Source organism: Ovis aries, chromosome 14, assembly GCF_016772045.2.
Source record: "Ovis aries strain OAR_USU_Benz2616 breed Rambouillet chromosome 14, ARS-UI_Ramb_v3.0, whole genome shotgun sequence".
NCBI lineage: Eukaryota > Metazoa > Chordata > Mammalia > Artiodactyla > Bovidae > Ovis > Ovis aries.
Genome location: NC_056067.1, coordinates 644,468 through 787,172, shown reverse-complemented (window position 1 = coordinate 787,172; position 142,705 = coordinate 644,468). Strand labels below are relative to the sequence as shown.

The following is a 142,705-nucleotide window of genomic DNA, read 5'->3' as shown; positions in this document are numbered from 1 at the left end:
GAGTCCCAGGCTGCACCCTCAGGACATGGGTGGTGGGCGTGTGCTGAGTGTGCTTGTGTGTGTGGGGTGCTTGTGCATAGACAGCGTGACGTCCGTGTGTGTGCACAGGCGATGTTTGGATGAGCGGCAGCTGGTGTGAGCAGACAGCGTAGGTGTGTGTAAATGGTGTGTGCACGTGGAGCGTGTGTGCACACACAGGCGGGAAGGCACGCTGTGGGCGGGGGCTGGTGGAGAGGCCCCCCTGCCCCCGACTTCTCTCGTTCCTTCTGCCCCTCGCCAGTCCCCTGGTTCTTCCCTGCCCTCTCTCTTTTTTTAAAAAAATTTATTTTTACTTTATTTTGCTTTACAATACTGTATTGGTTTTGCCATACATTGACATGAATCCACCACAGGTGTACATGAGTTCCCAATCCTGAACCCTCCTCCCACCTCCCACCCCGTATCATCTCTCTGGATCATCCCCGTGCACCAGCCCCAAGCATCCTGTATCCTGTATCGAACATAGACTGGCGATTCGTTCCTTACATGATAGTATACATATTTCAATGCCATTCTCCCACATCATCCCACCCTCTCCCTCAGAGTTCAAAAGTCTGTTCTATACACCTGTGTCTCTTTTGCTGTCTCGCATACAGGGTTCTCATTACCATCTTTCTAAATTCCATATATATGTGTTAGTATACTGTATTGGTGTTTTTCTTTCTGGCTTACTTCACTCTGTATAATAGGCTCCAGTTTCATCCACATCATTAGAACTGACTCAAATGTATTCTTTTTAACGGCTGAGTAATACTCCATTGTGTATATGTACCACAGCTTTCTTATCCATTCATCTGCTGATGGACATCTAGGTTGTTTCCATGTCCTGGCTATTATAAACAGTGCTGCGATGAACATTGGGGTACACGTGTCTCTTTCCATTCTGGTTTCCTCGGTGTGTATGCCCAGCAGTGGGATTGCTGGGTCATAAGGCAGTTCTATTTGCAATTTTTTAAGGCATCTCCACACTGTTCTCCATAGTGGCTGTACTAGTTTGCATTCCCACCAACAGTGTAAGAGGGTTCCCTTTTCTCCACACCCTCTCCAGCATTTATTGCTTGTAGACTTTTGGATCGCAGCCATTCTGACTGGTGTGAAGTGGTACCTCATTGTGGTTTTGATTTGCATTTCTAGAGAGAACTCTCCTTGCCCTCTCTTTGGCGGCCTTGCGCTCTCCTGGGACTGTGGGTCTGAGCCAGCGTCACCGTCTCCCCCTTCCTCTGGGCTGTCCTGTCTTCTGCCTGGCTGCTCTGGGGTGGGCAGTGGAGGGGACTTTGGACTGGCTTGGAATGGCCGGGAGACGCCCCCTGCCCGCACAGCACGGGTGTACCCTCTCCCCATGTGCTGAGCCCCAGCTGTCTCTCGGAGGCGCGCCCTCTCCCCATGTGCTGCGTCTCAGGTCTCTCTCGGAGGCCCAAGGTCCCGCGTGTGGACTCGTAGGCCTGTGGGCCGGGCCGACGTGCATAGGGGTGGGGCTGGTCTCCGAGATGCTGGGGGGCAGGGGACAGAGCGCCCCGTCACACCCTGCCTGGGGGGCATGGCTCGGTGCAGACCCTGAGAGGCCTGCTGTTTCAGTCTCAGATGAAGCTGGAAACCCAGGATTTTACGAGAAATCTAATTTTTAATTGTTGATTTCACTATAGAAACACATGCTTCAGGGTCTGCAGGCTAACGCTGGCTCCAGGCCCAGTGTGCGGCGTCACCAGCTCCAGTGACCCCAGAGTCAGGACACTCTGGGGTGGGCTTTCTGCAACTGTGCAGATGCCGACGCAGGACTGGGCTGCACCCTGGACCCGCGGTGGGGACACTGGTGAGGCTGCAGGTCTCCATGAGGTGCGGCTCTGCTGCGTCTTCTGTCTATTTTAAGCTGAGGTGAGAATGTTATCCTTGAACCTGGCTCTCTCCTCTTTTCGGTTCCCGGGGTCTCTCGCTTGTTCTGTGCAGGCGTGTCTGAGCCCAGAGATCGCCGGGGGAGGTGCTGAGGTTGGGAAGCGGTGGCCTTGGGGCGGTCCGCGGTGTCCCTGTCGCCGGCCCTTATCAGCACGGCTCCACCCTGTTCCTTCACCGCCACCACTCCAGCGGTGACACCTTGGCGCGCCCGACTTCTCCAGCCTCTGGAGCGCTGTCTAGTCCTTACCTGGACACGTCGGCAGAGCTGGGTGTGCTCCTCTCCCGGAAGCGCTTGCTCCCTTGGCTTTTCCGAGGTCCCATCTCGGCTTCCCCCCACTGCCCTGGCCACCCCCCCCCCCCCCCCCCAGTCTCCTTGTCACTGGTCGTCTTTCTCATGCTGCTGAGCTGGGCTCCTCACAACTTAGTCCCAGGCCCGCTTCTGTAGCTCAGATGGAAGTGGTCCTTTGCCTGCACGGGCTTCCGGATAGATGCCACGGAGGACTTGGAGGATGTCCGCCTGAGGCTTGTGCGTTCCCTCCGCAGGCTTGGTCTGGGGTGGTCCTGGTGATCATCTCTGTCTCAGTAGCTGGCCCGCTGCCCCTGTGCCATGCTGAAGCCCCCTGCAGCCCTGGAACCCAGCGCTTGCCTCTCTTATGCAGGAAGCTGTGTGAAGCTGCCGGGGCCTGAGTGTTGGTCCTCTGGCCTTCTTGCAGGGCTCCACCGGCCCTGTGTTGTCACTTAGGGTGAGAGGCACCTCCAGCCTGCTCTGTTAGGAGGTCCAGAGTGTTTCCTTCTTCTCCTCATAAGCATCCTTACCATTTATTGAGTACCAATACCAAATAGATCTACAATAGATTCCTCCTGGACAAATAAATGAATGAAGGCATGGAGGCATTAACACCCTGTGGGAGAGTTGCTATGATCATTCCCGTGGCGCACATGAAAAGTCTGTGTCCTGGAGCCATTTAGTCTGGTACGTGGTAGAGCTGAGCCAGTGAATCACTGGACTCTTTGCGATCCTGTGGGACTGTGGCCTACCAGGCTCCTCCATCTATGGAATTTTCCAGGCAAGGGTCCTGGAGTGGGCTGCCATTTCCTTCTCCAAGTGGAGCTACGGGAAGCCTGGTTGCCAGCAGCAGCCAGCCCTTGGAGCTGCTCCGGGTCCCTGGCTCAGCTCCCTGAGTCCTCGGTCTCATCCCCTCACTCCCTGTCAGGGGATTTCCCTCTTAGTCTCTCCAGTTGGGGACTACGTAGATGCAACAACTGCGTTAGTCAGTGCAAACTTTGGTGAGCAACTCGGTAATTATTTCCAAAAATATTGACTCGTAATGTGAAGAAAGCTCTTCTCCATGCCGCCCATCAGCAGAAAATTGCCTTTGGTATTAACATTTCATCAACCGCATAATGTGAATTGATGTAAATGCATAATTAGAAATAATAGCCTGGGAAAATTCAGTCTTATTTATAAAATTGGGCTTGTTAAATTAAAATGGGAGCTAACGACTTCCAACTCGCTCTTAAATATGTCCGAGGCTTTGCCTGCCTTGCTTCGCAGGAGTCCCACGTGCTCAGCGGCTCTGCAGGGAGACCCTGGAGAGGGAATACCCTCTGAGGAGGCCCAGACATCACCTTTCCTAAAGGTGGCTCTCTAGTGTCGTGAGTGGGCTTCTCCAAGAAGGCTGAATCGGCACCCGACAAATGACTGTCCCTGAGGAAGGCTGGGCAATATCCTCAGCCTGCAATCTTCCTGTAGAATGGGCCCAGGCCGGCTGCCCCACCAGAGTCTGACAGATGCTATGGGGACTGCGGAAGGTGCTGTATATTTAGGTGCAACGAGGCCAATGAACATGTTCCACAAATTCTGAGAGTTTGCGGAGGACGGTGAGGAATTTCACCATCATTAGTGACATTAACTCATTCATTCAACAAGTACTCTTTAAGTACCTACTCCATGCCAAACCCTGTGCCAGGTGGTAGGTATACAGAGATAGAAAAGATATGGTTTCTGATCTCTTGGAGCTCACCTTCTAGGTGGGAGAGACGTTAAGGCATTTACACGTGCTAAGTGACAGAAAAACAATTCACACTACGTAACACAAACAAGAAATCTATTTGCTCATGTATCTGGTGTGACTTTCAGGCAGAGCTTGATCCAGGGACTCAAATGAATTTGTTAGGACTCTGGTCTGTTTTCCCTGAGCTTTTCCTTTGCACGTTAGCCTCATTCTCTTGATTCTTGCAGGTTGTACCCCCAACCCCTCCCCCTTCATGTGGGGAGGGTGATACGGTGTGCTCTTCACATTTATAGCCGATGGCTGATGTTTAAAGGGAAAAGTCTGCAGCTTTCCCTTCCTGCACACCCCATCCTTACTGGCCGAGTGGAGCTGACCTCTTTCCCCAGCTTCAGAGGTAGAAGTGTGGCTCAGGCCTTGCCAATCAGAGCTCTGCCTCCTGAGCCCGGGAACAGGTCCGGGGACGCACAGGACCCTGGCTGCATGACATGTCCGTGTGATGGAGGGATGTCTGGTCAGCGTCACCGGGAAGGCAGCGCTCCTTGGTCTCCAGAATGGCAGGCTGTGCAGATGGCCAGAGGCGTCTCCCTCGGCGGGAACCAGAGCTGGCGCACAGCTGGTCCTACGGCGTCGCTGGAGCCTCTGGTGCGGCCACACCTGGACGGAGGTGCACCCCCCGCCTCCTCAACCCCACGGCTGTTACCCTCGTGTTTACACTCTAGGTAACGCACAGTGTTCTGTCGGTTCCTGCTGGAAGGGTCCTGGCAGGATCTGTCCAGGTCTTTATCCTTGATTAAAACCTACTCATTAAATAGAAGCTGCTGCTGTCTTGAATGAGGCTCAGCATAAACGAGCCCATCTCTAGAAGCCCTCGCGTGCGTGCACGCTCACAGCCCCGTCTTTCGGCCCTGCTGGCAGGCCGTCTGTCCCCCTTTTGTGGCAGGCTGGGGGGCTTCTCAGGACCGGTGCTGCCCTCCCCTCCCTGGCTCCGCTCCGGGCATGGGGGACTCCAGGGAGGGGTGTTTACGGCCCCACCTGGGTCTGCCCTGGCCCCTTCCCTCTGCTTGTCTCCTCCCCCGGGGACACAGGTTCCCTTGTCATGTGGGAAGAGAGCTGCCCGCTTGTCTGCAGGAACAGCCGGGCCTTGTCCCCTCAGCTGCGGCCGACGCCTGCGGCGGGCTGGACAATCCTGGCTGTGTCCCGGGGGGCTGGCGGCCCGCGGAAGTGCCCTGGCTCTGGCCCAGGCCCTGCGGGGGGCTTCGGGCTGGGAGCTTGGAGGTGGAGCCCGCGGGGAGCCCTTTTCTCCAGAGCCTCTGGTTTTTCTGCAGCCCTGCCCATGGGAGCCGACGCTGGCCAAGGAGGAGGCCCATCAGCTTTCTGAAAGGGGTGCTGACGCTGCGCCTGCCTCCTTTCTAAGGGGCCACTGCGCGACCGGGGGCCGTGAGCAGAGATGCGACGGCTGGGGACTCGATCCCTCTAGCCACCTTCTCTGAGCCTGATGCCCTCAGCGGGCTCTTCCGAGGGGTGGGAGGAGAAGGGTGGGGACAGCTGACGGGTCGGGGCTGGCTTCCTGTCGGGGCTTCAGTGGCGGCCCTGATGTCTGGCTCTTCTGCCCTCAGCCCCTCGGGCTTGCAGCTCCTGCACCGTGCTGCCTGTCTGCCCACCAGCCCCGCCTCGTCCCCCTGAAGGGGCCTGGCTCCTTGGGCACCCGGCCCCCAGCACACACCATAGTCCCACAGGTGGACGGTCTGTTCTGAACCCATCCTCTTGCCAAATGCTCCCCAAACACTGCCTCACTCGCGGCGTCGGGAGGTCTGTGTTCTTGTCCTCATTTTGCAGATGTAGAGGCTGAGGCTCAGGATGACGAAGTGACTTTTCCAAGGCCACCCAGCTCGCTAAAGTGAGTCTTTCCTCTTCTAAAGCTCGTGCTCAGGATCAGTAGACCCTACGGCTTCTCTGGGCTCCTTGTCTCCAGCTGCTGCTGCTTCTGCCTAGAAAGCTGTTTCCTTTATTCAGATGACAACCATGTATTGAGTTCTTACCCTGTGCTTATTCATGGTCTTACAGTTTAGAGGGGGAGATAGATAATAAACACGTGAGTAAAAAGGAAGAAAAATAGAGAAGACAGTGTTCACTGCTATATAGGAATTAAGAAAGAAGGGTGTATCTGGGCACCATGTGGGGTGCATCTTAGCAGGGAGCTTGGAGAAGGCTGCTTATGGACCTGGGACCTGAAAGATGGGAATGAGCTATGTGGGAACCGGAGGAATCACGCTGTGTGAAAAGAAGGGCTGGCAGCGTCCCTGGGTAGACGTGAGCATGACGTGCCGGGGAGGTGAGCTGTGGGTCTAGAACTGGAGTGGATGTGCAAGGGGGACACACGAACACTCGGGGCGCTGCCCAGAAATGAAGCAGAACCACCCTGCGGCTTTGTAACTCAGTTGTCCTGTCTGAGCACTGGGTCCATAACAACCCCCTGCTACTCAGGTACCAGGCAGACATCACTCAAGTAGCTGAAGGACTATCATAGCAAAATGAACTGACCTGCTATTTGTGGCCCCTGAGAGCAGAATTATACCTACGGGGTGGGGAAAGGTTTTAGGTGTGTTCAATAGTTGTAGATATTCAGGAATGAGAAGAGTTGCCCTGAGAAGCAGAGAGCTGCCTGTTGCTGACGGAATCCAGCTTTGCTTGGAGTCAGGATCTCGTGCAATAGCTGACCCCTGGTGATGGAGCGGATGGCTCTTGGGTACTGACGGGGCTGGGGCTCACCAACACTGGGGTCTCCTTTGGTGGTTTCTGCCCTGCTTGAGCGTGCAGGGTGAAGGATGTTGGTCTGGAGAAAGGGTGCATGATCCCTGCAGACCTGGCTTTTGGGTGGCTCGGGTTAGGTTGCAGGCTTGGTTCTGAGCTCTGGGCCAGAATGTGCCTGGTGCTTGATAAATTTCGTTGCTTGATTGATTTCATCCGGGCCCTGGAGGGAAGTGAAGGGAAGATTTCTTGATTTGAGAAGACTAAATTAGGAGCAGATGTCTTTTCAAGCTATTAATAGACAGTTGGGGAACAATGAGCCTTATTTTTAAAGGCTCCCACAGCATGCTGGTCGCTGCTTGCTGTCCATTTGATTATTTTGTATTGGAGCATTTCATATTCTTGTCGGTGGACAGTCATTTGCAGGGAAAAGCCAAGCCCCTCTTTATGCTCGATTCACGTCCTGAGCCAGAGGGTCTAAATTTAAACTATTCCCCCAAACTATTCCATGTCCCGCTGAAGAGCCCCAGTACACCTCATGATTCTGAAAAATGGGTACAGTACAGAATAACTTTCCAGAGAAGGGTTGGTGGAATGCACAAGACAGTCACTAAATGGCCCAAGTCGTTTTCTTTTTTTATTCTTCAATACAGAAGTTTGGGGTTTGGCTTTTAGGTGAATGAATATGAACCACTGTGGAAGCCTTTAGTAGCGTTGTTCCCGATCATGACTGTTGAAAATGAAAATTGTCACCTACTTAGTGTGTGTGTGTTTTCTCTCGTGATTTAAAAACTCGCACCACTTAGCTCATTCAAAATAAAACTAGTGAGGAAAATGGCTTTTCTTTAAAAACAAAAAAGCCCAACTTTTGCTATAATGTGCTCCTCTGGAGAAAGTGATTATGATACAGACAGGAGAATTACCTGACTTGATTTACCTTGGTAGGTTGAGTCCCAGTCAGGCTCCGGGCACAGACCCAGGAGGGGAAGAGTCACTTCTGACAGCCGCCTGGGGTCTGTGACTTCCCGCAGTCACAGTGGGCAGATGGGAGTCCCCGAGAGGCGCCTAGCTCGCTGCGGGGCCTCTGGTCATTTTTGGACGCGGTCTGGGCTTGTTCACAGGGACTGAGCCCCGTGGGGTGCCTGCCCTCTCCCCACAGAGGCATCTGCTTAGGGAGTGCAGTGACCGGTCCGTATGCCTTGCCACTCTCAGTCGCCCTGTGCACCAGCAGCTTCTTGCTGAGGGTACTTGGCCTGCTGGTCCCTCGAGCCACGAGCACGTGCCTGGAGATACATGGGAGCTGATGCCCCAGGGGCAGCCTTCAGCGGTGACGAGTGGGCACTGATGGATGGACACCCTCTGGGTAGGACAGCTCTGACATGATCTGTAGTCCCTAGCGGGCTGCCCACAGCAGCCTGCTCACTGCCTCGTCCCGTGTTGCCAGTCCCCAGCAGGATTACTGGGGCGTAAACCCTGGCTCTGCACTGCTTCCTGATAGTCAGAGTGTTGGAGAGGGTGGAGGACAACCCGTGTGCCTGTGTGCCTGCCCTCAGCCCGCTGCCAGGGCGGGGCAGTGCCTGGACTCGAAGGGCGTAAGGGACACATTGCGGGCGGGCGTCTCCCACTCTCCCCACTCATCACGGCACCTGTAGGCTGCTGTGGACCCAGCTGGGTCCCCCAAACCCATATGTTGAAGCTCTAATTCCCAGTGCCCAATATGACTGTATCTGGAGATAGGGTCTTTAGGCTGTAATGGTGTTAAATGAGGTCACAAGGGTGGAGTCCAAATTCTCCAGGGCTGGTGGGTCCCTTTAAGAAGAGGAAAAGCCATCTCTCTCCTCACCCTCAGCACAGGGTAAGGCCGCCTGAGCACACGTACAGAAGGTGGCTGCTGCAAGCCAGGAGAGGCCTCAGCGTGGAACCTACTTTGCTTGCAGCTTGATCATGGATATCTGGCCTCCAAAGTTGTAAAAAAATAAACGTCTGTTGCCCCCCAGTCTGTGATGTTTTGTCAAGGTGGGCCTTGCTGGCAAACACACATGCTCAGCGAGCTGTTTGTGTCTCATGGACCCCAAAGCTTCGAGGGCCTCGTTCAGGCCACATCTGGGGAGGGGAGCCCCGCTAGCCCCTCTCCACTGCTGTCAGTCACCCCGCAGACCAGGATGAAGCCAAGTCAGATCGCAGGGGTTGTCTGACTGCCCTGCAGGGCCTGCTCTTGCGAGGGTGATTCCTGGAGTCTGGTCCCCGTGGGCATCCTTCACTGGCGTGGATGGCACCTTCCTCTTTGGGGGAACCTCTCCCACTACTCCATCGTGCAGCTCCAAGAGAGCAAGCCAGGGGGAGTTTTCAATCTGGAGCCAAGGGAGGAGCCCCACTCCCCCCTCATCCCGGCGAAAGCTGGGGCTTTGGGGGCCCTGAGGCTGTGGCTGCCGCGGCCAGCCATGTGGAGCTGCACCTCCGACAGAATGAGCTCACCTGGGAAGAGCCAGACTGGCAGCTGGAGCAGGGTCTCGAGGGCCCAGGCCATCGCCGAGACCTCCCAGACCCCCACCCCTCCCGGGGTTTGCCGTGGGGCCCACACATCCTCGCTCTGCTGCATCTGGCTTGGGCTGGGATCCTGTCACTTGTCACGCCGGGTCCTGTCAACCCCCAGCGAGACACGTGTGTGGCCTCCGAGGCCCCTGCTGACGCAGCCGTGATGGCCGCAGCAGCAGCGCAGCCTGTCCCTCGGCAGATCACTCCAGTTCAGCCATTCAGGGAATGTCCTTCAACACCGAAGCTCTCTGCCCAAGAGTGTCAGTCCGATCAAGGATCGAGGTAGTCCTCAGGGAAGTCAGGTAGAAAAAGGGCCAAAGAGAAAAGAGGTGAAGGACGCGTCCAAGGACGCGTGGTTGGAAGAAACGATGTCACGGGGAGCTGTTGGCTGACCTTCCACGGCACCCACTCAGCCCTGTCTGGGAGAGGAGACCCCGATCTGGGCAGAGGGAGGAGGGGTCAGTAGGCGTGAGTGCTCTGTGTGCCCGGTCAGCAAATGTCACTGACAGGCAGCGATGCTGGGGCTTTGGAGCCCCATGGGGCATGGCTGCTAGACGGTCCACGGCCATGACGAGGACACCTGTGAGCCAGAACCCCCTTGACATCCCATCCTCCCCTTGCTCTTCTGTTCACACACATCTTGCCGTCATCGCGCGCTATGTCCCCATGAAGGCCTGGGGCGTGGGGTCACCAGAGATACAAGATGTACCTGAGTAGCCACAGTGCCAGGTTGGAAGGGAGGTTGTTCAAGAGGCTTTGGTGTCTTCAGGCGCTCCAAAGTCAGAGTGGCCACATCCAGGGGGAGTCACGGGCGCTTGCCTGGAAGGACCACCCCAGGGTGCTCTGTGCTCAGGGAGCCTGCTGGTGGCTGACCCAGGGGTCGCAGTGTGTTGTGCAGCCTGGACTTCTGGAGCCCCCTGGCCCACTCCCCAAGCCCAGGTGGCTCTCTGGTGAGTCCGGGAGACCTCAGGCCCTTTCCAACCCCTTTGCCCCATGTCCCAGAGCTGGCTTCTGATTTTATGCCTGCTGGGCCAAGCTGCTCAGAAGACGTGGACTGTAAGCGCCCTGAGAGGCCATTGTGTGCAGCTTGCTGTCCATGGGCTAATGGGCATTCACAGTGATCAGCCTCACCGGTTGACTTACTCCTGAACTCCGCATCTCTTTACTGAGGAAATCTCCCCTGCTGTCTGACCACATGCCGCTCTGCTGCAAAGTGTACTGATTGTGTTATAAACTTGTGTTTGGGCTGAGGATTTTAAAGAAGAAAGAATCATTCAGAAATGGCCTAATCTCACTAATTTTGTTTTTAACCATAAAAGGTGGATTTCTCTTGACCAGAAATGGATCTTTTCCCTTTCCATCTTTCCCTGCCTCTACGGGGCCATTGCTCCTGAATCTGCTTGCATCAGGCTTCTCTGATGTCTGGAATCTCGAGTAGTTTCCTGCAGACAGATGGCATTGATTTTGCATTTGTTCCACTGTGCCTGTCTCTCACAAAATATTAACATCAGCCTTGACATGAGGCTCCTGAAGATATCAGAAACGATTTGATCTGTGACTTTAAAAAATGTTTGGTAACATGTTAGGCGTGGGGAGGTTTTACAGAAGGGACTATTTTTCAAATAACTAGAGAATTTTGGACAATCACCAAATTTTGCTCTGTTTTGCATGTAATCGTCTTGCCTCTTCTTGCATCTGATGTTTTTGATAGCTGAGTTGCTTTAGTGGCTTCAATAGAAGAGGAAAAGATCCACCGTGTCCCACGTTGCAACACAGGGAGGAGCGCTGGGCCAGGAGTCCCCTGCTCTCCACGACTTTGGGGAAGGCACTTCCCCGTTTCTTCACTGGTGAGCTGGGGAGATGCATCCCTTCCCCCACCACATCTCAGATGACTGCGATGAACAGCTCACTTTTTAAACAGGAGGGTCGGCCAGCTATCTCAGTTTCTCTGGATGGACACAGAAATTCCTCAAGCTTATTTGATCTTGAGCACCTGAGTGGCCCTCTTATGCAAACAGAGAATGAGGGGGTATCCCACGACCCTGCAGAAGGGGTCCCTCAGGACCTGCTCTTCTGGACCCAGCCTCACAGCAGGTTGCTAGGGAAGGGGGCGCTTCTTTGCATAGATACCTCCCCCCGTCCTAAGCCCCCTGAATTATCACACCCAAGTCTGGCCATAGTCATGTGTTCTAGATTCCAGTAAAATGGATGGTGACCCTCATTTCCACATGAGGACTCTGTGGGAAGGCTCAATGCAGAAACACACAGTTGGAGACCAGATTGAATTGTCACTGCAGGAACGCAGGAGAGGAGAGGGCTACTTTCTCCTGGGCTCCTGTCCCCAGCTCTTTTTGTGGTGTTTTCTTGCGTCAGCTCTGCTGCTCAGGGAGACCTGCAAATGCCAGGCGTGGTGCAGACACTTGAAGAAATTGGCTCAGACAGGAGACATTTAACACTAGTTAGAAGACTGGGCAATTCTAACTGGCAGGGATTGCCCAGGGCAGTCTGATGTCCCCCAGGCCAGGCCCCTGTCCAGATGGCCTCTTCTTTCTCTTGTTCAGATGCGTGATCTGAAAGAATGTAAGTGCCGTGGAGTAAGGACCCTACCTGCCTTAAGCTTCGGGGACTTCCAGAGCCAAGAATAGTGCCAGGTACCCAGAACCTGCTTCATCCATTGATTCACTTCACTCATTTGCTCATTCAGTTCTGAACGCTGGCCAGGCCAGGGTCTGGGCTGAAGGTCTTCAGGGATGCGCCACACTTCAGCTCTTTACTCCTAGATAGGCCCCTATGACGGGGGCTTCCCTCATGGCTCAGTGGTAAAGAATCTGCCTGCCAATGCAGGAGATGCAAGAGACATGGGTTCAGTTCCTCGGCTGGGAAGATCCCCTGGAGAAGGAAATGGCAACCCACTCCAGTATTCTTGCCTGGAGAATCCCAGGGACAGAGGAGCCTCTAGTCCATGGGGGGCTGCAAAGAGTCGGATGTGACTGAGTGAGTGAGCAGAGCAGGCCCCCATGACAAGTCAAGGAAAGCAGGTGGGGAGTCAGGAGTCACAGTGCAGGCTGAGCAGACCACAGGAGCAAGCTCAGGCTGGTGCCCCTCACCTGCAGCCCCACTCCATTTTCTGGGCTCTGGGGAGCCTCAGTCTCCCAACTCACTGTGTTCACCGAGAACGCCCTTTGTGACGGACGGCACACAACGCTCCCACAGGACCATCTTTCTTGGGGAAGTCAGCCTGGATCTGTGTCAAAGTCGCCTTTCCACTGATGCTTGGCCTAAGTTCTTCCTGCTTCCTACCCCAGAATGTCCTTCCTGCGTGTGGGTGGGCAGCTGAAGTCCTGTCTTGAAGTTCTTCTGAAGCAGAGGAAGGCCTGCGTGGCAGAGCCTGGGGGAGGCTGGCGAGCCGTGTCTTGGTCACGCGGGAGCAGGCAGCATCCTGATCCATGGTGTCAGTTCAGTGGCCTCTGCCACTTGCTACTGTCTTACTTGACAATTAGCCTTGGGAACAGGACAGGCAACTGACATGTAATCAGGAGTACTGTCAGGAGCTTCGCAGGGAAGCATTTGTAGGATAATTGGATTCCCAAATCTCAACCCAGAGGGCTTTTGGAGGATGCTTTCTTAGAATGCTTGCAGTTGTATGAGTAAGTAAGTAAGTAAGTAAGTAAGTAAGTAAGTAAGTAAGTAAAGTCACTCAGTCATGTCCGACTCTTTGTGACCCCGTGGACTGCAGCCCACCAGGCTCCTCAGCCCATGGGATTCTCCAGGCAAGAATACTGGAGTGGGTTGCCATTTCCTTCAGAAAATCATTATATGCCTGGATTAGGCAAAGAGGGCAACTTATTGACTCAGTAACCGGAAGGCTTAGGTCTCAGGCATGGCTCGATCCAGGGGCTCAGCTGTTCTGTTTTTATGTGTCTCTCTGTCTTCCTCTCTGAGCTCAAACCCCTTGCTGGCTCCCCCATGTGGATGCCCCCTTTATGTGCTGTCGTCTGACCGGTTAGTTCCTCAGGCAGAAGGAGGCCCGTCCCCCTTTCCCTGGGGTTCTGTCTGTGCTTGTGGAGTGAGCGCCATCAACCAGCTCAGTCACGTTTCTGTTCCTGAGCCCTTCCTGCCATCCCCCTTCTCCTCCCTCCCTCCCTTTCTCTCTAGATTTCTTCCCTTTATTGATTTCATAAAGACGCATAATCACAAACAGCCACGCAAAAGAGAGAAGCATCATTGTTAAAATTGGGTGATGGCTGTTCTAGATCTCTCTCTAGGAACATGTACAGATTCATAGAGAGGGTTTGATGAAAAGGTGATTTCAACATGCTATGCAAACATAAAATTGTCAAATTCTGGTTGAACTTAATAGGAACAATGAAAAACCTGAAGTGAGATGGAAACAACATTTCTTCACCTCATAATCCATCATTCTTAAAAGAGTACCTCAGATTAAGAGAAGAAAGGTACGAGAAACAGTATGAGCTGGGAGTCATTTTCTTTTAAGTATATCTCAGCTCTAGACAATTGAGCTGGCTTTGGATTCTAAAGGAGGAGAGAATTAGCGGGTTTATTCTCTTCTGAAGATTTTCTGCCAATGTCTATTCACAAAGTTATTTTTTCACTTTGTCCAAGTTTGCAACTTTAACATTCTCTTCTACAGGATTTCTTTTTTTCTATATTTTATTTTAGTCAGTGCTTGTTTTTTATGCAATGATTTTACCTTTTTTTTTTTTCATTTTGATGCTCTATTTTATTGTGAAATGGATTTTTTCCTCCAAGAGTCATGGGTACTATGTTGCCTAAGTTCTCCGTGCTAAAAAAAATGCCCCTCTTGATATTTATATTTAAAGGACAACTTGAGACATACACAGTTTGCCTTTAAAACTGCTTTCCTCAGCTTTGCTCTGGAGACTCCTACGTTACCCCCTCCACCCTTCCATATTTTTCCTCTAATATTATGACTTCTTCAGCTTCTTTTTTCTTTAGATATATTTTGCCTGGATATAGCTGTAAATTAGATTTTTAAAGAAAAGTTCCTGAGTAGTGTATTTACTGAGTTCCATAGTGTTCTTTCATAATGTTAGTTGCTGTTTTGTTCAAACAGCAAATTGAATGATCATAGCTTTTTAGGAGAAGGCAATGGCACCCCACTCTAGTACTCTTGCCTGGAAAATCCCATGGATGGAGGAGCCTGGTGGGCTGCAGTCCATGGGGTCTCTAAGAATCTGACACGACTGAGCGACTTCACTTTCACTTTTCACTTTCATGCATTGGAGAAGGAAATGGCAACCCACGCCAGTGTTCTTGCCTGGAGAATCCCGGGGACGGGGGAGCCTGGTGGGCTGCCGTCTATGGGGTCGCACAGAGTCGGACACGACTGAAGCGACTTAGCAGTAGCAGCAGCTTTGTAGGTTCGCATTTTCACTATAGTTTGTGAACATTCTCTCTTATCCAGTGAAAAATTGCCAAGGAAAAGTCTGAGCCCAGTGTGATTTCATGAACCTCTTTCCTTCTGAAAATGTCTTTTTTCCCCGCTGTGAACACACAAGGATTGTTTTCTTGTTTCTCAATTGTATCACTTTTAGCACAGTTTTTCCTGAACATGTTATGTCTTTTGGATGCAAAAATTAAGTTCATCTTTATTCTATTATATACTTGAATATATCTCTTTTATTTTTCACTCATGTGCTCAGGCTGAGCAGGAAGGAAGTGGGTGTGAGAAAAGCGGAAATGCTCCCAAGCTCAGCTTGCAAGGCGAGCCTGTTCCAGCCACCAGCATCAGACACAGGCAGCAAAAGAAAACCATAGGTGAACCTCATTTAAAGACAAGTTACCTGCAAAATACTAGGATATCATCAAATCAAGCATGGGGTCATAAAAAACATACAGTGTGTTCAACTACGGCTTATTCCAGCAACAAGGGACCATTCAACATTGGAAAACATACTAATCTAATCACTCCACTGGCAGGTTAAATCATGTGAGGCTCTTAATAGAGGCTGAAGCAGCATTCGATGTAATTCACCACACATTCCTAATCCAAAAGAAAAGATGATTAGCCGTGTTAGCAAATACGGGACTTACTGCCCGTTTGGGAGGGAGCCTTGAAAAGTCACAGTCACAGTCAATTGCTGAAAGAGCAATTTCCAGTTTGCCCAGGACAGAGGGGTTTCTGGGATGTGGGGTGTTTAGTGCTGAAACTGGTGGTCACTATATACAGAGGCCATTGGCAGCAGCTCAGGCGAAGAATGATTAGGCCGTTCTAAAGAAGAAAATGATTTTTGTTTGTTTGCTCCAGAGAGGGAGGGGAACAGCAGTAAGAGGGGCAGAAAACGGGAGTGAAGGAGCAAGAATGTGTGAAGAGGAGCTGTGTGGATGAGGAGCACCCTGAGGTGTGAGCCCGGGCCCCTGGAAGCACCAGGTGCCCGATGCTGAGCGTGGGGCTGTGTTGTGACAGAAGCCTCAGAGCGCCTTTCTGTTAATACCCGCTCTGTGTCGTGGATGCTGGCTGTGCCCCGCCAGATACCGTTGCAGTTACTGGGCTGCCTGCTGCTGCACACCCCGCCCTCAGCTGTGAGTGGTAGCTGCTGCCCCCTCTCTGGGGAATTGCCCCAAGGTGATTCCAGCTCCCTGCTCCCCTTAGCAGTTGACTAAGTGACAAAGGGGGTGCAGAAGGCTGCCCACCCAGTGCTACTAGGGAACCTAACACAAGAGAAGCCCTTCAGCAAATTCTAGCACGTTCGCAGGTGTGTGCGAGAGTTAAAGATGGGCCGGGCTTTCCATTGGAGCTGCGGAGTGAATGAAAGAAACCTCAGCTAAAATTGGAGTGAAGAAGTCCTGTAGGGGGAGCTCTCCTTCCCAGCCAGGCATGGCCAAACAGGAAGAGCCAGGCGCCTACATCCTGACAGGAAGGAGCAAACCACCCTACTATCCAGCAGGAAGAAGGAAACTTCTCTCCACCCTGACTGCCCTGCCGATCTGAGCCTGCAGCAGCCCGACCAGTGAGAAGCCTCCAGCTTCCTTCAGGAGACTCTAGTGACGACAGCCCCTCCCAGCTCCCTTCTTTTCCCTACAAAAGCCAGCTCCCTTTCTTTGTTTCTGGATTTGCCTATGGTTTACGATAGGTTGCGTATCCCAAATTGTAATTCTTCTAGCTATTCCCAGATAAATGTGTTTTTGGTGGTAACATATCTATTATATTATTAAAGTGGACAGAGCTGGATACAGTAGGAAAAGAAGCCGTGCGTGGTGGAGGATTTGCAGAGATCTCGGGGAGGACACTTTCCAGAGTCTGGAGCTGCAGTTTGGGCCAGTCTTACCTGGATCTGAGCGTGGGGAGGCTCCAGGCTTCATCTGCGTTCCATACTTTAGCACAGAGACCAATAAGGGGCCCAGTAAGAGACTGGTTGAGATTAGAACCCTGATCTGTGTGAAGCAGAGCTTGAGGCACCAACAGCTGTGGAACTGCTGGATGTGTGACCTTGGGCTGGTTCCTTCTCCTCTCTGGACCTCACTGGATCTCCAGGGGCGCATCCTTTGTTTAACTCTGTGTTGGAAGCACTTGCTTGCTGGAATGGGTGAGGGACCTGGAATTTCAAACTCTGCAGCAGGAGAATTGGTTAATGTCTACAGTGAAGAGTGAGCTGGGAGATTAGGACTCACAAGCAGGCACAGCTTAATGTGCACCTGTTTCTTTAAGAACAACATCTGCTTCTAAGTAGGCTATGCTTCCTGTGGCTTGTTTGCATCCTTCTTTGCTTAGAAAGCAAACTCTTTCTTCAAAGCTAAGCTTCCTCCTAGGCCTACGGGATTAGCACCTACTCCAGATTAATGGGTCCAAATTAATGCGATTTATTGTTATGGCTATCAAAGTTGTGGTCTACTTATATAGCTACTTTTTTTTTTCTGGGACAAAATTTAGGACACTTGGACCAAAAAAGATACTTTTCTTAGCTGTGCATTTAAACATGTGGGGTACCTACAAAGTTACGGAAATCACAGCACACTAAATGGATATGAATAAAGCATGGCAGATAGAATGAAGCGCAATGAGGTCAAGACTTCTCTGGAAGCCCAGGTGTGTGGTCGCCCTGTTGGTTTCGGTTATGAAATAGGAACAATTCAGAATCTTCGGCTAGATGATGTTTGAGAATCTCCGAAGGGCTCCACATTCCCCAGGCTTCAGGAGAGTGAGACAGCAGATTCGATACACCTTTTCAATGTGGCCAGGTGCAGTGTGCTTGCAACCCGTCTATGCCACAGATGGGTTTTTGTGAGCCAAATGAGAAGCAGCTGATGAATCCTAAACCCATTGTCTCTTTCAAGGCATGTTTGATGGAAACTGGTTGAAAAGTCCAGCCTGGGTCGTATTTAAACTCATTGTGACTGAGCAGGAGCCTGTGGGTTCTTCCTGAGTCAGACCCCTTCCTCATATTTTCTGTCGTAGCTCGTCTCTGAAGTACCCAGATAATAGTATCTCATGTATATTTCCTGAGTTTTTCAGATGCTGAAAACCATCATCAAATGGAATAAATTAACTGCTTGATGATCATTGCACCTAGCCTCCAGGCCTATGGGCGGCTAGGGATCGATCATGTTACCCACCCTGTTACCTCACCGTCAGCCAATCAGAGAACAGTGCATGACTGGCTCTCGTATTCTAGAATACCTCCCTCTCACTGGGCCTTGAAAAATGCTCTGCTAACCCCCTTCGGGTGGTTCAGGATTTTTTTGAGCATGAGCCACCTGTTCTCCCCGCTCGACCCTGCAAACCTTTCCCTGCTCCAAACTCCATCGTTTTGGTTTGCCTGGCCTCACTGAGCATCCGGCGCATGAACTTGCTTTTGGAAGCACCATTGCTGAGGAGTCTGTGGTGGCCTGAGGCCCAAAACACGCTGGTTGGGGAGCGAAAGATCTTCAGATTCGCCTTGCACTGCCTCTTGGCTCAGTTGGCATCAGAAAGGGGCTGCCTCACGAGAGGCGCTTGCACCTCCTCTCCCTGCACGCCAGTGAAACTCTGCCCTCTTATGGTGCCATTTACCTCTAAATGATTGTGCAATTACATTTGTGAATGTAATCCTGCGGGGTATTATTCTAATTATAGCCCACAATCCCTTTCAACAGCTTCCACTGAAATAATTTGAGCAGTGAAATGGGGCTCTTCAGCCTGCTAGAATGTCTGGAATTCCTGGACACACGCATCTGCCTCCTGGAATCCACATGCCCTCGCTCTTTCTCAGGAAGGTCACCAAGGTGTCCAGTGTATAGAAGCCGCTCCTCAGGGAGGGCCTCATTCCATGCATGTCTGAATTGCAGGTCCCCGAACAACTTCATAGAGTTCTGTTATGCACAATAGCTTTGCTCAACTCTTAATTACACATTATGAATTCTTTACAAGTTAGTCTCTATGAATTTCATGGTACGTAAATTACGCCTCAATAAAGCTGTTAAAAATAAAATAGCTGTTCATATTTTAATATTAATATTTATTAAATTAATTATAATCAAAGACAGGAATGTATTTATCAGAGACAATCATTGCTATGGACCCAGGCCAGATCTCATGAGATGAGAATGACCGGGAAGGTCTAGAGGGGAATGCTGAGTGGTCCTGAGATTTAATCGGCAGAGGAGTCCAAGGTAAACGCTGGTGGTCCTTTGTCTATAATGAGCTAAGTTGTTCCCCTCCTCTTCCTCTTCCCTCTGTCCCTTAACTGCCTCCTTCTCCTCCCTTCTTCCTCGTCACCTAGCTGTTTTTGGCCTTGCTTATGCTATGTGTGGAATCTTTCCAGTTGTGGTAAAGTTTTATAGAATTTAATCTCTGATATGTACTTACTTTAGGCTCAAACATAATAGTAGACTTTCTGGAGGGTCCTATGAACCCCAATTTCTGGCCTCTCCCCTTGGCAGTTTATAAGCTGCAGGAAGAAGAGTCGGTATCACAAACTCGGAAGCCCAAGAGGAGCCTTCAGTCATGTGAAGGAACACTAGCTTGCTCTGCTTTCCTGGCGACTTGGCTAGCGCTGGGGGTGGGGGCTGTCCTTGGGGGAAGTGGCATTAACTTGGTGAGATCCTTCCTCAAACTCATGCCTGCAGCGAGCTGTGTTCTCTGAAAGTTCTCTTGGACCTCGTGTAGATCCTGATTCAGAATTTCTGCTTTCAGTATAGCCTTTTCTTCCCATAGACATTTCTTTTAAAAAAAAACAAACAAAAACTTTAATAATTAGTCATTATTAATTGCTAGCACAACTTCACCTTAATGTTTTCATCATCACCAATTCTCCTTTCAATTACTCTGTTACAGAACTGCCCATTAGGGCGTTTTATCAGTGAGTCTGACAGCTGGGGTTGAGGTGTGGGGAACGAGAGTGTGAGCGAGAGATGGTGCTGCACCGGGCTGCTCCAGGTGCCGGGACGGCGCCCTCCACGCACACATCTGCTCTGCTCCTCTCGTTGAGGGGCAGGGTCCATTCACTGTTTCAGTCGAAGGAAGTATCCGATAATGTGTATTTCAACAGGTTCTATCAGCAAAGTTGTCTATAAGATACTCTTGAGCACCTGTATTGTTGTATTTTATGCAAATAGTCCACACTTACACGAAGCGAAGCGGGAACCTGGATGTTCCTCTTCTCAGATTAGGACAGAAGACTGCTTATTGAAGCGTCTTGCTTTCTTTGACTTTCTTATGCTACATTTTATCTATTTTTTTTTTTTTTTGCAGTGTTTAGAATTGAACCCTCAGTTCATTTACTTTTATTCTTGGTTAGTAATGAAACTAGCCAAGGTTATTGATTTTCCTCTGAGTCTACTTTTGCATGGATCCCATCACTTGGGGCATGGTGATGTGAACCAGTTCTTTGCTGTCCTTTTCCAAGTAGTGTGCAGAAATTATTTAATCCCAGAGCTTAAATTAAAAAAAAAATGAAAAAGCTCCAAAGGATTAGGTTTTAAGAATTAAACATTTATTACTCATTTCCAGATTTACTGTATTGCTCATCCTTTCTGCCTTGCAGTTCTTTGTGGGAGAAGAGCTCAGGAGTTAGATGACCCAGATTTGCGTCCTGGCTCTAGCTGCCTCTCCATTGTGGCCGTTTGTGGAGTGAAAATATGAGCACAGACTTGGCAGGGCTGCAGGGGGATCAGAGAGGAGGGCGAGGGGAGGCTGTCTTCCTTCTCCCCTCACCCAGTGGTGCCCTCACCCCTCTCTGGGGGCTGCCTCTCCCATCTTGTGGATGAGAGAACTGCCGGAAGCCTCTGGCTTGAGGGGCTCGGTGGCTCATGGATAACACAAAGAAATGATGCATAGATGGTGCATTTCAGGCATATGTAAGTGCTTGTGGGGGCTTTTTTGGGGAGATTTCTCAAATTCCACAAGACAGGATGCTTTTCATTGGCCTCTGATTGAGAGGGTCCTGCTCAGCCTGGTTGGGCCAGGTTTTCTGGGGTGTGCCTGGGAACCCCACCGTGCAGATGGGAGCCAGGCAGGACCTCCTATCTGGCAGCACCCGCCCTGATGGAGAGGATGTGGCGGTGGACAGGGGTGCCACCGGCTGGCAGTCCAGGAGGGACGGGAGCCCAGGTTCCCAGGGCCCAGGCCTACGGGCTCGGGCTGTTCACTCGGCTTCTCTGAGCCCCACTGCCCTCCCTGAGTACCCAGGTCGCAGGGCGGGCATGGGAGAACTGCTCTATGGATGCTGGGTCCAGAAGAGGTGTCCCCATTGCCCCACCTCCTCTGGGGCATCTAGGCTGGAGCTGGCAGCACCAGGTTGATCAGAGTTGGTCGATGGGCCGCAGGAAGGTTGCTGGTCAGGCTATGGTGTGGTTTGTTGAGGCCAGAGGAGAGGCTGGGGGGCGCCTGGGGCCCCCACCTGCCAGGCTCCCCCTGAGTAGCGCCACCTCTCCTGTGTGCTGGGCACCCACCCGCTTCCCAGCAGGCCAGGCCTCAGCGGGCTCCCCCACACCTCTGCTCCACTGCCTGCACCCAGAGGCCTGGCACGGTGTCCCCTCTGCTGGGAGGCCCTAGGTCTCCCCGTGTCATCTGAAAAATGGGGATGGACAGACCCTCTTCCTTCCTCAGGATTAAATGCAGTGGTGGGTGGCTTGGCGTACACTCTCTCACTCCAGTGTTCCTGCCTGGAGAATCCTGTGGACAGAGGACCCTGGTGGGCTGCCTTCTACGAGGTCGCACAGAGTCGGACACGACTGAAGCGACTTAGCAGCAGCAGCAGCAGCAGCAGCATATACTCTGTCAAGGCACGGGCATAACCCTGAGGGGCTCTGAGGGCGGAGGAGGGGCCTGCCGCTGGTCTGCACCCCTCACTCGGGCATCCATCCTGAGCCAGGGAGACTCCCAAGTAGTCTCGCAGGGAAAGGCCCTCATCTTGGGCCACTTGGGTCACTGCTGGCGCAGCCTGGCCCGGCACTTCAGAGGATCAGTTTGCAGTCAGATGAACCTGGTTCTGTGACCTCATTCAATTCCTTAACTTCTCACAAGCTCAGTTTCCTCACCTGGGAATGAGGGTGATAGAGGGTGCCTTCTTCAGAGCATCTGTGTGGGCAATAAATACTAGTGTTTGGGAGGCATGTGTGAGGTGCACAGAAAGGCTCTCTGGTGAAATAGTCATCAGTGTTGCTTCCCCAGGCCGTGGAGCAGCCGGGAACACCGTGCCGCGGGGCCACCGGGAGGGCCGGCTCTCTGGGCTCGTCTTTCTCTGGATTCTGGGAGGATGTGGACGAGTGTTCCTTCGAGTTGATGGGAAGGGAATAGGCTGGTGGGAATTATTTAGTATATTTTAAACTAGGGCGCCTTTGTTCTATTTTCTGGAGATTTCCACAAATCTCTCTGGATGCCCAGCTCTCTGCACCTCTTCCAGTCACCTCCGGCCCATAGTTTATCACAGTCCTTGTTCCCGTTCTTCCTGGAACAGTAAATCTGTGCACTGCAGCCCAGCCGGTGAAACACCCTGACGTGAAATCGTTCCCTCCTGAGTGCCCCTGCAGCACCTCCACGATGCTCCCCACTTGGGGAATAAATCAGCGTCTCGCCTGTGCACATGGAGGAGCTGACGGTCTCCTTGGCTTTGTCTCTGCAAACCGGAGGCGCCCGAAGGAGCGTTCTGGGCTGGTTCTGAGCTGGAGCCGTGTGGGAGACTTGTCTGATGAGAGAGAGCCAGACCAGAGGCGCCGTGCCGCTGTGGCCCCAAAGAGCAGGTGGTCCGGAGCCCCAGCTGGGACCAGCCAGCCCCGGATGGGCTCCGGCCTGGGCGCTCAGCAAGCATTTGTGCAACGGATAATCAACTGATGAGCGGGCACACAGGAGGGAGGGATGAGGCGTCTGGGGTCAGGAGCCTGGGTTCCGGGTCCCGCTCTATGGGGTGGCTCTGGCGGACAACAGGTTCTTCACCAGGAACGCTGGGAAAACATCGCTGCCCTGGCCGCTCACGGAGCCTCACCGGGATAGAGGTGAGTCATTCCTGTGAGGTGATGGTTTTCTCCTCTGCCTGCTCCCTCTGGACTCTGCAGTCTTTTCCCTGCTGAGGCGAAGATAGCAGGTCACCGTGCAGGCTGGGGCCTGGGGGGCCGTGGCTAGCAGAGCCCCAGGCCCTGAAGCAGAGAATGAGAGAAGCCGGTCCCTCTGGGGGGGCCTCTGTGAGGGAGACCCTCCCCCTGGCTTAGGGTCTGCGCCCACCCTGCGGCAGGAAGGGCTGTCTCCAGGGCTTGCCCCGGGAGGAGGTGGGGGGTCTTGAGGAGGGGTTGAAAGTCTCTGGGTTGGGGAGGGGCCCAGTAAGGTGCGTGGAGGCTGGGCCCCCAGGGGCGGGGCCCCCGGCTGGGGCAGCTGCACGGCTGGGCGCGGAGGGGAGGCCGGAGGAGCGTCTGTAATGGGAAAGGGCCACGCGGGTCACTCCCGCCCCGAGGTGGCTGACAGGCCGGCAGGACTTCTGCTCTGTGGGGCCGAGCGTGGGGCCAGGGGCAGGGCCCGCTGGCAAGACCTTCCGCTCCTCATCGGGCTGCAGAGCTGGGGTCTCTGTCCTCTCCCAGGACCTGACCCGGGGTGCGGGAAAGCAGACCCCACCCTGGTGCTGGGGGGCCCTGCCCTGGGGGGTGGCCCTGGGCTCTGCACCCTCAGCCCTTGTCTGCCCCCAGGCGGCCTGAGTCCTTAGAGCCTGGGCTCAGGCCCTTTCGTGGGTGTTCCCTGTCAGGTCTCAGGGTATGGCTTGGCCCCGGGGCTGCGGGCAAATCCAGGGTTCAGGCCCCGGGGTTCCAGCTTCGAACCCCACCCCCTAGCTCCCGCCGCAGTGACCTGTGGGCCCTGGGCCCCTGGAGGTGGCCGGCCACTCCTCCGTCTCCGACCCCACACACCGCAGCAGGAGCTCTGCCCCTTCCGCTCAGGGTTGGCGGTTCTGTGGGCACAGACCCTCAAACCTTTTAGGGTTTCTCTTCTTCCACATCCAGCACATTTAGGATCCTGGAAGTGCTGGACTTGTGGCTTATTTTAAGACATCTTTTCTAAGAATAAAGGGAGCCCACATGGCCTTTGGAATCAGAGAGCCCACTGAGCTGCCATTGGGCTGTGTGACCTGGGGTGTGTTTCCTAACCTCTCTGTGTCTGCATTTCCTCAGCTCTAAAGTAGGGACATCAGCAGCTGAGTCATCAGGCTGTTAATAGTGCAGGAAAAGGCCGCATGGAGGGGTTAATTGTTGGTGTGGCTGTTGCTGGGTACGTGGGGGACAGGTGCAGAAGGGGATCCTGTGGGCCAGGACTCCACAGAAGGTGCCAGAGCCAGTACCTGCAGCCTGCACCGGGCTCCTCGCCAAGGTCCTCCTGCAAGGAGGCAAGCCTCCTGCCCTCCCTGTCTTCCTTGTGCTCAGGACCCTGTCTCCCCAACTTTGGCTTCCCTGGCATGTTCCCGAGGAGGTCAGTGTGGCTGGCCTGGCCATCTCCTTTCCACTTGGGAGAGCAGGAAGCCTGGAGATGGGAGGCCTGCCCTTCCCGGAGTGGAGAAGGCATGTGTGTGCTGAGTCAAAGCTTTGGAACTAATTTCTTCTCTGTGAGCCTTCTGTTCATCAGGGACCTGGAGCAGTGGTCTTGGGGAGAGGGGGGCCCTGTCTGGCTTTTAGCCATCCCATCTGGAGGGTAAAGGGGCTTCTAAGCCCTCCAGGCCTCTTTCAGCTCTGACACTTCAGGCTTGAATGGCTCTTGCTGGTCCCTTGAGGGTGCTGTGGGTCCTTCCTAAGGGGGAGCAGGCAGGTAAGGTCCCAGGGTATCAGCCCGCAGGGGTGGGGTCTCCCGCTGGACTCTAACTGGACCCTCTCGGGTATGCAGTGGACCCGTTCTGCCCAGTTTCAGGGTAGACCCTTTTGCTTCCTGGTGGGTGTGCTGCATTTGTGGCACTTTCCCCTGGGTGTACCAAGGGTTCAGATTCACGAGAGAGCTGTCCACAGACACAGAGGGATAGAGGTCAAAGGGACTGGCTGGCTTTCCCTAAGAAGGGAGTGGGCAGTGGTTAAGGGCAGGACTTGAGAGCCAGCCCATCCTTATTCAGTGTCACTTCTGTCCTTTCTCAGCTGAGTGGCCCTGGGCAAGTTATTAACCTCTCTGAGCTTCAGTGTCCTTATCTGCCTTAATTTGAATTCCTCTGAGAGCAGAGACTGACTGAAGACTGGGCATTTCAGATGAGGGCGTGGGGAGGGGGTGAGATGAAGGGGGAGGAGAGGGGAGTGAGCCGTGTGCTGCTGAGCTGCCTGCTGCTGCGGGCAGTGGGGTTCCCTCTTGCTGGGGACCTTGCAAATTAGCACGCAGGATGCCCTCAGAATTGTCACTCCAAAGGCGACATGTTGAGGCATTGATCCCCTGACTCCCGTACTCCTTTGGCAGGGGTTTGTCTCCAGGGGACCCCACTTCTGGATGGTTGGCCCCTTAGCCTTGACTCAGCTTTCACATGGGAAGGCTTCCTCCTTCCATCCCTAGAAGACAGCCTTCTGGCAAGAGGGCTGGGCGGGCCGGGTGTCTGCACGTGTGGACCTGCCCGCCCCAGCAACACTGACACCTGCGGTGGGCTGGGTGCAAGGCGCCAAAACTCCAGTGGCCCTACCTACTGGGACGGTTCAGCATACGCTGACGAATAGTAAGTGAGAGTTGCCTTCTGTCATCGTTACTGGGGTGATGGCTGTACGTTACTTGGACCTGCCCCTCAGTTCAGTTCAGTTCAGTTCAGTTGCTCAGTCATGTCTGACTCTTTGCGACCCCATGAACTGCAGCACGCCAGGCCTCCCTGTCCATCACCAACTCCCGGAGTTCACCCAAACCCACGTCCATCCAGTCAGTGATGCCATCCAGCTCTCTCACCCTCTGTCGACCCCTTCTCCTCCTGCCCCCAATCCCTCCCAGCATCAGAGTCTTTTCCAGTGAGTCAACTCTTCGCAAGAGGTGGCCAAAGTACTGGAGTTTCAGCTTCAGCATCATTCCTTCCAAAGAAATTCCAGGGCTGATCTCCTTCAGAATGGACTGGTTGGATCTCCTTGCAGTCCAAGGGACTCTCAGGAGTCTTCTCCAACACCACAGTTCAAAAGCATCAATTCTTCGGTGCTCACCTTTCTTCACAGTCCAACTCTCACATCCACACATGACCACAGGGAAAACCATAGCCTTGACTAGACGGACCTTTGCTGGCAGCAGCCCACAAAACTGATTGTAGTCCAAAGGCCAAATCCAACCTGTAATATACGTTTAATTGGCCCAGAGAGATGTAGAGCTTTTAAAATTAGTTGCCACTCTTACAAATGTGAGTACCATCATATAAAAATTGAGAGTTCCAGTTTTTCTTGAAAAATTGGAAGTTCTGGCTTGATGGGGCGTTCATTCTCATGTGTTGAAACTCATTCACCCCATCCTACCTCCAATACCCACTCCAGAGTTCTGGCCTGGAGAATCCCAGGGATGGGGGAGCCTGGTGTGCTGCCGTCTATGGGGCTGCACAGAGTTGGACACGACTGAAGCGCGCAGCAGCAGCTGCGGCAGCAGCCGCCTGCCTCCAGCGGTTTCTCTCCTTAGCCCGATGCTAGTGCCTGAACTCCACCACTAGGGTCTGGGGCGTTGCTTCTGCTCCACTTGCACCCTGAGTGGGCTCATCCTTTTAGAGGAGCAGGTGCTGTCCAGGCTGCTGCCCCCTTACTCTGGGGACCCCAACTTGGAATCTCCCAGTTTGTCCCTGCCTGATCCCCATGGGACTGTGTGAGGAGGGGAGGGGGTAGCAGCCTGGATTTGGGTCAAGATGACGCCTCAGGCCTAGGGGTAAAGCAGGTTCTCGCAGGACAGTGGAGCCCAGAGCAGCTAAGCAACCTCAGGCCTGTGTGCTGTCCCCAGAGGCTCCCAGGCCCATTCAGGTGCGTGAGTGCTCCTGCTGCTTGGAGATAACCTCCTGTGTGGTGGGTGAAACCTGCTTCAGGGCACATCTCAGCCGCAGGACAGCCTGGTACACAGAGGGTGCTTGCCCCCCCCCGGGAGAGATCAAGTTACCCGGTTTGGATGCTAGGCTGAGTCCTGGGGTTGGCGGGCCCAGGGGTCCTGGGGAGGGAGTCAGGAGAGGCCAGAAGCTTCAGCCTCCTCCTGCCCTCCCGGGAGCTCGGTGAGTGGCTAGTGTACAGAAACCCACAGGGCTTCCCAGAGCCACTGCCCATTTTGAGGAGCAGCCGCCTCACGGGTTGTCTCCTGCTTGGATCTCACAAGGGCCCCTGCAGGCCTCTAAGTACCATGTGTTTTTCCTGATTGTGGTAAAAAACGAAACTAGTTTGGAGCTTGGCTACAACAGGTCCTCTTCAGAAAATAGAGTTAAGAGCAATCAGAAAGACTGATGGGAGAACACGCTGGGATTTTTCTCATTCCCACTCATTTGGCCCTTTCCAAGGTCTCATAGATTAACGTTCAGCACCTGGCAGTTAACCTTAGGTGGTGAGAGCAGTGGGTGGGCTCTTACATAGACGCCTGGCCCTCCCACCCCCGTCTTGGAACCAGAGAGCTGGTGATGGGAGTGCCCAGAGTCTAACGCCCCAGCGGCTCCACTTGGGGCTGCTCACTGGGTGTGGGAATGTTCTGTCCTGATCCAAGAATTATTTCTTCTCTTTGCTTGTTACCGGCGCCTAGTATTCTACCATTAGAGTTCTAGAATATTGACTCTGCCCCATTTATTAGCTGGGTGGCCCTGTTCAAGTTAATTAACTTCTCTGAGTCCCAATTTTTCTACTGTGAATTGGAGACAAGACTTCCCAGAGTTATTCTGAGAAATAAACGTGAAAGCCACTGGGGGGAAATGAAATTGCTGAGCACGGTGCCCACACAGGGCACGTAGGACCATGGGATCGTGCCCATGTGCTGGGAGCCAGGGGGTCACAGCCACATTTTCTAGGTCGTCGAGGGGACTTGCCCTGTGATAAGCTGGCTGTGAGGATGGTGACCTCAATTTTCAAGAATGATTTTCAGAGAGAACAACAAAGCTGGCTTTTATCTCTTCTTGCAGCCCCTGGCCCCTGGGAAGCTGGCAGAGGGATCGAGCCTTCTGGAACCCTCACCCCCTGAGGCCCAGAGGGTGGTTCCGATAGTGGAATTTAATTCCTTTGTGCCCTTATCAGTTTCCCCAGAAACCTGACTTGGACAAGGCAGCATGGGAGCCAGCCTGGATGTCCAAAATACCAGTGTCTCTTCCACAATCCAGGTTTTTAAATCACAACAGCTTAGCAAGGTTCTTTTAAAAGATCATGTATTGTTTTGTTCAGATTATAAAAGTCATAATGCTTCCTGGGGATAATTTAGAAAATACGAAAACGTGTAAAGAAAAAAATTAAAACCCCCCACAACGGTCTAAAGAGATACTCTAAACATTTTGGTGAATTTCCATTCAGTCTTTTCCTTCCTCTTTCCCTCATCTCTTCTTTCTTTTTCTTATTTTTGTTACAAAAGAACTGAAACAGAAAGAAACAAGACACATGGGAAAATAGAGAAATACCATGGTTTTCATCATCCACCGCCCTCTCCTCCTTCCCTCTTTCCTTTCTTAAGGAAAATGGTTACAGATAGAATTGGAGACCTTTTGATACATCCCCCCTGCGCCACAACCTGGAGTGGGCTGTGTGCTTCCTTGTCAGGTTTTCTCCTTTTCCCTCCTGTGTGTGTATCCGCCAAGGATTGCTGTGTGTGATCCGCGTTTGACAGCAGCAGGGGCACACGACACGTGCCTGACCCTCTTTTTGTTCTCACTCAGCGTTGTTTTTCAGGTCTGTCCCTGTTACAGTGTGTGTGTATACAGTGTGTGCTTATTTATTTTAATGATGCGGGTGCATCCTACTGCATGACTTCACCACAGTGATTTGTCCCTTCTATCGGTGGACTTCATATTGCAGCCAGAAGCATTCGTGAGCTCATGTTCTTGAGCACACACGATCACTTTCTCTGCAGTACAGGCCCAGAAGTGGGGCTCCTGAGCCACTGGGTATGTGAACTTTGAAATCCATTCGATTTTTGCCTATGTTTTCTAAAAGTGGTTATATCAGTTAATGAATATTTCTATTTCCTCTCAACCTCAAGCACCTCTTGAAATTGCCAGACTCTAAAATTTCAGCTAATCTGGTAATATGCTCTGATGTGGAATAATTGCATCTCATTGTTTCAATTTTAATTATTTTTGAATATTAGTGAAATTAAGCAGTGTTTTGTATGTGTATGGGACATTAGGGTTTCACCTCTTATGAATCTGACTATTAAACTATTTGCTTCTAATTGTATTGTGGGAATTGTTGTTGTGGTTGTTTAGTCGCTAAGTCGTGTCTGACCCTTTGACTCCATGAACTGTAGCACGCCAGGCTTCCCTTTCCCTCTGTATCTCCCGGAGCTTGCTCAAACTCATGTCCATTGTGTCAGTGATGCCATCCAACCATCTCATCCTCTGTCGTCCCCTTTTCCTCCTGCCCCCATCCCTCCCAGCATCAGGGTCTTTCCCACTGAGTCGGCTCTTCACAGCAGGTGGCCAAAGTACTGCAGCTTCAGTTTCAGCAACAGTCCTTTCAGTGAATATTCAGGGGTGATTTCTTTTAGAATTGACTGGCTGGATTTCCTTGCTGTCCGAGGGACTCTCAAGAGTCTTCTCCAGCACTACAATTCGAAAGCACCAGTTCCTCAGTGCTCAGCCTTCTTCATGGGTCCAACTCTCACATCTGCACATGACTACTGGAAAAATCATAGCTTTGACTTTGTAGGCAAAGTGATATTTCTACTTTTGAATACACTGTCTAGGCTTTTCACAGCTTTTCTTCCAAGGAGCAAGTGTCTTTTAATTTTGTGGCTGCAGTCGCTGTCTGCAGTGATTTTGGAGCCCAAGAAAATAATCTGCGCTGTTTTCCTTTTTCTCTATTTGCCTTGAAGGGATGGGACCAGATGCCATGATCTTTGTTTTCTGAGTGTTGAGTTCTAAGCCAGTTTTTCACTCTCCTTTTTACCCTGATCGAGAGGCTGTTTACTTCCTCTCTTTTTCTGCCATTAGAGAGGTGTCATCTGCATATCTGAGGTTGTTGATATTTCTCCCAGCAATCTTGATTCCAGCTTGTGCTTCATCCAGCCTAGCATTTTGCATGTTGGGGGGTATTTTGTATATTCTTGATACTAATATGTTGGAATATGTACTCTTACATTATGACATTTGAAAAATTTGTTAGTGGTGTCTTTGACACACAGACACCATGTAAAGTTTTAATGTAATCACATTTATCCTCCTTCTCTTTTGATGGTATATGCTCTTGGTATTGTATTTAAGATATCGATCTCTAAACCTTTTTATATTTTTACCTTTATAATTTTACAATTCCTGGATTGCATTTTCTAAATATGTAGGTATAAATACATGCAGAATATCTATACAAATATTCTTATATATACACAGAGATATATATCAAAATCTCTGTATCTTTCTGTGTATCATATAGATCACATGCAGGCTCACATATGTTTGTATATATATATTGATAGATACACCATTGCCTCAGCACCCTTTGTTGAACCGTTCACCTTTCCCCACTGATTTGTAAATTCCACTTCTGCTAAAAATCAAGTTTCTATATTAGCTTGGGTCTGTTTCAGTTCTTTCTCTTCTGTTCCACTGGTCTATTTGTCTCTTTCTGAATAATATCACATTGTTTCAGTGAGGTTAACTTTTTAACAAATCTTTTGCCTGGCACATTCTCTCTCTTTACAGTTTCTTTTAAAAATTATGTCACCGATCCTTTTTTTTAACCTTTCAGTTAAAATTTTTGTATCAGAGTGCCAAGTTCCATAAAAAAAGCATTTAGCTTTTAATTGAAATAGCTTTAATTTTATAGTTTAATATGGGAAAACGTGACATCTTTGTGATAATGAATCTTCTCATCCATGAACTATACATAAATTTATTTTCATTATTTTGGTATTTGTATATTCTTTGTAATATTTTACATAAGTATGTTAAACAGCTGCATAATATTTCTAGCTGGATTTTGCAGCTACCATGAATGATACTTTTACAAATGACATTCCCCAAAGATTTATTTGCTGGATTCTAGAACTATTATTGTTTGCATGCTTTTCCTTTTTTAAAATGTATGTGTGTGCTTATTTATTGATTTGGCTACATCAGGTCTTGGTTGAGGCACACGGGATCTTTTGTTGTGGCTCATGGGCTTCCTGGAGAAGGAAATGGCAACCCACTCCAGTGTTCTTGCCTGGAGAATCCCAGGGAGGGGGGAGCCTAGTGGGCTGCTGTCTATGGGGTCGAACAGAGTCGGACACGACTGAAGCGATTTAGCAGCAGCAGCAGCATGGGCTTCCCTGGTGGCTCAGCTGGTGAAGAATCCGCCTGCAATGCAGGAGACTTGGGTTTGATCCCTGGGTTGGGAAGATCCCCTGGAGAAGGGCAAGGTTACCACTCCAGTACTCTGGCCTGGAGAATCCCACGGACTGTATAGTCCATGGGGTTGCAAAGAGTCCGACACGACTGAGCAACTTGCTCTCACTCTCATGGACTCTCTGGTTTGGTGAGCAGGCTTAGTTGCTCTGTTGTATGCAGGATCTTAGTTCCTCAGCCAGGGATTGAACCCACATCCCCTGCATTGCAAGGCAGATTCTCAGCCACAGGACCACCAGGGAAAGTCCCGTGTATGCTTTCCTTGAGTCCAGAATCCCTACTATGTGTGTGTGTTATGAAGAAATTTCTGTGTAAGGATTTTTATTTTCTAATAATAATCATAGTTATCTATTACTTTCTAATCGTTATTCCACTGATTTATCTTTTATTCTTTCATTGACCGAGACTGCCACAAAAATATTGAATAGCAGCAGTCAAAATAGTTATTCTTATCCTCTTCCTATCTTTAATATAAATAATTCTGAAGTTTTAAGAGGTATGATGTTTGCCAAAAAATTTTGGCGGTTGAACTTTACTAGTTAAGGAAATTGCCTTGGTGTGCTAATAGTTTTGTAAATTATAAAGTCATGTTTTATTTCAGCAAATACTTTTTTCCCTCTGTTTCTTTAAAGATGATTAAATACTTATTCCTCCCCTCTAGTCTTGAATATTATGGTGACTTTCACTGGAAAATTTCCTGATGTTAGAAGATCTTACATTCCTGGGATAACACATATTTGATCATTATATAATGATGGATGTGATCTCTATATTTAACTTAAATTAAAAAAACTCTATTCATAGATAAAATTGGTCCTGCCTTATCTTTATGTGGTTTTGGTGTTGGAGTTAATGCAGCCCTATGGCATCAACTGGATAGCTTCAGTTGTTGTGTTCAGTGAAATAGGTTTTTGCTTTTAATAAGGTGGAGTGGTATGTTTAGAATCTAGGGAAGATTTGCCTATAAAATATTTGAGCTTGCTGTCCATTTAGTAAGAAGATTTTTGCCTGGAAATACATTCAGCTTAGGTAATGGTTCTTTGTTCATTCAAGTTTTCCATTTTGAGTAAATATTAGTAATTGTTTTCACCAGTTCTCTCTGTTATTCTATTTTGAAATTTACTATCATAAAGTTGTTTATATTGTTTTCTTATGATTGAAAAGCATCCTTACTTCATTTCTAATTTTCTCTCTCCTTCAGTCCCAATATTGTTTTCCAAATTGTTCTTATTTATTTTCAATTTATGTACAGAGAAATGCAACCTTTGTGATGTGTCAGTTTCGACAAATGTAACCATCCTCAAAATCAAGATAGAGAGCAGTTTTATCACCTTCTGAAATTTCCTCATACTGTTGCTTTGTAGTCAGTGACTTTCCATACCTCCAACCTCTGGCAGCTGTCCTTACAGTTTTGCCTTTTCTAAAATGCCTGTATCACACAATATGTAGCTTTTTGAGTCTGACATTTTTAAACCGACTATAATGTATCTGAAATTTCTCCACATTATTATATGTCTCTATAGCTTTTTTCTTTGTATTGTTGACTAATACTCCATTTTATACCTATGCCACAGTTTGTTTATACATTTCCAAGTTGTTTCATTGTTTCCAGTGTTTCGGTGATTATGAACACAGTCACTATAAGCAATTATGTACAGAATTTTATGTGTGCCTAAGTTTCATTGTTGTTTAATCGCTAAGTCAAGCCCAGCTCTTTTGAGACTCCATGAATTCCTCTGTCTGTAGGATTTCCCAGGCAAGAATACTAGAGCGGGGTGCCATTTCTTTCTCCAGGGGATCTTCCTGACCCAGGGATTGAACCTGTATCTCCTGCATTGGCAGATGGATTCTTTACCCCTGAGCCACCAGGGAAACCCATAAGTTTCATTACTCTTGGTTAAATACCCAAACCTGGAATTGCACTTTTATAAAAAGGTCAGTTGGCTGCATTTGTCTGGGTCTATTTCCGGACTCTGATCTGTTCCTTAGCTTTGTATGTTAATTTGTGTACTGTCACACTGTCTTTGCACCGTCATATTATCTTGGTTGCTGTAGCTTTATGACAGGTACAGCTGGCCCTTGAACAACACAGGTTCGGACTGCAGGGGTTCACTTACATGTAGATTTTTTTCGCTAAAGATGTACTACAGTACTGCATAAACTGTAGTTGGCTGAAGCCATGAATGAGAACGATACCGTGTGCTGTCAGGTTACATGTGTATTTTCAATGGCAGGGATGGTTGACACCCCTAATCCCCATATTGTTCAGAGGCAATTCTATTAAAATAAGGTAATGAAATCGCAGCACTGTTTATAATAGCCAGGACATGGAAACAACCTAGATGTCCATCAGCAGATGAATGGATAAGAAAGCTGTGGTACATATACACAACGGAGTATTACTCAGCCGTTAAAAAGAATTCATTTGAATCAGTTCTGATGAGATGGATGAAACTGGAGCCAATTATACAGAGTGAAGTAAGCCAGAAAGAAAAACACCAATACAGTATACTAACACATATATATGGAATTTAGGAAGATGGCAATGACGACCCTGTATGCAAGACAGGGAAAGAGACACAGATGTGTATAACGGACTTTTGGACTCAGAGGGAGAGGGAGAGGGTGGGATGATTTGGGAGAATGGGAATTCTAACATGTATACTATCATGTAAGAATTGAATCGCCAGTCCATGTCTGACGCAGGATGCAGCATGCTTGGGGCTGGTGCATGGGGATGACCCAGAGAGATGTTGTGGGGAGGGAGGTGGGAGGGGGGGTCATGTTTGGGAACGCATGTAAGAATTAAAGATTTTAAAATTTAAAAATTAAAAAAAAATTAAAAATAAAATAAAAATAAAAAGAGAAAAAAAAGAATATACTGCATGTTGTCTTCTGAATTATTTTAAAAGACTTAACTTACAACTAAAAATTATTATATTATTCAGTAGTATTTAAAACAACCTTTGTATTAAAACAATTGATAAAAAGTAAAAAAAAAAAAAAGAAAGTCCTCTGACTTTGCTGCTATTTTTCAAAGCTTTTTGGCTATTTCCTTTGCCTTTCCAAATAAATTTTAGAGAGTTTGTCAATGTTTGTCAATGTCAATCTCAAAAATTTCTGTTGGGATTTCGATTGGGACTACATTGAATCTGTAGATCATTTCAACTCTGAGGCACCAATCATGGAACACAGATTTATTACTCCATTTATTTAGGTCTCCATTTCTTTTCTTTTAGCAGTGTTTTGCAGTTTTCACCATAGAGGCCTGACACATGTTTTATCAACTTTTTTTCTTTATTCTATATTTTTCTTTATTAAATTTATTATTTCCATTTTTTCAGTAAGTTGTCTAAATACATTGTGAATGGTACTGTTTAGAAAATTTGAATTTCTAATATTCACTGCTAGTATATAGAAATAAAATTGATTTTTTATATTGATCTTTATTCTGGAATCTTGCTAAACTTATTTATTAGTTGTAAGAGTTATTTTTATAGATTCCTTGGGGTTTTCTGCATAGGCCTCATGCTGCCTGTGGATAAAGGGATATTTATTTCTTCCTTTGCAATACTTACGCATTTTATTTTCTTTTTTGGCCTTATTGCACTAGTTGGGACTTCTGGTTTCAGTGATTATAAGTGCTGCGCTCAGTTGGGTCCAACCCTGCGGCCCCATGGACTGCAGCCCCCCAGGTTCCTCTGTCCATGGGATTTCCCAGGCAAGAACACTGGAGTGGGTTTGCCATTTCCTCCTCCAGGGGATCTTCCTAACTGATTGATTAAAACTGACAAGGATAGGTATTCTTGCCTTATTTCTTATCTCAGGGGGAAATCATTCCATCTTTCATCATTAAATTTGAGGTTACCTGTAGGTTTTTTGTAGATGTCCTTCATCAGGTTAAGGAAGTTCCCTTAAATTTCTAGTTTGGTGAGATTCAATCGATTTTTAAAAGTTATTAAAGAGGTATAGGTTGAATTTTGTCAGATGCTTCTTCTGCACCTATTAAGATGATCTCATGCTTTTGCTTCTTTTCTCTGTTAATATGGTGATTTATTTACATCGATTGCAAAGTTGAACTAACTTTGAGTTCCTAGGATAAAGCCTCACACGATCCTGATGTATTATTGTTTTAAAATATTATTGCAATTGATTTGCTAACATTTCATGATAATTTTTGTATCTATGTTCATGAGAGATACTGGTCTGTAGTTTGCTTATTTATCAGTTAGTCACGTAATGTCTTTGTCTGTGGGGCCCTAAATGGGAAACCTTAAAAAAGAAGGGCTAGCTTTGCGGTTTAGAGCTAAGATGGCGCCTGGCGCAAGACATGAGGGCGGCCTAAGTTGTTTGTCAAAACTTTTGATTGGCTCTCTTGATTTCCGTGCACGTGGACAGCGCGTGATCACCATAGACTCCTATTACAATGAAGGCACATGACGATTTGACCTTTAACGTGATTGGTGCAACTATGGCACATGATGATTTGACCTTTAACGTGATTGGTGCAACTTTAGAAAGTCCCTCGCAAACCCCCCCTGCTTGCCTATATAAACCAAGAGTTTGCGGCAATAAAGCGGAACTGCTTAGACGGAACCCCGGTTGGGTGTGATTGTCTCTCGCTTGCCGCGGGGCTGGGTTGGCAGACAGCAGGCTCACCTCTCCTCCGGACCCCTCGGCTTTGGTGAGGCAAGTTCCACTGCCTCTCTTTGCGGAGCGCCCCCCGCATTTGTCAGTTTTGGAATCAAGGTATTGTTGGCCTCACAGAATTCCTTTTCTATGTTCTGAAATACCTTGGGTAGAGTTGTTATCGTTTCTCCCTTAAGTGTTTGCACAGTGTATAGTTGGGCATTTGCGTCTTTAAATCCAAACTGGTGATCTCTACCTTTTCACTTGGTATATTCAGATAATTTACGTTTAACATGATTATTGATATGTTTGGATTTAGGTTCAGCATTTTATTGTTTTCTGTGTATTTTCTCTACTTTTTCTTCCTCTCTTCTTAGTATCCTGCCTATTTTTGGATTACTTGGATTTTGGGGAGTATATTTCATTTAGATCAACGTATTGGCTCATTTTTTACTGTGGCTCTAAAATTTTTAATTTTTCAAAGTTCTTAGGTTGTTGCATTTAGTCCAGAATTTCACTTGTAATTGGTGAAAGAGAGAGGCTATCCTGGGCTTATTTAATCTTGACTGCCTAAATACTGCCTTTTAAAAAGTGTAATTTTGCTATTTTTCATGTTTTTCTAGACATCTATCATTCTTTTAAAATAACTGGTTTTTGTTGTACTGAGCGTCTCTTTTAGTAGTGGTGGTGGTGTTCTCCTAAGCAATAAAGTTCTGTAGAAGGCTTCATTGGAGACCCTAGAAAATGCCTTTATTTCCTATTTGCCACCGGAGCGTGCCCACCTCCCAGCTTCTGTGTGCTCTGGTACTGGTTTCACCTGAAGCCTTCGAAGGACTGCCGTTGGGCTCTGGAGCCACCTGCTGGTATAGAGAGCTAGACACGCCTGAAGTTTGCATCCCTTCCAGCCTCAGCTGCCGGGCCGGCTTGTACAGGAGTGCGAAGTCTCAACTCTTTTGCCCCAAGACAGAACAGCGTTTCTACTTCCTTACCTTGCTGCCCCACTTCCTCACTGGATTCTTCTGGGATACTTTCTTAATAGAGTGATCTTCTTCCTTTTACTTTTTTTTTCCAGTTTAGTCCTCTTCTCAAGTTGTTTTCATCTCTTATTTTTTTGTGTAAATAAGTTTATCGAGAATTGTACTGAGTTTTATCTCACAACTTATGGACGTAAAATTTTGTTTCATTTATCCCTAAGTATTTTAGTTATTTTGAGATTTGCACTAACACATGAGTTAATTTAGGAATAACATTTTAAAGTTTTTGATATTTTTGTCCTAAATGTCTTTTAATTGTCAATTTCTAATTTAATTTCATCGGGTTCTGTATTATTTGACTCTGAAATTGGTTGAGACTTCTGTTTCGTTCCACAATAAGGCTGACTACTTATAAATATCCCTCATTTTCTGGAAAAGTATGTTTTCTTTTGTTGACTGCATATATATACATGTAAAGAGACATCTATCAGGTCATGCTTTCACAGCATTGTAAAATTCTTCTATATCCTGAGTTATTTCTGTCTGCAGAGTCAGGTTCCGATGCAGTGAGTCGGGATGCCTGCTCTGGTGGTGGGGTTCTCAGTTTCTTTCTGTTATGCTGTCAGTTCTGCTCTATGTACTTTGAGGTTATGTTGCTGTCAGGTACGGAACAGTTTATGACTATTACATCCTTTTACATAATTACATAGTATTTTTTATTGCTATGAATGTTTTTTGTTTTGTTACATTTTATCTGCCTCAAAAATGATTATTCTTGTTTTGTTTTTGTTCCATTTCTCTATTTTTGGCTTTTCTGAGTTTATATTAGTGTGCCTCTTGTAGTAAGAGCCATATCACTAGATTGAGGATTAAAATCTGCCAGACTGTCTTATAATTGGTAATTTAAATCTCTTTATGATGAATATTGATATGATATATTGGGATTTATTTTTGCTATCTAATTTATGTTTTCTTTGCTTCTCTAAATCCCCTTTCTGATTTACATTTGGTTACTAAACCTTTCATTATTTTCCTTTGTTGACTTGGAAATTTTATGTATATATATATTAGATTTTATTTGTATTTTTAAAGTGATTATCCTTATTTTTTCTTAAGCACATTTTTGAATTTTGAATTGCCTAAAATTCCAAAATGCAAAATGAAACAATCATCAGTATTTTTACCACCGGAAGTTAATCACTTAACATCTTGGCATATTTGCACATGGGAAATAATTTTAACTTTCATAAAAATGAAGCAAATTTATTATAAAGACTTAAGATGGGAATATACTATGAAGAAAGTAAAAAATCCTAGTCCCTATAGGTATAGTGACAGATTTTAAAAAAATTGAAATATGCTTGACATACAGTATTATGTTAGTTTCAGGTATACTATATAGTGACTTGACATCTTCACAAAAAGCCTAGTAACTAGCTGTCCCCATATGAAGTTGTTACGATAGTATTGACTATATTTCTTATGCTGCATATGACATCCTCATGGCTCATTTATTTCATAACTCAAGGTTTGCACCGCTTATTCCCCTTCACTGATTTTTGTCCCTTGACTTCTCTCCGGCAACCACCCGTTTGTTCTCTGTATCTATGAGTGTGTATTTGTTTTGTTTTATTGCTTATTTGTTTTGTTTTTTATATTCCGCATATAACTGAGATCACATGGCATTTTTTTTCCTGTTTGACTTCACTTAGCCTAATCGCTTAGGCTCTAGGTCCTTCACTCAGCTGTAGATCCTTCCAAATTGTTGCAAATGGCAAGATTTCAGTTTTTAAATTCAGAGTAGCATTCCATTGTATATATTATTGTGCTATCTCTTCTTTATCCATTCATCATTGATGGTCACTTAAAATGCTTCCATATCTTGTTAATAATTCTACAATAAAAATTAGTGTGCATATATTTCTTTGACTATGTGTTCTTTATTCTTTTGAGTAAATATCCAGTAGTGAAATGGCTGAATTATGTGGTGGTTCTATTTTTTGTTTTTTAAGTGACCTCCATACTGTTTCCCACATTGGTTGCGCCAGTTGACAGCCTCACAAACAGCGCATGAGTGGTCCCTTTTCTCCACATCCTTGCCATCCTTGTTAATTGTGAGCTTTTTGATGATAGCCATCTGACAGAAGTGACAAGATGTCTCATTGTGGTTTAATTTGCATTGCCTGATTAGTGATGTTAAACATTTGTTCATTATCTGTTGGCTATCTATATCTTTTTTGGAAAAATGTCTATTTAGGTCCTCTGACCAGGGTTTTGTTTTTTTTTAATGTTGAGTTGTATGAGTTTTTTGCATATTTTAGGCATTAACTCCTTAGATATCTCATTTGCAAATACACTTTGTTGGTAGTTTCCTTCTCTGCACCAAAGCTTTTCAGTTTGATGTGGTCCCATTTGTTTTTTCATTTTTGTTTCTGTTGTCTGAGAAGGCAGATCTAAAAACATATTGCCGAGACTGCTGTCAAAAAGTATGCCTGTGTTTTCTTCTAGGAAATTTATGGTTTCAGGACTTACATTTAAGTCTTTAATCTGTTTTGAGTTTACTTTTGTGTGTGGTATGGGAAAGTAGTCCGGTGGAGTGTTTTTGGCATGCATCTATCTAGCTTTTCCAACATTGTTTATGGAAGAGGCTCTTCCTCCCACTGTATATTCTTGTCTCCTTGTCATATATTAGGTGACCATATAAACATGGATTTCAGTTCAGTTCAGTCGCTCAGTCGTGTCCGACTCTTTGCGACCCCAGGGACTGCAGCACTCCAGGCCTCCCTGTCCATTACCAACTCCTGGAGCTTGCTCAAACTCATGTCCATTGCGTTGGTGATGCCATCCAGCCATCTCATTCTCTGTCATCCCCTTCTCCTTCTGCCCCCAATCCCTCCCAGCATCAGGGTCTTTTCTAATGAGTCAGCTCTTTGCATGAGGTGGCCAAAGTATTGGAGCTTCAGCTTCAACCTCAGTCCTTCCAAAAAACACCCAGGGGTGATCTCCTTTAGGATGGACTGGTTGGATCTCCTTGCAGTGCAAGGGACTCTCAAGATCTTCCCCAACAACACAGTTCGAAAGCATCAATTCTTCAGCTCTCAGCTTTCTGTATGGTCCAACTCTCACATCCATACATGACCACTGAAAAGACCGTGGCTTTGACTAGATGGTTTATGGGCGCTCGGTTCTGTTCCATTGAGCTGTGTGTCTGTTTTTGTGCCAGTACCGTACTCTTTTGATGACGGCAGCTTTGCAGCATAATTTGAAATCAGGGATCATGATACCTCCAGATTTTTTCTTCTTTCTCAAGATTATTTTGATTATTTGGAGTCTTTTGTAGTTTCATTCAGATTTTGGAATTATTTGTCTTAGTTTTGTGAAATGCATGCATTTGATAATTTGAGAAGGATTGTATTGTATTGAATCTGTAGATTGCCTGGAGTAATGTAGTCATTTTAACAATATTGATTCTTCCCATTCATAAGCACAGTATATCTTCCCATTTGTTTGTGATATCTTCAGTATCTTATAGTTTTCAGAGTACAAATCTTTTACCTCTTTAGTTAGATTTATTTCTGGGTATTTTATTCAGTTATGAATGAGGTTGTTCATAACTTCTGTTTCTGATAGTTCATTTTTAATGTGTAGAAATGCAATAGATTAATTTTATATCCTGAAACTGTGCTGAATTCATTTATTAATTCTAATAGATTTTTTAGATAACATCTTTAGAATTTCATATATATGATTTCATGTCATCTGCAAACAAGGACAGTTTCACTTCTTCCTTTTCAGTTTGAATTCCTTTTCTTTTTCTTGTGTGATTGAAGTGGTAGGACTTCCAATACTGTGTTGAATAAAAGTAGATAAAAAGAGAAAAGACATTCTTATTCTGTCCCTGATCTCAGAGAAAATGCTTTCAGATTTTCACTGCTGAGTTTTATGTTGACTGTGGGTTTGTAATATGTGACCTTTATTATGTTGAAGTTTGTTCCTTATATACCAACTGTTTTTTAAATCATAAATGGATATTGAATTTTGTTGCAAGTATTTTCTGCATCTACTGAGATAATTATATATATGACTTTTGTTCTTCAACTAACCAATGTGGTGTATCATTGATTTGTATCACTGTTAAATCCTACTTGATCATGGTGTTTGATCCTTTTACTATACTGTCAGGTTGAATTTGCTAATATTTTATTGAGAATTTTTACATCTATGCTCGTCAGTGATATTGGCTTGTAATTTCATTTTTTTGTTTTTTTTCTTCTAGTTTTGGTATCAGGGTGATGCTGACTTCATAGAATAAGTTCAGAAACATTCCTTTCTCTTTAAATTCTGGGATAATTTGAGAAGGGGTAGTGTTAAATCATCTTTAAATGCTTTGTAGAGTTCATTTATGAAGCCATCTGGTCCTGAGCTTTTGTATATTGGGAGTTTAAAAATTGCTGATTCAATTTTGTTACTGGTAGTCAGTTTATATTCTCTTTCTTGCTGATTCAGTCTTGAAGGTTGTACATTCTTAGGGATCATCCATTGCTTTCAAGTTGTCTATTTCATAGCTGCTTGTGGTAATCTCTTATGATCTTTTATATTTCTCCTTCATTTCTGATTTTATTTATTTGGTCCTTTTTCTTTTCTCTTGATGACTCTGGTTAAAATTTTATCATTGTTTTCTATTCTTTTCAAAGAACCAGCTCTTAGTTTCATTGCTCTTTTCTATTTATCCTTTTCCTTCTTCTTGTTCCCATATTCTTTCTTTCTTTATACTAATTCTGAGTTTTGTTTGTTCCTTTTGCTGTTCTAGTTCCTTTAGGTGCGAGTTTAGACTGTGTATTTGATATTTCTTGCTTCCTGAGGTAGGCTTGCATTACTATAAACTTCCCTCTTAGGATTGCTTCTGCATCCCATTGATTTCTGAACCATTGTGTTTACGTTTTCGTTTGTTTCCAGGTATTTTTAAATTTACTCAGTGACCAATTTGTTGTTTAGTCGCGTGTTGTTTAGCCTCTACATGTTTGTGTTATTTTTGCAGTTTTTTTGCAGAGATTTCTAGTCTCATACAACGTGGCCAAAAATGGTGCTTGCTATTTCAATTTTTAAAACATTATTGAGACTTGTTATGTGGCCTAACGTGCTCTATCATGGAGAATGTTCAGTGTACACTTGAAAAGATTGTGTTCTGCTGATTTTGGGTGGCATGATCTACACTTGTTATCTCATTTGATATAATGTGTGATTTATGGCCGGTGTTTCCTTATTGATTTTCTGTCTGGATCTGTCCATTGATGAAAGTGGGATGTTAAAATCCCATATTATCATTGCATTGCCGTCGATTTCTCCCGCTGTTTATTAGTATCTACTGTGTGTAGGTGCTCCTTTATTGGGTGCATATGTACTTATAGTTGTTACCTCTTCTCATTGGATTCATCCTTTTATCATTATGAAATGTCCTTATGTATCTCTTGTTGCAGTCTCTGTTTCATAATCTATTTTGTAAGATATAAATATTGCTACTGGCTTTCTTTTCATTTTCGTTCGTTTGGAATGCTTGTTATATACCTTCACTTTCCGTCTGAGTGTCTTTAGATCTGAAGTGACTCTCTTGTAGGTAGTATGTATATGGGTCTTGCCTTTGTATCCCTTCAGCCACTCTGCCTTTTGACTGGAGAATTTAGTCCATTTATATTTAAAGTAGTTATTGATAGATATGTACTTATTGCTGTGCTTCCCCAGTGGCTCAGTGGTGAAGAATCCTCCTCCCAATGAGAAGACATGGGTTTGACTCCTTGGTTGGGAAGATACTCTGGAGGAGGAAATGGTAACCCACTCCAGCGTTCTTGCCTGGGAAATCCCATGGACAGAAGAGCCTGGTGGACTGCAGTCCATGGGGTTGCGAAAGACTCCGATATAGTTTAGTGACTAAGCAAAAACAGTGCAGTGCTCACTACCATCTTGTGAGTTGTCGTCTGATTGTTTCGTATTTTTTTTGTGTTCATTTCTTCTTTTGGTCTCTCTCTTTGTAATTTGATGACTATCTTTAGTGTTACATTTAGATTCCATTCTCTGTGTGTGTTATATTTTGGTTTGTGGCTACTGTGAGGTTCACATAAAATTACGTGTATGTGATTAATTGAAGTTGATGATCTTTTACTTCAAACAGATTCTAATAATCCTATTGATTTACTCTCCCCTCCAATGTTTAGTGTTTTTTATGTCATATTTTATACCTCTTTTGTTCTGTGTGTCCCTTAACTACTTATTGTGCATATAGATGCTTGTGTTATTTCTGCCCTTTAATCTTCCTACTGTCTTTGTAAGTGGTTGATCTGCTATCTTTACTATACGGTTGCTTCTACCAATGAGAGTTTGCTTTTTATATTTTTCATATATACATAGTTGTGGCCTTTTCTTTTCCACTTAGAGAAGTCCTTTTAGCATTTCTTGTAAAGCTGGTTAAATGGTGTTGAATTCTTTTAGCTTTTGCTATTTCTCTTTTAAGTCTGAATTATAACCTTTCCAAATAGAGTATTCTTGGTTGTAGGGTTCATTTTTTTCCTTTCATTGCTTTGACTATATTAAGCACTCCCGTCTGGCCTTCGAAGTTTCTGCTGAAAAGTCTGTGATAGTTTTATGGAAGTTCCCTTGTATTTAACGAATTGCTTTTCTTTTGCTGTTTTTAATATTCTCTAAATCTTTATTTTTTGCCATTTAAATTGTACTGTGTCTTAGTGTGACCTCTTTGCTGCTGCTGCTGCTGAGTCGCTTCAGTCATGTCCGACTCTGTGTGACCCCATAGATGGCAGCCCACCAGGCTCCACCATCCCTGGGATTCCCAGGCAAGAACACTGGAGTGGGTTGCCATTGACCTCTTTGGGGCCACCTTATTTGAGATTCTCTGTGCTTCCTAAACCTGGATGTCTATTTCCTTTCCCAGCTTAGAGAAATTTTCAGCTATTATTTCTTCGAATAAATTCTCTTCCCTTCTTTCTCTTTTCCTTCTGGAACCCCTATAATGTAAATGCTAATACACTTGATGTTATTCCAGAGTGTGGGGAGCCAGGATGAGGAGTCCCGCCTGTGGCAAAGGTCATGAGGTTAAGCGGTCCTACAGGCAAAGGCGAGTCCAGCCTTAAGGGAGCCTCGCTGGAATTTCTCGAGCATCTACCCCCAAAACCAGAGTCTGCCTGCTGTACTTTATGATGCTTTTCACTTAACGCTTCTGACATTAACAGGGGCTGTCCCCCACCACCTTCCTCTAAAAAGGAATTAACTTAGCTCCAGTTAATAAGTCTCTTGAGCGTAAAAAAAATGTCTCGGCCTAAACCCCTCTGATAACTTTCCAACTTACCTGACTGGTCTGTCCAGATTTTTACAACTACGCATGTGATTGTTTACGGCCCCCCAATAGCAAGAGGCACAAAGCTTAAAGCATCTTAAAGATATAGAGCCCATTCCTAAAAAGCTAAAAATTGTATTGGTGATAGGTTTCACTGTTGAGTCAATGACTGCTGCCAGGCCTCCATATTCTTTATCTTTTAGGCACCTGGAGGATATTAATCAATGTAATTGGAATATAGAAAAAGGAATATAGTAGTTTTGATGTTAGCAGCACTAGACTTTAGAGGTAGTGAACTTTCTCTTTGTTATAGATCACTGTACTTCTCTTTCCTTGTTATAAATTGTGTCATTGCTATGTAAGAATGTAACCTTAATTAGTGCTTTCTGAGAGTGGCACCAGACTTTAGTAAGAACAATACTTTTAAGGCAAATAAGTTTTCTGGTTGATGGACCCTTATCAGAAAAGGGCCATAAAATACTAATAGGCCTGCTGGCCAGAAGATAATGTAAATCACCTAAGACTTGTGTATACAGCTAGGTATGCAGAGAGAAAGCCTGGTCTTGATAAAAGTCAGGGCTGCTGACCCTGCATAACTTTGTATTATCCATTGATCTCTATGTACAACCAAAAGTATAAAAAGCTTTTCTAGAAAATAAAAGATGGACCAGTCACTGGAGAGATTGGTTCCCCCCGTGTGATCTTTTCTCCTTCTTTTCTGGCTGAATTCCCATCTGGAGCGTGGAGGCTTGCCGTGTCTACTTACTTGCCCTGGCTTCTAAGACCCATGCGAGAGGGAGCCCCAGGCGGGGCACCCTCCGCTATTCAAGCGAGTGCCAGTGGCCTATGTAGGTGATGCAAGTTTCTTGTCTTAAAACTTTATTAGCTTTCCACGTAAACCAAGTTATTCAGCCTCTTTTCTCCACTAATTTTCCTACTACACTATTCTTTCCTAATCTCTCTTTTCTAATTAAATAGTCCTTTCTAAGACGCTGACTCTGTCCCCCCTTCGAATTCCCTGGATCCACTGGGGCTGGACCCCAGCACCAGAGGTCTTTTAAGCTATTCTTATCTGGACTGGTTCAAAATTGTGAAAGGAGTATGTCAAGGCTGTATATTGTCATCCTGCTTATTTGACTTATATGCAGAATACATCATACGAAATGCTGGGCTGGATGAAACACAAGCTGGAATCAAGATTGCTGGGAGATATATCAATAACCTCAGATAGGCAGACGACACCACTTTAATGGCAGAAAGTGAAAAGGAACTAAACAGCTTCTTGATGAAGGTGAAGGAGAGTGAAAAATTTGGCTTAAAACAACATTCAAAAGACAAAGATCATGGCATCTGGTCCTATCACTTCATGGCAAATAGATGGGGGAAAAGTGGAAACAATGTCAGGTTTCATCTTTTTGGGCTCCAAAATCACTGTGGATGGTGACTGCAGCCATGAAATTAAAAGACTCTTGCTCCTTGGAAGAATACCTATGACAATCCTAGATAGTGTATTAAAAAGCAGAGACATCACTTTGTTGGCAAAGGTCCATCTAGTCAAAGCTATGGTTTTTCCAGTAGTCATATATGGATGTGAGAGTTGGACTATAGAGAGTTCCTTGGACTGCAAGGAGATCCAACCAGTCCATCCTAAATGAAATCAGTCCTGAATATTCATTAGAAGGACTGATACTGCAGCTGTAACTCCAATACTTCGGCCACCTGCTGTGAAGAGCTGAATCATTAGAAAAGACGCTAATGCTGGGAAAGATTGAGGGCAAGAGGAGAAGGGGCTGACAGAGGATGAGATGGTTGTATAGCATCACTGACTCAATGGACATGAGTTTGAGCAAACTCAGGGAGATAGTCAAGGACAGGGAAACCTGGCGTGCAGCAGTTCATGGTGTCACAGAGAGTCAGATGTGACTGAACGACTGAACAACAACAATAACATCTTGAAAAATTCTTTTTCCTGTTCAGCTTGCGGCGTTTCCATTACTTTTTCTTCTAGATCACCAATCCATTCCTCTCCATTATCTAACCTACAATTGATTCCTTTTAGTGTCTTTTAAATTTCAGATACTGTATTCTTATGCTTTGCTGGGTTCTCCTTCATACTGTCTCTTTGTTGAAATTCTTACTCTGTTCATTCTGAGTTTGGTGAGTATTTTTATGATCACTGCCTTTAACTTTTCATTGTATCAATTCCTTATCTCCATTTTGTTGGGTTGTTCTCCTGAGCTTATGTCTTATTCCTTTGTTTAGAACGTGTTTCGAACTGTGGTGTTGGAGAAGACTCTTGAGAGTCCCTTGGAGTGCACGGACATCCAACCAGTCCATCCTAAAGGAGATCAGTCCTGGGTGTTCACCGGAAGGACTGATGTTGAAGCTGAAACTCCAATACTTTGGCCACCTGATGTGAAGAGCCGACTCACTGGAGAAGACCCTGATGTTGGGAGGGATTGGGGGCAGGAGGAGAAGGGGACGACAGAGGATGAAATGGTTGGATGGCATCACCGACTCAATGGACGTGGGTTTGGGTAAACTGGGAGTTGGTGATGAACAGGGAGGCCTGGCGTGCTGTGATTCATGGGGTCACAGAGTCGGACACGACTGAGCGACTGAACTGAACTGAGAACGTGTTTCTCTGTCCCCTCACTTTACCAGTTCTTTTTATTTCCATGTGTTAGGTTGGTTCTGCTTTCTGACATAGGAGAAGTGGCCTTATGTAGGACGTGTCCTGTGGAGCCAGGAGCGTGCGCCCCTCTTGTCACCAGCGCTGTGTGCTTTAGGATTCCCTGCTATGTGGGCTGCTCCTTCTGTGTGGCAGGGCTGATTACTGTGGGCATGCTGGTGTGCAAGGATGGGCCATGGATTGGCTGACTACAAGGCTATGCCTCGTGTGGTGACTGTGGGCCCACTGTGGCTACCTACACAGTTGGTTGTGTGACCCACGGGGATGTAGGGTTGGTGCTGGCCCGCTGGTGGGCAGGGCTGGTTCCCTGGAGCTAATGGGCTAGAGATCGGATTCCAAAATGCTTGCCAGTCCTGATGTTATTCTGGTAGAATAATCTCCCCAAATGGCTGCTGCCAGTGTTTCTGTCCCCAGGAGCAGTCCCAGTTGCCTCCTGCCTCTTGGATGCTCTCCAGTACCAACAAGGGTGTGACCCAGAGTGTTTTCAAACCACTGCCTCTGTACTGGGTCTCAGAGTGTGTAAGATTTTGAATGCATTCCTTGAGAGTGGATCCCTGTTTGCTACAGTCACCTGGCTCTCTGGTACACAGGCCCTGTGTTTTATTGTATTGCTCAGTCTCTCAGTCACATCCAACTCTTTGTGACCTCACGTACTGCAGCACGCCAGGCTTCCCTATCCATCACCAACTCCTGGAGCTTGCCCAAACTCATGTCTTTCAAGTCAGTGATGTCATCCAACTTTCTCATCCTCTGTCGTCCCCTTCTCCTTCTGCCTTCAATCTTTCCCAGCATCAGGGTCTTTTCTAATGAGTCCACTCTTTGCATCAGTTGGCCAAAGTATTGGAGTTTCAGCTTCAACATCAGTCCTTTCAATGAATATTCAGGACTGATCTCCTTTAGGATCTCCTTGCAGTCCAAGGGACTCTAAAGAGTCTTCCCCAACAACACAGTTCAAAGCATCAATTCCTTGATGCTCAGTTTTCTTTATGGATACTCTCACATCCATACATGACCACTGGAAAAACCATAGCTTTGACTAGAGGGACCTTTGTTGGCAAAGTAATGTCTCTGCTTTAGGTATTCTTACAAGGAACGCTTAAAAGCATTTAAAAGTGCCTTTTAATTTTATGGCTGCTGTCACCATCCACAGTGATTTTCAGTTCAGTCACTCAGTTGTGTCCTACTCTTTGCGACCCCATGAATCGCAGCACGCCAGGCCTCCCTGTCCATCACCAACTCCCAGAGTTCACCCAAACTCATGTCCTTCGAGTCAGTGATGCCATCCAGCCATCTCATCCTCTGTCGCCCGCTTCTCCTGCCCCCTATCCCTCACAGCATCAGAGTCTTTTCTAATGAATCAACACTTTGCATGAGGTGGCCAAAGTATTGGAGTTTCAGCTTTAGCATCATTCCTTCCAAAGAACACCCAGGACTGATCTCCTTCAGAATGGACTGGTTGGATCTGCTTGCAGTCCAAGGGACTCTCAAGAGTCTTCTCCAACACCACAGTTCAAAAGCATCAATTCTTCGGTGCTCAGCCTTCTTCACAGTCCAACTCTCACATCCATACATGACCACAGGAAAAACCATAGCCTTGACTAGATGGACCTTTGTTGGCAAAGTAATATCTCTGCTTTTGAATATGCTATCTAGGTTGGTCATAACTTTCCTTCCGAGGAGTAAGTGTCTTTTAATTTCATGGCTGCAGTTACCATCTGCAGTGATTCTGGAGCCCCCCAAAATAAAGTTGGACACTGTTTCCACTGTTTCCCCACCTGTTTGTCATGAAGCGATGGGACTGGAGGCCAGGATCTTAGTTTTTTGAATGTTGAGTTTTAAACCAGCTTTTCACTCTCCTCTTCCGCTTTTGTCAAGAGGCTCTTTAGTTCTTCATTTTCTGCCATAAGGGTGGTGTCATCAGCATGTCTGAGGTTATCACTATTTCTCCCGGCAGTCTTGATTCCAGCTTGTGCTACTTCCAGTCTGGCATTTTGCATGAGGTACTCTGCATATAGGTTAAATAAATATACAGCCTTGAACACAAGCCCTGCTTGCCTTCAAAGCTAGAAGTTCTGGGGACTCCTCTTAGTGTAGACCCCTGCCCCCCACCACCGCTGTGGAGCCTAAAGTGGGGCTCAGACCTCTCACTGTTTGGGGAGGTTCTCTGTGACTCTGATAGCCTTCCTGTTTGTAGGTAGCCAATCCAGGGGTGTGCGCCTTGACTATATCGCCACCCCATCCCTGTCTCATTATGGTTCCTTCTTTACGTTTTCAGTTGTGGAAAATCTTTCCTGCTAGTGTTTAGTTCATTGTCATAGACAGTTTCTCTGTATGTAATCATAATTTTGGTTTGTTTGCAGGAGGGGATGAGTTCAGTATCTTCCTATTCTGCCATCTTGGTGATCTCTAGTGACCTTTATAAAAATATGACTATCTCCACATGTTCTTTTAAAATATACAGTAATATATTGAGTTGGCCAAAAAGTTCATTTGTTGTTTTCCGTTAAATGTTATGGAAAACTCTGAATGAACTTTCTGGGGAACCCGATATTTAATGTTACTAGAACTTAAAACAGAGAAGGCAATGGCACCCCACTCCAGTACTCTTGCCTGGAAAATCCCATAGATGGAGGAGCCTGGTAGGCTGCAGTCCATGGGGTTGCTCAGAGTTGGACACGACTGAGCGACTTCACTTTCACTTTCCACTTTCATGCATTGGAGAAGGAAATGGCAACCCACTCCAGTGTTCTTGCCTGGAGAATCCCGGGGACGGGGGAGCCTGGTGGGCTGCCGTCTATGGGGTCACACAGAGTTGGACACGACTGAAGTGACTCGGCAGCAGCAGCAGAACTTAAAACATAACCGAAGCAAAACTGAAGGAATTGTGAACTTCAGACATTAAAAAAGATAGTTATTTCCTAGAAGATCCTTCAAAAATAGAAAAAGATTTTGAAAAATTTCAGAGTTGATAATCTTTTTTTTTTTTAAAGTATGTTTAAAATTTTGAGTTTGTTTCAAAGTTTCGAGTTCAGTTTGGTAACTCTCTTCTTTGAAAGATGACACATTGATGGATTTCCCTCTTGTCTCCTTAGAGTTGTCAGTTATAGTATGACTTTTACCTTGAAAAGGAAGTGGAAGTGGCTCAGTCATGTCTAACTCTCTGCGACTCTATGGACTATACAGACCGTGGAATTCTCCAGGTCAAAATACTGGAGTGGGTAGCCCTTCCTCTCCTCCAGGGGGTCTTCCCAATCCAGGGATCGAACCCACGTCTCCACATTGCAGGCAGATTCTTCACCAGCTGGGCCACAAGGGAAGCCCAAGAATACTGGAGTGGGTGGCCTATCCCTTCTCCAGCAGATCTTCCCGATCCAGGAATGGAACTGGGGTCCTGCATTGCAGGCGGATTCCATACCAACTGAGCTATGAGGGGAGCTGTCTACATTATCCAGTTTTAAATAAAGTCATAGTTTGTTCTGCTACTGTAATTCCCTTGATTGGCTGCCCTTTGTTCTAGGTATAGACGGGTTCTCTGCTCAGCCCTAGTTCTTAAACTCCAATCTGTAAATTCCTGAGTTTATAATTATTATTGCTGTTATTATTGTTTTCTATAAATTGAAAGGATTTACTTATGAATAGTTACTTTTCCCCCCTAAAAAGTCCATATGGTCTGTATTTTCTTCAGGGCTTGATGTTTCAGAATGGCTGCTTCTTGCCTTTACAGAAGTAAGCTGGCTGAGTGTCAGATTCTAGGTTCACTTTTTCTTTTGGAACTCAGAGATGTGAATACCTTTTATTCTGGCTCTGAATGTTGCTGCAGAGGAGCCAGAGTCTGGGCAGATTTTCCCATTGTGTGTTATTTTGCCCTTTCTGCTGAGATGTGTCAGGATTTCTCTCTTAACTTTGAAGTTTTATAATTTAATTAGGATGTGATATGTCTCTGTGTTGAGGTTTTCGTATCAAAATTTGCTAACGTAGATTATGCTCTTTTAAAAAATTTTCTCAGGTTCAGTCATTTTTAATACAGGGAAAATGTCATGCATTGTATTATTTGTGTTTTCTTCTTTAGGAATTCCAATTATACCTGACAAATTGTCTCTTTTTTACAGTCAATGTGTCTTCCTAATAACTTTTTGTTTTTTAAAATACATATTCATTTTAATCACCCTAAATCTTTCCTCTAGTTCTGTAATTATCAACAGTATCTATTCTGTTCTTCTGTAATAATACTTACAGGTTTTAATTTTGTTTTCTAATATCTATTTCTATCTCATTCTATATTTTTATCATCTCTTTTAATTTTAACTTTACTTGATCCAAGTTTCTATTAAGTTTTCTCTCATTTCAAGCGATCGTGGGCTTGCTCTTCTGGCCCTTTAGTGATGCCCGTATCTAGATTAGGCTTCTCTGGGGTCTTGTGCTGTGTTCTTATGCCTTGCCTTCTCTTTTGTGCTTTCATGGTTTCTGAGCTGAGGCATTTTATCTTGGTCATGCACAGCATCTTCACTGCTCTGATCACTGTACCTGAGACCCGTGGGTTTCCCCCTTTAGCTGCAAACGGTATCCACCTCTTTCCTTTCCACCCACTGTCTGAGGTGATGACGTGGCAGGTGAGGGCATCTCTGGGTAATAGTCAGGCTTTGTCAGAATAGCTGGGCTCTGCTCTCCCTTCTGTGGTGCTTATGGAACAGTCTGGGGTTTACTGCACCTGACCAATCAGTGAAACATTTCATGCTGCCCAGGAATCCTGTGCATCTTTCCCTTGGGCCATTTCCCTGAGCAAACGGGGTGGCGAGATGCACGGCCTGATGAGCCCTGGGGCCACCCCTAGGTGCAGTGCAGTAGGTCTCCACTTTTGTTTGGCATCAGCGTGCTGAGTGGAGCCTTCCCATGGACCAGATCCAGACCTTCCCCTCCCCGGTCAGCTAGTTTAGAGGTCGCACCCCATGCCCAGTGAGTCCATAGGTGTGAGTCGAGGGAGGTGCGCTGACTCAGCGTAAGACTGTGACGGTCGCATTTGGCTCACCACTTTGTACAGCTTGCCTGTGTTTAATACCCTTTTGTGTCTGACCTTGGATGCCCGCAGCATGATGTGTGGCTGGTACCCAACTTGCCTGACTTGCTGCCTCAGAGAACACCCAGTGTGGTTAGGCAGCTTGTGTGGCAGTCACCTGATGCTCCCTGATCAGAGGCCGAGTTTCTGTGTGTCTCACGTTCCAGGAGCTGATTTTTGAATAAAGGGTGTTTGCAGCAGACAGCATGGCTCGTTCCATACCTTAGGAGCCTGTGGTGTAGCTCCTGGTGGGACTGTGCTGCTGTGAAATACCATGGATACAGCTGGCATCCTGGGATCTGCTGAACCAACTGGCAGAGACGACTGCCCCATCTCCTGGGACTCTGGCAGAGCATTCTCCTACTCCAGATCCTACTTAAAAATCACTTGTCAAGTAGACCAGAGCAGCATCCTGAGTGCAGCACATGCTGCTTCAGAACCTGAACAGGCTTCCCGAGCACGGTGCTTATGTTAGTGGTTGAAGGTGGGAGGTGTGCAGACGTACCTGAGACCGCTGGGCCAGTGTAACGGACCCTGGGATCTTGGTGGTTTATCTTCCGTCGTCTTCAGGACAGCTGTGGACTCTCATGTTTTGTGAGATGTCCAGATGTTCAAGGTTTCCTTGGACTGTAGTGTGACGGAGAACAGGAGAACTGACACAGCCTTTGGGGAAAGACTGTGGATGTGCGCTGTCATCTGCCCAGTTCAGTCGCTCAGTCATGTCTGACTCTGTGACCCCATGTCGTCTACCCACCCCAGGTGAATGAATGGGATCCTGGCTCTTCTTCCTGATGGGGATTAATAAAACCCCCACAATATTGTAAAGTAATTAGCCTCCAATTAAAAGTAAAAAAATTCAACAAATTTATTAGCTCAATATCTGCATTCTACAGAGCAGAGGCTCTGTTGCTCTGTTCTAGATAAAGATAAAGATTTGGCACAGAAACTGTAATTGGGGTGAAACTCAGGGAAGTCTGAAGTGGTTCATCACCATGATTCACTGTGGACTGTGCAAGTTCTGGGGGACGCAGCAGGCCCCCAACTTTGGCATTCTTAAAGTTTTTGAGAATAGCACTGATTTCTGCCTTTGCCCCCAGGATGTGATATTGTTTTTGGTTGGTTGAGTCAGGGGATCAGGGACAATTTCAGGGCCTGACATTTGGCCTTTCCTACCTTGCTAGCTGCTAAACACGTCCGTCTGATTACTCATTCAGAAGGCTGAGGAAATGACCACTTGGTGGATCTGTGGACCCACCACAAGAAAGATTCCATTTATTGAAACTCCAATACTTTGGCCACCTGATATGAAGAGCTGGATCATTGGAAAGACCCTGTGGGAAAGATTGAAGGCAATGGGAGAAGGTGGGGGGGCAGAAGATGAGATGGCTAGTTAGCATCACTGACTCGATGGACATGAATTTGAGCAAACTCCAGGAGATAGTGGAAGACAGAGGAGCCTGGTGTGTGCTACAGTCCATGAGGTCGCAGAGTTGGACATGACTTAGCGGCCTAACAACAGCAACACTTTACTGAGGGATGGGAGTGGCTGTGCCCCAGTACTAAAGTCAGCTCAGATTATGTCCAGCAGCGCCCTAAAGAGGTGGCTTTTCCCCTTCCCCAGTGCCCTGTCACCCAGAACTGGAGTAACGCTATTGTTTAAACTTCCTGTGGCATTTCATTGCCGCATTCCTCAGCTGACGGGTTCTGGGCTCCCTGATCCCTCAGCTGACGGGTTCTGGGCTCCCTGATCCCTCAGCTGACGGGTTCTGGGCTCCCTGATCCCTCAGCTGACGGGTTCTGGGCTCCCTGATCCCTCAGCTGACGGGTTCTGGACTCCCTGATCCCTCAGCTGACGGGTTCTGGGCTCCCTGATCCCTCAGCTGACGGGTTCTGGGCTCCCTGATCCCTCAGCTGACGGGTTCTGGGCTCCCTGATCCCTCAGCTGACGGGTTCTGGGCTCCCTGATCCCTCAGCTGACGGGTTCTGGGCTTCCTGATCCCTCAGCTGACGGGTTCTGGGCTTGAGAACTGCGGCAGCACTGGGCCGCCCGTTGGTGTGATTTAACTCTATTTTCTGCCCATTTTCATGCATTTTTGCCCAATACCTTTGTCAGCCATCTATGTGTCTTTTTCCTATGATGGTCTATTGGGAATCACCACAAGTCCTTGTAGGTCAAAGTCACCTGGTTGTCTCCTAACCTCGCTTTCTACCTTGCCTCTGATGATTGAATGTTACTGTACGATCTCCTGTTCTCAAATCCTTCTGTCCTCGGTGACTCTGTGGTGCCAAAGCCATTAAAAGATCCATCATCAGCCTCGCTTTCAGAAGCCTTACTGAACTTCTTAATGAAGCCCATACCTCCCCACCTACCCCAACCCCTCTTTCCTTGCTCCTTAGTGAAGGCAGTTTCCTATGGATTTTCTGAACAGATGTGGTCATATGGTGAGAACTCAGATCTTATCGACAGACAGATCCATTCCAACTTGCCCACTTCTCTGAGATCAAAGATCTGAAGCCCTTGTTTAACAAGGCTGCTCTTATATTTTCATATTACATTTAAGATGAGAGTTTTCTCAAGATTCTAGAGGCCATTCCAGAAGTTACTAAGACTGGCTCTCAGAACCTGATGAAGTATCAAAACCTCATCCAGCTTCATATTCTGTGTCCCTTCCCCACCTACCCTTGGTTCAGTACCATTGGGATCCCCTTTCAGGTTAGCCTTTCTGGTTCCTGTGGGCTCTCCTAGGTCAGGTCCTTCTGCTCTGTTGGTGAATAATTCCCTATCCAAGCACGGTCTTCTTGGGTTATTGTTCTAGCACCTAGAAGGGGATGAGGGACTAGGTCTTGAGGAGGGAAGATGTTGTCTTGCAAAGGTGTGTGACCATGGGGTCTCTGAATAGAGTTCAGATAAGAGGATCTTCCATCTTCCTGAAAGTGGACTATTGAAGGCAGAGGGTTCAGGGGACTCCAAGAGTTCGCTGTTCTGAAGTATCCACTCAGACGTCTCTATCCCAGGTCTTGAGGGCCAAGCTATTTTCTATCTGGGCCTTGATTTTGGCTTAGGAGGCCTCAGTCCTCTCTGGAGATTTGCCGCTCCTACAGTCAGGTCTTGGGTCACACCTTAAGCACGGTCTGCTTTCTAGCAAGGATGGATGATCTGTCTGGACAGTGCCAGAGGCCTTCCACTGCCATGCCATGCCTCACCCTGGGTAATTAATCAGCTGGTCTCTCTTCAGTGCACCCGTAGCGTTTAGCAGCATCCAACCAACTGTACAGATCTTATAATTGCTACATTCTATAGTGTGCGCATGTATGCGTGCGTGCATGGGCGCGCGCGCACACACACACACACACACAGACATGGGGCTTCCCAGGTGATGCTAGTGGTAAGGAACCCACCTACCAGTGCAGGAGACATGAGAAATGTGAGTTCGATCCCTGCATGGCCACCCAGTCCAGGATTCTTGCCTGGAGAATCCTGCGGCAGAGGAGCCTGGCAGGCTGTAGTCCATGGGGTTGCAAAGAGTTGGACACAACTGAAGTGACTTAGACCACACACACTGTGTATCTCAGATTCTACAGCCATCAGTGCCCTAATGAGGCCCTTTCCACCTAATGGCAGTTAGGTGGACCTTTTCCCAGCCGTCCTTCCTCGGTCAAGGGCGCTGCCCTGGCATGCGGGCTCCCGCGGTGGTGCTCAGGCGCGGCCCCGGCGTGCGGGCTCCCGCGGGGGTGCTCAGGCGCACCCTGCCTCCTCTGCGGTCTTCTTAGTCATCACCACCCCTCGTGGCTTCGGCCACTGGAAGTCTGCCACTTTGTGTGTGCGTGACAATCGACTGCCACTTTATGGTCACAGTTCCTCTCTTGTGCTTGCAATGTTTTTGAAGACAGCTGTGTATTTTCTAACTATTTGAATTATATTTTGCCTATCACAATGGCATGTGTTTGAAGCAGGTCAGGTTTCAAACAGGAATTTACAACTCAATCCTGAGTGAAGACCCAGCCAGTCTACATTTTAAAGTAGTTGCTGTCTCTTAAGTATGTAAGTTTTAATCATGCTTTTTTGGTTATGTGGTTTGCTGATATACAATGGCTGACTTGTTATATTTTTGAAAATCTACAATGTGTCAGACATGGTGTTATGTACTTTATAAAGATCGTTTCATTTAATCCTAGCCGCATATAATCTTGACTTTATTTTCCGGATGAGAAAATGGAGACTCAAAAGGTAAGCAAGAAAACAGCAGACAGTGAGTGGAAACAAGGTTTACCTGGATCCTGTGACCCCCCAGGACAGTGGACACTGTCCACTGTCTCCCTTTCATTCAGCCACCCATTAATTCCAATACCCAGTGATCAGCTCAATGCCTGATATTTTCAACTGTGTTGGTGATTCACTGCCAGGATAGTGAGGTGAGGTGAGGTGAAGTCGCTCAGTCGTGTCCGACTCTTTGCGACCCCATGGACTGTAACCCACTAGGCTTCTCTGTCCATGGGATTCTCCAAGCAAGAATACTGGAGTGGATTGCCAAGGTGGAGCCCTGGAATTTGTGAGAATTTCTGTAAGTTGGCTGAGGAGCCAGGAGATGCCTTTCATCCCATGGACACTTGTGCAAATCAATTTAATGCTTCCTCTCTCAAGCCCGGGGAATGCTTTGGTGGAGTTCAGTCAGTGTTTGCATTGAGTCATAACAAGGCTTGTATTTGATTTTCAGCAAATATTGACTGAGGTCCCACAGAGAGCTCTCAGGGAGAAATTAGAGGGGACTACCTCCTAATAATAGGATTTGTATACATAATTTTTCAAGTGAGACTCACGAACCTGGAGCTATTGTGGATAGAGTGCTGACACAGTGGTGGGACTTGTAACCCCTTGGAGAGGAGATTTTTCCCTGCAACGATTTGGCAAAGGAGTGCTTGCCAAGCACCTCAGCTTGTTACCAGTGGGTGGTGGAGCAGGCTGGAAGGACCGTGGTTTTACACAGGAGGAAGCCGAAGCCCAGAAGTAATTCATCCTTCACCCAAAGTCCCAGAGAGAGTGCTTGCCTCCGTGTCACTGGTCTCTTGGTCAGTGGCTCTTCTGACTGTCCTGAGAATATAAGCTTGACTATAAGAGGATTCCTGGGCTGGGGCCAGCTTGTCTTCAGGGAGGCGGGTGGGGCTCTGGGGCAGGCCAGGGCAGTGCTGGGCTGCAGCTGGAGCCTAAGGCTTGTTTCAGGAACGGGAGTGAGTGCAGGCCTGCCAGGGCTCAGGGTGTCGGCTGGTTGCCTTTGGGGGAGGACTGAGAATGCAGTTTCATCTCCAGTTTCTAGAGTAGACTGTGGGGGTCAAAACAGGTTTTGAGGTTTATTGATGTGTGGTCTTTATAATCAAGTAAAGAGAGGGATCAGTTTCCTCAACTGGATGGAGACTTTCCTTTTGGGCATGTGGAAGAGGTGCCTTTGAGACAGGTTGGGACCTGGGACCCTTTGAGGTAATGCTTGCATGTTGACAAATGGCACCTCAAGCCAAAAAATACAAAGAAACTCTAATGGGCTAAAAATAACTGTGCATGCACAGTTGGGCAAATTCTGGACAACGATTTACAAAAAGACCAATCCTGCGGCCAAGCCCCTCCCCGCCCCCTGCCCCCCCGCCCCCACCCAACTGCCACTTCTGGAGAGCTGGGAGCAAAACCAGGGTGTCTGCCCATGACCCTTGCACACACCACCACCAAAGCAAACCACTTAAGCCACACCCCTGGTCTGACCCTTGACTCATCTACACTCACCCCGTATAAGGAACCAGCTTATACCTTCTCAGAGAGAGAGCAAGGGAAATTTTCTTCTTCCTGTGGCCCATGAGACCCAGGGAAGCCTTGCCTGAATTTTTGACTGGCTTCTTATCAATTCCTCTCTTTTGCTCATGTCTGGGTACCCATTTGGAGAAGGCAGTGGCAACCCACTCCAGTACTCTTGCCTGGAAAATCCCATGGACGGGGAAGCCTGGCAGGCTGCAGTCCATGGGGTCTCTAAGAATCGGACACGACTGAGTGACTTCACTTTCACTTTTCACTTTCATGCATTGGAGAAGGAAATAGCAACCCACTCCAGTGTTCTTGCTTGGAGAATCTCAGAGACGGGGGAGCCTGGTGGGCTGCCGTCTGTGGGGTCGCACAGAGTTGGACACAACTGAAGCGACTTAGCAGCTGCAGCGGGTACCCATTCCTCAGTAGGTCAGGATAACCCTGAACCCAAAGACGCTAACTTCACTCATGGCCCGGGTGAGAGTCTCCTGGGGCTGGTCCAGAGATGGCTATGCTGCTGGGTGTCCTGGAATGGCGCTTTGTGACAAGGCCTGGGCTAAGCTTTGACCACGTCATGGCTGGTCCTAGTATAAAGCGAGCATGCTGCAGAGACATGGCAGTGGACAGGTGGCAGGCTGAAAGGATTCAAACACCAGGCAGGCCTGGGCATAACCTTACTCTGCCACTCACTAGCTCTGTGAGTTTGGGCAAGTTCCTTAACTTCTCTGAATCTCATCTCTTTAATTGTAGAAGGAGCACATAATAGTGTTGGTTCCATAGTGTAGCTGCAAATACAAACTGAGAGAACAAATGTGAAATTCTCACCCTCGAGTCCAACACAGAAGTGCCCAATAGACATCAGTGGCTTGAGTTGCTATTTTCACTCGCGGGCTTCTCTAAGGTTGGATATCATGGTGTGACTATCACATCTTCCCTCTTGCTTGTCCAAGAGGGGGCACTCTTTCTCTGTGGATTCTGCCATCTCTGCTGGGGACATCTCAGGAGAGAAGGGTTCTGAAAATAGTACCTGGGAGAGTCTCCATTGGTTTGGCCACTTCCCTTTCACTGTCACGGAGCAGACCTCTCTGAATAAGCACTTACCCCTCAGGCATGCTGCCTGCTTTGTTTGTGGATGCCGTCTTTTTCTCGTTAGTTGTCATCATAAGATGCTTAAAGGGGGCATGTACTGGGAAGTGTTGCAGACCATTGTCAATGACTGTGTTCATACCCTGTGACGCCTGCTGCCTATGACTCTGTAGCCATGATCCAGGCATTTCAGAGATCACACAGGGAACAGACATGGTGGGGCTTACTGGGTTCTTAGGTCAAACTAATTTACCCAGGGGTCATCCACAAGAGCTTCCCTGGTGGCTCAGCTGGTAAAGAATCCGCCTGCAATGCGGGAGATCTGAGTTCAGTCTCCGGGTTGGGAAGATCCCCTGGAGAAGGGCAAGGCTGCCCACTCCAGTATTCTGGCCTGGAGAATTCCGTGGGCTGTATAGTCCATGGGGTCGCCAAGAGTCGGACACGACTGAGCGACTCGCTCACATCCGTGGGTAAGCATGACAAACAAAAGGCTTCTGGAGCTGGAGGAAAGGCAGCAGAGGAGATCACCAGCCGTCGGCCGCCACTCTGGCAGAGCACTGGCCACGTCTGAGAAGCTAGCTTGCCTGGAACTTGACTCTAAAACCAAGTGATGACACAGTTCAGCATGGATCCCTGGGGCTAAGTCAAACAATGGGCCACCCCTCGATCATGTGGAAGATACAGGATCAGATCTGGTTTCCTATATAAGACTCCCTGAAAAAGCTGACTTGGGTCTCGGTAATGACTGTGTGTCCAGGACTGGACCATAATGCACTGCAGCTATGGTTTGCCATGTCAGAGATTTTTAAGAAAGTGGGGGGTGGGCTGTGGTGGGGGTAGTGGGGCTTCTGCCATCAGACATATTGTACCTCTGGACCAAGAGGCGATGGGTTATCTCTGTTGTCCTGTTTGACCGTGGCCACATTAGCAGGCTCCGATTTGGAGAGGCTGGGTGTTGAGAAGGTTGGAGAGGAAGAGGCCAGCTGTGCGTGCTGAAGATACTCCCCAAATCTCCCCGGGAGTTTTGTGGAATCCATCTTTAGATGCTCAGGGAGGACCAGAACCTTGGGGATTCCAGCCCAGCTGTAGTCTAGTGTCCACAGGGGAAGCCTGGTTTCCAGCGGCATCAGGACTGGCACACAGAGATTGGTACCAGACTATCTTCAGTGGGGTGTCCCACTGAGAGCATCTGCGCAGTATCTCAGGAGGTGGTGGACACAGGCTTTGTCCTTGACTGGGCCTTCTGACTTGGTTGCATTCTGTTTGGTCACCTGGCACCGGGGCATTTTGAAACACCACCTTAGGGGTGGAAAATAGCGGCCCAGAGCTTGGAGGCTGAGGGGCGTCAGATCCAGCTGCCCCCAGTGTACTGAGAGAACGATCAGCCAGCCTAGGGTGGGAGGCGGGAGGGAGAGAACTGAGGTCCATGGGATAGCTGAGCAGGCTTCTGTGAAGGCCCACATGCCTATGTTTGATCCTGTCGAGGGGACCTATGTCTCTCATCCCTCCAGGGTCAAGGCTGGTCCTCATGGCTCCTTCTTTGCAAGGTTAACTGCTCTGGAGACAGAAGCATTTCTTGGAGTCTGAGGGAGAAGGTGCTATCAACAGAGACAGGCCCTCTCCCTGAAGGGTGTGCCAGAATATTATTTTCAGAGTATGCGTTCAGAAAATGTGTCAAGTCAAAGAAGGATGAGTACAGATCAGACACAGAAAAGCTTCTCATCCTGTGTGCAGACTCTGAGTTCATGGGGACCTTGAGGAGAGGAGAGGTGTCTCTAAGGCAGGGGGATAGCTCTGGCAAGTCACACCCCCGCCCCATCCCCACCAGCAAGTACGGGGGTGAGTCTGTGTTTTGCAAGAGAGCTCTTCAGCTATGGCCACAAGGTTCACTGAAAGTAGGAGTTGCTCTGTAACGCTTGTTTAAAGGAAATTAAATGAATGTGTGAGTGAATGAATGAATCAGATTATGTAATCCAGTTATTCCACAAAAACAGACTGAATGTTAACGGGTAGCATCCAAGTCCCTATGCCAAAGGGGTCCAGACGCCTGCCCTGTGAGGAGGCCAGGGCATGAATCTCCCACACGCTCTTCGGTCCTGCTGCAGCTGCCTTTCTGGAACTGGCAGAGTAACTGAGGAGCGCTCTGCAGTCTAAAGGGGCCTGCATGCACTTACTCTGTCACTACTTTCTTGGGCTGACAACTGTTTTCTTACTTTGGGTAAACTCCCTGGCTGAAATTGCTGCCAGCAGGTGGTTGGAGCCATCACTGACATAGAACCAGCACAAATGAGGACAGAATCACTGCCTGGGAAGGGATGGGACTGAAGTGTGTGTCTGGAGAAGGACGGCCTGGCTAAGATGAGCTCTCCAGGGAGGGCTATTGTCTGTCCTTAGGATACGTGAACTATAAACCCGAGGGTGCAGGGTCAGGCTTCAGGGCAAGGCTTGCTGCTTCGTACTGCCCCGGCCTTCCTAAACTTCTCATGGAACTGCAGGGTTGCTTGGAGGCCTCTTGGAAGTTAAAATGGAGCCTTATAGAGCTAGTTGGTGAACATTTAAAGCTAGGAGGCCATGTGGGGTCTAATTCCACTCTTCATGTAATAAATGAAACTGTCTACCATTTACTGAGCACTGATGGTAAGGTAGGCTGAGAACTTTGCATGCTTTGTCTCATTTAATTCCTTCAGTGACCCTATGACAGACACTGCTAGTAGGTCCATTGTTATAGATGAGGAAGCTGAGGCATAGGGAGGTTCAGGAGTGGCAGAGCCAGAGACCTTCAATCCATGCCTGTGGATCCCAGAGTTGTGTGCAGAACCTGGACATTCTGCCCTTGAGGAGCTGCTTTCCCTCCCCTCCCCGCACTAGTGGAAGAGGCCAGAGACATGGCAGAATCAACATGGAACTCCAGAATACTGGGCTGTTCACACCACGTGTAGACAGGGAGTTTCAGGTCGCTGTGCCCAGCCTTCTGCAGGTTTGCAGTTCAGAGTGGGGATTCTTCTTCTGCCTTGCCTTCCCACCCTGAACCTCAGTGGGGCTCTCAAAGCGGCGTATGAGCAGGGCAGCAGATCCTGGGGAGCCCCAGTTACAAGCCCCCGCCCCCACCCCCACCCCCGCCAGAATCTCCAGTGGTGCAGCCAAGGAGTCAGCCATTTTACAAGCTCCTCGGTGGGAGAAGAGTCACAATGTACTTAAGTCCTAGCTATCAAGGATTTATGAAGAGTGCCTGTAAGTCAAGGAGAGAAAGACAGTTCAGTTAGAAAATGGGCAAAAGAATTGAACAGATACTTCACAAAAGAAGATGTATGAATGGCCAATCAGTACAAAACAGACGTTCAGCATCATCAGCTGTCAGAGAAATGCTAAATTAGATGACAGTGAGATGTAACTTCACACCGCCAGAATGGCTAAAGCTGAAAAGACTGACAATAACAAGTGCTGGTGAAGAGGCAGAGGCACTGGGCTCATAGACTGCGCGTGGAAACGTGCAGCCGTTTTGGAAAACTATTGGGCCTTGTCCCATAAAACTGAGCATCTACCCACCTTCTGAGCCATCATTTGCCCTCTGGCTGTGTATCAAGAAATATGGATGGCTTATGTGCACCAAAAAGACAGAAATATGAATGTTCGTTGAAGTTTTATTCATGATAAACCAAACTGGAAAATCACGCAGGTGCTTATCAATAGGTGCACAGATAAACAAATTGAGTCCAGCCGCACAATGAAGTACGACTCAGCAGTAAAATAGGAAACTGGTGGTGTGTGCATCAGCACAGACAGATCTCACAGACATTACCCTGTGCAAAAAAGAGAAAAAGCCATTTAAATGCAATTACCTGGAGGAGGAAATGGCAACCCACTCCAGTATTCTTGCCTGGAGAATCCCTATGGACAGCGGAGTCTGGCAGGCTACAGTCCATGGGGTCGCAAAGAGCCGGACATGACTGCGCGACGAAGCACGAACATGAATGCAATTAAAAGACTAATCGACGGTGATAAAAGAATAATGGTTACTTTGGCAGGGAGCTGGATGGAACTTCAAGGTACTAGAAATGTTCTATAGCTTAATCTGAATTGTGGTGACACAGTGTATGCATTGAGTTGGACACTTGAAATACTTTATGTATATTATACTTCAAAAAAGATTTAACAAACAAAATGCTAGTGGGAGAAGGATTGGGTCTGCCTGTGGCCTTTCTGTAATGAACGGGAGTCACCCCACCCCGTGGATGCCCCCAGTCCCACTCACGCCTCTGGAGCTCTCCTCTACCATCCTGGTGCGTGCCAGCAGCCCTCTCCCCATTCCCTGGCCAGAACCCCGCAGGTCCTTGGTTTCAGCTATTGGTCTGGCAGCGTGGCCTGTGGCATCAGCCTGATAGTAGGAGGGAACTCTGGCCCAAACCACTGTCCAGGGGACTCCAAAAACCTGGAGCTTGTTGTATGGAGGCCTCTCTGCCTGGGGTGATGCTGGCGCAGTCTGCCAGGCTCCAGGCTCCTCATCACAATGCTCAGAGGGAAAGTCATTGGCCTGGTGTTTATTTCTCTTCCTCTGCAGACCAGGTGAGTCCAGACCCTTGGGCCAGCGCATGGCCCTCTGGAGTCACGTTGTACTCCTTCCAGCAGGTCGCAAGTAGCAGTGAGAGCATTTGGCCAGGTTCCCAAGCCTTCCAGGGCCATGGGTCATTCTCATCCTTGTGGCAGGGGTCTGCAAGCCATCTGAGCCCTTCAGAACCAGGACTCATCCTGATGTAGCACTCAGCCTGTACTTTCTTGACTTCAGCCTCCTGAGCTCCTGTGAGGGGCGGTCAGGATAGGAATAAGCGCATCCATCTTCGCACAAGGAAACTGAGGCCCAGGGGGGATGATCCAATGTCATATAGCTGTTTAGTGGCAGAGACAGGACCAGGCATGATCTCTAATCCTGGGGGGGGGCAACCTGCTGACCTCCTCCCTCCCCATTCTGCAGGCTGGGGCAGCCTGTCTCCTGCCAGAGCACAGCCTGTAGATCTCTCCAGTCAGGAAGGAAGGTTCCCCCATGGTCTACCCACCTGATCATCCCTGTTGCTAAATGGAGGGGCCAGCAGAGACGGAACTAGCCTCTCAGTGGAGCCTCGGAATCAAAGAGAACTTTCAGAAGGAGCAGGAGGGTAAGTCAGACCCAAAACAAATCTGATTTTCTCCTCTTTGAGAAATCTTGCGGTTCTGGCTCTGACTGTCACCCAGGGAGTGAGGAGGACAGAGCGCCTGGAGGAGTTGGTCAGGGCACTCTTCCCCACAGGGCCTGCTCAGTCCCCGAGGGCCAGCCCTGCTGTTCCTTCCTCCCTGGAGCACCCAGCGGAGGAAATGCTTTCCCATATAGCCCTGCGATTTCAGGACATGTAGAAGGTGGTTCTTGCCCCCAGTTTACAGGCGGGAAAACTGAGGCTGCAGACTTGCAAGGCCCCCCATGGGGTTCCTGCTTAGGATTCACTGTTGCTTCCCTTTAGGGCTGATGGAAAGGAGGCCGAGGTGTTTTCTCGCTCCTGCCAAGCTTGGGTAGAGGCGGCCCAGCAGTGCTGCTCATCCCCTGTGCCGTGGGGTCCCCCTTGCCTCCCTGGGCACTGAGCTGGGAGCCCAGCTGAGGTCCTTAGGTCTCCATGTGTGGCACTGGGTTGGGGAGTGGAGAGTGTTCCTCTCTTCCTGTGTGGATGAAGGTGGGGCTGAAGCTTGGGTAAGTGACTCTGCCTCCTGATATGGGACCCAACAGGGAAAAGGCAGCCCTGGGACAGTAGGCCTGAGGGGTGACCTTGAATCTGGCCTGAGCCCACAGCCCTGCCCTGTGAGAAGTCTGCACAAAGCGCCTTCCCTCCCCAGGGCTCCCTGACCTCAGCAGTACCTGCTTCTTTGCCCGGGCCCCTCTAACTCCCAAAGACTCAATCTGCTGCAGACCCACAGGGCCTCGCTGGGGGCCTGTCAGAGGCTGCCCTGGGTGGAAACTGTCTGATGCATCCAGGTCCCCCCGTCTCAGATGCATACGCGAAGTGTGTGCTCAGAAATATTCATGGAGAGAAGAAGGCACGAAGATTCGTTGGACACTCAGCGAGTGCCTCGTGTTCATCCTGATCGTCAGTTTTAATCTCTGCTCCTTAGGAGTTGGTTATTTTCCCCATTTTGCAGATGGAGAAACTGAGGCTCAGCAAGGTTAAGTGGCTTGGCCAAAGTCATCACTGGTAGGTGAGGAAACCAAGACAAAAGCAGCTGTGCCCCTGCTCCATGAGCTGGAGCTGGGCCTGTCACTCAGAGCTCGGCCATTTCGTCCCTGGGCCACTCGCTATCAGGCAGCGGGCGTTTGTCATTTCTGTCCATTCCTCCTTTGGGGTCCCCCCTGTCTGCTCTTCCTCACTGGACACTAGTCCTGGCCTTGGGCACACATGGGAGAGAACAGATACTTTCTGCCCTCATAGAGGCTACGTTTTAATGAGGGAACAGGGCATGAACAAGGAATAAGATACCTAAGAAAGGTAATTCAGATGCTGGGGTATACCTTGAAAGAAATGAGATTCATGTGATGGAGAATAATGGTGTTTTTGTGGTGGTGATGACGGTGGTGGCGCTAGTGTAGATGAAGAAGTTAGCACAGGCCTTTTTGAGAAGGTGACATTTCAGCTGAGACCTTCTTGATAGGAAGAGCTTGGGAGAAGAGTTCCAAGAAGATAGAACAGCGCTTGCGGAGGACCTGGGTGCCCCTGAGCCTGGAGATTTTGCAGCACAGAAAGACCAGTATGGCTGGGCCATAGGACTGAGGGAGACGGCGGGAGCTGCAGCAGAAAGGGAGTAGGAATCAGGTTACACTGGGCCTTTCGGTAAGTCATGTGCAGAGGGTAGATTTTATTCGCCTTACGGTAGAAATCCACTGGAGCGTTTTAAGCAGTGGGGAGGTACGGTTTGTTTGTCTCTATAGAACATCGTCCTGGCTACTGTGTGGGAATGCCTTGGAGGGGGGCGCTGGGAATGGGCTCTTGCAGTAGCCTCCATCATGGTTGCTGTGGCCTCAGAAAGCGACAAGGGTGACAGGGAGCCCGGGATGACAGTGGTGCTCTTGGAGAAAAGAGGACAGATCCTTGTCTCTCTTTTTGTGGCTTTCCTTCCCCTCCTATCTTTCTTCCCTCCCAGCGCCACTTCTGTTTGTCCTCCACACCCCTTCCCCACACGGTCATCGAGAACCAGCCACAGGGAGCCCGCCCCGAGTGTGACTTCAACATCACACCCTTACCAAACGGGATTGCTGCAGCGCAGCCCCCCCACTAGCTGTGTAGCATGTTGTCGGAGGGAGACACCATTGAAGTCACAATGGTGAAGCTCTGGTAATGACCTCCTCAATCAGCAGTCAAGGTCCTGGGCTCAATTTGGGTAGCAGCTTTATGTGGTAGTTTAATTCATTGTACACCAATTTCAGTTGTGCATTAATTACATGCGGCTGAATAGCAATTAACTAATCACCATGTCACTCCTTTCCTGTTAGGAACAACCTCATTAATTCCAGTCTGCAAGGCTGCTGGTGTCTTTTTGCCACCCCTCTGCACCCTCCCGCTCTCTTTTTGGCTGCTCTTGACTTATAATCAAATATGAAGTTCATGCATTTTTAAATAAGTTCTCGGCTGTTTTTGCCGCTGAAAAATTCATGGCATTACTCAGCCCCTTTAAATAATGTTTATTCATTATACATTTCTTGTCTAAGTTTGGTGCTGTCTGCTGATATACCGACAAGCTGTTGGCGCTGTCTTGAGGGGTGCTGGGGGCCCGTCTGGGCCATCCTGGGTGATGTAGGAAGGTCTTCCCGGGAGGCGCTGGTGGGTCCTGGCAGTCCCGGCAGCCGGGTGAATAGCCTTGCCCTCCTTGGGGTTTCACTGGGGCCAGTCTGCCTTGTGTTCTGCTTTGCAGACACGTTTGTCGTTACCCACTTACGTGCTCCTGCTTGTGACCCCCCACCCGCCGCTAGTCACCTTGCTCCATTTCTGCTCGACGGTGGGCCTGGCCTTCAGGCCCCAGTTAAAAGCAGCTTCTTCCATGCGCCCTTTCCACTCCATAGTTCTCCCATCCAGACTCTTTGTCGTCTTCCCTGGTGTGTGCGTTGTCGTCGTTGCGCTTTTCACACTCCTGTCCACAATCTGCATTTTCATCCAGTGCTCCTGTCCAGGCTCTGGAGGGAGCCCCATCTGTGATCAGAGTTGCTGCAGCATCCGGGGCCGTTACTTTACTTGCTTTGAATGACTCCTTGTGGGGCAGCCCTGCAGGAGTTCTTATTTCATTTCAGAGATGAAACTCAGGAGAGAAAGGCTTGTGCGAAGTCGTGACAAGTAAATGGACACAGGAGGACAGGAGCGCGGGCCCCTGATTTCCGGTAACAGAAGCTATTGCGCAGCATCCCTGGAGAGCCACTCCTTTTGAGAAAGGAGACCCCTGCCAGAGGGCAAGGGACTTGCTCTTGTTTCCATTCAGTCGGTCGGCTCTGACTTCCAAATATATCTGAACATTCCCACTTGTCACCCCACCCCTGCCAGGCCCTGATGTTGGCTGCTCCTTCTGTTCCGGTTTTTACTTCGTCAGTTCCATGGCTTCATTTGGCTTCGGCTTAAATGCTGCCTCCTCCAAGAAGCCCTCCCTCACCTCTTCACCTAAAGGGCTCTGCAGTTGCTCTGCTCCACATCAAGGGTTGTGATTGGCTTTGAAGTTGGGCGAACCTGAGTGTTCCTTTTCTCCCATATGACCTCAGTAGGCCCCTTAATTCTAGCCTCAGTTTCCTCATATGTAAAATGGGTATAGTATCTGCTTCCTGACCATGTGGCTAGAAAGTCGGGTAACTGTGGCAAGTGCCAAGCCCTTAGGATGGGCTCCTAAGGGCTGGTTTCCTTCCCTGCCTCCCATGAACATCCTCTTCACCAGGAAGTACCAGTGCGCTGAAGCTGACCGGGCCCTCACCCCATCCCCTCCCAAACTGTGCTCAGTGCTGGCTAGTGTCATCCAGAAGAGGTGTACTGATTCAGCCACACTGTCACCCACATTTGCCCTCTAAGCTATATCTGAGGGACTGCCCTAGGGATCCTTAAAATATGTGTCCTTTGACCTTCCCCTGATTCGCACCGATCTCTCAGTCCCACCCTAATCTGTTCCTGACACCACTCCAGCCCCGTAACACTTCAGCGCTAAGGGAGATCTCAGCCACCGTCGGTCCAGCCCCTTCTGCAGGCTGTCCTGACCTGCACACGGGGTCCTTCACGACCTGCGCCCGCCAGCCCAGCCTCCTGTGCAGTAAACGCATCCTCTGCCATCACCTGGCTCCTGTCCTGTGCCATCCCTCACACTCACACCTTGATCGCGCTGACTCCTCTGGTGGGGTGCCCTTCCCTCCCTCTCTGAAAGCTCCCAGCTGCTCTTTGCTGCACTGTCCAGCAGGGACTCACAGGCCCCCTGTGGCCCACGTCTGGCCAACCAGCGAGATGGGCCTGTGACTCGAGGCAGGTCATTCGGAGACCGTGTGTTTTGCTGGATTTTCCCAGAAGCAGACCCAGAGGTGGGAAAGTTGGTGTTGGAGCTGTGGGAAGGGCTGGTGGGGAAGATGGGCAGGGAGCCTGTGCAGGCAGAGAGGCCAGGAAGCAGGTTGTTGCTGTGGGTGACTGGGGCTCAGTCCCGAACAGCCCTGGGAGATGCTGCGGAACAGGCCTCAAACCGGTCCTGTCTGAAGGGCAGGAAGGCGGGGTGTTTACCCACCCGCTCCTGGGCATTACTGGGTGAAGGCTGCTCCCGGGCACATCCAATGCAGGGTGCCTCTGCTCTGTTCTGCGGGGGTGCTGGGCTCGCCCTCCCTGGGACCAGAGGTTGCCCTTGGGCTCAGATGCGGGGACTGGCATGGGCTGGCCGGTGGTGCCGAGTGAGGGGGCGGGGTGTCCACGACTCCCGCACAGTGCCGTCCGCCCAGCACCGATCAAAGCCGCCACTCTACTTGTCCTTTTACCCTGCGACGCTGCCACTAGGCGCCTGCTTGTCTTTTCAGGGTGTGTTCTGGATTTCTCTCTCCCTCTATGAACCATTATTTACTTTTTAAACAACCAGCACTTCTAACACCAAATGTCTGGGGATTTTTTCCCCCATGCCAGCCAGTTCTCCAACCCTCTGGATGCCAACTCGTGTCCTACAATTCCATTCAAGTGACCAACAGCCCGGTCAGAGCAGACCCCGCAGGCGAAGGGCTCAGCCCCACAGACTGTCCGTCTCTTCAGGTGTCGGTCTCAAGGCCCAAGCCACCCGCACTTCCAACCAGCTGGCTGTAAGCTGGGGGCTCCCGAGACCCTCTTCTTTGATTAGAAAATGTGCTGGACTGGGCTCACAGAACTAGGGACACTGCTTTACTCACTATTTCTGGTTTGTTATAAATGATGTGAATCAGGAAGAGCCAGATGGAAGGGACACACCGGGCCAGGTGTGTGAGGAGCCCCGAGCGTCCGTGCTGTCTGAGCACACCGCCTCCTAGCACGCGGACGCATTCAACAACCCAGACACTCTCTGGACCCCTTCCTTTGGGAGTTCTTATAGAGGTTTTATTATGTAGGCTCAATTGAGTAAATCACTGGCCACTGGTAACTCAACCTCCAGCCCCTCTCCCCTCCCAGAAGGTGGGGGGACCAGACCTCCATTGATCCCCAGAAAATGGTCAGATCCTGAGTTTCCAAGAGTTCTAGGAACTCTGTGTCAGCAACTATGAACAAAGATCAAATATCTATTTCTTTTTGATATCACACACTCCTTTTTCACCAGGTTAAGGTCCAGTCTGTTTTCCACTAAAGTGACTACTCTCCCTTAGGGTATTTACATTACTTTCAAAGCGTACTCCTCAACAGTGGAATCCCAGACTGTGGGGGTGGGGTAAGGGCTTTTCTTAGGGTCCCCAATCCTCCTGGGGAGTGGTGGTTTCAGCACAGCCACCCTGATGAGCCTGTCCCCACCCACAGGTGGATTGCTTTTATTTCTCTCTCAAGGTTGGGGTGGGGGCATGTAGCCTAAGTAACAGTAATTAGAGAAAATGTAGTCATTTACACAGTGAGCTATACTATTGTTTTATTGGGTGCTATATTTTGCCCTAACTCTAGAAAACAGAGCTAACTGTCTGCCCACCACCCCTAATAAAAACCCAGACATTAAACCTCCCTCACAACTTGCTTTTTTGCTAAAGATTAAAAATGTTACTTCTCTAATCTGTTTCTGAAATGGCTTTGGAAATGCCATCATCAAGACCAAAATGCACCAGGCGGTAGTTAGAAAAACACACACTGGCTGTTCATTTGCCTAAGATTGTCCGCGATTATGCTGTCTGTGAATAGCACCCCGTCTATCCCTCGAGTCCTGTGTGCATTTGGGAAATTGGTTACGACTCTCTTACAAGTGTCATTAAAGCGACGCACATGGCCATCAGTTTGCTCTGCTTCTGCAGGCCAGAGCAGTCAAGGCTGTGAGTGTCTCTGTGTTGCTGGCAGGGGGGCTCTGTTCAAGGACGGGGAGCAGGAGATGGGACAGAGGCAGCCTCAGAGGGCTGCTCCGGAGGGCCCTGTGAGCTTCGGCTCTGCAGCCCAGGGCGAGGGCCCTGGGCTAGCCCCACATGGCTGTGTGAGAGCCACTTTCTCAGCCGGCCTGAGCCTCGGTCTTCTCACCTGTAAGCTAGACACCCGAACAGCCCCTACCTGGCTGCCTTGTCTGAGGGCCCAGGGGCAGGGGCAGGTGAGGAAGTCAGCAGACTGCAGGGTAGAAGCTGCTGGCAAACCAGGGAGGGGAGTCGGCTGCCTGTGCCAGGGATGTGACCGTGCTCCCAGCCCAGAGAGCCTCCTTGCTGCTGACTGTGCCGGATGAGCCCTCGTCAGCGTCTCAGAGTGCCGGGAGCCAGCGTGAGGAACTCCGCCCATGGCAAAGGTCATGAGGAAGGAGGCTTGGCGTACGCAAAGGCGTGATCGAGCCTCAGGAAACCCCCTGTTCCCAAGCATCTAACCCCAAACCCAGAGTGTACCTACTTTACTGTTCCATGCTCTCACCTATACCTCTGACTTTACGGGGGCTGACCCCCATTACCTCTCAGATAAGGAGTTGACTTACTGCTCCAAGTCAATAAAAAATCCTGGGCGTGACAAGAGTGTTTCAACTTACAAACTCCTCTGAAGGTTATCTTGCCTGCCTGTACAGGTTCGTCCGGCCACATGTGATTGTTTACAGCCTCCCAATCGTGAGAGGCACGAGATGTTTTAGACTTACTAAAGGCAGATTCTTTTGGGAAGTTAGAAATTATTGGTATAGTGGGTTGGTTAGGAATTATATTGGTGAAGGGTTTTTCATTTGTTGTGCCAATAATTGCTGCTAATTCCCTTCCCTGGGTGTGACAAGGGTGTCTCAGGTCAAACCTCTCTGCTGACAGACTAGCTTGTGTGACAGCCTCTCAACCATAAACAGCACAGAGAGTTTGGAGTATTTTGAAAGTCTTAATTAGCATAGGGCTTTTCTCATTGTTGAGTCAATAATTGCCGCCAGGCCTCCATATCCTTAGGCACCTGGGAATATATTAATCAATGTATTTGGAATATAGAAAAGGAAATATAGTAGTTTTTGATGTTAGCAATACTAGACTTTTTGAGTTAATGAATTTTCTCTTTTGTTACAGATCACTGTACTTTGTTATAAGTCTCTGTGTCCTTGCTATGTAAAAATATAACTTTATCACTATCTTAAGACTAAATAGATCTTAAGGGAAACATTGGTGAAGGGTTTTCATTTGTTGGGCTGATGTTTGTTGCTAAATCTCTATATACCCTGCCCTTACAATGAGTATAACTAGCATATAGGAGAAATAAGTATTAACCTTTAAGATTAATCATGTTAACCTTAGGTTAAATAAATTCCTTTCTTAGTTGTAACCCACTATACCCTCACCCTATAGGAATGCAACTTTATCTGGTACCTTCAGAGGGTGGCACCTTGTTTAAGAAAAAACACCCTTGGAAAAAATAACTTTTTTGGCTATCAGAAAGAAAGGATCATAAAATGTTAACAGGCCTTATGGCCGGAAGATGATGTAAAACCCCTAAGACCTTTATGTAGACTTTTATGTGCAGCATCTGATTTTGATAAAGGTCAGGACTGCTGACCCCCGTGTGACTTTAAAATTTCCATTTGTCTCTGTGTAACAAAAGGTATATAAGCAAGCCTAAAAAATAATGAAATTGGATCAGTTTCTGGAAAGACTGATTCCCCCGTGTTGTTTCTTTCTTGCTCCCCGTTTTTCTGGCTGAATTCCCATCTGGAGCGTGGGTACCCGCCACGTCTACTTACTTGCCCTGGCTTTTAAGTTCCACGCGAGAAGGAGCCCAAGGAGGGGCACCTTCCGATATTCAAGTGGCACCGGTGGCCCAATGTAGATGGTGCAAATTCCTTTTCTTGGAATTTTATTGGTATCCCATGTAAACCAAGTTATTCAGCCTCTTTTTCTCCACTAATATTTCCTACTACACTATCCGTTTCCAATCTCTCTCTATATCTGTAATTAAATAAGTTTTTCCTAGGATGCTGATTCCGTCTCCCCTTCGAATTACCCTGCTGCTATCTTGGGTGCCCCTAGGGGTTGACTCTCCCTTCTGGGAGCCTCTTGTGCTGACTCCTCCCTCTGGCGTGTTCTCCTGCCAACTGTCTCCACCTGTCAAATCCTACCCATCCTTCAAGGCCAAACTCAAATGCCACATTCTAAGAGGCCTTGGGGCATGTCGGAGCCTGGGCTCTGAAGCCAGAATGCTTGGGTACAAATTCAGGTTCTACCAGTTACCACCTTGACCTCGGACAAGTCACTTGGCTTCCCTGTGCTTCTGTTTTCTTATTTATAAAATGAGACTGATAGTCAGAGGGTTGTTTTAAGGACTAAATGAGTTAACACGTGGAATGCACTTAGAACAGTCTCTGTTGGAGAGAAACTCTGTATAACAGCAGCAATAAATGGCATCTAGAAGGCAATGGCATCCCACTGTAGTACTCTTGCCTGGAAAAATCCCATGTACGGAGGAGCCTGGTCGGCTGCAGTCCATGAGGTCGCTAAAAGTCAGACACGACTGAGCAACTTCACTTTCACTTTTCACTTTCCTGCACTGGAGAAGGAAATGGCAACCTGCTCCAGTATTCTTGCCTGGAGAATCCCGGGGATGGCGGAGCCTGGTGGGCTGCTGTCTATGGGGTCGTACAGAGTCAGACACGACTGAAGCAACTTAGCAGCAGCAGCAGCATTCTAGGAAATGTCTCTGACTCATGAAACTGACTTAACCTCTCCTCTTCCGGTATGGTTGTCACTGTATCCACCCTCCATCCAGAAGACCTAGCAAAGAGCCTTGCCCATAATAGGTGCTCAGTTCTCACTGAATTAAGCTGGAGAATGGAAGCCTGTTAAAGGAGAACGGTAGGTGAGCGATGATGACTCCCTCCCTCGCTTCCAGCATGTGGTCCTTCCTGCCAGGAAGGCTCTGTGGGGCAGCTGAGCCTTGGCATGTAAGGGATGGAGGGTGCAGACACAGATGGCAGGTGGGCAGCTGCCTGGGGCCAGGGCTGGGAGGAGCCTGAGCCAGGGCCCGGCTCCCCGTCTGGAGGCTCTCCTGCCCTAGCAGTCTTTACTGATTGGCACAGTGTCTCTTTCTGAGGTCCTGAGGCTGCCTGACCTTGGCTGCATTCTGCCTCTCTCCCAGGGAACAGAGACCACTGTGCGACATCAGGGAGGACACATGATCCCTGAGCAGTGAATATGCAGCATACGCGTGCTCACCAGGGCAGGGGCACCCAGACCCGCCAAAGCCTCTCCTTTGTGCGCCATGCTTACTCCTGTCTCGGGGCCTTTGCACCTGCTTTTCCCTGTGCCTGGAATGGTCCATCTCCAGATCTTCCTGAGATTGCCTCCTCCTCAGCTTTTACATCTCTGCTCACGTGTCGGTCTCCAAGAGGCTTTTCCTGACCACCGTAGCCAAAGTAGAATCCCTTCCCCACCCCATTCATTGACCCTTATATATTCACTACCCACTTGTTATCTCTCTGCTTCTCTGAAATAAGAAGTGGTTTTGGAAATTTGTTCTTTGTCTGGTCCTAGTATACAGTAGATGTCTAGTGAGTTGTTGAATTTATCAGGTAATTAACAAAAGCAGGTTGAAGACCCTGAGGACCCGCTGGCTGAGCTGGAGAGCCCTGAGTGGCCCGGGAGCTTTGTCATGTTTGTGGGACTTCAGAGCTGTGATGCTCTCAACTGCAGGCTGGTGTAGCTGGCCCAGTGCGCACCCAGAGTTGCCCAGACCTCAGGACCTGCCCTTTTCCCACAGCCGCCTGAAGCAGCGTCCTTCACCCCCTGCTTTGTGTGAAAGAGTGGGAGCTCGGGCCAGGCCTGTGCAAGGTCCGGCGGGATAGGGCTGGGGCGTGCCGGGGCCGGGTGGGGGGTAGAGGGGTGTCACACCCCTGGCTGCACCTTCTTTCCCTCGTGGCCGCAGGTGCTGAGGTGCCTTGTTCCTTCGGCCTCCCAGAGGGCTCTTCCTCGCATGCCTGGACTTGTCACTGAGGTGGCAGCTCCAGAGGATGGGCTTGGGGCTCCATAGGAATGATGAGGTAAGGCTGGCCTGAACTGGGGGTCCAGGGAGAGTGTGCCTCCCGGAGGTGTGCTCCTTGCCAGCTGCTCAGTGTGCCTTTCTGAATGGGGTTACAGCCCTGAGTGGCTGAAATGGCCGGGGCCATCCTCCCAGGCCCTCTCCCACCATAGGAGGTGTGGGTGGCTGAGCCTTTGGCAGGCTCCTGCAAGCCTTGCACTCTCAGCGTGCATGGACACCTCTGTGTCCTGGTCTTGCCTTTGGGCTGGGCTCCTGGACGCCCAGGTCCAACCCACTGTATCACTCATCAGTCTTCCAAGGCAGATCCTGCACTTACCTTCTGAAGCCTCCCTTGTGACTTCAGTCCTCAGGGACACCCACCTGCTGTGCTAGGGAGCTGTGCAGGAGGGCGAGGCCCCAGCTGGGGGAGGGGTACAGACAGACAGGGTATGGGGTCTGAAGGGCCATGCTGGAGGAAGGTGCCTAGGGCAGGGTTGCCAGGTCTGAGCCCTCCAGGCATTCTGGGCTGGATACTTCTGTGCTAAGGCCCGTCCTGTGTGTGGCAGGATGGTTAGTGGTACTGCTAGCCTCTGCCTACTAGGGGCCAGTAAGAATGCCCCAGTTCTGACCACCAAGAGGGTCTTCAGATGGCCCCTGGGAGACTAAGAACCATGAAGAGACTGGGGAACAGAGGAAGACTGTGGGGCAGGCGTGGGGTGTGCGGGGGAGAGGGAGGGGCAGAAAGGTTGGGGCAGGATGTGTGTGAGGGGAGCAAGAAGGCTTGGGGTGGGGTATGTGCAGAGGTGGGGGGCAGAGACGCTCAGGCTTTGTGGCAGGAGAGGTGCTGGCCCTTTAGAGAAACACCAAGGTGATCCTGAGAGTGAAGGGGGCATAGTGAGGGGCAGGGTGGGTGAGGAGTCGGTGTCTATGGTTAGGCCCCGTGCCCCTGCGGGAAACCAGCAGCCTCCAGCCTCAGTGCTGGCCCCAAGGAGCTTCTTAATGCAGAGAGGAGAGTTGCTCAAAAGCTCCGAAGTGTTCCCTCTAGAGGCAGGGCTGGGGTGATTAGGTGAGGGCGGGAAGGATGCTGCATAGGATGGGCGGAGGGGCTGGGTGGTCCCTTGGAGAACCAAGCTGTTTTGGGCACCAGAGGGCTGTGACCACCAGGTTGAAAGGCCCATGGAGGGGTCTAGGCAGCGCAGCAGGCAGTTCTCTCCCTCTTGTAGATGGTCACGGGCCACATGGAGGCGGCTGGGGGCAGGGTAGCCACGCAGAGGCGCGGCCGGGGGAAAGGGTGGGGCCCGGCCCGGGGCTGGCCCCGGCCCAGAGAGGGGGGTGCTCCTGGTCGCTGCTTCCCAGATGTGCCCACCTGAGACAGAAGGGGGGGTGGAGGTCACTCCCTAGCCTCCCCTTGCTCTAGCGCCTGGCTCTGAACCACGGTTAAGTCTGTGCCGTCTGTCAGCTTCCTGGCAAACGAGGTTACTTCCCAGGGAACCTCAGGTAGAGCCAATCAGGAGCCCTCTGGCACACCCCTCACCCACCTGGACCTGGCCTGCTGTGCCCCCACCCCCCAGGGTCCACCGCCTTGCCTAGACCAGGGTCTGGGGGCAGGGTCAGTTGCCAGGGTCTTGTGACTTGAGAGTTTAGTCAAGGTCCCTGGGGGCAGGTTAGAAGAGCCATCAAGCCTGCCTCAGGGGTCACAGAGGTGGTTCAGGGGCTGCAAGGGCCCTCTGTAGTTAGATGGTTTCCACAGCATGTGCAGCATAGGTGTTTAATGACTCACTTCATCTCTGATAAGACATCATCTTCATGTAACCATTCTTCCAGAAGTATCCTGCATAGTGGGGACATTAATCAAAAATTAAGTACTGGTGATATATGCCTGTTCTCCAGCGATATCACCAGAAGCAGCTGTAGCCTTGCCCTAGGACACCGCTGACACGGACTGGGTCATTGTGGCCTTTTGTCGTCTTGAGTACACAGACCTCACTCCTCCCTATTGTCCTACACCACCCTGCTGCAACTGTTTATAGAACTCGACTGCCCTCTGTGAAGGCGCTGGAGTTTGAGACCTTTTCTAAATCTAAATGTTCCGTATAAAGGAAAGGGTAACATAACTTATGTGCAGAGTACATCATGCGAAATGCCGGGCTGCATGAAGCACAAGCTGGAATTCAGATTGCCGGGAGAAATGTCAATAACCTCAGATATGCAGATGACACCACCCTTATGGCAGAAAATGAAGAGGAACTAAAGAGCCTCTAGATGAAAGTGAGTGTGGAGAGTGAAAAAGCTGGCTTAAAACTCAACATTCAAAAAATGAAGATCATGGAATCCATTCCCATCACTTCATGGGAAATAGATGGGGAAACAGTGGAAACAGTGACAGACTTTACTTTCTTGGGCTCTAAAATCACTACAGATGGTGACTGCAGCCATGAAGTTAAAAGATGCTTGCTCCTTGGAAGAAAAAACTATAACCAGCCTAGACAGCATATTAAAAAGCAGAGACATTACTTTGCCAACAAAGGTCCATCTAGTCAAAGCTATGGTTTTTCCAGTAATCATGTATGGATGTGAGAGTTGGACTATAAAGAAAGCTGAACACTGAAGTATTGATGCTTTTGAACTGTGTTGTTGGGGAAGACTCTTGGGAGTCCCTTGGACAGCAAGGAGATCAAACCAGTTAATCCTAAAGGAAATCAGTCCTGAATATTCATTGGAAGGACTGATGCTGAAGCTGAAACTCCAATACTTTGGTCCCCTCATGTGAAGAACTGACTCATTTGAAAATACCCTGATGCTGGGAAAGATTGAAGGTGAGAGGAGAAGGTGACAACAGAGCATGAGATGGTTGGATGGCATCACCGACTCTATGAACATGAGTTTGAGCAAGCTCTGGGAGTTGGTGATGGACAGGGAGGCCTGGCGTGCTGCAGTCCATGGGGTCCCAAAGAGTCAGACACGACTAAGCAACTGAACTGAACATTTTTTCCCAGGATTATTTATTGGGATAATATATTTTGAGCCTTATTTTGAATATACACTTCATAACAAATCATCTCTCTTTTTAAAAAATACATAGTTGTATATACATATACACATACACACACATATATAAAGTAAAATGCCATATATATATCTTTATACCCACTCCGGTGCTCTTGCCTGGAGAATCCCATGGACGGAGGAGCCTGGTGGGCTTCAGTCCATGGGGTGGCTGAGAGTCTGACACGACTGAGCGACTTCACTTTCACTTTTCACCCTTTCATTCATTGGAGAAGGAAATGGCAACCCACGCCAGTGTTCTTGCCTGGAGAATCCCAGGGACGGGGGACCCTGCTGTCTATGGGGTGGCACAGAGTCGGACATGACTGAAGCAACTTAGCAGCAGCAACAGCATACATATAGCATCACTCCTCTAAAAGGCATTCTTCATGCGGCAGGAAGTCTCTGCAGAGAGCATGGGTCTGGGCCTGGAAGGAGAGGACTAGAGTCCCAGACACACAAGTGCTTCTAATTTGTTGAGTGACCCTCTCTGCAGCCTGCTTCTCCTGGTAGGCACACAGTGAAACGTAAAACCTGGCCCCTTGCAGTTAGACTGGCATTCTGTGACTGTGTTCAGGCCTGCAGAGTGTCAGAGGGAGGCCATAGGGCAGGTTTGTCCAGAACCTAAGAAGTATGTCCTGCTTGAATGTTGGTGTCCGCACCCCAGGGTGCATACAGCAGCGGCATGCCTGTCCCCAAGACCCAACACCATGAATGAAGGCGAGAAAGGGCTGCGCTTATCACTAGAGAGAGAGCAGGTGCAGCTCAGTGGGATGTTTGGGGCTGGGGCCTCCCAGGAGTGCCTGCTCATCGGACTGTCTGGGTTGTGCCCGCTCCCTACAGCTGCTGGCCAGGTGAAGTGGGATGGTGCTGGGCATCCTCAGAACTCTCGTCGGCTGTCTGAAGACAGGGAGGGGAGGAGGCAGGTGGGGCAGAGCCCGGCCCATGGCCTCGGGGCCTGGCACTCCTTCCTGGGCTCCAGTCTCTCCGGCAGGAGAGCAGGGCTCTGGGGAAACTGCAGGTGGTCCCCAGGATGGTAGTGAGGAGCTGGGTACTGTCACTTCCAAAACGGACTGGCAGTGGTGCCAGCCCTGGTCAGCCGTGCCCTTCTTGAGACACAGGGCCACGAGGCTGAGGCTTCTGTGTATCTTGGGGAACTCTGTACCAGGCCTGGTATGGCAGGGTGAATGCAGTGCCTGAGGCCATGATGGGCTCGTCCACACCATAAAAAGTCATATCCCAGGGCGTGGAGTGAGAGTGTGTGTGTGTGTGTGTGTGTTGGGGGGCAGCAGGTGTGGGTGGGGAATGTCACTCCAGCCAGATGCTGCCCTGGAGGAGTGTGAGCCTCTTCTCCTAAAGAAGGTAAAGATCTATGTGAAAATCTCATCCTAAAATATTTTAACTAATTCTAATGACTAAGAATAAAACACACAAGACAAAGAGCACCTACCCATGGGTCAGAAAAGGCTCACTGTTGCCTGTCTGTGACCCTCGGTCTAGGAGCACGCGGGGCCAGTAGTGGTCGGGACAGCGGTGGGGCCTGTGGTCTGTGGTCTGAGAAGCTCTCAGCAGGCAGTGCCTTTGAGGGCCTGCAGCTTGGGGATGGGTGTGTTCCTTGGAGGCCTGTGGCTTGGGGGCTGGTGGGGGGACCATCCCTGTGCAGTAGCTCAGCCAGCCCCACGGCCTCTTCGGGGCCCAGGCGCCGAGCTGGCCAGCAGAGCACAGCTCCACGGGTGGCCAGCGCCACCGCCGAGCGGGGCCCCCAGTTCCTGTGGCCCTGCCTTTCCGGGGCCAGGGGCCTGCCCACCCACCTGGGTTTCAGCTGCTGCTCAGACGCCCGTCCAGCTCTCTGCCTCGACAGTCTGCCGCGCCGCCCGGATAGGCGGGAAACGACTCCGCCAAGCCTCCTTCTTTGCACGCCTCTTGTTCTGACAGTGGGTTACTAGCCTCAGAAATCAGAGTTCCTGGGGACCAGGGAGCCCCCACCTCCTTTCAGGAGTGGGGGCTGAGGTTTTCTGCTCCAATCTACTGAGCAAATCCATCACCTCAATAGGTAGCTGGAACAACTGGAAACGTCATGATTTATAAAGGAGTGCTTTCTAGAAGTGTGTGTGGTCAGGGGGCTGGCGGCAGCCCCTGTGGGCGGAGAGCCAGCGTCTGCAGAGTCTTGTGTGCCTTTGGAGAGGATGAGCAGAAGACGAATCCACATGTTACAGGATGGAAATTCCATTAATTTGAGGGAAAATTGACCAGATATTAGAAGAACGTAGGATGATTTTTATATGAGAGGTAGAAAACCACCAGGGCTGACAGTCATAGTTGCTCCACATCGGAGTCTTGTGAGCTGTTGGCTGGCTCTCCTCCACCTGGGCTGCTCTGACAGAGCTGCACTGGCCCCTCTTCTGCTGAACCCGTGTCTGCAGCAGCACCACTGACTTCCATCAGCAGAGCTTTAGAGCTCGGTCATGAAATCTGGCTCCAGGGCTGGGACGTGGCATATAAGGTCTCAATGTGATTGTGGGCACCCCCCTCCACTGAGAGCTTGAAAAGGGGATTTACTGACCTGAAAAGGCAGCTGGTACATTCTGAGCAGAGAGGAGGGGCAGGTGTGTGCCTTTGCGTGTGTGCGCATACATGTATGTGTTGTGTGTGCATGTGCGTGCAAGCATATGGCTGTGCGCATGTGTGGTCATCTGTGTGCATACCCGTGTGTGTGAGGACGTGTGTACATGTGAGTATGGGAGCACGTGTGGGTATAGATACGTGTGTAAACACACAGGCACGTGTGAGAGCGTGTACATGGGGGCAGCCTGTGAGTGCGTGAGCACGTTTATGCACACAAGTGCACGTGCGTATTGGTGGGGTTATCGGGGTGGGGATAGGTTTTTATATTCCTATGGCGTTATTAGTTCAGCATCTCAGCCCTTTATCTGGGAAAGAGGAGGCCCCGGATGACCGGAGCTGCCAGCTCCTGCTGGGGGTTTAGACTCAGTACAGAGTAGCTGGGACAATTACAGCTTCCCGTGCCAAGCCTCGAGGCTGGCAGGCACCGTGCTGAGTGTGTGGGAAGCCCCAGCTCATTTCATCTTGCTGACGCTGTGGGACAGGGCCATTGTTATCAGAAGGTCATAATGGAGCAAACCGAAGTTCAGAGAGGTCAAGCCACTTAGGCACAGCCTCACAGCAGGAAGTAGGGATATGTGGGCAGTGCTGGCCGAACACCCTGCTCTGCTGCCCTCTGGGTGTGGAAGGCACCCGGGGACCGTCTGGAGCAATATGGGCACCTTACTGATGGGCAAACGGTGACCGAGAGGGAATGCTTGAGGCTTCGCTCTGTGACAGGCCGGCACTCCCTTGGCCCCCAGGCCCTTCCCGGTTGGGCAGAAGCGGGAGAGGGAAGGCGTCCGGGAGCTGCCTGAGGTCCCTGGCAGCAGCAGAGCCAGAGGTGGACAAGTTTGGGTGCAAGTCTGAGGGGAGCTGAGCCTCACAGAGGGTGACACTAGGCGCCCTTCCTCCTCCTCCTCTCCCCAGGGCGGCTGGCCCCATGCGTGCCACCTCATACTCCCAGCCGCAGGATGAAAGGGACAGGGGCGCAGCTCAGGAAGGAGCCTCTTCGGTCTGGCTTAGGTCACTGAGCTTCCAGGAATGCTGACGAGAAGGAGGACCCTGTTTGGAGCGGCAGGGAGCTTCCCGAGCAAGGGAGGAGTCAGGGCGGATGACAGTCCCTCCTCCCCAGGTGTGCGTGTTCCCTGGAGTGCTCACACACAGAGCTTTGTGCCCACAGCCCTGGGCACAGATGACCGAAGTTGCACACCTCTGCCTGCCACACCCTGGCAGGAGGAGCCTGGACTCTCCCTGGCTGTGGACCAGCAGTCCGGGAAAGGCCCTAAGCACCAAAAGAGGAGGTGCTGGCTTGCCTGCGGGAGGTCCTGCGCGAAGGGGATCCTTGGTGGGGAGCGAGGACTGGACGTTTCTTTATGCAAAGTGAAACGACTGCATTTGTGAGCCTCAGGCCAGAGAAGGAGGCTCTGAGCTGCCACCGGCGGTCCTGCACCGGCCGGTGTGCTTCCGCCTGCAGCTGCAGTAGCTCCACGGCGGTGCAGCCTGCGCCAGGAGGGCAGGGAGTGTGCGCCAAAGACCTCGGGGCTGTTTCCCAACCGGTGGTATAGGAAGCGACTCGCTGCAGCCGCAGATCTGACAGTCCTGTGCTTGAGTCCTGGGGCCAGGGGGCGAGGCCCGGGGAGGGTGGGGGCTGAGCTGAGACCACACAGCTGGTGAGTGCCTGAGTGGGCTTTGGAAATCAGACGTTCTGACCCTGCAGCTGGTGTCTCTCCCCTTGGTGGTGGTGGTCTGAGCTTCCCTCAGGTCTGGCTGTCTTTGGAAGGATCCCAGCTTTGGTGAGAAAACCCCTGACTGTGCGCAGCACCCCCACTGCTACTCACAGGGCAGGACAAAGATGTCACAGTAGGATGTCACTGGATTTTGCAGAGGTGGACCAGGCCTTGCTTCCTATCTCCTTCTTTACTGGCTGATATGGGCTGGGCCTTTTATAATTAAATGCACCTAGGGAAAGCTGCTCCCCACATGGAGAGCTATAGAGCAGTAAATATACCAAAGGTCCTGAGAAGTCCCACAACTCAGGGTCCAGCCAGAGCTTGAGTGCAGGGCGAGATGACCGGCCCCATGTCTTGTGCCTCGTCTTGTGGTTGCTCCACGGCCGGAGCTGGGTGCTGTGCTGGGGATGGCAGGCGAGGTGGGGTCCCCACTCAGCCTTCCCTTGCCTGCCCCAGAGACTCAGTGTGTGTACACATGTGCGAGAGAGAGGATAAAGGGCGATTAGAAACCAGAATGCCAGATTGAAGGCTTACCAGGGTTTATCTGCCTTTTAATGTAATTGTGAGACAAATCAAATATTTACTGTTTACAGGCTGAGTCAGGAGGAAAAATCCAATCAGACAGAAAGGCCTCTGACTCAGAGTCTGCCTCGTGAGCTGGCCACCAGCTCCAGCCTCTGGCTGCTCCCTGAGGTGGAGCCTAGACAATTCAGCAGGCCACGTTCTGACGATTCAGTAAGTCCATGTTAAGCTCCTGCTGCATACCAGACCTTGTGCTGGTCTCAGAGATTGGAGGGGATCAGGGGAGCGCCAGACACCTCCCACTTGACCAACGACTGTCACTGACATGCAGGAAAGCCCTGCAGGGAGTGCTCACCCCCTGGGGCTCAGGGTCCCGGCTTCCCTTCTCTATCTGTGGTGCAAGCTCTCTCTTTGGAGGTCAGATAAATGAGGGATGGTGCAAGGGAAGCCCAGGGTCAGGGAGGTCAGGTGAGGGGCAGGAAATCTGTGTCCGCCTTTGTGCCAAAGTCCACTTACTCCTTTAGGAGTGATTTGCTGAGAGATCTCAGCCACTGACATGGAAGTCCAGAGCTCTGAAAGGCCTAGTGGTCATGACCTGGGGCCTCACTGCCCCGCACAGGGCGATTTCATCACCAGCTGACAAATGAAGTTTCTCAAGAGAAATGCAAGCCAAGGGCCAGGGGACCTCAGTGTCTGGCCTGTGGAGGATAGTCCTGAGAGCTCTGGGTGGTTTGGTTGGACAGTCAGAATCTCCCTCTCACTGGACTTTTTTTGGATAGTGTTGACACACTCTAAATCCAGTGACTGGGGTCGTCAGAGAAAGGAGAAATCCATGGGACGACAGGCAGTCTGGGGCTGCCTGAGCCGGCCCTTGAAGCTGGAGAAAGCAGGGCAGTGTGCTCTTACGGGCCTCTGCACGCGTGCAGCCCTGCAGACTCCTGCTGTTTGCAGCCACCCAGCCTGCGGTGCCCTGTGGCTGCACCCTCTGGGAGCTGGTGCACTGCGCACTCTCTGTGGGGACTTTGGAAGCATTAAATGATTGAAGGTCCTGATTTCCTGTCCCGCTGCAGCCAGGTGGGGCTGCCTCATCTGTGTGGCCAAGATCAAGGGCTTCTGCGCAGGGGATTTATTTGGGGGCTGTGATTCCGGGGAACAGGAATGGCTCACTGGGAAGGTGAAGTGGGAGTGGAAGGAAGTCACTGTGGGCCACTGGGGCTCTTTTTACCTGGGGACCTTCTGGGGTACTGGGTAGGACGTGCGTCAGTTGCCCACCTGAGGTGTCCGAGGGAGAAAGTGTTCATCTGTGGGGGTGCCTCTCCCACTGGCCAGGATTTGCCGGGGGCATTGACTGCCTTGCACGTCCAAGGGTGGGTGTGTACCAGAATGGCCCAGCAGCTTCCCAGGCACCTCAGGGGGCAGAAGCAGAGGGCCCAAACAGAGAGCAAGTGATGCGGATGGCTGTGGGAGCAGGTGCTGCCAGCTGCCCCTGCTGGCAGCTGGTTGCTCCTGTAATCGCTGGAGGGAAAATGCGAGCTGAGGGTGGGACAGGGCGATGTCAGAGTTGCCCACATTTCTTGAAACCCAGAATTCTTCCTTCTTGCTAGTGTACATTGAAAGCCTGAAAGTTCCTCTGGGCCCTCTGGGGAACTAGTCCCATGCATGAAATTGCAAACATGAGTTTGGGGTGAACCCGTAACATCTCCTTTCACTTACCTGTTCATTTATTCAGCAGACTTTTATCAAGGGCTGACTCCTCCTGGCTAGGGCTGCAGGACAGAAGTGAGCAGCCCTGGTCCTTGTGCTAGATCTTGAGAAGCTCATGGTCGAGGACAAGGGTAAGCAAACATTTTGGAAAGGATGAGACAGTATTAATAGATAATTTGGCTTTGTGGGCCACGTGGTCTCGTTGCTGTTGTAGTAGGAAAGCAGCCACCGACAGTGTATAAACAAATGTTTGGAAGATTCTGATAATATCTTACCAAACTAAGGGACAGGCTAGATCGGGCCCATAGTGTGCGAACCTGTGGCCAGCACCCAAGGAGAACAACCCAAGCTGAAACAAGCCCAGAAGACCGTGTCCTCTGCCCAGGGAAATCACAGGAGGTTTTTCAGAAGAGGTGTCATCCGCGTGAGGTCCTGAGGGGTGAGTGGGAGCCTGCTGGACGGAAAAGCAGGAGAAAGGCATTTCCGACAAAGGTAACTGCGCCTGAGAAAGCATCCCATGTGTGTGTGCTTCTGAAGAGTGGGACTCTCCAGAAATTGTGGAGGCCTGCACTATTCTCTGGGAAATACTTTCAGATAAGACAACCCATGGCAGTTTTAAAAGGAGAGTGGGTGGGAGGAGGAGGCAAACCCTTCTTTCAGGGCTGGGAATCGCTCCTGGGACCCCTCCATGCAGCATCAAGCCTCAGTGGACATGAAGGGCTGGTTTAGAGGGTCTTCCTGGGGCTAGGGGTGGGCAGAGCCCTCAGAACTTGACTCTGCTTCCCAGAGCTCACCATGCCATCTGCCTCAGCCACCCTGCTGGGCAGGGAGCCCTGCCACCTCCATGGGTCACAGCCACTCAGGGTGGTGTTTGTGACAAAGATTCTTCGCTTAACCAAAGTCTAGTCAGGCTTCTGAACTTCCTAGGTCCATCTGTGCACTTCGTTTTAGAATCTCGTTTTAGCAAGAACCCTGAGAAGGCTAATAAGAACTTCCCACCTGTGATGCCTAACCAGGTTCTTCGCCCCCCTCCCTAGGTGATGTCTGATCACCCTGGCTTGTTTCCAGCAGGAATCCTGCTGGACCGCTTTAGACAGAACCCCCGCCACCCCTGATGTACCCTTTTGTGTCCTTGGCTGTTCACTCCCCCACGCCAGGCTGGATTAAGAGCTGAGGCCTGTCTCTTCCTCCCCCTGCAAAGCCCCACTGCGGGGTCGCTGAGCCTACTGCAAAGGTCCTGAATAAAGCCTGCTTTACCGTCTTTAACGTGTCATAGTTTTTTTCCTTAGCATCAGCCAGGGTTCTGTTGGGCCCCAGGAGCTAAAATCATCTGGCATGTTGCCAGCACAGAGGGCGTGCAGAGGTGTTGGTGAGAGGGCTTCCTGTGAGAGGCGGCAGGCTTGGCTGGGAGGAGGACTCTGCTGGCAGCCAGCTCCCTGCCCGGCTCTGGGGTCTCCAGCTCAGGCTCCCCATCGCTGTGGACCCTGGGGGTGGGGCTGCCCTCTCAGTGGAACGAGTCTAGCAGCTGAGGGCCAGGAGCCCCCAGCAGCCCATGCTGAGGGCGGTCAGCATCTCCAGCACTCGTCAGGAGGACCCGCTGATCTGGCAAAGAGGCTTTTGGACCACGGTGACCTGGCCCTCTGCTGCTGGGCGGGCACCTGGCCCGTGGGGCAGAGAGTTCCCTGCCTTTGAGTTGACAGTTTCTGAACTCTGACACACCGTTCTGGGCTGTAATGAGATCTTCCTCTCCCCCAACTTCCCGCAGAGCGAGGAGGCTGGTTTGGAGTATGAGGTTGGGGGAGATGGAGGATCAGTGTCTGTTGCCCCATAACAACCCCTGAACCTCCATGCCATATAACTATCAGCACGGATTTCTGCCCACGCGTCGGCGCGTTGGTTCAGGGTCCTGCTGGCCCAGGCTGGGCTTGGCAGGCTCTCAGTCGCATGGAGTCACTTGAGGGTTGGTTAGGTGGCTTTGTTGATCTTCACCTTGATCTTCCGTGTCTGGGTCCTCAGCTGGGACCACGGGGCCAGTTTGGCGCTGCACCCCATGTCTCCTAGCCAGGCTTGTTCTCTGGAGGAGGCGGGGAGCCAACAAGAGTGGAAGTCTGGCCTTAATGGACAAGCTGTCACATCTACTGCATTCTATCAGCCAAAGCAGGTCACAAGGCCAGGTTGGACAGGGGCCCGGAGACAGGCAGGGGTGATGATTCACGGTCATTTTTGCCAGCCACCCACCACAGGTGGACTCCTGTTGTGGGGCAGAGACACAGGGCTGACTTGCTTCCTGAGTGAGAGTGAGGCAGGGTGGATAGAACCTTCCCTTTGAACTGTCCTCCCCATTTCCAAGGTCTTACTGAGCCTCCCACTGACCACGGCTTCTGCTCTCTCTCCCAGACCCCAGGCGTCTTCTGGAAGAGAGATGTGTGGAGACAGCGGTCTCCTCTCCTGTCCCCAGCTCTGCTGGAGGCTCATCCCGAGTCTCCTTGGCATCTCAGTTTCCCATCCAGGCGACCTGAGGCTTTATCTGGTGAGTGGGGCCCCTCCGCACTGGCCTGGGGTGCTGCTGTTTGTCGGGTCCTCCTCCGTGCTGGGCCTGCGTACACTGCTCAGATAATTTTTACAGCAATCCTGGGAAGCTGCCTCATTCCCTCTAGTTTGAAGGAGGACTTGGGGTTAGAGAGGTTAAGTTCCCCCAGCTGGTAAATGGCAGACCAGAAATTAAACCTGGGTAGGACTGACCGTTGGACATGGCACAATTTCGCTGCCCCATCCTACAGATCGAAAGACCAAGACTCTTCTAGTCAAGGGACAAACTCCTCCTTCAGCCCAGCGATGATCTGGCAGATGAATGCTAAAGTTTTTTTTTTTTTTAATTTTAATTTTTTCCTTCAAGTTTCCATCTGTTCACACAGCAACAAAATTTATGCATGTTCAGGCACCATCTGTGACTGCAACCCCCTTTCGAAATCCAAAAGTATTTTCCCCTTCTGTACTTACCATGTGCGATGGGGTGCTGGTCCTGAATAAATGACTCATCTTGGATTGCCAACGTCCCAGGGACCTCCATGGGAATTTTTCTCTTAGGAGGCAGGAAAGAGGAAAGGGTTTTGCTAAAGTGGAATTTTGCTTTTCTGACTCGGGCAGTTTTTTCCGGCTGACATTTCGGCAGGCTCCCATCTGTTGGCTGCGTTTCACGCCATCTCTTTGTTGCGGTTGATAGCAGGTGACGCACGAGTGTGGGTGTGCGCGTGTGTGCATTTGCACCTGTGCGAGTCAGTGCACGCCTGCCTTCCTCATCTTTGAAAGCTCTTCTCCTCACACCCCACCTGGAGGGCCAGTGTGGTCACGGTCACATAACCTGAGGTTTGTGGAGAGATGATCTGGCTTGAAGGGCGGAGGAAGTGGGGGCTCTGTGGGGTCCGTGGCCTCCTGGGTCCCTGGAGCTCTGAGAGCCCAGGACTAGGGCTCTCTCCTCCTCTAGCTCAGGAGTCTCCAAACCCAGGTGTGTCCTGGCGTCCAAGCATTCAGTGTAGAAGCCCTTCCTCCCCGCAGTCCTTTCTTGGGCCGCCTGCTGGTTCTCTGACTATACCGTGGCTGCGTTGCCCCCCCCCCCCCCCCCCCGGGTAGCTGCAGCTCCTTCTGCGCGGCATCCTGCGCCATCAGCACGGCTTTCAGGGCTGGCCCCTGCGTTCCCTGGGCCTGGGCAGCACCTCTGCCTGCTGCAGCCTCTCCGGTGTACCCCTTCTCCCAGACCTGCCCACCCTCACCCAGAAGGCTGCTTGTCCACTGTCTCCTGCCCTAAGAGCTGGCCCCAGGCCTCTCAGGGGTGACTTCCCCACACCTGTCTCCCCTTAGACCTCAGCCTGGGTGGCCTATACTTCCTGGGTGTGTGAGGGCCCTGGGGACAGTGTCCAGCATGCATATGGCTTAGGGAGCTCCTGCTCCCTGGTAGGAGGGGGAGTTACACAGGGAAGGTGCCACAGCGTCCAGACCTGGGTGGTGACTGGGGTCACGAGGCCCTTTCCTTGGAGGGTCTGAGAAGATCAAAGGCCACAGTCCACACAGAGAGCTTGGCCCAGGGTCCTGCAGGGTCCAGGGACAGGCTTTTGGCATCTTGACCTTCTTAAGGTGTCAGCCCCAGAGCACTGAGACCAGAGGGCAGAGGGACACTCTGATGGCCCCAGGTGGCTCTGCTGTCAGCAAGTCCCGAACCGAGCTACTCAGCATCAGGATTTTCTGTGATGATAATTGCTTATATTGTTGGGTCTTCCTGAAAACTTATTTTAAAATCATCACATATTATAAGCGTCACTAAATATCTCAGTAATACAGAAAGTCGTGTTACTTCTCCCCCTAAACCTTCTTTCCTAACACAAGGGCTCTGGTTTTGGTCAGCTCCTCCCCCGCTTCCCAGAGCTGCTGTGACTGTGTGCTGCACACGCTGCTTTGTAGGCTGGGGCCCTCGGGGACCAGCTGGCACCCCTGAGTGTTCACTCTGCTGGATCCAGTGCTCAGAGAGCCACGTGGCCCGGCTATTCTTGTGTTCACAGCAGCTCTTCTGGATGACAGGTCTGAGGCTTCAGGGTCAGGGGACACGCCCAAGGGCACGCAGCTGCTTCAAGGAGCTCAGAGATCCAGGGACCCCTGGGTCAGCCCCAGGGGTCCCTCTGCTTGTCCTTATAACTGGCAGGTGGGCAGGGCTGGGGACAGAAGACATCCCCGTGGCCCATTTTACATTAAGACACTCGGGTCTAGACAGGTGAGGGGACTCGCCCAATATCCCACTGGTTATAAAACCTATGGACCGTCTCTCAGAAATGTCTCCCAAATCTCCCCTTCTATCCGGCAAACTCTTGGCAGAACTTTCTCAGACTACGTCAGAGCCCACCCCGTCCCCTGACCTTTCTCTGGGCCTTGGCGTGACATTCAAGACTCATCATAAACGTAGCAGTGGAGCACAGGGTTTAAGGGCAGTGACTGAAATCAGAGACCTGGGTTTCAACGGTTCCTTGCTCTGTGACTCTGGACAGGACTCTTCCTTCTGTCTGGAATATTTTCTCCCGTCCTGCCCCTGGAGGCAAGCTCCTACTCATCCTTCAGGACCCAGATGTCAGGGAAGCCTTCCAGATTTCCCCAGGCATCCTGTCTTGCATGCTCCACAAGCCCCCCGCCTGGACTGCACGTCTCTTCCTTGAATGATCCCACAGCGAGAGGCTGTACCTAGGCTTTCTGCGGGCCCACCGGGTCCTCAGCAGCAAGCGTTAGCCAGATGGACTCATCGTCACCGTGCAGCAGGAGGAATGTAACACGGCAGTGTACACCCGCGAGGTCCAGGGCCCCTTCTGTTGGCGCGCACACAGCTGCCCCGGCTGGTGGCCCTCTCGTGCGGCAGCGGGCTTGTGAGCATCTGGGTGTCCTGACCCGCCACTTGCCAGGCCCTGCAGGGGGTGAGGGGGACGGCTCAGGGAGGAAGATCAAGATATATTAATACATTTTCTCTTAATTAAAAACTAACGAGCCGTGTTTCCCCAGCTGGTCGGTGCTGTCGGGGCCATGTCTTAGCAGCAGACGTTTGGCCTGTGGCTGTGTGTGTGGCAGGGCTTCTGGGAGCGGGGCTGGGGGTGTGGAGAGCGCTGCTGAGGGTCCACCAAGCCTGCAGGGCCCGTGGAAGGCCTGTCTGCAGACCCACAACTGAGCCACTTGGCGGGGCCTCGGCAGCCTGAGAAAGAGCCGGGCTGGGCCCCGGGGGTGGGGCAGGCCTCGCACTTCTCCTTCTGGGCGTTGCCTGGTACCTGGGGCTTGTCCCTGCCTGGAGCCCCCGCCTCGCTCTCACATCCCGGAGCTTTGCAGTGTGGGCTCAGGGGTCTCACTGAGACCTCCCTTCAGGGTGATGGTGCGGGGGTCACCTTCTCGCCCCACACCCGCCCTGCTGAACTGCGGCAGTGAGAACAGCTTGCAGGAACTCTCACCAGCCGGGGCAGGTTGACCTTCGTTCAGCTGAGACTTGGGACGCCTGCACGTGTCTGTGGGACCCTGCCCCTCTGAGTGGGCAAGTCCTAGTCCCCGAGAGCTGATGGCATAGCAGGTGAGGTCTGGCGAGCAATCTCGGATGTGCTGCCTCCCTCCTGTGTCTCCCCAGGGCTCCCATTTGCAAAGTGAGGACAATGAGAATACTGCTGATCTGGGCTATTAGGAGCAAGATAATAACAGTGCAAAGTGGGGAAAGTCTTCTAAGCTCACAGCAGCATCCTGCTGGGAGCAGTCAGCTGGCACAGCTGGCCCAGGGCACTGAGGGCCGCCGCATGGAGCGAGGCTGTGAGGGGAGCCCCACGCACTGTTCCTGCTCTTGAGATCTGATGTTGCGGTGGGAGAGGGACCAGCACTGAATAGACAATCCCAGATACAGTCACGTCCGGGTGTGCCCAAGTGGGCCAGCGCTGCTCGGGCCTTCAGAACTCAGCCTAGGGAGCAAGGCTGCTGGGAAGGGGCGGCAGGGAGCAGGCTGTGTCTCAGCATCATGGTGGCAGGTCCTCATGCTTTCAGACAGCTTTGCAGCATCTAGCTGGTGGAGGCCATCTGGATCCCTTCGGGACTAGGTGGGTAGTAATGCGTTTCAAGCATCGCTGGCCTGCACGCCATTGACTGAGGGGGATACAGGAGAGGGGGCCTTTGGCTGGGAATCCACATCTGCTCTTCGCTCTGCTCTCCCTTCCTGCCCCCAGGATGTGAAACTTTGTAGCCACAGGTTCTCCAGACACCAGAACCCTAGGAGCTTGGTACTAAAGGGCCCCAGGAGAACTGGGTCCAGCCTTCTCCGGTTATTGAGAGGAAGAGGCAGACACCGATAGATCTGCATCTCAGGGCCCAAGAACTTGGGCCGGGCTTCTCCTTTCACTGGGCCTCAGTTTCCCGAGTACATTGAGGATGCTGGGCCAGATGGTGCTGAGCGTCTTTTCAGCTGTGATATGCTCATGTTCATGAGAAGGCCCACAACTGAAAGAAACATGATAAAGCCTTGTCAGTTTTTATTTTCCAAGTTTTCTGTGTATTTTTTTTTTAGTCAGAAGACAAAATGTGATTAGACCATATGCTAGGCTAATTGTTCCCAAAACAGAATTTAAACATTTGAATATGTTTGCAAGAGGGAAGCAAAGTGGAGGAAGCTGTGGGGAATTAGGACTGATTCCTCCCCAGGGTGAGCCCCCTCGGGGCCTCTGGGGGGCTCTGGGTGTTGCCTTGGGGAGCAGGAGCCCCAGAGTGGGGAGGGTGTGCTTTCCCTGTGGCCTGACTGTGTGCGAGGCTGAGGGGTGCGCGTGCCCGTGTCCCCATGTCCGTTCACTCACACTCACTCACTCATTCCCTCTGGAGACGTGAGTGGGCGACTGCTGCGCTTCCTGTCCTGCAGAGCCCTGGGCTGGCTCGAGCCTTGGGGAGACACAAGGGGACTGCAGCTCTGTGTGATGGGGTGTGGAGGGTCGGGAAGGCTGGCGCTGGAGCAGAGGCCCGAGCAGGGGGACCAGCCTTTCCAGCAGAGAAGTGGCCTGTGCGAAGGCCAGGTCAGGAGCAGCCTGGCCCACAGAGGCCGTAAGCAGGCTGTCGGGCCTTTGTGTCAGGAGCTGGGAACTCAGGAGTGGCAGGCCGGGGTTGGAGAGCTGGTGGGTGGGATCCAGTGAGTGACCCGGGTGAGTGCAGGCCTGGAGGGGATGGAGTCACCTCTGCGTGTAGGGCTGTGCGTCCTCCCTTGGGGAGCTGCTGGGTCAGCTGAGGATGTGTCCCTCACTGGGAGGGCCACCAGCTGGCCCCCTTGGGCCGAGTCACACCCTAACTTCTGTTTCGTAACCGGAGGTCAGACTGTTAAGAGGCTAAGGCGCTCCTGAGAATGACCTGGCCCCTGAAGACAGAGCTTTAGGGCCCAGAGAGTCTCGAGCCCAACCCTATGGACGGGGAAACTGAGGTGTAGGGAGACGGGGGCGTGGGGAATTGTCATTCCCTACAGAGGTGGGGTTAGAACCCACACACGTGGTCTGCTGGGTCACTGTGGCCCCTCTGCTCAGAGCACTGGACAGTGACCAGCATCCTCTGGTGTGATGTGGTTGCTGCCGGCGGCTTTGATGGAGGGTGCTGAGAAAGGGGAGAGCCTCTCTCTGTGGTTCTGGATAAAGGAATGGACACAGGCCTCGTCTGCAGGAAACTTCCCTGACGAGGCAGGACCTGATGTTTGCAGGTGCTGCGCTGGAGGAGGCAGAGACCAGAGACAGGGGCCTGCTAGGCCTCTTGGAGGATGGTGGTGGGGGGCTGGTGCATAGGGTGGGCAGGCCACAAGCCCAGGAGAGAAGACTAAGGATGAATTTAGTGATTGTAAAACCTCAGAAACAAGTGGTGAAACAGCTGAGCCAGGGGAACTCAGAGACAAGAAATACCCAGGAAGGGGCAGGGCTAATGCCGGGCTGGGCTGTCTCTCCCACCCTCCGTGAATGCTGTCCCACCACCCCACAGTGGCTGAGATTACAGAGGGCTGACGGATGCACGCAAATATAGTTTTGTTCAAAGAATGAGCTTAATTAGGTATTTATGCCTGTGGTTCTGAGCCCAGAGTTTTCTCTCTTTTTGGCATGCAATCCGAGAATGGTATTGAGGATCATCTGCGGAGGAGTATCCAGATAGTTGGGAAGTAATAAAGCAGATGGCCCCACTGTTAAAGCTGACCTTCCCTCCCTTCTTGTGGCTAAGCACGGCGAGACTGGACCTTGTGCCATTCACATGGGTGCCTCACTGTGCAGAGCACTGGGCCCTTCACAGCCAGCCTGGACCCACGGCTGGGAGACTTGGGGCCTCCCAGAAGGTCAGCTGGAAGGGCCAGAGCTGCTGAACGATGGGGTATCTGAGGCCCAAGCTTGTGCAGTAGAGTGACCCCTGCACCACTTGAGACAGCAGCCTGCCACCCACCCCCGGCAGGAGCCCCACCCAGGCCTACGACCCCACCAACTTTCTAGAACCAGGAGAAAGAGTGTCCAGCTTGCTGTTCTCACACAGGTAAGGCTCACAGCTGAGCATCGTGGTCCTGAGCTCAGGGGAAGGCAGGAACCATAGCCTGGGGTCTGGAGGATTCCCGAGGGTCCTGGATCTGACCCATACCCATTGCCTTCTTGGCCTGTCCCGATCTCTCTTCTTGGTCTCTCTCCTCCACCCCCAAAACTTCCTGGGGTGTGGGTCAGAGGGGCAGCCCAAGCACTGCAGGCCTGAGCTTCCCCTCATGGGGCAACTCAGGTCCTCCAGGGACCACGGGTGCCTCCCCCTGCCTGGTGCCCCACAGGCCTGTGGTGTAAATGGGATGTTCAGTACCTACCTTCAGTTGCAAAGAACATAATCTGACTTCATTATTGACCATCCAGTGCTGTTCATGTGTAGAGTCATCTCTTCAGTTCAGTCCAGTCCACTCAATCATGTCCAGCTCTTTGTGACCCCATGGACTGCAGCACGCCGGACTTCCCTGTCCATCACCAACTTGCAGAGCTTACTCAGACTCATGTCTGTTGAGTCAGTGATGCCATCCAACCATCTCATCCTCTGTCGTCCCCTTCTCCTCCTGCCTTCAGTCTTTCCCAGCATCAGGGTCTTTTCCAATGAGTCAGTTCTTTGCATCACGGGGCCAAGGTATTGGAGTTTCAGCTCAACATAAATCCTTCTAATGAATATTCAAGACTGATTTCCTTTAGGATGGACTGGTTGGATCGCCTTACAGTCCGAGAGTCTTCTCCAACACGACAGTTCAAGAGCATCAGTTCTGCACTCAGCCTTCTTCACAGTCCAGCTCTCACGTCCACACATGACCACTGGAAAAACCATAGCTTTGACTAGATGGACTTTTGTTGGCAAAGAAATGTCTCTGCTTTTTAATATGCTGTCTAGATTTCTCATAGCTTTTCTTCCAAGGAGCAGGCATCTTTTAGTTTCATGGCTGTAGTCACCATCTGCAGTGATTTTGGAGCCCCAAAAACAAAGTCTGACACTGTGTCCACTGTTTCCCCATCTATTTCCCATGAAGTGATGGGACCGGATGCCATGATCTTCATTTTCTGAATGCTGAGCTTTAAGCCAACTTTTTCACCCTCCTCTTTCACTTTCCTCAAGAGGCTCTTTAGTTCCTCTTCTCTTTCTGCCATAAGGGTGGTGTCATCTGCACATCTGAGGGTATTGATATTTCTCCCGGCAATCTGGATTCCAGCTTGTGCTTCATCCTGCCTAGCATTTTGCATGATGTACTCAAGTCATCTCTTGGGTTATTGGAAAAGGCATTTGCTACAACCAGCATGTTCTCTTGACAAAACTCTGTTAGCCTTTGTCCTGCTTCATTTTGTACTCCAAGGCCACACTTGCCTGTTACTCTGGGTGTATCTTGCCTTCCTAATTTTGCATTCTAATCCCCTATGGTGAAAAGGAAATCTTTCTTTGGTGTTAGTTCTAGAAGATGTTGCGGATCTTCACAGAACTGGTCAGCTTCAGCTGCTTCGGCATCAGGGGTTGGGGCATAGACTTGCATTTCTGTGATGTTGGATGGTTTGCCTTGGAAACTACCTGAAATCAACCTGTTGCTTTTGAGGGTGCACCCACTAGTGTTGACTATGAGGGCTACTCCATTTCTTCTGTAGAATTCTTGCCCAGAGTAGTAATTTAGTCCACAGTAACAGACATAGAGGTCATCGTGGCTACTCAGCCTCTTCAGTCGTATCTCTTTGCAACCCTGTGAATTGCAGTCCACCAGGTTCCTCTGTCCATGGGATTCTCCAGGCACGCTTACTGGAGGGGGTTGCCATACCCAGCTGCAGGCACCTTCCTGACCCAGGGATCAGGCCTGTGTCTCCTGCGTTGCAGGCAGATTTGTTACTGCTGAGCTACCAGGGAGGCCCGACATCATGGTCATCTGAATTAAATCCACTCCTTCCTGTCCACCACTCCTGTCCATTTAGTTCACGGACTCCGAAAATGTCAGTGTTCAGTCTGGTCATCGCCTGCTTGACCACATCCCGTTTACCTTGATTCATGGACCTAACATTCCAGGTTCCTATGCAATATTGTTCTTTACAGCATCGGACTTAATTTTCACCACCAGACACGTCCACAGCTAACTGTTGTTTCCACTTTGGCCAATTAATGCTTGAAGCTTTTAGTAATTACCCTCTGCTCTTCCCCAGTAGCATATTGGGCACCTTCTGACCTGAGAGACTCATCTTCCAGCGTCATAACTTTTTGTCTTTTCATGCTGTTCATGGGGTTCTCCAGGCAAGAATACTGGAGGGAACTGACATTCCCTCCTCCAGTGGACCAGATTCTGTCAGAACGCTTCGCTGTGACCCATCTGTCTTGGATGACCCTGCACGGCGCGGCTCATAGCTTCATTAGTTATGCAAGCCCTTTTGCCACAAATGAGGCTGTGATCCCTGAAGGGGATCTGAAGATGGAGAAGCTCTACATAGTCAGCAAAAAAAAGACCTGGAACTGACTCTGGCTCAGATAATCAGCTCCTTATAGCAAAATTCAGGCTTAAACTAAGATTCAAGGGATTACGTCTAGTAGGCAGAGTGCCTGAAGAAAGATGGACAGAAGTTCATAACATTGTACAGGAAGCAGTGACCGAAACCATCCAAAAGAAAAAGAAATGCAAGAAGGCACAGTGGTTTTGAGGAGGCTTTACAAATAGGTGAGGAAGGAAGACAAGAGAAAGGCAAGGGAGAAAGGGAGATATACCCAACTGAATCCAGAGTCCCAGAGAATAGCAAGGCGAGATAAGAAGGCCTTCTTATATTAACAATTCAAAGAAACAGAAGGAAACAATAGAATGGAAAAGACTAGAAAATTCAAGGAAGCACTTTTTCTCAAATTTCTTGAAGATCTCAAATCTTCAGTGGAATTGGAAATATCAAGGGAACATGTCATGTAAGGATGGGAGTGATAAAGGACAGAAACAAAGAACTTAAGCAGAAGAGATTAAGAAGAGGTGGTAAGAATACACAGAACTACACAAGAGAAGTCTTAATGGCCCAGACAACCACAGTGGTGTGATCACTCACCTAGAACCGGACATCCTGGAGTGCAAGGCCAGTGGTTCTTAGGAAGCATTACTATGAACAAAGCTAGTGAAGGAGATGAAATTCCAGCTGAGCTATTTAAAATCCAAAAAGGTGATGGTGTTCAAGTGCTGCACTCAGTATGTCAGCAAATTTGGAAAACTCAGCAGTGGCCACAGGGCAGGAAAAGGTCAGTTTTCATTCCAATCCCAAAGAAGGGCAATGCAAAGAGTATTCAAACTACTGCACAATTGTACTCATTCCACATGCTAGCAGGGTTATACTCAAAAGCCTTCCGGCTCGGCTTCAGCAGTATGTGAATTGAGAACTTCTAGATATTCAAGCTGGGTTTAGAAAAGGCAGAGGAACCAGAGATCAAACTGCCAACATTCTTTGGATCATGGAGGAAATTCTACAAAAGCAAGGGAATTCCAGAAAAATATCTACTTCTGCTTCATTGACTAGGCTAAAGCCTTTGACTGTGTCGATCACAGCAAACTGTGGAAAATTCTTAAAGAGACAGGAGTACCAGACCACTTTACCTGTCTCCTGAGAAGCATGCATGCAAGTTAAGAAGCAACAGTTAGAACTGGGCATGGAACAACCGACTGGTTCAAAATTGGAGGAGGAGTACGTCAGGGCTATATATTGTCACCTTGCTTATTTAATTTACATGCAGAGTACATTTTGCAAAATGTCAAGATGGGTGAATTGCAAGCTGGAAGCAATTTGAAATATCAACAGCCTCAGATGTCCAGATGATACCACTGTGAAGGCAAAAAGTGAAGAAGTGAAAGTGTTAGTCACTCAGTTGGGTCCGACTCTCGGTGATCTGTTGATTGTAGCCCATCAGGCTCCTCTGTCCATGGAATTCTCCAGGCAAGAATACTGGAGTCAGTTGCCATTTCCTTCTCCCAAGGATATTCCTGACCTAGGGATGAAACCTGAGTCTTCTGCATTGCAGATAGATTCTTTACCATCTCAGCCACCAAAGAGCCTCTTGATGAGGGTGAAAGAGGCGAGAGAAAAAGCTGGCTTGAAACTCAACATTAAAAAACTAAGATCCTGGCATCCAGTTCCATTATTTCATGGCAAATAGATGGGGAAAAAGTGGAAGCAGTGACAGATTTTATTTTCTTGGGCTCCAAAGTCATCACAGATGGTGACTGCAGCCATGAAATTAAAAGATGCTTGCTCCTTGGAAGAATATCTATGACCAACCTAGACAGCATATTAAAAAGCAGAGACACAATACTTGGCCAACAAAGGTCCATATAGTCAAAGTTATGGTTTTTCAACTATTCATGTATGGATATGAAAGTTGGACCATAAAGAAGGCTGAGCACCAAAGAATTGGTGTTTTCAAATTGTGGTGCTGGAGAAGACTCTTGAGAGTCCCTTGGACTGCAAGGAGATCCGTCCAGTCCATCCTAAAGGAGATCAGTCTTGAATATTCATTGTAAGGACTGATGTTGAAGCTGAAACTCCAATACTTTGGCCACCTGATGGGAAGAGCCAACTCACTGAAAAGGACTCTGATGTTGGGAAAGATTGAAGGCAAAAGGAGAAGGGGACAGCTGAGGATGAGATGGTTGGATGGCATCACCGGCTCACTGGACATGAATTTGAGCAAACTCTGGGAGACAGTGGAGAGCAGAGGAGCCTGGCATGTCACAGTTCATTGGGTCACACTTAGGGACTAAGCAGCAACAAAGTGCCCACTTGCCCGTAGAGACTGTGCGTCTGGACAGGAAGGTGATATTGCTCTTTATCCACCGGGCTGGGATGAGGCTGCTGGCTTCCTGCGTGCTGTAGGGCACTGAGCCTGCAGTGGGCAAGCTGGCACACTGGCAGAGCTGGATTTGATGCCTGGGGTTGTGAGATCCGCTCAGGGAGAGCCCCACACTGGAGTGCGTGTCCTCCTCCAGGAGTCGGCCGTGGGATGGTGGGCAGTACAGGGCTGTGGCTGCCCAGGCTGTCGCTGCGGGTCACTCCCCCGTCGTCTGTCACCAGCCTCCACAGGATCTGCTGGAGGGGCCAGTGTGTGGGTGAGGGGAGCAAAGGAGAGGGGCCTGATGGGCTTTGGGGATCATTCAGTTGGTGCTTCCTGATTACCAGTGCTGAGGGCCCCCTGGAGGGGGCTGGTGTCTGGCCAGGGTGGGGCAGGGCAGGCAGCATGGTGGCTAGGGGTCCGGGGAGGCAGACAGGGGCCCACTCTGTGTCCTGGCTCTGGTGCTCACCCGAGGCCAGGGATTCACCCAGCTGTTTAACTGCCCCAGCTTCCTCTTGACCTATGACCTGACAGTGATGATAATCCTATTATAAATAAAATCCTCCCCTAGCACACGGGAATCCTCGCTACCCAACCACTGCTCCTGTTTCAACATTCCCACAGAGCGGGCCGGTGGGGGTGGTGGGGGTGGGGGTTCCTCTCGGGGCTGTGATGGGTCCACAGTAGTTCTCACTTGAAGGCTGACGACTAGTTTTGGTCCAGCCCCACTGCTCACGGGAGAGGAGGGAGACTGTCTCACAGCTTGGCAGGCACGGGTTAGATGTGCGAGAGACTCCCTAAAGCGGGGGGCTGGCTGCTCTGAGAGGGTACCCTCTGGAGCTCGCTGAAGGCAGGAGTGACCGTAGTGTGAGGAAGGGTGAGTGGACCAGGGTGCCCTCACAATTCTAGGCACCTGACTGTAGGTCACCCCTGATCAGGGGTGAGACAGGTCCGTGTTCTGAGCAGGCAGCTCCCAGAGTCTCCTCTTGCTCCTGCGGCACAAGCGCCCTGGAAGCAGGCAGGCTCCTATTTGGCCCAGGCTATGCCCTTGATCCAGGCACCTGGGTGGGGGTGAGGCTTTCAGAGGTCGTTTTCAGGTAGAGGAGGAGGAGGAGAGCAGGGCTGACAAGCTGGCTGGTGAAAGTATCTTCAGAAATCCAGGAGAGCTGAGTCAGCCCGTGGAAGCAGACCTCAGCCAGCAGGATCTATATTCAGGCCACACGGCCCTTCAACTCGCTATTTTGGCATTCTGATGTAATCTATCTTGCAGGACGGGAGGGATCATGGAAGGACAGTCTATTAGCACCGAGCCCGGTGGTGGGCTTGGAAGCCGCCGCCTCTGAGCTCCATGCTGTGTGCAGACGGTGTTGTGACTGGAAGGTTCTTGGGATGAGCGCAGTGTGTGTCCCGGAGCCCAAAGGGCCTGGGGTTGCCTGTGGGAAGTCTGGAACCCAGAGAGGTCAGGTCTGGGCCGGGCCAAGAGAAATTGCAGCTCTAAGGGACGTGAAGCTGTGCCTTCCTGCCCCCGGCACTCCATGCGTGTGAGGACTGTGAGTCACTGTGAGACGCGAAAGAGCAGCGCCCTGCCTCCTGCTTGCCTCCTGCTTGTCTCCCGACTGAGACGCGCGTCTCTCCTCCTCCCCTCTCTGAGGCGGCGCTGTGTGGGAGGGACCCGCACGGCTCGAGCTGTGCTGTGGTTTTGCTGGTGTTGTCTCCTGGTGACGGGAGAGCCCACCCCTCCTGTGTCCCAGGCCTGGACCCCGAGGGCGGCTTGTGCAGGTAGTGCTGCCGCTGCGGGGAGGCCGTGGGGCTCTCACCCTCCCCCCGGGCCTGTTCCCACCGTGTCTAACAGGCCTCAGTGGCAGCGGCTTGTTCGTGGTCACGCCTTGTCACAGCTGCCAGCTCCCGCCTGTCTGCTTCCCCACCCCTGCGTGAGTGCGTCCAGGATCACCGTCTCTGTAACCTGCTTGTGGCCCAGTCCTTAATCTCAGGACCGGGGGAGACTCACTGAGAGCTGGGGATGCAGGCGCAGCTCAGTTGAGTGGGCATCATCAAGTCGCCTCTGCTCTCCAGGGCAGCAGATGAGCAGCTGCCCCCAGCAGCGTGGCCCCCTGGACCCTGGGAGGCCTCCTTTTGCTGGACACTCACTGAGGGGCCAGCACAAATGGCAGGGGTCTCCTCGGCCATTCCTGGCAACCGCTGCATTCGGTTTCAACCAGCCTCTCTGTTCTGTCCCGTTTTCAAGGGTCTAGAAATCTGGGGTCTTCTGGGGAGAATGGAAGCACCTTGTTTCCAAAAACCATCCTGTCTAAGGAATAGCATGTCTTGTACAGCCTGGACCAGAGAAAATTCCAAGGGGTAAGTCATCGCACTCTCGGCAGACAACAGGCCAGGCATTTTGTTGCTTGAACCGGTGGGTTCTGATACAGTTAAAGCAGCAGCACCTCAGGCCTGGAGATAGATGAGGAAACGCAATTCTTTAAAACAAAACAGTAATTGCAGCTGCATTTCCAGTTAGATTGACTAAGCAGATGTCAATACCTCTACCTATGGAGACAGGAGGTGCAGGTCCTGGTATGTTCCAGCCAGAGCCCTTTGATGGAACACACACCCTGGCCTTTGCACTCCTTTCCAACAGCTACAAGCCCTGGGGAACTGTCGAAAGAAGCACAGACGATCGCTGTCACCCCCAAGCCAGGCTGCTCCGTGTGCCCCTCAGGGCTCCCTCCATCTGTTCTCTGCCCCTCCTTTTCTCCCTCCTCCCCTTTTCCTTCCCCTCCCTCTTTCCTTCCTGTCTGCCTTCTTTCCTTTCTTTTAAGGAACAAGGACTAGAAGGGACCACCACAGCATGTCTCGGGAGGGTCTGCACGCAGGTGCTGCACGCTGGGGTTGTATCGGGGCCTAGGGAGTGCGGGCCTGTGGGCTTCGCAGAACTCCCTGACCACGACCTGCCTGATCCTGCACGGACCCCTGTGCTGTGGCGGTCTCAGGGCCTCCGTTTCTTGCACGAGCCGCCTGGGAGAGGAAACGAGTGTGGTGCGTGTGGCCCTGGTCCCTGCCACAGGGGTTTTGTTGAGGTGCTCAGGCCTCCGGAGCCTGCCTCTGCTCCTCCACCCCAAATCTCTCCCTTCTCCCCAGACAGCACTGGGAACCTTGGGGACGGAAGTTTCGGAAGACAGCTGCCTCGTTTGGGGCTCTATTCCCAGAGCCTGGCACAACGTCAGGCCGGAAGCAACTCTTGTCGATGAGGAGCGCGGGCCAGTGGCCCTTCCTAGGCTTTTCTGGGTGACCCCTGCACACGGTTCCTGTAGGACCTCCGTCTCCCTCTTTCCCGGGAGGGTCATTTCTCCCTGGGAAAAAGTGCAGACTTCAGCAGACAGCCCTAGGGCCTGCACGAGACCCTGTCGGGGGCCAGGCCGCGTGGAGATCTCCCTGAACTGGTCAGGGAAGGGGATGCAGAGTTAAATATCACAAATGGAGTCGTGTGTCCACCTTCATCCCCGCTGGCATCTGTTGAGCTTGAATCCTTGCTGAGGCTTGGCTGGGTGGCTGTCCCGGCGGAGAGGCTCCCGTCAGCAAGGGTTGCTAGGCGCCTCTCCTGGCCCAGCCCTCCTGATGCTCTGGGCCTGCCGCCCCCACCCCGGGCTTCACAGCAGCCCCCGGATGCTGCGGGTGGAGAGGGCGCAAGACGGTCCCCGGGTGAAGCTGCTGCCCTCATGCGTGCTTTGCCCCCTGGCCCCGGGGGCCCCGCAGGGCTGGTTGCCCGCTTCCTGGCTGCTGGGGAGACCTCTGCTCCAGGCGCAGGGAGGCCGAGGCAGGCTTTGAGCCGAGGCCTAGCTGACTCCCAAGCCCACACGGTTTTTCGGGGCTGCTTGTGGTCTCCAGATGGGGAAGGAGACTGGCCATGGCCAGTGCAGACGTGCTGGGCCTGGAGCCTGCTAGGCTCCAGGTTTGCGGGAAGCACGAGGCTGCCCAGGCACCTCCCCCCCCAGCCTGCCGGTGGGCGCCCTGTTGTCCCGCCCCTAGGCCGCGGTGCGGGGCCAGCAGCGGCTGAGGACTGGCACGCGGGACTCTCTGGTCCTCTGGAGGCGGAAGGTGGGCTTCAGCTCCTGTCTGAACTCACGAATGCTTCTAAAGTTGCTGTCTGGGATTCAGTCCTTGCGCTCGTGTTGGAATAATCGCGTTCGTGGTCAGGTTTCTGTTGCGATGCCGTCTCCCCAGGTGGCTGTGTTCCGCGGGGTGTCTCATTGCTCCCTGCACAGTGCGCGCCTCCCAGGCCAGAGGCTGGCCCTTTGTCTCAGCACGCGCATACCCAGGGCCTGGCTGCTCCAGAATGTTTGCTGAATGAGTGAGTGAGTGGCATGTTCAGGGTAGCTAAGGTTCTGGGTTCACAGGGCCCAGGAGCAAGGAGGAGCTGATATCAAGCTCGTTGCCTTCACAAAGCCCCCTGGGGCTGAAACCAGCCAGCTTTCAGTCCAGGCCCCTCTGGAGGGGAGAGCTGATGTGTTCAAAAGACAGATGCCTCTGCATCCAGCACACTCTTCAACTTTCCAGCAGTTATTTCCACCCCTTTTTTATTCTTAAGAAACCTTCTGGCCCAAAGAGACGCTGGCTCCCTCCCAGGTAGCACGCACCCTGATATGGACAGGCGGGTGAGGAGCAGAAAAACTGGGCTGAGAGCAATATGCTGTGCTGATTGTCAGGAGAGGCTTTACTGTGTGAATCCAGGTTGCTGTTTCAGCAGTCAAACCTTGGGGTGCAGGAAGACGGGTCAGAGAGTGAAAGGGGCACATTCTCCAGCCTCACTCCTCATAAGCCAACCAAGGGGCCCACCAGACTGACTCCCACCTCCCCCCAGGCCCTGAAGAGGAAAGAAGAGGGAGTCCAAGCCCACAGACCTGGCTGTCCCGGCGCACCTCTGCCTGCAGAGGCCCCCAGGCCTCTCGGGAAGACGCCCCCTCCCAGGTGGGGCAGAGGGCTCCTTCTCCCCTCACCTGCTCCGGGGGAAGCATGCTGGTGTCCACCTGTGCAGGCTCTGGAGCATGGTCCTCCATTGGGAACCACCTGCAGAAATTCCAAGAGCAAGGCAGGGAGAGCGGCTGAGGAGACAGAATCCCGTGGGCTGAAGGGAGCTCCCACCCACCAGGTGCTCCCGAAGCCTCTGGGGCCTGGCCCAGGCCTGCGCTGCTTCTCAGGCAGCGTCATGGGAGCTCCTGGGGCTGGAGCGCGTTCAGGGAGCGCCTGCCCTCGTCCGAGGCTGGGGCCCCGTGCTGGGCGTGAGGCATGCGATGGGGGGTCAGCTTGGGGCAATTTCGTAGCTGCCCCTCCAAGGAGGGCATCTCCAAGGGCCTGAAGCTTTTACCCCGAGGTTCGGGATAACTCCTGTGTGTGTCTGTGTCTCTGTTTTTGTGTGAGTGTTAGTCACTCAGTCGTGTCTGACTGTGACCCTGTGGACAGTAGCCTGCCAGGCTCCTCTGTCCATGGAATTCTCCAGGCAAGAATACTGGAGTGGGTTGCGTTTCTTAATCCAGGGGTCTTCCTGACCCAGGGGTCAAGCCTGGGTTTCCTGCATGGCAGGCAGATGCTTGAGTGTATGCCTGGGCGTGCCCCTGTCACGTGTTCTCACGCGTGCATGTCAGTGTGTCTGAGTTCACTCCCCTGTGTGGCGTTGTGTGTGCTCATGCCTGTGTGTGTTTCTGGATGAGGCCGTGTGTGTGCTCACAAAACCCTGCACAGCCACTCTGGCCTCCCTCCAGAAAGCTGTCCTCTCCTTAGCCTTGCTGTTGATCTTTCCCCCACTAACCAACTCTGGCCTTGACCTGCACAGGACTGTGTGTCCTGTGGGGCTCCCCAGGGACCCTGGAGGCCTGACATGGCCTGTTGACTGTTGGAAGCATCTGAAAGGCAGGAGTGGATATGAGATCCTGGTTCCGGGACTTCCAGACCCAGGCCACCCTCCCACCTCTCCTGATACATAACCCTTCTGATCTTTTGTTTTCTCATCTGTGGAATGGGTATTCTGATGCCTACACAGTTGATTCAAAAGAACAAATGTCAGACCCCAGCACCATGGCAGGCTCATAGCAGTTACTCTGGAAGACAGCACTCTGAACGTCTCGAGTTTGTTCTGTTAGGAGTACTGGGGAGGAATAAATCCTAGGGCATTTTCTAGTTGCATCCAAAGTCAGAGACAAAAGTAGGAACAGATCCAGGTTCTGAGGAATTAAGTCCATATGGAGGAGTGTGTCACACAGCCCCTTATTATTACTGTACCTAACAGTAGCAATTACGACTTTGAACAGCTACAACCACAGCTAACATTTGCGGAGTGTCTACGCTGTGTCAGTCTCTGAACAATATGTGTTACTGTGATCTTCTATTTCCTGTCATCCTTGCAACAACCCCGTTTTGTAAATGAGCAAAGGGGGAATCCCTGGTGGTCCAGTGGTTAGGATTCCCCGGTGGCCCAGTGGTTAGGACTCACTGCCTTCCCTGCCTGAGCCCAGGGAACAGACATCCTGCTAGCCGTGTAGTGTGGCCCCACCCCTCAAAAAAGTCAATGGACCTCCCTCTCTCTCTGTGTTTATAATTGCTTGCATTGTTTAGATAAAATCAAGAGCAAGTGTGATATGGTGAGAAAGCACAGAACTGGCAGTCAGAAATCCTGGAATTTACGCTTAATTGTGCCACCAATGCATTCTAGGGACGCAGGCAAGTCATTTTCTGGAATCCTCACCGAGCACCGTTGTATTTCTCAGTGGAGGTGTTTGCTACATCACCACAGTGCCTCTGCACACACGTCTTCTCTACCCAGGTGCCTTGGTCGCTCTGCTTCCTGGGCAGACTCGGACCCAGGGAGGCACCCCACTCATCCGCCAGGCTCCTGGACCTGGGAAGCCCGCCTCTTGCCTCCTGGTCACAGATTGTGGCCTTCCCTGTGGCACTCCGAGCGTGCCAGCACCCTCAGTGCTGAGCCCAGCAGCGCTCCGAGAGTTAAGAGCTGCTGGTGCTTTGCTTACAGACACCGATTCAGGCGGCGTGCGGTTGCCATTTGAAATCACATTAGGCTGTAACTTGAGAGAGAGGTGGTCGGCTTGCCTGGGTTTGGAAACAGAGATTTGAATAACATTTCTGATTTGTCCCAAGCTTTTCCTGGGGATCTTGACAGGATCAGGGAACCGGCTGTGGATGGAACCAGGGCGCCCTGGGGGTAGAGGGGAACTTGTTGGGACCAGCTTGCTTTTCTGTGCACGTAGGCCCCCCAGGCCGCCCTAGGCACCTGTGCATTTGTAGCGGAGCTGTTTTCTGGAGCAGGCCACCGCCCACTCTGCACAGGGGATGTGGCCACGTGGTGTCTCCCCCAAGGAGGCACTTGTTTTTGACCTGAGAGAGCTTTTAGAAGGCCACATGCTTTGTAATTAGACCACGAATGCCATGCTCCATCCTAATTTAGTTTTGGGGATTTGGTCTCTCACTGGATCCCTTTCTCGAATTTTCCTTCAGGAGCTTGTTTCTTTCCTCTCGTCTGTTTCTGCCTTCTTGTCCCCCTGTCCACCCGGAGGCCTGCCCGCCGGTGTCCGCCTGGCTGCGCTCTCCCTCTGTCGCTTCCCCCTCCTTTCCTGCCTTCTCCTTCAGCCTCATGGTTTTCTATTTATTTTGTGTGTATAACAACCCCTTGCACAGCATAGCTCCATGAACTCTACAAGCAGCAGCTCATGTCATCCTCACAAAAGCCCACTGAGGAGAGTACTGCAGTCACCTGAGGTTTAAAGTGGCCTTTGTAGGTTTGGAGGAACTGCAGGGGCCCAGGGGTGAGGGGCAGGGGCAGGCTGAGATGAGAGTCACTGTCCATTGCTGCCAGCTTTCTAGTCAATGTGTGCAGAAACCTCCAGCAAAGCAGAGGACCTGCTCCTCCTGCGGTGTGGCTTTTCCCAGCCCTGAAGGGCATCCTGCTGCCCGATCCCTGCTCTGAGCAGAGTAAGCCCCCAGGAAGACTTAGCCCTCAACATGCCACGTGGTGACTTCCCACCTCCTGAAAGCCTCTTGTAAACTACTGGGTCAACGGGGCCACCTACTGGGACTCAGTAAGACACCTCACCTGGTTTAGTGATGGAGTTTGTCATTAATATATCTTTTGAGGTAGGAACTATGAATCCCCGTTTAAAGATGAAAAATTAAGGTCTAGAGAGGTATAGCAATTTGCTCAAGGTGATCCCACTGAAAAGTGCTAGGGTGGATATTTCAGCCCAGGCCTTCTTGACTTAGCCCCGCTTAGCCGCCCCCCGGGGCCTCTGGGACATGAGGGAACAGTCGGGAGATCAGCTGTTGTAACAGACAATCCCCAGATCTCTGTGACTTGACCCGAGAAAAGTGTGCCCACAATTCCTTAAGCAGACTGACCTGGGTGTCTCCTGGTGACTGTCCTCCAAAAGGTGACTGAGTGGCCCTCGTGTGTCTGCTGTCATCTTGGGCTTCAGGGTCCTCAGCTAGATTCTGTGTATCTACCCAGCAGGTGAGGAAAGAACGGAGGATGGTATAGGAGGTTTAACTGTCTGGGCCTGGGAGTAGAGCTCATCGTCTCCACCACCTTCCCTGGCCAGACTCAGACACTAGCTGCAAACGAAGCCAGGACATGTAGTCTGGTTTTGTGTCCAGGAGGGAAAGAGGAACAGTTTAGTGAACAACCCAGCATCTCCCATACAAGGTCCAGTCTGTTTCCAGTTTCAATGGCTATGACGTCCTGGCCACCGTCTGTTAAGCAGATCATATTAATTTTTCAGTTTTCCTTCCCTCCCCATCCTTGTCAAGGTGTGTTCTGGACCGAGTACACTTCTTCGTCCCAAAGACTTGCCTCATGACCTGCTGCAGCCAGCGGAATGAGAGCGGGCATAAGATGCTTCACCTCCAACCGAGGGCTTCCGACGTTGTGTGGCTTTGTTGGCCTTTCGTCCCCCTGCCTTGCACCTTGAGAGGGGTAGGCCTGGGTGGCGATTGCGCCTTCAGCCTGAGCCCTGGAATGAGTGTGTGAGCAGACCCCAGTGGCGAGCAGAGACGCTTCAGCCGACTTGCGGCCTGTGAGCAGGAAGCATGAGCCTGCTGCTGTTGGAGTTTTTGTTTCACGGTGTGTGGTGGCCCTCGCTGGCCTGCATAGACTGCTGCCAGGCAGAGTGACGCTCACAGACCCGGCTCTCCCAGGCCTCTGTGATGCCGGCTGCTGTTGGCATTTGTTGAAATCCGTGATCTCGTAGAGCCCAGGCCAAGGGCAGACCCTCTCACAGAACTTCATTAGCGTTTCTGCTCCTTGGGTATTCAGAAGGTGCAGAGGCTGCTATTTCCTCAGTTTGGTTCTTGTTCACAGATTCATCCAGAATTCCTCCCGTCCCTGGAGACCACTCTCATGGAGCAGGAGCCACGTTAACTCCCCTTTCCTCTTGCTACCGTGCCCGTGCCCCACACGTGGTGGATGGTCAGACAATGTTTGCTACGCTGGATTGACTTGAGTGTTCACCCCACAGGGCATGCTGAGTGCTGGCAGGAATCGCCGACAGGGCCCAGCCTGTGCCCCGTGCTTCGAGGCTGGATCTGTCATTGTGAGAATGAGGGGCTGGGCGGCCTCCCAGGGCTCTTGGCCAGGGGCCTGGGCCTGGCAAAAATGTGATCCCTCTCAGTGTCCTCAGGATCTCGGCACCCAGAGCCTGTGTCGGGGGGAATGAGGCAGTGTCACACACCGGTCTACCCCCGTCCTGGGGAAGCCGGCGGGCTGCCTCATCGGTGGCCCCTGGTGGCCCCAGCAGTCCTGCTGTGGTTCCCGGAGCAGAGGCTGCCCTGCATCACGGGCAAATTGGTTTGCATCAGGATGCTTGGGGATGCGTCAGTGCTGGCATTTGCGGACCTGGTACAGAGACAGCTCTGGGCTCACTGGTGGTCCTCCCATAGTGGATGGTGACCCTGGATCTTGGACAGGCCTGTACTGTGGAAGCCACCCAGACCCCACAGGCCTTGTTAAGCTAACGGCTGTAGATTCGTGAAGGTATATGGGCCATGTGGATCGAAGCTGGGTCAAAACACGAGGTCACAGGCAGCAATACGAGTTAACCTCTGCTCCAAATCCTGCTGAAGTCAACTCTAACAAAGGAAGGGCTCTCCTGCTCGCTCTCTGCAAAGAAAGGGATGAGCGACACGCACTTAGCTGCAGCAGGAGATTCAGGGTTTATTAGTTATCCATCATTTATCTGTCACTGCAGACAAAGTACTCCAAAGTTCGTGGCTTAAAGGAACTGTAAGCAGTTGTTATCCTCAGAGTTTCTGTGGGTCAGCTTGGCCAGGCAGCCCTGGCTCAGGGTCTGTCATGAAGTTGCTGTCACCTGGAGACTTCCGAGGAATGGTTGCTGTTGGGAGTTGGTAGGGGCCTCAGTTTCCCCACATGATTCCGGCTCCACATCTGCTTGACTGCTCCTGATCTGGTGGCTGTCTTCCCTCATAGCAAGCGATCTGAGAGATCTAGGCAGAAGGCGTCCTTTTTATGACGAGGCTTTGGAATCATAAAGCGGTACTTGTGCAAACACTCTGTGAGAAGTGAGTCATTCAGTACGGACCACATTTGGAGTTAGACTTCATTCTTTGAAGGGAGGAAGTCAAAGCATTAGTAGATACATTTTAGAACCACCATAATGATGGAAAAGGGAAAAGAGCCTGTAGTGCCCTGTGCATATCCACCCCAACCTATTAAACCTCCTTTTCTGCCTCCAATCCACAACACAGAGGCCCTGAGACCCAGCAGGAGCCTCGGGCGGCAAAGGACAGCCCATCTCTATGGACCAACTAAGGCAGGAGAGTGACACAAACTCCCACGTGGGCTGAAAGATGCAGAAAGACCATGAGTGTGGAAAGGCTATGCCTGGGCTGGGTGAGGGTGTGTCTGCAGGCTAGCTGGAAGGAGGTTGGCAGGAAAAGCCCCTCCCTGGTTGAGCTCACCTGTGTGGAGCCTTGAGCTGCGGGGCCGCTACATGGTCAGACAGGCCTTCAGGACACTGAAGGTGCCTTCACTCTGCAAACTAGGGAAAGGGCCAGGGATGGAAGGGACACACCCCAGGCCACATGATGTGTTACAGGGGTGGGGTTCCCCATGCTTTCAGCCACGACTCTGCCTTTCCATTGAGGTGCCTGCCAGGAGCCACTCCTGGCAAAAAACGAAGAAAAAGGAACAGCTGTTCTCAGTGCAGCAAGGGAGGGCTCCAGACTGAGTCAGGGAAGGGAAGTCACAGCGGGCCTGGATCAGTCAGGATAGCTTTCTTCTTCCAGCAAGAGGGTGCATAATAAACATTCATGGAGGAGGAGAGGCTGGGAAGGTGCAATGGAAATCAATAGTTAATATCAATCGAATAAGACAAACTCATAAACTGGTTTTTTTTAAACAAGAAAGAACCCCCACCCCCCCCCACCCCCACCACCAAGCAGTAAATACAAAAGAAATACTAGCTCTAAAAAGAAACCATGCCTATTTATTGGCCTAAAATACACAGGAATCTCCTGTACAAGCGGTGGTGACATGTGCTAGCATCTGAGTCCAGCATTGGTCAAGGGGTCAGCGCTCCTGTGAGCACTCCTTTTCTCTGTGGCTGGGGGCTGGGTCTTGTGCCCAGACCTTCCATTTCTCCCAGCCCAAGTGCTGCCAAACCTGGGAGCTCTGGGAAGGCAGCACATGACCCAGACAAAAAGGACTGCAGAACTACCTGAATGTCGGTTCCTGCCTCATTCACACATTCTCAGAAAATCCGCTAAGGGCGGCAGGAGTGGCTGGAATTCATCTTCAGGATCACTGAGGGCAGCAGACAGAGGCTGCCCAAGCTAGTTTAAGAGGACAAGATTGCTGATGGCAGCCCTGCGGGGTAGCCCGGGGCCCTGCCGGTGTGCAGCCACCCTCAGGGGGGGTCTCCGGGGAGCAGCCGCTGCCTCCATCTTTCCTCTCTTGCCTCTGCTTCTCTTTGACTTTCCCTTCCGGCAGTCTGGCCTTTGCCGCCGCGCCTCTCCATGGCGGCACCTGGCTGTGTTGACCCAGGTCATGCACAAGAAAGAGACAGGCCAGGGAGTCCAGTTCCTGCTCTGAACGCCTGTGGGGGAATCTGGCCAGCACCGGTGACGAGCTGGCCTCCAGGGCCTCGTGAACTCGAGTGGACCCATCCCTGTGGCTGGTGGGTACCTGTACCACCTGGCTTTTCCCAGGTCCCCTCCCTGCACCGCACTGTCCCCAGACAATGGGGTGATGGGGGTGAACCGAGGGGGTTTCCTGCTCTGGGTTCTTCACGCCTTGAGCACTGAGTGGGCCCACCAGGGGTGAGTCGCTGGAGGAGAGTCGTCCTGCTGGAGGGGTGGGAGACCCTCCTGAAACCCAGGGGCAGTGACGGCTGTGAACTCTGAGGCATGCCAGCTGAGAGCAGGGCTTTATGCCTCTGTTTTTCCCTGGGTTTGCTCCACCCTCAACTTAAGTCTATTTAAAGACATATATTCAGTATCTGCTGGGAAATGGGCTCAGAAAAGAGATGGGGCTGGACTGTGAGATGGCACAGAGCTGTCCAGGCCAGCAGAGCCCCGGGAGAGAGGATCCAGGCTGAGCTGAGTCCACAGCCCTGGTCCCCCCTCCTCTGCTGGTTAGGCAGGTCCCTCTCCACCTCACAAGGCTTTTGTAAAATCACACAGTACACTGTGCATGAAAGCTCTAATTTAGAGTAAAGGATCACACAGCTGTAATTATTTTCTAGTCAAAACCTTAAAAGAAAAACTCCCCAAGACAGGCCTAGTAGTCACATAAGTGCCTCTGCTGATCTTAGAGGAGGTTGGATCTGGGGGCTACTGCCCCTCCCCATTGCTGAAGCATGTGCGAGTTGATGGGAGGGGGGGCGCTGAGGGAGGGGTGTCGAGATGCCTTCTGCTCACAGGGCGCGCGCGGCCAGAGGCAGCAGAGCGCCTCGAACACCAGACTCAGAAAGCTGGATTTTATATCTAGTTGGCAGGGGTTATGTTGAAAATAGTATTTTAGGAGAGTGAATAACCCACACGCAGAGAGTTTCAGCACATTTTCTCAAGACTCTGATTTAGTTTTCAAGACATGGTGTGGAGGTTCTCAGGGGTATGCAAATTGGGGCCCTGGGGAGTCCTCCAGGCAATTGGGGCTCTGCAGGGCCCCTTTCCCTCCCCTGAGGAGTTATGATTGAGGAAGGCATCATGAGAAAGCTGCTCTTGGCATGGCGGCAGTGGTCTGTGCACCCCTTAAAGTAGCCGTACCCCATCTGTGCTCGCTCCCTCTCCAACTAACCCCACCACATCCCAATCCCATCACCATTCAGCCTCATTTCCTTGGTTCAGGACTCTGGGCTTTGAGAAGGAAACGGCAACCCACTCCAGTATTCTCGCCTGGAGAATCCCATGGATGGAGGAGCCTGGTGGGCTACAGTCCACGGGGTCGCAAAGAGTCGGACACAACTGAGCGACTTGACTAACTTAGGTAGCTCAGTTGGTGAAGAATCTGCCTGCAGGACAAGAGACCTGGGTTTGACCCTTGGGTCAGGAAGATCCCCTGGAGAAGAAATGGCAACCTACTCCAGTATCCTTGCCTGGAAAACGTCATGGACACAGGAGCCTGGTGGGCTGCAGTCCATGGGGTCGCAAAGTTGGGCATGACTGAGTGACACTCACTCGCTTGCTTAGGCCCTTCCAGTTTCCGTGTTCATCTAGACCCCTTCCCCAGTGCTGGGACCTCTGGATTAGATGACTGAAGCATCAGATCCCCTTTTGTTTATAACAACTTTTTCCCAGATGCCAGCTTCATGGCCCTTTGTACTGGATTGGTCTACTCCAGAACCCTCCCTCCGTGGAGAGGGGATTCAAACCCCCATAACTCCAGTGCAGCAGTAACAAATACCATTTATTAAGCTCTTACTATGTGTTGGCACTGAATTTACTGCCTCATATGCATCATTTCCTTGAATCCTCAGAATAACCTTATTCAGGAATGTTATTATCTCTGCGGGACACAGAAACGTGAGTTTACTTTCCAGATTCTCAGAGCTCCTAAATGGCAGAGCCTGGATTCAAGTGCAGATCTGTCAGGCTGCAGTATACTGAGCTCTTAACCACTCTGCTAGATTAAGAGATTCGGGGTAGAACCTTGGGGGATGTGCTTGAAGGAAAGGTTTAGTTTTATTGCGGAGGCTTTGCCCCGTGCTTAACCCCCAGCCTCTCACAGGGGGTGACACTGCACACCGTGTCTGTTAACCATGAAGTATTTCCTGCAAGGCTGGGAGGCCCTTGAGAGAAGGGGCGTCTCATTCATATTTCTGTCCTCAGAACTTAGTTACACCAAGAATGGGCACAAGCCCAAGCCAAACCAACTTTCTCTGGAGCCAGCAGCAGAGAGGAGAGGGTGTCTTGACAGCATAGGTGCTTGCCTGGAGGCAGAAGACTGGGCTGGTTGGCCGTCCCACAGCCATGCAGCACAGCTAAGGGTGGGAAAGGACAGATTCCCAAAGACATCGCTGGGCACCTGGGCGTGGCTGCCTGAAGCTGAGATGAGCCTTTTTTTTTAATTTTCATAAGTGAATATGTTCCCATTTTGAGCCAGGTGACTGGAGTTTCTGACATTTGCCACCACAATATCTTAATTCAGAGAACTTTAGTAAGGGCTTTTTAATTAAATGGACACCCAGCCAAAGCCTGAGTTCTGGGACACCTCCCATTCAGTTTCTGGGCCTGCTCTGAACTTCCTGGTTCTCTTCTCTGGCTACAGAGTCCAGGCCGTTTCTCCTGCAGAGCTGGCCCAGCCTGGCCGGAGAAGATGGCGTGAGGCTGGACTTGGAAGCAATCAGCGAAGGGCTAAAGGGCTCGTTTGTCTCCACTCTGCCACGGGCGCAGCAGCCCTGGCACCACTGTCGCCATGAAAGATGGGTCTGGAATTGTCCTTAAATTACATGCGTGTCCACTGCGCCTGGTTATTAAGTCTTTGGCAAATCAATTCTTTATGGCCTTTTAATCAAGAGCAGATAAACAGGGAAAGGAGCTCATGGAAACTCTTCAGAGAAAACTCCAAGCACTGTTCATCCAGGAGGCGGAGGATGAAGAGTTCCAAGACACTGGAGGCTAGGAGCCCCAGATAGCAGGGACCATGGCTGGGCTCTCACGGGGTCGGAGAAGGAGCTATGTGAGGCCAGTGGGGAGGGGGCAGAAAAGGAGTGTGTGGAGCGAGAGGAGTGAGAGAACCGGAGGTCTTCATTTCACAGCTGACCCAGCTCAGGGCAGATGCGACAGTAAGGAGCATGCGTGCGGAGCCGGCGCCTGGCATCCCACCTCACTCCTGCACCCCCTCGCCGGGGAGGAGCGCCTCGGTCCAGATCTTTCAAAGTCCGCAAGGGTGAGTCTGCTCATGGCTCTCATTGGTCATGCTGGGCAGTGTTTGCCATAGCCAATGAAGAAAGCAGACTCAAGGGCTTTTCAGAGTTACTCGATTTAAAGGATTTCCTTTAGTTCTGAGACCACACATTTTCCACTCTTGTGACTTTACATTGCCCTTTCTGTGGTGAAATGATGGTGCTTACAGAGGGTTGTTGGCAAACTAAAAAGCTTTCAGCGGTATGTCTCCCCACCCTCTGAAGTCCCGACGCCAGCACAGCACTGCTGGTGGGCCCCTGGCGACCTCCTGCCCAGCCGTCCGCCAAAGGCAGGGGTTTGTGGGGAAAGAAGCCTTTCAGGGACCTCTCAACTGAATGGGCCTTTTTTCCCTTATGCAGGCTCACCACACTCAAGGGGATTCCAAAGTAGTGAATCAGGCAGACGCTGTCTCACGGACGAGGGAAGGAACCCTGAGGAAGTAAGCCGCAAGCCCAGAGCCCCTGGTGCCTGAGGCCTGAGGCGGGATGAGAGCCCAGGGGTGGCACTGTGGTCAGGAGCAGGACCCCAGCGCTGAGCCACCTGCCTTGAGGCTCTGCCTCTCCCCCCTGGCTGAGGGTCTTCGTCCCTGGGCTGGTTGCATCCTCCGTCACATAGGGCACTGGTGACAGAGTTGGCGTCGTGTGCAGAGCCCTTGGAGCCCCGGGCAGCACAGCTCTGCGTGGAGTCAGCTCTAGCTGCCTCCCTCCTTCCTAGGTACCCCCGTGCTGGCAGCGGCCGGGGAAGAGTGAGGGTCACTGCCTGGCACTAGATATGCCCAGCTGCCCATCCCTGGGCACTGGGTGGCTGCACCCGCAGCCCATGTGCGTGGTGGGTGTGGGCCGTGCAGCTGCCCTGGCCAACAGGTGTGGGGGCAGGGCGTGTGTCGCCTCCAGGGCAGCATCACAAGTCCTCTGCACACCCTGCTCTGCCACTGTGGGGCGGGCCAGGCCTCCCTCAGCCTGAGCCCCAAGCATGACGAGCACCAGAGTCCTCCTGGCTGGCCCAGGCGGGACCCGCAATAAAAGAGGAATAACCCTGAAGATGCTGGGGGTGTTTCTGCTCCCACTTGTTCCTGGCCACCCTGCCAGGGCAGGTAAAGTCAGGGGCGGAGAGACTCCATGGGGACTTGGGCTGAGACGTGTGCACAGGGAAAATCAGGGCTGCTGAGAGGGGCTCCTCATCTCCTCAGTTCTGAGAAGCCCCCTTGCTTGAGAGGCTGTCAAGTCTCACAGGCGCTGCAGGGCCCGTGTGGAAGAGCTGAGGGCCTGGCCCCAGGCATAGCCTTCTCAGTGGGGTTTGTGTGCTGATGGTGCCTCCCTGGAGTAGCCCCACGGCCCCTCCGTGGTGGTTTGGGTGACACAGACTTGAGTTGGACCCAGAGGGGTGACTTCCCGTCAATCCAACTGTCAGGGGCCAACTGCCTCCCTAGAGTTTCAAGTCAGTGGAAGACAAGGAAACACACAAGTGGCTGTTAGTGCGAAGTGCTGCTATTAAGACAGTTAGACTAGACAGTGGCATAGAGACAGGGATGGGGAAGGCAGAGGAAAGCCTTTCTGAGGAGGTGGGATTTGCAGGGTGAGAAGCCTGCCACTGGGAAGCGCATGCTAGGGGGAGAGAGGGTGGGGGTAAACACTGGTCTGCAGATGGTTTTGCATCAATAATCAATACACTGTAACAGATGCGAGGTGAGCACCCACTATGTGCCAGGCCTCGTACTGGGTGCTAGGGAGTCAGTGGTCATTGCTATGAAAAGAGGTCAAGGACTTCATGCCATGTGTCATGATCCTGGTTGACCTGCCAAAGGCCGTATGTGCCTAGTCTAGCCCTTCCTTGGGGCAGCCCTGTGCAGCGGCATCACCTCTATCACTCGGGAGATGCCTCAGTAGCAGCACACACCCAGGGAGTGGCGACTCTGAATGGGCCGCAGAGCTCTGGAGCTCCCAGCCTTCCCACTGGGCCTTCCTGCCTTGCCCACCAGGGCAGGCCCAGGGCTGTGAGTGCTGGAAGGAGCCACGCGTTGTGAGCAGTCATTCCAGCACCTGCGCAGAGTGGAGGCAGGGGAAGCGGGCTGGGGACGCCCCAGAAGGCGTTTCTGCAGGAAGCAGAGCAGGTGTGTCCCCGAGCCCCGTGCCTGTGTGCGAAGTGCTGGTGCTCCTGAGAGTCAGGCCTTTCCTCCCTGGGGAGCTGCAGCTGGGAGGGGAGGGCAAGTGAAAGCACAGAAGGGGCTGAGTTCCGAAGTCCCAGAGGCTACCTGACTGCCTGGCTCCTCAGGCGCCACCTTCAGAGGGACAGAGCCTCGGCGGCCAGGAAGCAAGCCGTGCTGAGAAGGAGCGGGCAGCCGAGGACGGGGATGGGCAGAGGACGAGAGGCCCCCAGCCCACAGACAACAGAGACCAGTAGGCTTGGGAGCTATGGCAAATCCAGGCCCAAATCCAGGCCAGAGTGGAAAGGCCCACGGACAGACCGTCCCACCTGGGAACTGGCCCCTGTGCTGTGGGTGGGCCCAGGAGCCCCACCAGCCTTTATGCGGAGTCTCCTTTATGTTTTCCCTCCGAACACCATGGCCTCCTGGGACCCTGAAATGGCATAATTACTTGGGTCTCTTTCTTGCTTTCCACTGTGGACAAAGCTTAATAAATGAGCCCTCAGAGGCTGAGCTTCTGGGAAGTTGGTGAGGGTCAGGGCGTGGTGAGAAGCTGATGGAAGTGGGCTGAGGGCCCTGCAGAGACCGTGATGGCAGCGCGCATCTGCCTGGACACTCTCTGTGGGAAATGCGCCCTGTATCACCACCCCGGAACCTCAGACGGCCCTGATACCCCCGTTTGCGGCTGGGGAACACACAGGGCAGAAGGTGTCTTTGGGAGGATCAAATCCACCTGCCTAGAAAGACGCAAGCCCTCTCCTCTCTCCTTCCATTTTCCCTCTCCACAATGGGCCTCTCACAAACTCTCACCAAGGAGTTTGGGTCTGGGTGAACGGCTTTTTGTGTAATTGTCTGGTGCCACTCTAGAGAAAATAATTGGGACTGTTTGTAAAACACCTTGGCCCAGTTGATGTCACTGGCACTTTTAAGGCTGGAATGTGTTGCTGTTCATTTCTGCAGCATTTGGCCTGTGGTTGGAGCTGAGCGAACAACGTGAAATGGGAAAGAGCCGCATCCAAACACACCAAGGGAACCAAAAACAGCTCAGCTTGCAAACGTGGCGAAGGAGCTGGCCTCCAAGCCTTCCCAGACTCTTTGGGATTGATTGTATTTCCAAGAACATGTGTTTTGGCATTTTGTCCATTTTGCATTTAATTTTTTGTATGATGGCAGTGGTTGGCAAATAAAGGCTATCTGTGGGCGCTGCAAGTCTGTGGAAAGTGCGCTCAGGGGCAAGCTGATGTGCAGTCAGACTTTCTGAAGAGACACGCCAGCCTGCTCCCACTGAGTCCCGTCAGGTGGGCCCCTGTCCTCGGCAGTCAGCCAGGGACTTTGTCTAGGCATCCACACGTGCCTTCGTGTCAGATGTTCTGAATTTTCACGCCCCTTGGCTTTCACTCCAAGGACTGGACACCAGTTTCTGAGCAGAAGGGGAAGGAGGAGAGGCGCCGCCTGCGGGAGGCTGAGCAGGAGGTTGCGGGAGGACTCTGGCGTGCAGCCTGGCTCACAACCCCTCCTGAGGGACCTGCGGGGCCTCGAGGGCCCCCCGCCCCCGCCCCGTCCCTCCTCCCCACTCCCCGCCGCGTTGGCTGCCTCTGGGTCCCTCCCCGCTTCCTCCACCCCTGCCGTCCTCCGCCCTGCTCTCTGCACGGCTCCCTCCATCTCCCCCAGGACTCAGTGTCGCCTCAGAGAGGCCCTGCCGGACCTGCTGTCTCAGAGAGCCCAGGCTCGTCTGTCTGTCCCCCGCGTCCTTTCTCTCCACTGCCTGTAGAGTCATGTAACACGGTGTGCTGGCGCGTGCCGGCTTGGTTACGCCGTCTTGTCAAACGTGGGCCCCGGGAAGGCGGCCGGGCCTGCCTCCGAGTGGCTTCCATCCGGGGAGGGTGAGCAGACGGTGCTGGCACCGCCTGCGAAGCACCGTGGTCCTGTGGCCTGGAGCAAGAAGCCCCCGGGTCGGAGCGGGCGTGGGCCGAGGCTGCAGCTGGACAGACGGGACTGAGGGCTCCAGGGCCTGACGCCCGAGCCTGATGCAGCCTGGCGGGGTGGTGAGCTCAGGCCAGGCGGTTTCCAGGCTCACGGAGCAGTCGTCCTCACCTGGCATTTCCCAAGAGGATTTCAGTGGGATGCGAAAGAATTTAAATATTTTTGACAGTTCAGTATTTTCTTTTTAACGTATTAGGAGAAATACATATATATCTCAGGAATTAGGCTTCTAATTTTATGCAAACTACTTAAGATCAAGCTAAAGCATTTGAGTTTTTTTTTTTTTTGTAAAGCCCATTTCAAGGAAAAGTCTAAAGCAGGAGTCTGGATCCTGTGACCCTTTGACCAAACCCAGCCCCTGCCTGTCTTTTCCATGACGTTTTGCGGGAACACAGCTATATGCTCGTTAGTTTACATGCTGTCTGTATGCTGCAGTGGCAGCGTTGAGTAGTTGTGACTGCAACCATATGACCTACAAAGACTAAAATATTCACTGTCTGACCCTCCCAGGAGAAGAAAATAATTTTCAACAATCACTGAGGTTTTTGGGTCCCAGCGTGGGGGAGAGCTAGGCTGTGCCATCAGGGATCAGCAAGAGCCAAGCCTGCAGCTCAGCTCTGCCCAGCAGCCTCTGGAGACTCAGCCTCTTGCCTCCGATCCCGGGGGCCCTGGCGGGGCCGCCCGCTGCCCCACCCTGTGGAGGGTCTCCACCTGTTTAGGGCTCAGAGGCTCCCTTTGGCTCCCTATTAGAGGAGCCGGAAATAGGGCCAGTTGCTCAACCTGAGGAAGGATGGATTTATCAGGTGGTTCGAGACATTCAAGGCAGAGTTAGGTCCTTGCAAGGGGAAGAGTAGGGAGGCAAGAGACTGCGGGCTCAGGGTAAGTGGACGCTGTGCCCACGGCTGGAGCACAGGCTCACGTCCGAGGAGAGGCCCCCTCAGGACACACTCCGAGCTGTTCACTTTCCTGCCTGTGCCGTTTAAGGGACACTGAAACTCCGTGAACAATTAGGTGATTACAAGAACAGCAGCAAAACAGCTTTGCAGATATTCAGAGAGACCACTTCTCAGAAAGTTTCAAATCTCCAGGAAGAGAGTCTAGGTGGGCCAAGTGCGAGACTGTGGGGAGAGGAGGCTCTGTAATTAAGGCGAGCTGGAGACCCCGAAGCCCCGCACTCGAATGGTAATTAGACTCAGGGCAAGGGGCTGTTTGAAAGAATGGCATAATAAAGCTCCCAGCCTGGTCGGTATAATTTCCCCTGGCACCTAGCTTGCGTGAATAACACACTCAGTCGAACAGGAGAGTAATCAGCTTTGAAATATTCCTTTAATAATATGTTTGCCAGATCAAATATTAAAAATAGAAGATGGAGAAAAGGAGCAGCCGTCTCCCTAGTGGCATCGGTTCCATAAATACTGCTTCATTAAGCTGTCTGCATTGGTTCAAAGGGATGGATTCCAAAATGTGGCCGAGGTTCCAGACTGCTTGTTGCGAGAAGGTGGAAGACTCTGGGCTGCCAGCATCACCCCGTGCTGTGCCTGCTGCCCCAGGAAGGAGACATCAGCTAACAGCTGTAACTGGCCTGACAGCTGCCCGCAGGACGTGTGTTTATTTATTTGGAGTCAAGCACCCTCCATCGGGCACCAGTGGCTTCCATCCCAGGCGAGCAGCAGGAAATTAATAATGATGGCATTTGACTTTCCCAAAACCTTTCCTTAGCAAAGTTTACATCCATCCTATTGGCATCTCTCTGAGGTTAAAGGTAGGGTGGAGAAGGTTAAGGCTCTCTTGCCAACTCAGGTCCACAATCTGTGAGGAGGTGGCTCACTGTAAGCCCAGCGCCTACAGGCACAGTGGCGGACAAAAGACTGATGAATTCTTAACTCTCTGGTGAGGGTTGGCAAAGCATTTGGAGGGTTGCATCTCTGCTCAGTTTAGGACTACAGATATTTACTGTTGGGTCCAAAGTTCTGTGCTGAAGAGCAGAAAGAATTACTGCTTAAAGCTCATTTATCAGATGTAATTTTTGAATATAACACTTGCATTGCCTTGACCAAAGCTCTATATGACGATTAGCAACTGCAAGTGTTCTAAATTCCCACAAGCATATTTGGACTTGATGTCAGGGAGCCAGGATCAGTGAGCTCTTCAAGATGCAGAGGCAGAGTCCAGCTCTAGTTGATGAGCGATGCGCGTCCATTGTCACGTGTACAAAGAAACCAGTTCCTGAGTTTACAAAATCTTTCAACGTCATGTCTGTCCTTTGCCAAAACCTGGACTTTGAAAAATGGAGCTCAAAAGAATTAAAAGGTTGAATTTTGTCAAATCATTATTCTATTTGCTCTCCAAGGATCAAAGAGATAGTTTGATCAGTGTTGAGTATTTTTTTTTAATTATTGATTTTTATAAGTATCTATTAAGTGCCTACTATGTGTTAGGTATCATGTTAAGTTTTTAGTGACTTAGTGAATTCTAAAGTGAACCAGACCTTAACCAAATTCGCCCTGGTGGATGGGTGGGGAATCATCGCCATCAATACCTTCCATGCTTTGCTTCTTCCTTTTGTCTGCAATGCTTCTGATCTGCTCATGTTTACATGAAACTCCGAAATATTTTTCACATTACTTCTCTGCCTTCTCAGCCACCTTCCCTTCCAGTTCCAGGATCCTAGGATTTTGAGAGGCCAGACAGGAATAGATGCAAGCCAATCAATGCTATTAGCTGACAAGACGCACTCTCACATCTAGACCCACTTCCCTGCCAGGATCACAGGGATTGACGCTGCACCAGTATGTTGCCATCCGTTTGCCTGTGGAGGCTCCTGAGGGATGCCGAGCTCCTCCCGTGGATGGGCGCAGTGGGCTTCTCCCCAGGGCTGTTCTCCCTGCATGGCCCTTCCTCATCTGGAAGGGCTTCCCTGAGTGTCCCAGCATATCCATTCTCCCCCAGCGGGAGCAGGTGCTGTCCCCACCCTTGCTCTGTCCCCGGCGACATGCAGCGTCCGCACACTTGCACGCCGTGGTTCTCTCTGCAAGCACCGAGACTCTGCCAGGGGCCTCTCTCTGGCTGCGATGTCCTGATTTGCTGCCTGTGTGCAGGCTGGGCTGGAGGTGTTTGGGCCTCAGCTCCTTCACAAGCCAACTTCAGCAGTGTCCAGCCTCTTTGCCCCTGAGGGCTGTTCAGCGCAATCTCCCAGAGGCCCCCCCAGACACTGCCCTCAGCAGCCACCCGACCATCCCCACACCCTTCCCTGACCTCCTTCTCTCCCTGTCACTCCAGCTCCGCTCAGGTCCCTGGGACTGCCACCTAAGGAAGGTCTTGCTCAGGAATCTGTTTCAGGCTCCAGCTCCAGGATCCCAGCCTAAGCCTCTTGTCCCACAAACTCACTGCACACTGATTCTGCCAAGGATCCTCATTCAGCTGAGGCACTCTGTGCTAGGAATGCACAGTGTGGCTACTGCCTGTGTGCAGGGGCCAGGGTGTTCATCCGGGCTCGTTTCTGATGAGTCCCAGTCCTGCCGGCCTCTCCCTCTGCCCTCTCCTGGCATGTAGCGTGTGTCCCCAGGGCAGGGGCTCTCTGTTCTGCTCTGGGCCGGAGTTAGTTATATGTGACTTGGCACCGACCCCTGTACCTGTCCCCCGGACCTGTGACCTGTCTGCAGTTTAGGCCCAGCGATCATCCAGGTAAGAAGGCCGGTGGGTCCTGTTGGATAACAATCCTGAATCCAGGGGCCAAGCGTTCAGTGCGGGGAAGGGCAGGGCCTAGGATGAGCCTGAGGGTAAGCCCACCTGGGTTTCCATTGCGAAAAAGGAAAAACTGCCTGTTAAGTCCAGAGCATCTCTAGGCTGTTTGCTTAATGGATGAAGCCACATTTTATACCTCTGGGGGCAGAGGTTCTGTCTGTCTCATCACAGCCCAGTGGCCCCAGAGGCAGCCCAGTCACAGAGATGGTCTGCTGTGGGCGCTTATTTGTGACTTGGACAGAAGAAAGGTGTCAGCAGGGAGGGAGCTGAGGTGTGGAGAGAAAGCCTGGGACTGACTCAGCACCACTGCTACCACAACCTATTGCTGGGCCAACTTGACTCGGGCAGATCCTGCACCTGAGCCTATGGGAGCCTGTGGGCTGGCTCCCAGCCCTGGTCAGACTTCCCAAGGACAAGTTTATGGTCAGAGCAAATGATTCCCCCCTAGACTGAGGTTTCCTGAACTTCAATCACTATGTGCCACCTTCAGGGTTTGTCATGGCGCAATTACCTACTTGCTTTACGTAGACAGAGTATTCTCACTCTCTTCCACCAAGCTGTCTCTCCGCACCTCTCCCCAAGTGCTCGAGAGCTGCTAAGACGCTTTAGAACCTAACTGAGACCTTCTTGATGCAGATACAAGGACTGAGCAACTTTCTCTTTTACCCTCTGATAGTCCATGAATTTAAAGTTCTTTCGTTGCCTAAAATCATTTCCATTCAGACCTTAATTTATTTCAGGCATCCGTAGGGATTTTCACCCCACCTACCAGCACCCCTGCCCTCTTAGGAAACTTGCCTGTCACCAGAGTGGTCAGGACCAGGGATGGGAGTTCAGATGAACTCAGCTCGATTTGGAAGATGGGCTTGGGGGTCACAACTGAAGCTAGGATGCTTCTCCTCTTCTGATCTCCTCACGATCTCATCTGGACTGGGAGGAGGCCCGGACTCGTAGAAGCCTGACTGCGATGAGCTCAGGAGGGCGGAGTGTGGAACAATGTTCAGATTCCTCTGGAATCTGAGCGGAGGGTGACTATGGGCGATGGAGCCCTGCAGCCACCCAGAGCAGAAGGGGCCGCCAGAGGAGGGTGGGGAGGGGCTGCCGCATCTGAGAAGGCCTCCTGACCCTCGCTGGAGTTGCTGGGCAGGTGACAAGCTTTAGGCCAGTTCCCCAGGGCCCTGGGGCCCTGCTCTGTGCTGGCAGTAGGAGAGCGGTTCGGCACTCCAGGGCGCTTTGCAGGTGGTCTGGATAGGGCACGCTGCCTTTCTACAGTCAGCTTCCTCATCTCTGGGATCTCTCAGGGTCTCCACTCACCCCATGCTTGCTCAGTCGGTTTGCTCAACCCAGTGTCAGGGCCCGTTTCCTGGCTGTAAAGTCTGCAGGCTGGGGGCCGTGGACTCCCAGAGGGCACTGCTGTCCTTATGTCTGTTGGAGAGGAAAACTGCTCCCTAGGCTCTCTCTGTGTGGAGGGGGAGGGCCCAGGGCAAGTCCCTGCTGCTTGTGCCCCAGGGCAGGGGGCATCCACCAAAAGGCATTGGTGGCCCCAACCGAGCGCCTCCCCCTCATCCAAAGCTCCTGGAGTCAGAGAGGGAACTTCCCACCTGCCAGCTCTCTAAGGAATGGGCTCCTTCCCCCTTTTGGGACCCCCACAAGGTCATCATGTTTGCAATCCACCGGTCATGTCCCCCAGGTGTTGCTGGGATGTGATCTACATGGAAGGACTATGTAGTGTCTAATTCTATAGCATGCATGGAGAATTCGTCACAAAAAACTGTCCCCTGGATTACTAAAAGCACTCTGTATAATGAATCATCATTTTGTATTAAATGAAGAGGCAGCCCCTTTCTCATGATGGCTGTTCCCTCGTAATCATGATAAATGGAAAATCCCAGACAGGTGATTTTTAATAGGCACACAAATGCACTCAGATTAATTAGATTACATTAAAAAAAACCTTTTCTCTTTTGGGCCATAAATCTAAATGGGGCCTCTAAAAGATAATAGCCCTCTACACACTAAAATGCATTATGACCTAATAAAAGGTTATCGGTGCACATATGCAGCTCGGCGTTAGGCTGGAGGCAGCGGAACGGCATACGAATGCGGCTGGAGCTGTTTTAAAGTGTGCATTTGCCAACATGGCTAATGGCAGTCTCTGATGAAAGCATGCAGGTGGGTGGATGGAAGGGAAACGGTGCACATGTCCGCTTCTGAGAAGACCTCTTAAACGGCAGCATCTCCCTCTCCAGCCCGGGTGTAAGCAGGAGGCTGCATTAGACTCACCCCAGGCATGCCACTGCTGCCCGGCTCCGAAAGAGAACTGAAGGGCGCTGATTGACGGCCACCAAGCAGCCGCGGTGTGGAGACTGGCGTCTCCAGAAAAGCCTTGGCAAGCAGGGGCCCCGGTGGCCCCACGACGTCCCTCCTTCCTTTTCTATGTCTGACCTGAGTGTCTTGTGCTTACCGTGGTGAGAAAAGAAATGTTTCATCTTGAGGAAAACATCCATTGGCCTTTACCAAAAGTTTAACATTTAGAAATAGCTAAGAGGCACTCGTGGAGGAAAGAGGAGAGTAATTAAGAGATCAACTTGTCTTGATTACAATCTCGAATAGGAATAGGAACAGAATAGGAACCATGCACGGTCTGATGGCGCCCAGCGGCCCGTGATCACCCTTGGAAACAGGCATTGCTACCCACATGGAAACTAACTTGGGAGGGACATTTGCCAGAAGGAGGAAGTAAACTAAAGGATACCCGGCTAAAATAGAATTTTAGGCAAATGCTGCTGCTGCTGCTGCTAAGTCACTTCAGTCGTGTCCGACTCTGTGCGACCCCATAGACGGCAGCCCACCAAGCTCCCCCGTCCCTGGGATTCTCCAGGCAAGAACACTGGAGTGGGTTGCCATTGCCTTCTCCAATGCGTGAAAGTGAAAGTGAAGTCACTTAGTCGTGTCCGACTGCGACCCCATGGACTGCAGCCTACCAGGCTCCTCTGTCCCTGGGACAAGTGACAGACCTCTAAATAGCAGTGTCAATGTGTGTACTTACATTACATATAGGACAGTGTATACATATGTCTTATAAGTAAAACTTATCTGTTCAAAATTTCTGTTTTACCTGGTAATTCCAGCCCAGTGTCAAAGCCACACAGCCATTAATTAGCAACGTCAGGGCTTAAATCCACCTTGATATGGTTGTTTTGGTGATTTTGTCTTAATTTCCTGGCTGACTTGTCACCAAACTATACCCCAGGTGACTCTTTCCCTCTCCACTGAGGCTGTGATATCAAAAGCGCCAACTGGACACACTTGTGGGCTGAGCACATGGTGGGGATATAGACAAGGTCTTAGACAGCATGGTGACCAGCTGCCAAACCAAACGTGGTACTGCCATCTGGGGGCGGGTGTTGGTGGAGGCCAAGAGACCCTCATTTATCCAACTAACATAGTGTGTCCTGCAGCTGAAAATACGGCCTTGACGTGGGCTCCAGGCAGTCCGAGCAGCAGTGGCCCTGTGGTCCTCAGTGTTGGGGTAACTGGAGCCTGGGACCCCTGCCTCTGGCCGCCCTGCTCTGAGTCACCTACTCACTAGCCTGTGTGTTCTGTCCAAGTGCATAAACCTTTGATTTCTGTTATCTTCCTTCCAGACGCCTCCAAACACCAGGAAATAAACTGTGCGCATCAGTTTGGAGCATTAGCAATATTTGTTTCTCTTTGTCCAAGCTGTCCAACCTCTTTCAGTTTTTTTTTTTAACTTGGAAGAAATTGATTTTATTTTTGTGTTCTGTAAATAAGCATTTAAAAATTATTTAGTTTTTAATTGAAGGATAACTTCTTTACAGAATTTTGTTGTTCTCTGTCAAAATGTGAATCAGCCATTGGTATACATATGTCTTCTCCCTCTTGAACCTCCCTCCCTCTTTCAGCTTTGATAGCATCTGTGATGGATAACATTCATAGCAGAGGGGTCTCTAGAGTTTCTTTCACATTTTGCACGATCTGCGGCCCCTTGCAGCTTAGGGAATTATACCCCATTGTTCACATTCTCAACCAGTTAAGCAGGAGTCCCTCTCTCAAAGCTGGACTCCTGTAAGTGGTTGTGTCTATTTAAAGGCTGTAATTAAGGCGCTGTCAGCTAGAATTCCCGTTAAAGTCCTACCTTTGAAGTTTGTGACTTGGACTATTTAGCTCATAACATCTTTTGAAATCTGACATTTAGAAGCATGGCTCAGAAAGATTTGTACTTAGAAAAAAAAAAAAAATCTTCATCTTAGAGCTGGAAATAGAAGGGGATTCCAAAGTTAGTCCCTGCACAGGCTGGAAAGGGTGGTTTAGGCGGAAGAACAGCTGCAGCGTATTCAGTGATCAGACATTTCTCAGACACTTACCGGGTCCCAAGCCCTGAGGACAGAGACTCTAGTGAAGACGGAACAGATCTTGGTGGAAGGAGCTCGCCGTGAGGCGCGGGGGGCGGGGGAGTGGCCCGCAGTGGGAGGTTCAGGTAAAGCATATGGAGTGTGTGGGAAGATGGAGGGATGGGGTGCTCAGAGGCCCAAGACGGCAGGGGTGTGCGGGATGTGAGCCAGGGGGACGGAAGGCCGTGGGGCCAGGGCCTGAGCGTGCTCGTGCGCTAGGCTGAGGGACTTGCACTCCGTCCTGAAGCCAGAGAGAAGGGCAGTTTCCGCCCTGGGTGAGACCGAGGAGGAACGCGCGTGCTCAGAGCCTTGGTGTAGGAAAATTGCCTCATCTCTCCACCTGGAGCTGCCTGGCTGGCCGCTTCACGCCTGTGTGAGCAGAGGGCAGTGGGATTGAACTGGAGGCGAGGACAGCAGCCAGGAAGCTGGTTCACAGTCCTGGGCAGAGGTGGCAAGCGGCGACTCGGAGCTGAGCCCAGCCTCCGCCTCCCTCCCGCCTCCCCTACATCCATATGCAATGTCTCCTGCACACTAACAGTCAGTTTGTGGAATTTCAAAGGTGTGGACACGCGTTCGCGTGTCCAGTCATGTGTTAGTCCGCGTGTCCCGTGTGCGCGTCTTCTGCGAGCGGTGCTTTCGTGGGCTTTACTGTGCAGTGCGGCGCTGCGTGGAGTACGGTGGCGCAGCGTCTTTGTTTGAAGCCCAGGATGTCTAGAAGCAAGCATGGAAGTCGTGGTGATGTAGCGGGCACTGCTAAAAAGTACCAAGCAATAACGATAGAAACTAAAGGGAAAATAATTGAGAGTGGAGCCAGACGAAAAGATGGCAGACGTTGCTTGCGCTCACAACACTGAGCTCCTCGCTGGGCAACACTAGGAGCTTACTAATGAAGAGCTGATGGAAATGGAGGCCCGGAGACAGGATGAAGAGAGACACGAGGAAGAGGAAGTAACTACAGAACCGAAGGGATTCACAGCTCAGCAGAAGGCAAGGGGATTTTCTTTATTTGGGAGGCACAGGCCCTCGAACGGTAGGTACATGAAGGTCGCAGCAGCTGTTCAGAAGGCAATCCAATGCTACTGTGTCATCTTTGATGAGAAAAAAAAGAGCTACTACCCAGACATTACTGGGTCATTTTTTTCAAGAGGGCAGATAAAATTGAATCCATCAAGGAACCCGAACCTGTGCCATTAGCGTCAGACGTGAGTGAAATTTCAGCGTACCCTCCATCTGTTGGCGATGATCCTTCAGCTCTGCCATCTCCAGCTCCTCTCCCTCCTCCGGGCAGTAACTCTTCTAGTTTGTTCACTGGCTGCCAGCCTCTGTGTGCCAGCTGCTGTACTATACTACTGTACTTTTCAAGGTACTGGACTTTAAAAGTGGTTATTATTTGTTTGCTTTTGTGTATCGTGTGAAAAGTATTATAATCCTATTGCAGTACAATACTATATAACCTATTTCATTAGTTGGCTACCTAGGCTAATTTTGTTGGACTTAAGAACAAACTGGACTTAAGAATGTAAGCTCGGAACAGAACTTGTTAGTATGTTGGGGACTTACTATATTCATTCAGTATCTAATTCGTGTTCATTATGTGGCAAGCACTGTGAAAGCTGCTAGGGAAATAACAGTGAGCAAAATAGGTAAAAGTCTCTACTTTTCGCAAACAAATTCTAGAGGGGGAAACCACAGTAAACAAGATAAATAAGCACAATATTTGTATGTCAGATGAGGATGAGACTTTGTATTATGTTTTTGAGAGACAATTCACATACCATAAAACTTACCATTTAAAAATGTTCCACTCAGTGTTTTTCAGCTTTACTGAGGATTAATTGACAAAATTGCACAGTATATACATTTATGTGTATGTATTTTACAATTTTGTCAAATGTAGATGGTATACAATGCAATATTGTGCAAGAATGCTGGAGTGGGTTGCTGCTTCCTACTCCAGGGGATCTTTCCAATCCAGGGACCAAAACAGCTTCTGCTGCATCTCCTGCATTGACAGGTGGTTCTTACCTCTGCACCACCTGGGAAGCCCACACAGTGTGATGGTTTCATATAGACGCACATTGTGAAATGATCACCACAATCAAGCTAATTAGCACTCACTACCTTGTATGGTGTGGTAACTACCTTTTGCCTTCTTTGCACCTCCTACACCCTCCCCTGGCAACTCCCAGTTTCATCTCTGTGTTTATGTTGTTGTTGTTCAGTTGCCCGGGCGTGTCTGACTCGTTGCGACCTCATGGACTGCAGCACACCAGGCTTTCCTGTCCTTCAGCATCTCCCGGAGCTTGCTCAAACTCATGTCTGTGAGTCCGTGAGACCGTCCAACCACCTTGTCCTCTGTGGTCCCCTTCTTCTCCTGCCTCCAGGCTTTTTTCAGCATCAGGGTCTTTTCTAATGATTTGGCCTTTTGTATCATGTGGCCAAAGTATTCGAGCTTCAATTTTAGCATCAATCCTTCCAATGAATATTCTAAATTGATTTCCTTTCGGATTGACTGGTTTGATCTCCTCATAGCCCAAGGGACTCTCAAGAGTCTTCTCCAGCACCACAGTTCAAAAGCATCAGTTCTTCAGTGCTCAGCCTTCTTTATGATCCAACTCTCACATCCATACATGACTACTGGAAAAACCATAGCTTTCACTAAATGGACCTTTGTGGGCAAAGTAATGTCTCTGCTTTTTAATATGCTGTCTAGGTTTCTCATAGCTTTTCTTCCAAGGAGCAAGAGTCTTTTAATTTTATGGCTACAGCCACCATCTTCAGTGATTTTGGAGCCCAAGAAAATAGTCTGTCACTGTTTCCATTGTTTCCATGAAGTGGACCATGAAGTGATGGGACCAGATGCCGTGATTTTTGCTTTTTGGATGTTGAGTGTTAAGTCAGCCTTTTCACTCTTCTCTTTCACCTTCATCAAGAAGCTCTTCAGTTCCTCTTCGCTTTCTGCTATAAAGGTGGTGTCATCTTCATATTTGAGGTTATTGCTATTTCTCCCAGCAATCTTGATTCCAGCTTGTGCTTCATCCAGCTTGGCATTTCTCATGATGTACTCTGCACAGAAGTTAAATAAGCAGGGTGACAATATACAGTCTTGATGTCCTCCTTTCTCAATTTTGAACCAGTCCATTGTTCCATGTCTGGTTCTGTTACTTCTTGACCTGCATACAGGTTTCTCAGGAGGCAGGTAAGGTGGTCTGGTATTCCCATTTCTTTCAGAATTTTCCACATTTTGTTGTGATCCACACAGTCAAAGGCTTTAGTGCAGTCAATGGAGCAGATGTTTTTCTGGAATTCTCTTGCTATTTCTATGATCCAATGGATGTTGGCAATTTGATCTCTGGTTCCTCTACCTTTTCTAAATCCAGTTTGAATATCTGTGAGTTCTCAGTTCACGTACTGTTGAAGCCTTGCTTGGAGAATTTTGAGCATTATTTTACTAGCATGTGAAATGAGTGCAATTATGTGGTAGTTAGAACATTCTTTGGCATTACCTTCCTTTAGGATTGGAATGAAAACTGACCTTTTCCAGTCCTGTGGCCACTGCTGAGTTTTCCAAATTTGCTGGCATATTGAGCGCAGCACTTTAACAGCATCGTCTTTTAAGATTTGAAATAGTTCAGCTGGAAATTCCATCACCTCCACTAGCTTTGTTCATAGTGATGCTTCCTAGGCTCACTTGACTTTGCATTCCAGGATGTCTGGTTCTAGCTGAGTGGTCATAATATCGTGGGTATCTGGGTGTGATTAAGATCTCTTTTGTGTATGCAAGACAGCAAAAGACACAGATGGGTAGAACAGTCTTTTGGACTCTGTGGGAGAGGGAGAGGGTGGGATGATTTGGGAGAAACATTGAAACATGTATAATATATAAGAAACGAATTGCCAGTCTAGGTTTGACGCAGGATACAGGATGCTTGGGGCTGGTGCACTGGGATGACCCAGAGGGATGGTATGGGGAGGGAGGTGGGAAGGGGATTCAGGACTGGGAACACGTGTACACCTGTGGCAGATTCATGTTGATGTATGGCAAAACCAATACAGTATCGTAAAGTAAAATAAAGTAAAATAAAAAAAAATCTCTTTTGTATAGTTCTTCTGTGTATTCTTACCACCTAACTAACATATACTGAACACTTAGCGTATGCCAGAGGCTGAGCCATAGACACTATTTATGTAGTTACTTTTGGCTGCACTGAGTCTTGGTTGCTGCGTGCAGGCTTTCTGTAGTTGCCGAGAGCAGGGGCTGCCCTCTCGTTCTGTGTGCAGGCTTATTGTGGCGGCTTCTCTGTTGCAGAGCGTGGGCTCTAGAGCGCAAGCTCAGTAGCTGTGGTGTGTGGGCTTTATGGCCTCAGGACATGTGGAATCTTCCCAGACCAGGGGCTGAACCTGTGTCCCCCGCATTGGCAGGTGGATTCCTAACCACTGGCCCACCAGGGAAATTCCTCAGCTAACCACTTTATCTATGTCATATTAATTAATGCCCATGATGCTCTGAGACAGCAGTTATCATTATTGTTACTTCCACGTTAGAGATAGGGAGATGGAGGCTCAGAAAGACCAAAGGACTTGCTAATTGTCACACATCTTGAATGAGCAGGTCCTGGTATTCCAGCCCAAGTGTCTGATTCCAGAACCCAAGTGTTCACCACTGCACCATACTGCCTCACTTTCAAATGTATATGTACACCAGGGTGATTACTCTCTTCTGAAATAATCAGTAAATTCTCATTAACCAAGGTCTCAAATCCTGATTCTGTTTCCAGGTGCCTCATTATTTGGCCCCTTTCCAGTCTTACCTACTAATATTTTTCAAAGCATTCTTCACCTCAGAAAGGCTAAAGTGAAAATGCTAGTGTTATTCACTTAGTCATGTCCGACTTTGCGACCCCATGGACTGTAGCCTGCCAGGCTCCTTCGTCCGTGGGATTTTCTAGGCAACAGTATTGGAGTGGGTTGTAAGTCTATTCCAAACATTCCTACCTACACGTGTTGTTCATGCTGTTCTCTGTGTGTGGGATTCTCCCCCCTTCCTCCAATCCTGTGCCCTTCTCCTGGATCAAAATCCTACCTACACTTTAACATTCAAATCAAAATTTCTGCCTCCTTCCAGAACCTTCCCTGACCCTCCCCTCTGTCCCCCCACCCCTTCCTTCTCTGCCACAAAGTGGGACGTCTAGTTTATCTGAGCCTCCGTATGGAAGAGTCTGGAAATTGTTTCACCTTAGATGATGCTTACTCCAGTTCTTGCTAAACCAGACTCTGAGACCGATTCCACTTTGTTCATCTCTCTACTCCCTGCTCAGGAGATATTTTGTGTTTTCCTCTGACGAAGAATGTAACATGAAACTTTCTTGCTCAAATCACAATGAAAGCCACGTCAGTTCATCTACTTATGAATCTGTCCATCCATCCATCCAACCCGCCATTCAGCCACATCTTTATCTCCATTCATCCATCAAACGTGGTAAGATAAAAGTTGGACAGATCAACAAGAAAGAATTGAGCCCATTCTGTGTTGGCTGGCTGTGAGGGTTTCACCTAGAGACTGAGAGATAGTGTAGGAAGTAGAAGTGTATGTGCTTGGAATCAGATAAATCTGAGATACAGTCATATTTCTTTTACAAAGGAGCTTGGGACCTTGAGCAAGTTTCTTAACCACTCAATTCTCTAATTCCTCATCTGTAAAAGGGACTCAAAATTCTGGTGTGATGTAAGAACCCACATTCCCCAGAACTGAAGCAAGTTCTCATTTTGAAGAATCACAGTTCACACAGAAACTGAAACTTTTTTCCCCAGTCTTTCCAAAAGGTTTCAAGGGCTTCAATTACATTTCCACTCAGCTCTTAATAAAAGTTCCCTCTCCTCCTTTTCCCTGTGGGTTCGCTTACCCCTTCCGACACGAGGAGCCCTCTCCTCCTCTCTCTCGTCCTTCCTGCTCCTTTCACCACCGTCCCCTGTGGTCTTGTGAACGAGTCCCTCATGTGCCTGACATGCTCAGGTCCTTTCTGCAGGCACTGCTCTCCCTGGGGAGTGAAGGTTTTTCCCTCTGACCTGTTTCTTCTCAACAGTCCACCAGCTGTTCGTTGCTTTCTCTGCTAAAGTACTCTTTGCAACAGCTCACCCACCCTGATGGACTAAGTATGAGGATTAGAGGTTATATGAAAAGGGCACACAGCACAGGGTCCGGAACCCGGAAGGCCTTGCACACTGAAACCCGTGAAAGTGAATGTCGCTCAGTCGTGTCTTTGTGACTGTACAGTCCATGGATTTCTCCAGGCCAGAATACTGGAACGGATAACCTTTCCCTTCTCCAGGGGATTTTCCCAAACCAGAGATCGAACCCAGGTCTCCCGCATTGCAGGTAGATTCTTTACCAGCTGAGCCACAGGGAAACCCAAGAATACTGGAGTGGGTAGCCTATCCCTTCTCCAGCGGATCTTCCCCACTCAGGAATCAAATGGGGGTCTCCTGCACTGCAGGTGGATTTTTTTTTTTTTTTTTTTTTTACCAACTGAGCTATCAGAGAAGCTCATAACAATTTGGATAAAATGAGACAGGCTTCATGGAAGAGGCCTACCTTGAAACTGTCTAACAGATGGGGAGATGATTCAGGAAAATTCTTGAATAGCTGCCTCTGTGAGTGGCCTTTGGCCCTCAAAGATTTCCTCAAGAGTTTGCTTTTACACAGAAGAGTGGATTTCTTAAGAAAACTTTTTAGTTGAAAAAAAATTAAAGAAATACTATATTCTTATGGTTCAAAAATGCAAACTCTGTGAAAGGCGAACACAAAGAAGTTTTGTTCCTATTCCTGTCTCCGGCCACCCCCTCTAAAGCCTCTGTCCCTGCTTTATTCATTTCCTAGAAATGTGCCCGGTGTCCTATATATTTAAAGAAGACATAATACCTATATGTAGCAAAAATTTCAGGCACAAGAGAATGGTGTGCACTGGGCAGAAGGTTCCTCCTCTCCCTGTGGCTTCACTGCCACTGCCTAGAGGGACCCCATCCTCTGACCCTTTCTCCTGTGCCTGTGTCCAGAGATTATTCTATGTGCAAAGGAGTGCATAGACACAGATATCCTTATGAACACAATTGCATTTTCTGTACGTGATCAGTAGCATACTACACACACTGTTCCACATTTTGCTCTTTTTTTTTGCTTCATAATACATCTTGGGAAGTGTTGCCCATCAGTTTATAAAAGTCTGACTCATCTTTTGGGCTGTATACTCTTCTTCAATCTGTATATTCCATGATTTATTAAACATTGCATAAAGCATGGTAATAATCAATGTATTCTTAGGTCCCAATATTTGCTATATAAGCATTATAGCCGTGAGTATCCTTGCACATGTATCACTTTGTACATGTGTGAAGCTGTAGGAAAAAAATAATACAAGTTATTAAACTGAGGTTGAAGAGTCAAACGTATTAATATTCTAAATTCTGATAGATATTGCCAAATAGGTCTTCTTATTACTCAGGACAAGCTAGATCCTGCTGTGGTAATGAACAACCTCATATCTTCCCCGTTTGAAATAGCAAAAGTTCATTCCTTGTTCATGCTTCATGTCCATCACGGATTCTGAGGACTCTGTTCTGTATAATTCTCTTGCTGAGACCCAGGTTGACAGCGCAGTCACAACTGAGCAGTTGTAGTATCCCCAGCAGAGGGATCATAAAAGGGAATGTGCTCAATCTGAAAGTGACACCTTCACATTTTATTGGTCAAAACAAGTCACATGGGGCAGATCAGTGCAATCTCAGCAGCTGCCTGGAGGAAGAGTGGGCAGCCCCAGAGACCACTACCCACTTCAGGGTGTGTGTGTGCATGCTCAGGCCAACTCTTTGCGACCCACAGACCTGCCATGCTCCCCTGTCCATGGGATTTTCCAGGCAGGAGTACTAGAGTAGGTTACCATTTCCTCCTCCAGGGGATCTTCCTGACCCAGGAATTGAACCCGTGTCTCCTGCCTGCATCTCCTGCATTGGCAGGCAGATTCTTTGATCACTTGAGCCACCCGGGATCTTGGCCCTCTTCAGAGACCACCTGCAGTTACTCAGTCCTGACAGTGAGTGCAGACACACCCTCAGCAACACAGTGTCTCAGCAAAATGTCCTAGTTTGGTCCTGTCTGACAGGTGGAAAATCTTATCTTGTGAAATTTAATTTCATAGAAGTTATTTAATATATTCTTTTGTTCAAACACAACCATGAAACCATTAATCTCTAAAAAGGTAGATAAGCTGGACATGGTGCTCTTAGGAATCCAGACTCAGTCATCTTTCCAATATTGGTTGCGTCTGTACCATGAGAGACACTGGGCTGTGCTGGGCACCAAGGACACGGGCAGTGTAGAGGCTGCCACCCACTGCCACTTACTGTGCCCAGCGTCATCAGCTTCATCAGCTCTGCACCTGGGGTCTGTATTTCTGTAAAGGTCTATTTCCTCTTTTCCTCAATATGATTTTTGTTGTTCTTGCTGACACTTAGAGAAGGAGCAAAAACTCCAGAAATCTAACATATAATCCTCCTATTACCACCTGGCAGACGAAGAGACTCCCGAATGTTAAGGCAGGCACATTATAAGGGGTGTTCTTCCCGTCCAGAGATGCTGAAGAAGCAGTGTTTGTGGATACAGGTCAATCATGGGTCCTGGAAAATGAGGGAAAAGACCAACACCTTTGAAACTAAAGAAGTTCATCCACATGAAGGAATATTTTTTTGAAAATCACTTTGAGGTAGGATCAACATACAAAAAGCTGTTCATATTTAATACACACAACTTGATGGCTTTGAGCTCCACCAATCTTAAAAAGTCTTCCCCCCAAGAGTCACAGAAAGGAACAGGCCTGCCAGTACCTTGGATCTAGTCCAGGGAAATGCCCAAGCTATAGAAAAGAAATTCTTCTGGGTTTGTCCAATGGGGAGCAGCAGATGGCTGTAGGCAGGAATGCGGATGCCATGCCGTCTAGGGCCGCCCAAGACAGGCAGGTCATGGTGGAGAGATCAGACAAAATGTGGTCCCCCGGAGAAGGGAATGGCGAAGCACTTCAGTATTCTTGCTTTGAGAACCCCATGAACAGTATGAAAAGGCAAAAAGATAGGGCAATGAAAGATGAACTCCCAGGTCAGCAGGTGCCCAATATGCTCCTGGAGAAGAGTGGAGAAATAACTCCAGAAAGAATGAAGGGATGGAGCCAAGGCGAAAACAACACCCAGTTGTGGATGTGACTGGTGATGGAAGTAAAGTCCGGTGCTGTAAAGAGCAATATCGCATAGGAACCTGGAATGTTAGGTCCATGAATCAAGGTAAATTGCAAGTGATCAAACAGGAGATGGTAAGAGTGAATGTCAACATTCTAGGAATCAGCGAACTAAAATGGACTGGGATGGGTGAATTTAACTCAGTTGACCATTATATCTACTACTGTGGGCATGAATCCTTTAGAAGAAATGGAGTAGCCATCATAGTCAACAAAGGAGTCTGAAATGCAGTTCTTGGGTGTGATCTCAAAAATGACAGAATGATCTTGGTTTGTTTCCAAGGCAAACCACTGGATATCACAATAATCCAAGTCTATGCCCCAACCACTAATGCTGAAGAAGCTGAAATTGAATGGTTCTGTGAAGATCTATGAGACCTTCTGGAACTAACACCAAAAAAAGATGTCTTTTTCATCATAGGGGACTGGAATGCAGAAGTAGGAAGTCAAGATATACCTGGAGGAACAGGCAAATTTGGCCTTGGAGTACAGAATGAAGCAGGGCAAAGGTTAATAGAGTTTTGTTTGCCAAGAGAATGCACTGGTCATAGCAAACACCCTCTTCCAACAACACAAGAGAAGACTCTACACATGGACGTCACCAGATGATCCATACTGAAATCAGACTGATTATATTCTTTGCAGCCAAAAATGGAGAATCTCTATATAGTCAGCAAAAACAAGATTGGGAGCTGACTGTAGTTCAGATCATGAACTCTTTATCGCTAAATTCAAACTTAAATTGAAGAAAGTAGGGAAAACCACTAGCCCATCCAGGTATTACCTAAATCAAATTCCTTTCAATTATACAGTGGAAGAGACAAATAGATTCAAGGGATTAGATCTGATAGACAGAGTGCCTGAAGAAGTATGGATGGAGGTTTGTGACATTGTACAGGAGACAGAGATCAAGACTATCCCCAAGAAAAAGAAATGCAAAAAGGCAAAATGGTTGTCTAAGGAGGCCTTACAAATAGCTGAGAAAAGAGAAGCAAAAGGCAAAGGAGGAAAGGAAAGATATACCCATCTGAATGCAGAGTTCCAAAGAATAGAAAGGAGAGATAAGAAAGCCATCCTCAGAGATCAATGTAAAGAAATAGAGGAAAACAATAGAATGGGGAAGCCTAGAGATCTCTTCAAGAAAATTAGAGATACCAAGGGAACATTTCATGCAAAGATGGGCTCGATAAAGGACAGAAATGGTATAGAGCTAACAGAAACAGAAATATTAAGAAGAGGTGGCAAGAATACACAGAACTGTACAAAAAAGGTCTTTATGACCCAGATAATCACAAAGGTGTGATCACTTACCTAGAGCCAGACATCCTGGAATGTGAAATCAAGTGGGCCTTAGGAAGCATCACTATGAACAAAACTAGCAGAGGTGATGGAATTCCAGTAGAGCTATTTCAAATCCTGAAAGATGATGCTGTGAAAGTGCTGCACTCAATATGCCAGCAAATTTGGAAAACTCAGCAGTGGCCAGAGGACTGGAAAAGGTCAGTTTTCAGCCCAATCCCAAAGAAAGGCAATGCCAAAGCATGTTCAAACTATTGCACAGTTGTACTCATCTCACACTAGCAAAGTAATGCTCAAAATTCCCCAAGCCAGGCTTCAGCAGTATGTGAACTGTGAACATCCAGATGTTAGAGCTGAATTTAGAAAAGGCAGAGGAACCAAAGATCAAATTGCCAACATCAGCTGGGTCATCAAAGAAGCAAGAGAGTTCCAGAAAAACATCTACTTCTGCTTTATTGACTATGCCAAAGTCTTTGACTGTGTGGATCACAAGAAACTGTGGAAAATTCTGAAAGAGATGAGAATACCAGACCACCTGACCTGCCTCCTGAGAAACCTGTATGCAGGTCAGGAAGCAACAGTTAGAACTGGACATGGAACAACAAACTGGTTCCAAATAGGAAAAGGAGTACATCAAGGCTGTATATTGTCACCCTGTTTATTTAACTTATATGCAGAATACATCATTCCAAATGCCAGGGTGGATGAAGCACAAGCTGGAATCAAGATTTCTGGAAGAAATATCAATAACTTGAGATATGAAGACAATACCACCCTTATGGCAGAAAGGAAGAAGACCTAAAGAGCCTCTTGATGAAAGTGAAAGAAGAGAGTGAAAAAGTTGGCTTAAAACTCAGCATTCAGAAAACGAAGATCATGGCATCCAGTCCCATCACTTCATAGCAAATAGATGGGGAAACAATGGAAACAGTGAGAGGCTTTATTTTTGGGGGGGTTCCAAAATCACTACAGATGGTGACTGCAGCCATGAAATTAAAAGACACTTGCTCCTTGAAAGAAAAGCTATGAGAAACCTAGACAGCATATTATAAAGCAGAGACATTACTTTGCCAACAAAGGTCCATATAGTCAAAGCTATGGTTTTTCCAGAGGTCATGTATGGATGTGAGAGTGGGACTATAAAGAAAGCTGAGCGCAGAAGAATTGATGCTTTTGAACTGTGGTGTTGGAGAAGCCTCTCCAGAGTCCCCTGGACTGCAAGGGAATCCAACCAGTAAATCCTAAAGAAAATCAGTTCTGAATATTCATTGGAAGGACTGATGTTGAAGCTAAAGCTCCAATACTTTGGCCACCTGATGAGAAGTACTGACTTATTCGAAAAGACCCTGATGCTGGGAAAGATTGAAGGCAGGAGAAGGGGATGACAGAGGATGAGATGGTTGGATGGCATCATCTACTCAATGGACATGAGTTTGAGCAAGCTCCAGGAACTGCTGATGGCCAGGGAAGCCTGGCATGCTGCAGTCCGTGGGGTCACAGAGCTGGGCATGACTGAGTGACTGAACTGAACTGATATATCTGTGAAACCATTATCGTAATCTATGATATAAATATATCTATCACCTCTAAAGGTTTCGTGTCACCTTCTTATTTATTATTATTTTGTGATAAGATCTATCCTCTCAGCAAAATTTTAGGTATACAATGCAGACATGAAGAGATTTTTTGATGCTGCTGCTGCAAGTGATGGCAGGGGGCCTTGGTTATGTGTGTGGAGGTGGGGGCTTGGAGATGAGTAATGCACGTGGCCTCAGTGAGTATTTCTTTCCCAGTAGCATATTGAGTGCATCAGTTCTGGTTTCCTTGTACAGAACAAGGCAGAAGGCAACGGCATAAGCTGCATTTAATTTGTGAAGGTTGTAAGATTCAGGAAATAAGAATTGACAGAGATGTCCAATTTTACCTCAGGATAACATGGAAATTATATTCCAGTGTTCCTCTTCATCTCCGAAGACCTTTGCTGAGAGGGCTGGGTGATTGGGCAGCAGGCTGAGGACGAAGAGGCGGTGGGGCCTCCCCGCCCGCCGTGGTTACTAGTCTGGGAATCAGTGAGCCGCTGCCTTTCCTTGGCGGTTCATGGTGCTGCACATACAGGGTGACTGGAGAAGCATCCTGTCCTGTTCAGATTAGGGGTACTTGTTGGGTTGTTTTTATTTGTGGCTTAAAATTCACATGACCCAAAACTTTAAAAAATTAAAGTGGGGAGAATAAAATATTACTTGACAGAGTTTGGTGGGCTGTGGGGCAGCTCCAGTTTGGAAATACACTATTTTGAATCTCACAAAAATACACTGTTTTGGATTTCACAAGTTTTAAAATTAGTTGTCAACTTAAAAAAGCTATAGAAGATTACAAAAACCAACATTCTTTGGGAGAAAATACATGCAAATGATATGTCAGGAGGTTAATACCTAAAATATATAAATGGTTCAGACAACTCAAAATAAAAAAAACCCACAAACAGTCCAATCAAAAATGGGCAGAAGACATGAACAGATATCTTTCAAAAAAAAAAAAACCCACTCAGATGGATAATAGGCACATGAAAGGATGCTCAACACTGCTAATCATTAGGGAGACCCAAATCAAAACCACAATGAGATGTTGCCTCACACTGGCCAGGATGGCTATTATCAAGAAGTCTGTAAATAAATGTTGGAGAGGATGTGAAGAAAAGGAAACCCTTGAATACCGCTGGTGGGAATGTGAATCGATGCACCCATCCTAGAAAATGATATGGAGGATTCTCAAAAAAACTAGAAAAACTCAAAAAAAAAAAAAATAGAACTACCATAGGATCCAGAATTCCACTCCTTGGTGCATATTCAGAAAAAATAAAAACTCTAATTCAAAAAAATACCTGGACCCCCATGTTCAAAGCACTATTAGTGACAATTGTCAAGATACAGAAGTAATACAAGAGCCCATCAATAGGTGAATGGATAGAGCGGATGGGTGTATGCATGCAGTGGGATCCTACTGAGACCCTGCTGCGCTGTAGAAATGAATGGAATCCTGCGATTTGCAGCAACATGGATGGATTTGGAGAGTATTGTCCTCAGTGAAATAAGTCAGAGAAACACAAATGCTGTATTATATCACTGATATGTAGAATCTAAAAAGTAATGCAAATGAATGTATAATGCAAAACAGAAGCAGGTGCGCAGACGTAGAAAGCAAACCAGGGGTAACCAAAGGGGAGAGGGAAAGGAGAGAAGATTCAGGGACAGGATTAAGAGGCACAGACTACTGTGTGTAGAATAGATAAGCAACAAGGATATACTGGATGGTGCAGTGATTACAGCCATCATCTTGTGATAACTTTTAATGGGACATATGGCACCCCCCTCCAGTGCTCTTGCCTGGAAAATCCCCTGGATGGAGGAGCCTGGTGGGCTGCAGTCCATGGGGTCGCTAAGAGTCGGATACGACTGAGCAACCTCACCTTCACTTTCCACTTTCATGCACTGGAGAAGGAAATGGCAACCCACTCCAGTGTTCTTGCCTGGAAAATCCCAGGGACGGGGGAGCCTGGTGGGCTGCCGTCTATGGGGTCGCACAGAGTCGGACACGACTGAAGCGACTCAGCAGCAGCAATCTGTGAAAATACTGAATCATTGTGTTGTAATGTTATAAATTTTGTAATATTTGCAATAATAATAATTTGAAATGTAATGTGAATCAACTATACTTCAAGTTAAAAAATCAACATTCCTGCCTTCTACTGAAAAAATTGTGTTTCCATCATTTTGAGTGTTAGTCCCACATGGCATCCTCTCATGAGGACTCTGCGGCTGCCTCTCCCTCAGATGGGACACAGACATGCGCCCTGCAATCTGCCAGTCTTCACCACACCTGTTGTTTACACCCTGCCATCTTTACTCGCTTGCTCCTTGAAAGAAAAGTTATGACCAACCTAGACAGCTTATTAAAAAGCAGAGACATTACTTTGCCAACAAAGGTGCATCTAGTCAAAGCTATGATTGTTCCAGTGGTCACGTATGGATGTGAGAGTTGGACTGTGAAGAAAGCTGAGTGTTGAAGAATTGATGCTTTTGAACTGTGGTGTTGGAGAAGATTCTTGAGAGTCCCTTGGACTGCAAGGAGATCCAACCAGTCCATCCTAAAGGAAATCAGTCCTGGGTGTTCTTCGGAAGGACTGATGCTAAAGCTGAAACTCCAGTACTTTGGCCACCTCATGGGAAGAGTTGACTCATTTGAAAAGACCTTGATGCTGGAAATGATTGAAGGCGGGAGGGTAAGGGGACGACAGAGGATGAGATGGTTGGATGGCATCACCGACTCAATGGATGTGAGCTTGAGTAAGCTCTGAGAGTTGGTGATGGACAGGGAAGCCTGGTGTGCTGCAGTCCGTGGGGTTGCAAAGAGTCAGACAGAACTGAGCGGCTGAACTGAACTGAATTAGTCCTGTGGGCATTTGACCTTTGTCTTCTGTCATAAGCAGTGGTTCAGATTAAAGGTGTTTTAGAAGCAACAGGAGCTGCATGAAGTTCACTAATTTTAGCCCTTTGGGAAAGACCTCAAAGTAGGCCACCAAGCCTTGTTAATAAAAGTCCCACTGCAGTGAGAGGCTTGATTTTCTAGTAGTGACCCAGGGCCAAGGCTCAGAAATCATCTCATAGCATCTGTAGCTGGTCAGAGCCTATGTTAGTTCAGAGGTAAGTGGGGCAGATGCATTATCCTTGTTTTACAGATGAAGTAGCTGAGGATTAGAGATATTAAATGACTGTAGCCTGCCTGGCTCCTCTGTCCAAGGGATTCTTCAGGCAAGAATACTGGAGTGGGTTGCCGTTTCCTCCTCCAGGGGATCTTCCTGACCCAGGGATTGAACCAACGTCTCTTATGCCTCTTGCATTGGCAGACAAATTCTTCACCACTAGCGTCATGGGGAAAGCCCTTATGACCTGTGCTGTATTTAACTAATATCTTTCTTTAAATTGAATTTATGCAAAAAGGAATAGATTTATATTATAATGGAATATAATTACATTTTATTGTAGTGGAAACTGGTATAATTTGCCAAGGATTGGAATCCTTGAATGTAATATGGATGGTTCTTCACGGGTACACAGTCTCTAATTTTGTCTCATTCTCCCTTTTCTCCTCTACCCCTCCCACCAGTATCTCTCTACTTGTAAACAGGAAGAATGGCAAGGCCAGTAGGTGGCAAAACCCCAGGAGAATCGTAGTTCATTACAGATGGAGATAGGGTTTTTTAGCACATATTTTTAGCAAATGTGTTTTGAAGCATTCCTCTACGGGTCTTCAGAGATGCCCTTTCATTGTGTTGGCAAAGGGGGTGAAACAGTTGCTCCTATGGAACATGTCTGACCACCAGCGTTTCTTCTGAAGACACGTGTGGTGTGAAGATAAGATCAAGTCTGGAGGGTCTCCCTCTGGGTCTGGAGGGAGTCTCATGTCCTGAAAGCAGTCTAAATTTCCTAACCTTCAGATTCACATGCTGGTAGTTTAACTGAGAGAGAAAGAGAGAGAAGCTGGGAGCACACACCGAAACCAGTTTTGGGCACCCGCTGTGGCTGCCATTGGGTTGGGTGCTGGACAGCGTAGAGAAGGCAGGTTCTGGGTCTCTGGCTGGGGAGCAGATTCACAGACAGAGACTCAGACTTGCGGTGATCAGAGCCGCAGCAGATCAGAGGAGAGAGGGGTTAGGAAAGGTGCTGTTGAAGCAGCATGGCCTGCGCAGCGTAGAAAGTCGAACTTAGGGGGGACAGCAGGACCAAAAGCCTGAAGAGCGAATTGGCCAACAATACTTTGCCTGCACTGGGCTTCACGGCCTGAGCTGGAGAGCAAGGAGACGGTATTGGTTCACGTTAACCGGAAGTCCGGAGTGTGTGGCTTTGGGGCAGCTGGCTCCAGGTACCCAGAGGGTGTCGGCGGGACTCCTCCTCGTTCTGCTTTCCTTCAAACCTTCTTCACCCTGAGAATGCTCTACCCCCGTGGCACCCCTCAGTACCACTCAGCGGAAACGTGCTTTCCTCCCTCACGGTTCCAGAATTCAAGGGCTGACGTTCATTAGCTCCGACGGCCCATTTGGGCCACTTGTCCAGCTTGAACCAGTGATCTGGCAGGGAAACATGGTGACTGAACTGCCCAGCCTGACATGCGCCTATTGCAGAGTCCGCAGTGGGGCAGACTCCTCGAGCCTTTTGGGAGGAGCGTGCTTCTTCCCAGGAGAATCCAATGCCAGGGAAGGGCTGCTGCAGACCGTGACGAGCTCCTCGTAACTGGAAGGAAGCGGGTGTGAGGGGAAAGGGGGCTCATGGAAGAGAGGGGTGGACTGTGAGCTCGGCAGGCAGCTGGAGCTGTCAACAAGCTATTCTGGTAAGGCATTAAATTCTTCACGTGTCATTCTTCCCTTTTATTCTCTCCATGAACATGAAAAATGGCCAGGCCTTTTATTGCACTGTGCCGAAATATTGTCCTTTAAGGAGTCTTCACCATGGCCTCCTAAAACCACAGCCACCGTGCTTAGCTGTAGTAACACAAGGTCCAGGGCTCTGGGACACGGCCTCCAGGAAAGGCATCTTGAGGTAATGTCCTCTATCCCTGTGCTCAGGGCTGAAGCAGATTTTCTCCCAGCCTCACAGTGTCCGGGCC

General features: G+C 50.1%; 1 long non-coding RNA gene across 1 annotated transcript; it reads left to right on the top strand.

Moving 5' to 3' along the window:
• The first annotated feature begins 35,734 nt into the window (after nt 1-35,734).
• Nucleotides 35,735-116,532, top strand: LOC121816453 (uncharacterized). Its single transcript, XR_006056040.2, has 4 exons — nt 35,735-35,887; nt 86,319-86,451; nt 113,540-113,619; nt 116,284-116,532. It is a non-coding gene; the product is annotated as an uncharacterized LOC121816453 (long non-coding RNA).
• Nucleotides 116,533-142,705: the final 26,173 nt, after the last annotated feature.